This window comes from Rhinopithecus roxellana, chromosome 16 (assembly GCF_007565055.1).
Source record: "Rhinopithecus roxellana isolate Shanxi Qingling chromosome 16, ASM756505v1, whole genome shotgun sequence".
Lineage (NCBI taxonomy): Eukaryota > Metazoa > Chordata > Mammalia > Primates > Cercopithecidae > Rhinopithecus > Rhinopithecus roxellana.
The window spans coordinates 94591238-94713133 of NC_044564.1; the positions used below are offsets into that span (position 1 = coordinate 94591238).

The following is a 121896-nucleotide window of genomic DNA, read 5'->3' on the forward strand; positions in this document are numbered from 1 at the left end:
CATTCATAGGCAGTTATTACAAAGTGGCAATCACTGCCTTTGTGATGATCATAAGCATTTTCCAGGTTCCTACCTAGTCTTTAAAATTTCTTTTTAGAGGCGGCATAATATTTCATGGAATATGCATTCCATCATTTACATGTAATTATGAGTAATAATTACAATTTCTCCCTTTTGAACTATTAGTTTATATATCAGGTTTTTTATATCACACAAAGTACTTCAATAAATTACAGTGTATTGCTTTATATACCATAATTCTAGATTCAGAGTAATTCTAGGCTAATGCCTACTTGATATCTCCACAGGGATGTCTAAAAGGCTTCTCAAACATAATGAAACCCTGACAGAAATCCTTCTTCTCTTCTGTATTAGTTGGTGAGAGCTGTGGTAACAAAGTGCCACAAACTGGGTGGCCTGAAACCACAGAGATGTATTCTCATACGGGGCTGGAGGTTAGAAGTCTGAAAGCAAAGGGTCGGCAGGGTCGGTTCCTTCTGGCCGGCGACGAGAGCGGACCCGTGCCTTGCCTCTCTCCTGGCTTCGGGTGACAGCGGTGGTTCTTTGCCTTCCTTGGTTTGTACATGCATCACTCCAATTTCTATCTCTGTCTGTATGCGGCCGTCCTCTCCCAGCGTCTGCATCTTCACATGGGGTTTTCTCTGCATATCTCTGTGTCTACTTTTCCCTCTTCTCATAAGGACACCAGTCATTTTAGATTAAGAACCACCCTATTCCAGTGTGACTTCATCTTACCTCAGCTAATTACACATGCAACAACCTTATTTCCAAATCAGGTCCTACTCTGAGGTACTGTAGATTTGAATTTCAACGTATCTTTTTGAATGATATAGTGTTCAACCCATAACATCTTCTTTCCTTGTTTTCCTAAATGTGTACCTTCTCCTGTCTTCCCCAGCTGTGTAAATGGCATCTGCAGCAGTGCAAGCCAGGAATCCGTGAGTAATCTTTGACTCCTCTCCATTCATCACCCCACCCTGATTCCTTCAGCAAATCCTCTCAGCACCACTTCCAAAACCATCCTGAATTCATCCCTGTCTCTTCATCTCCATTTCTTCCTTTCTAGTTGAAGCTACTGTTACCTTTCACATGACAATGGCACCAGCTCCTTGCTGGTCTCCCCTGACTCTGTTCTCATCTACAACCTGGTCTCACACCCTTTTGCTGAATATTCTCAACTGCATAGAATCCAAACATCTCACCAGTTCTTACAAAAATCCCAGTGATCTGGCCCCTCTCACTTCTCTGACCTCATTGTCCATCACTTGCTTTCTTCGATCCAGCCATATCAGCCTTCTCACTGTTCCCTGGACCCCTAGGTCTTTGCACGCACCAGCCTGGACCTTCATGTGGTTGTTCCTTCTTGTCAAGAAAATCTCAGCTTAAATTCACCTTATTTAGTGACACGTGATAGACCTTCCCTAACCATCCAATCTAGAGCAGCCACTGAGTCATTCTGTATCATAGAACTTTAAAAAAATTCTCTGCAGAGGCCAGGCACAATGGCTCACACCTGTAATCCCAGCACTTTGGGAGGCCGAGGCGGGCGGATCACTTGAGGTTGAGAGTTTGAGACCAGCTTGGGCAACATGGTGAAACCCCGTCTCTACTAAAAGTACAAAAATTAGCCGAGCACCGTGGTGCGCACCTGTAGTCCCAGCTACTCAGGTGGCCGAGGCAGGAGAATTGCTTGAACCTGGGAGGTGGAGGTTGCAGTAAGCCAAGATCATACCACTGCACTCCAGCATGGGCAACAGAGTGAGACTCTATATCCAAAAAAAAAAAAATTTTTTTTTCTCTGCAGAGAATTCAGTAAATATATTATTTTCCCTTTTTAAGTAGGTATTTACTGTCTTTTTCCTCAATTATAACACAATCTCCAGGAGAGCAGAGACTTTGTTTATCTTGATTACACCATCTAGAACTGTGCTTGGCATGCAGGAGGCACTCAATAAATATTTATTAAATGAATAATTAATCTTCCACAGAAGATCTTTGTGTACCAACTATTTTTTTTCCTTTTGGGAATTTATATAAATCATTCAGCAGGAGAAGGATTACTGGATCAAGAAATATAAACATATTTTGGCTCTTGAAGTGCATTGTCGAATTGCTTTGCAGAGAGGTAAGATCAGTTTTCATTTGCTGGGCAACCTTTCAAATCCCAAGTACCAAGACAGTGATTTCTAGTATGTGGGGGAAGGGGGAAGGGAAGCGAGAAGAGAAGGAGGGAAGTGAGGGAGGGCAGGCATAGGCCGAATCAGAGCTGCTGTCCCTGGTGGGTTAATGGAACTAGAAGCAGCAGCAGTGGTAATCAACCAAGCAGGCCCACCCTCCACAGCATCTGAAAGGCCCACGCAGGGCAGGAAACATCTGTTCTATGAACTTGGGTCTGGCCACAGGAGCCAGAGTGAGCAGAAAAGCTGACAGGTGCACCTGCTGTTCGGCATGCTGTTGAAATCCTGAAGGCTGGGTCGGGGGCCAATGGGCAAGTAGGAGTGAGGGCACAAAGTGAGGCTTGGGTCTGGTACTGAAGGCTCCTTTGCAGAGGCTGTTTCTGGGTTGCAGCTACTCTGCTTAGGACACAAGATCTGGAAAATTAAGTTACACAAGGACCTCTGTCCATAAACCTCCAGGAACACAGCGGCCTCTTCACATAGTTCTGCCACTGCCAGGCCCATTCAGCAGCACGCTGGTCCTGGGTTCCTTTGCTTCCTGCGCGGCCACTAGAGCAATGGCATAATTTTTAAAAAGTGAAATAACATGAATAACATTTGCTAGGAACATTACAAAAAAGGTGTAGTAAAAAAAAGAATCCCTAAGAACAAATACATAGAGGCTGAGAATAAATAAATCAGACTAAGGTACTAGTTGAGTAACCCTTATCCAAAATGCTTGGGACCAGAAATGCTTCAGACTTCTGATTTTTTTTTAGATTTTGGAATATTTGCATATACATAATAAGATATCTTGGGGATACACATCCCCTGAAGGTAATTTTATACAATATTTTAAGCAATGTTTTACATGAAACAAAGTTTGTGTTAAAGTACTTATGTGTGGAATTTTCCATTTGTGGTGTCATGTTGGTACGCAAAAAGTTTCAAATTTTGAAGCATTTCAGATTTTGGATTTTCAGATTTGGGATGCTCAAACTGCAACTATAAAATGATAGTAATTAGAAGAAAAAAAGAAAAATTATTAAAACCGTACAAAAGTAAACAGGATGACCCATCCCAGATCCATAGAATAAGAACCTGCACTTTCACAAGCTCTTAAACACTTCTGAACTTTAAGATGCCTATAATTTTCCTGGCTATCCTTTTTTTTTTTTTTTTTAGATAAGAGTCTCACTCTGTCACCCAGGCTGGAGTGCGGAGGCGCAATCTCGGCTCACTGCAAGCTCCGCCTCCCAGGTTCACGCCGTTCTCCTAGCTCAGCCTCTCAGGTAGCGAGGACTATAGGCGCCCACCACCACGCCCGGCTTTTTTTTGTATTTTTAGTAGAGACGGGGTTTCACTGTGTTAGCCAAAATGGACTCGATCTCCTGACCTCGTGATCCGCCCGCCTCGGCCTCCCAAAGTGCTGGGATTACAGGCGTGAGCCATCGTGCCCAGCCTGGATATCTTATTTTCTGTTTCAGTAGGTCTGGGGTGGGGTCTGGGAATTTGCATTTCTAACAAATTCCCGGTGGCCAGAGACCAAACTTTGCATAGCATTGCTCTAAGGCTGACAGTCCCGAGGACCAAAAGAGGAAGGAAAATGGGAAAATGTGAGGCACTAGAGGAGGTTGTTTTTGAAGATAGTGGCCTTTTCCCAGTTTTTAAAAAAGCACACCAGGCAGTCTCTGTCTATGGTATCTTAGCACAAAGATGCTTTCGGTTTTTAATGCTATGTTTATATTTGCGCAAGATTCTACATTTTAAAAGTTCTCTCACTTGTTTGATCTTATTTCATCCTTGCAACAAATCTGTAAATTGGGTTGGAGGAAATTCTTTCATTATTTTTAAAAGATAGAACTGAGGCCCAGAGAGTTAAGACAGTTGGAAATCACACTCCAGCTGGCTGCCACAGATTGTGGCCTCCTGAGTTGGCACTAAGGTGTTTTTCCTAAACATTATAACACTTTAGGGCTGATAATGTTACCTCCGCTTTCTAGATGGGCAAATTGGGACTTGATGAGGTTCAGGAACTCTCCCAAGGCCACAAGTCAGGGCAGCTCCTCTGTTTCATGGTTCAATGTCTTACTTCTTCACCATATCACTTTCCCATAGTATCTCCTCCTTTCTCTCTGTCTCTGACTCACACACACACACAACATAGCCAAACCAATGAGCCATTTTAATTTCGACACCCAGCATTTATTTAATGAACAGACCACAATTTGGCCTTTTGCCTTTAGAGGTGACAGGAGGAGGCAAGAAGAGGATGAATGATGACCAGCCTGACCCCAAGGCCCCAACAGACTCAGGAAACTTTTCTGCCTTCTCTTCCAACTCTAAGCATATCTCCTTTCCTTTCCTCGTCCTCTGCCCTCAGAGAATTAGAGTCTAGTCCTGGCTCTAATTTCCTGAAGGTTCTCTATTTGGAAAAGATATTATTAAGCCAAATAATCCTTTCCTTAACTCCAATTTCCCTTGTCTCATTCAGTTTCAACCCCCCTCCTACCGACCACCCTCCCAACACCAACACACACACACACACACCCCTCCAGCCTAACAACAACAAAAACAAAACCCTCTGATTGCTCCCATCTCATCTGTTAGACATGTTAGCCCTGGTCCCCACCGCCAGGGTCTCTGTTCGCCCCTGCAGGCAATGTTCCTATTAGGCCCTGGGGAGACACGAGGCTGCCTATAGGAAGGCAGAGGAGCCTGGTGCTGTGTGTTCTAGCCCCAGCTCTGTTGTGGAACCCTCTTGGTGAGTCCTGGCTCCTCCCTGGGCCTGCTTCCTCATCTGTGAAATGGGGAGGCATTGATGAGATGATTTCTAGGGGATCTTGAAACGTCAATATTTTATAAATCTAAGTAGGATGTTCACAGGGAAAAAATTATTGAATTTATCACCTATAGTGTGCCAGAGATGTATTATTACCCAGCCACAAGTTACTTTTATTGTGCCAGGCACTGTGCTACTCACTTTATGTGCATGATCTGTATTATCTCATTTGAGCCTTGCAGAAACCCTCTGACTTGGGTATTACGGGTACTTCTGTTTTTCAGATGTGAAAACTTCATCTTTTTATTAAAGCAATCAAGTAGATGTTTTCTTGACTATTAAAAGTTTCTCAGAGCTGAAGGGACATTAAGCCCCCTCTTGAATCGCCCAGAAACATCCCTGGAAGGTGGCAGCTAGACTCTGTTCAGATGGCCCCAGCAATAAGAAACTTGGAGCTGACTCTACTTTTGAATGGCTCTGGCTATAAGAAAAAATGCTTCTTCACAGGGAGCCAAAATCAATGTCTCTGTAACTCCTGCTGATCTCAGTGGTGGGAAGAATGCAGTGTTTAGAGGCCTCATTTGGGCTTGTGTCCTGGCCCTTCCATTTATCAGCACCATAATCCTAGGCAAGCTGCTCCTCTGGACCTCCATGTTCACAGGAGAAAATGAAGGAATAGGATGAGATGAGCTCTAGGTCCTTACGATGTGGGCATTTTAGATTTGTATAATTCATGACTGTGCATGTAACATACACATATCTGACTATAATGATGGAAACAGAGGAGGAGTGGACTTTTCGTGGCGGGGGCCTCTGTCAGGTATACAGCTGTGAGCATGGCCTGTGTATGTGCATGTTTCTGGGACAGGGGTTTGTGAAAGAGAACAGTGGCCTTGGGCAACTGGTGTGAGGGCTTGGTGTCCCTGGGAGCCAGTCTGGTGCTTAGAGCCAGGCTGGGGTGTTCTCTGTGTCTGATGTCATAGAACATCAACATCAGACAAAATGGATCAATACTGAAAACGACTACTCTATAATCATGATTGAGCAGGATATAAAAACAAGAACATTGTCCAAACCACAAAAATGACCACACACACCCCTTTCTTGGCTAAAGTGAGTAAGTGCTGCTTCTTTTCCTCCCAGCTAGAAAATAAATAAGATACTGGGTCATAGGATTGCCCCTGCTTCCTGAAAGCATCCAATCCAGAGTAAAGTTCCACTTCTTTGAGGCTTCTCCCAAATACTCTATCACAAGTACAAATCCTATACTAAGGCTTTTCTAATGCACTCTCACCGAGAAGCCTTATGTTCCCCATGATGTGTGTTCTCCCTTGTTGCAAAGACTCAATAAACAGAACTTTGTTCAGTTCCAGGTATTCCTGGTTGTCTTGATTGGAGGGAATTGATAAGTCTACAGCTTTCATTAGATTCTGAAAAGGAGGGGGATGTGGCTGGAGAAAATTCCACAACCCATGCTGATCAGTCCCACTTTAAATTCATGACTAGAAACTTCAAGTGAACCCTTAATATGAAGAAGCAAATATATTACAAGTCTTTAGTTGGTTCAGCCTCCCTCTCTTTTAGATAACTATCTCACCCTTCTTTCCTCCCGTCATGCCTCCAATTGCTCCTCCCTATCCCCTATCTCAGGTGATGATCTTGCGTCTTACTTCTCTGAGAAAGGGACTTCCACAGACTCTCACCACATCTAACCCTTGCCAGCGTCTGCTGCATGTGCTCAGCTTCTCTGCCTACAACCATGGGTCATGGATCAGGGATCAGTATGCTGCTGCCCAAGGGCTAAATCCAGCCTGCCTAGTCCATGCCCATTCTTTTCTGCATTATCTATGGTTGCATTTGTGCTACAATGAGAAAGTTGAGAAGTTGCAATAGAGACTGTATGGCCCACAATGCCTAAAATATTTACAGATATTTTAATGCATGGCTCTTTACAGAAGTTTGCTGACTCCTGGCATAGGCGAGCTAGTCATGTACTTATTTAAAGCCAGGTCCTCCACTTGTGCTCCAGATCGCATCCACTCTTACATCTTCAAGGATATTACTCTAGTAATTCTCCTTTGTCTCTCCTGCATCGTCAATTATTTACTCTTTACTGAGTCATTCCCTTTAGAACACAATGTGTTATTTCTTCCATCTTAAACTTTCCTTCACTCTACTTCCCTCAGTCCATTTCTTTGCTCCTTGAATGAGTTGTCCATACTCCCTGTCTCCAAATCCTCTCCTCCTATTTACTCTTAAACTCACTCTATTCAGGCTATTCTTCCTACTGCTCCACCCAACCTGCCCTGTCAAAATCACCAATGCTAAACCCAATAGCCAAGTCTTTATCTTACTGCTCTCTGTAGCATTTGATACAGTTCAACACTCTTCCTCCCAGAACCTCTTTCTTTTGTTTGGCTTGTAGGGGACCTCATCTCTTGTTTTTTCTCTTAATTCAATGGACCCTCTATCTCTTTTCTCTAATAATTTCATGTTGGAATGCTCAAAAGGTCTATCTTTGGTCTTCTTTTTTTCCGCTCCTGTCTGTATTCACATCCTTAGTGATCTTAACTAGTCTAATGGTTTTAGTATGCTGATGACTCTCATATTTATATTTTTCAGCCCAGAGCTCTCTCCTGAACTCCAGAACTGTATGACCCATTGCTTTCCAGACTCCTTCACTTGGATGTTTAATAGATTTCTTCTAAGACTCAACATATCCAAAACTGAACAGATTCCTAACTCCTCACAACCTGCTCCATCTACAGCCTTCCTAATCTTAGGCAACTCCATCTTTCCAGTTGTTCAGGCCAAAAATTTTAGCATCATCCTTGACATTTCTCTTTCTCTCACACTTATTTCCACTCTATCAGAGAATTCAGTCAAACCTACAATATTAGTCCCTTCAATTAAGCCTACTATATTAGTCCCTTTTGTATTGCTATTAAGGAATACCTGAGGCTGCATAATTTATAAAGAAAGAGATTTATTTGGCACATGGTTCTGCAGGCTGTAGAAGAAGCATGGTGTCAGCATCTGCTTCTGGTGAGGCCTCAGGAAGCTTACAATCATGGTGGAAGGGAAAAAAGAGCCTAAGTAGAACCTGGTGAGAGAGGAAGCAACCAGCAAGAAGGAGGTGCCAGGCTCATTATAACAATCAGATCTCACGGTAACTAACAGAGTGAGAACTCTCATTACCATGGGAGGGCACCAAGCCATTCACGAAGGATCCACTCCCATGACCCAAACATCTTCTACCCCACCTCACTTCTGACAATGGGGATCACATTTCAACATGAGATTTTGGGGGACAAATATCCAAACTATATCATTTACTTTTAAAGTATATCCAGAATTCAACCACTTTTCAATACCTCCACTGCTACCACTCTGGTCTGAGGCACCATCATCCCTCACCTAGTTTATTACAGTAGCCTCCTATCCATTGTCTTTATCCTTGCCTTATTTTCAACACAGCAGTTACAGTAGTCCTTTAAAAAGGCAAGACAGACCATGTCACTCTTCTGTTCAAAGGCTTGCAATGGCTCTTGTTTCCTTCCAAGTAAAGCCAAAGCCTCTTCCATTGACTTCATAATCTATACCTGCCACTCCTGCTTCCTTGCTTTCCCTGTGACACACCAGCGTGCTGCTGCCTTAGGCCGGACACCACGTACCAAGAGTGCCAGGAACACTCTCCCCCTGGCTAGCTATGTGGCTCACTCTTTCACATCCTTCAAGTCTTTGCTCAAATTTCACCTTCTCATTGAAGTCCACCCTGACCTGGCCACCCTATTTAGAACTGCAACCCCTCCCCTGACCATTACCAGTCTCCCTTAGTCTGCTTTACTTTTATTTTTTTCCCATTGCTCTTATCACTTTCTGAGATCCAAGATTAATTCCTTAATTATTCTCTTTATTTTTTATTACATATCTTTCCCAGTTGGAATCTATGTTCCACAACAGCAGGAATCTTGGCACCAAGCACCTGGAATTGGGCCTAGCCTACAGTTACCAATCAATACATGTTTGTTGGATGTTGCTGAATACATTAGTATCACAGGGTCTGGAAAGAAAGACTGAATATGACTTTCATCCAGAATCTCTCACTGAGAAATATGGAGTGAGGCTGCTTGCCTCAACCTTGGCTCATAGTCACCTCCACGTATTTTCTTAAGACAGAGTATTTAAACTTCAATCATTTGCAAGCCAACTGCATGATTTTTGCCCTAAGAATAATCTTACCTTTATTTATTCAATACTTTTTCTTAAATAGACTTACTTCTTGGGAAATAAATTTATTTTGGAAGAAAATGTTATATCATGGCTTTGATGTGCTAGTTTTTAAAAATACATGTTAAAATAAACATATAGCTACTAAAATGAACAATTGTGTATCACATCACCTAAGAACATCTTGCTTACCCCTGGGGAAACCTGCCTTATCCATTCCCCCTTAACCAGAAAGGCCCTCCTACACCTCCCACCTACCCAAATCCCACTGTCCTTCTCCAGGAAGCCTTGCCAGTTCTTCCAGCTTACTTCTTTGAGCTCTCTCCATACTCACAGACGAAATATGTAAGCCCAGGCCGGGCACAGTGGCTCACGCCTGTAATCCCAGCACTTTGGGAGGCCAAGGGAGGTAGATCACGTGAGGTCAGGCGTTTGAGACCAGCCTGACCAACATGGCGAAACCCCATCTGTACTAAATACAAAAAATTAGCTGGGTGTGGTGGCACATGTCTGTAATCCCAGCTACTCAGAAGGCTGAGGCAGGAGAATCGCTTGAACCCAGGAGGTGGAGATTGCAGTGAGCTGAGACTGTGCCATTGCAGTCTGGCCTGGGCAACAAGAGCAAAACTGTCAGAAAGAGAGAGAGAGAGAGAGAGAGAGAGAGAGAAAGGAAGAAAGAGAGAGAGAGAGAGAGAAAGACATAAAAGCCCAGTATTTGGATGCTTATATGCCATTTGGTTTTTTCTGTTTCACATCATAAGATTATAGAACATCTTCTTAGCTATGTATAAAAGAGACATTAGAGTGTCCAATTCCCTTATTTTATAGGCTATCAAAGAGATTAAGAGGCTTGTCCCAAATCACTGCCAATTAGGGCCAAAGCCAAGTCTAGAACTTGGGTCTTCTGATTCTCTACACTGTGGGGGAATCCACCAACAGTTATCGAGTCCGTATGATGTGCCTGACATTGTGCCAACTACAGGAGATACTGGCGAATAGAACAGACTCAGACCTTAGTTATGTGGAGCTTTCGGTGTGGTCACGCTAAACAAATAATTCCATCTGATTAAGTAAATCATTGCAAGAGCACAAGTGCCTTGGAGGAGAAGTGCAGTTTTGGATAATGGGCCCAGCCTGGTTTGGAGGGTCACAAAAGCCTCACTGAGAAAGTATGTTCAAATGCATAGGAGTTAGCTGAAGAGGAGCTGGCGGATATTTTAAATGGTGCCAGGCTAATTCACAAAAGCTGCTTTGATATTTGACAGCTGCATTGTGGGTTAATTAGGCCACTGTGGCCTGCCCTATTTGCCAAAGTGCTCAGGGAAAAGGCAGGCAGACTCCTGTGCCTCCGAAGCAGCACCAGTGGTTCCCTCCTCCAGGCAAGGAGGTGACAGGAGACACCAAGAGGCCTGCTCTGGAGAAGGTCTCCTCTCCCCTCACTGACAGGGAGTGTGGGCATCTTGAACATGACACATTGGTTGTTTTTGCCAAGGGAGTGCCTACAATGTGAGCTTTGACATTAGAGAAAAATAAGTCCTTAGTCCCTGGAAGTGGAAAATCTTAGTGTCATTTACAAAGGCACACTACAAGGCCTTGTGTAGTTTCACTTAACTAGTACAAAGCAGACTCTTCAAAAGGAGCTGCATTCCAGTCTCTGTTAATTACCATTACATCCGGAGGTCATCTTCATGTTTCCTGTGATAGTTCAGTGGTCCTGATTAACCTGTGTCTAAGAAATTTCTATTATATCTCACCTTACTGTTAGAAAATTCACCCCAACAAGCAACATGTAGTGATGTGGAACAGAGATGTATTTAGACTGAGATAGTCTTGGGGTGTGATTTCCAGTTCTTTTCTTACTAGGATGGGAAAACTGCTTTACTTTTCTGAACCTCAATTTTCTTTTTTTTTTTTTCCTTTTTTCTTTTTTGAGATGGAGTCTCGCTCCGTCACCCAGGCTGGAATGCAGTAGCACGATCTTGGCTCACTGCAATGTCCACCTCCTGGGTTCAAGTGATCCTTCTGCCTCAGCCTACTGAGTACCTGGGATTACAGGCTTGCTAAATTAACCTGGCTAATTTTTATATTTTTAGTAGAATTTTATATTTTTAGTTTCACTATGTTGGCCAGGCTGGTCTCGAATTCCTGACCTCAAGTGATCTGCTCGCCTCGGCCTCCCAAAGTGTTGGGATTACAGGCTTAAGCCACCACACCAGGACTGAATCTCAATTTTCTTATCTGTAAGATGGGGATGATAATGATAATAATAATAATTTCTGAATCTTATGAGAGTCTTGAAACATTAAATGGGAATACATGTGAGAGCTTTTTAATATGATCTGAAGTGCTGCAAAATGTCACTTAAAAATTAACTTTTTGTTTTGAATCCTCTTTTATAAAGCTCAAACTGAGGCTCAAAGAGAGATGTGGTTAGGACTGGAAAAAGGTCTTCTGATTCGCCACTCAGTTTCTTTTCACCAGGTTGCTGCACTGGGCCTGTCTTTTAGTAAAGCAATTGTTGGCGAGAGCAAGTTCCTGGGGGAAATGAACATGTGCCGGGAGGGAGGGAAAGAGAGTAGAGGGTCTCCCTTCAAGGGTATGGAGAGGGCAATGGAAGGGGAAGGGGCGGAGACAAACTTGCCTACCTTCTCAGTGTGCTGAGGGCTCTGAGGCTAAGCCTGCTCCAGGTTAAGGTTCTCTACTGCTGACTTTCTCCGTCTCTCTCAATTTGCCTGTCTTTGTGTGGTTGAAGCTGATCTAGCATAAAATAACAGGCTTTTTAGCACAGTTTGAAAGCAAACTCAGGCTTTAATGATCAGTTTCCTGTCCCCTGGTATTTTCTTTCAAGCAAAGGCCATGTTTTTGTAATACTCCATTTCAATGGACTGTTCTTTCGGCCTCAGCAAACATTCCTGAGTGGTAGGTTTGAGGAGGTGTTCCAATTTATTATTTCCGGTGTCCAATAACCTTGGAGGAGTATCTGTCTTCATGCCCTCCAAGGCCATGTTATTTCAGAAAGTTACAGCGTTTAAAATCATTCTCTAATAAAAGCAAGTGCCACTAATTCTAAGTAAAGTGAGCTTTACAAATAAGACCAGCTGTGAATGTTTAAAGACCAAAAAAACGAGAAAAAAAAACTTCAACAACAGGAGTCCATAAGTGCAAACTGTATGCAGCTGAACTTCAGGAATTTTAGCATCCATTTAAAAAGATGTCTTCAGCAAATTCATCTAAATTAGCTAAAAATGCTTGACACGATGAACATGTTGTGTCTCTAGGCCAGTATTCAATCCAGGTCAAGGAATCTAAAGGGTAGATGTACCTACCAAGAAACAAAGTGTTTGTGAGATGGCCAGTACAGAAAAGCCGGATTTGATTTCTTTTATAAGAGCCCAGCTGTGGTCAGGTCCCAAGGATCAGGGTGTCCACCAAACTCTTCTGTACCGGCCTCTCCTGGAGGGGTTCACAAACCCTTAAGGAATCATGAAGCTGCCTGGGGCTCCCATATTAAAGGCAGAAATGGCATCTATTTCAATGACTAGCTTCTAAAAGCAGATAATACAATGCTTATTTACACATTTTCCTCTTTACAAACCACACTTTGAGAACCTATCAAGGGAGCTGGTGTGGTGGTTAGGGGAGGTCCGGTGAGTACTTTCAGATTCATCATCAGGTCCAGATACTCAGATGTTAATCAGGCAGCTAAGCCCTCAGCTGCCATGATGGTTTTAAATTATTCTCTGTTTGACACTTATATTATTTCACTGATGTTCAAAATGGCATGTTGGTTAAGAGCAGGGCCATAAGAAACACGTAGTGTATTTAAGAATAAATCATACTCAGTTTTGGAGGGAAGATCAGTGACTGAAAAATATTGGTGACTTACCTGAAACTGAAATTGTATTTTATCTGGAGAGCTTCTTTCCCCATAATTAAGTACTGTTTTCCTTTCACCAGCTCAGCATTAGTGCAGGTTACCTTTTTAATGAAGGTGATTTCAGAGTCTTTCTCAGCAACAGCTTCCCCTGAGAGACATGCAAGTCAAGTAAGGTTAAAACATTCATATTTTAATGTCACAATGATAAACTCTCAAGCTTTCTGGTTCCTCGTGGCTACTGAGAGGTTCTTGGCTAGTGGAGAGCAGTGATATTCATGTGGTTAAGCTTTCAGTCTCTGGAGCCAGACTGTCTGGGTTAAACTCTAAGCATGCCGCTTCCTGGCTATGTGACTCTGGGAAAATGATTTATGTTATCTGCATAAGGCCTTAGACCCTCATCTGAAGACTGGGCATGATAATAAAACCTACCTTGTAGAACCATTGTGAAATTAAATGGGTTAATATATAAAAAGTGCCTGGAACATAGTAGGAGCTATGTAAGTACTTATTATTACTCTTATAGAACCAGAATTAAAAGAAGGCTCTCTATAGTTGAACAATATTAATCTCCACATTATATAGTAAAATATAAAATTATTTGGTAGTTGGCAACTGTCAACTTTATAGAAAAGTACAAAATGTGAAAGACTTGGAAAATTTCAAAGACAATAATTTTGGGATTCCCAAAGAACTCACAAGTAGCCCATTCCCCTATCTGGAATGCATTCCTCCCCATGTTGGCCTATTGAATTTCATTTATCTTAAAAGTCTCCTTCAATTCTCACAGTATCCAGTAAAATATTCCTGGATGCTCTTTGTTTTAAATATCTTTCTGTCTCCTCCTTACCTCTTTTACACTTGAATTTCTATCACAATGTTTTGTCCCACATCTGTCCTTCTAGCTAGACTAGAAACTTCTTAAGGCATGGACTGTGTCTGATTTATCGCTATATATCCAGAGCTGATATTTAACTATTAAGCTCTGGCAGTGTCATCTTAATTGTTAAGTCCTGAAAACCTTCTGAACCAGTTGGCAAATAGTGTATAATAGAAATTGTGTAAATGGTAACCTTTCATTAGTAATATAAATTTCGTTTCATTAGTTCAAGCTGATTTCTTAGGCTGCCCTGATGGTGTAGATTCCTATTATGTCAATATCTGAGCAGCATTACCAGTACTATCTGCCATTTCAGCCCTGTCATAGTAAGCAGTGTGGCTGTATGGGGCCTTATTTTTTAAACTTCTCATCATGGAAACTTTAAAGTATATTCAGAAGAGAGAACAGGCAACTACCCTGGGCTTCAACAATAACTTTTATTCTTCTGTATCCTCACCTATTATATAAGCACTCTGTCCTTTGGAGAAATACCAATTTATCATTATCCTCAAACTACAGTTTGCCCTTGATTCTAAATGGTTTATTGTTACTATGCCGCAATTCTTCTGTAAGTAGTTTGTGGTATTTTTATATTTATAAAAATTCAAAATTTATAAGTGTTAAAAATGAACCCAGAATGAGGAGATAAAGTATGCAAATGTTTCTTAACATTTCCTTTTAAATATCATAAAATGCATCTTTGGATCTACAGGAGAACAAAGAGGAAATGATACTAATAAAAAAAACTGTAGCTTGGGAATCATCCGATGCTATGAAATATTCAGAACAGTCTAAAATGTCTTTTGATACTATGCAAGAATTAGTATCAAATAAAACAAATAATTTGTATTTCTGGAATGAAAAGCACTTTGTTATTTCAGTAAAAAGAGAATGGCTTATTACTGCTTGTAATATGAATATTGGATGAAAATGGTGCTCAAAAGTTGGATTGTAGAAAGGTCAAAGTTCTAAACACTTATTTCATTAGAATGGCAACTAGCCTGCAAATTAAAAAATTATGACCATCAATGAAGAAAAAAATAAAATAACATCACAAAGAAGTTTCATACAATGAAACTTTCAAAATAGCAAAAATTAAAAAAATTATCAAAGTGTTGATAAAGCAAATACAAAATTGAAAAATATTACTAGGATTTTAAAATTCTAGGGTATGGTTAGTAATAATCAAGCTGGGAGGCTGAGGAGAGAGGATCCCTCGAGCCTAGGAGTTTGAGACCAGCCTGAACAACATAGTGGGACCCCGTCTCAGAAGAAAAGAAATCAAGCATTTTAGGACTTGAAATATTTGATAGAATTTCAAAAGAGAAAAATATTTAGTATAAACATATTATTGCAATTTAGCTTTATAGTCCTACTTATTGCAAAATTTATATCAATTGAAATGAGGCCAGGTGTGATGGCTCACACATGTAATCCCAGCATTTCAGGAGTCTGAGGTGAGTGGATCACTTGAACCCAGGAGTTCAAGACCAGCCTGGCCAACATGTAAGACCCCATATCCACAAAAATACAAAAATAAGTCAGGTGTGGTGGTGCATGTCTGTAATCCCAGCTACCCAGGAGGCTGAGGCACGAGAATCACTTGAACCTGGGAAGCAGAGGTTGCAGTGAGCCAAGATCATGCCACTGCACTCCAGCCTGGGTGACACAGTGAAACTTCATCTCAAAAAAAAAAAAAAAAAAAAAAAAAAGTAATCCTATTCACAATAGCCACACACACACAAAAATGCCTGTGAATACAGCTAACTAGGGAGGTGAATGATCTCTACAATGAGAATTACAAAACACTGCTCAAAGAAATCAGAGATGACAAAAACAAATGGAAAAACATTCCATGCTCATGGATAGGAAGAATTAATATTGTTAAAATGGCCATACTGCCCAAAGCAATTTACAGATTTAATGCTATTCCTATCAAAATACCAATGTCATTTTTCTATTTTTCATAAAATTGGAAAAAAACATTTTAATATTCATATAGAACAAAGAAAGAACTTGAATAGCCAAATGAATTCTAAGCAAAAGAACAAAGCCGGAGGCCTCCTACTAACTGACTTCAAACAATATTACAAGGCTACAGTAACCAAAGCAGCATGTTACTGATACCAAAAAAGACACGTAGGCCAATGGAACAGGTTAGAGAACCCAGAAATAAAGCCACACACCTACAACCATCTGATCTTCAACAAAATCAATAAAAACAAGCAATGGGGGAAGGACTCCCTAGTCAATAAATGGTGCTGGGATAACTGGCTAGCCACATGCCAAAGAATGAAACTGGACCCCTTCCTTTCATCATATGTAAAAATCAACTCAAGATGGATTAAAGACTTAAATCTAAAACTTAAAACTATAAAAATCCTAGAAAAAAATCCAGGAAATACCATTCTGTAAATAGGCACTGGCAAAGATTTCATGACAAAGACTCCAAATGTAATCGCAACAGAAACAAAAATTGACAAATGGGACCTAATTAAGGAGCTGCTTCTGCACAGCAAAATAAACTATTAACAGAGTAAACAGACAATGTACAGAGTGGGAGAACATTTTTTGCAAACTATGCATCTGATAAATTTCTAATATCCAGAATCTATAAGGAACTTAAATCAACAAGCAAAAAACAACCCTATTAAAACAATGGGCAAAGGACATGAATAGACACTTCTCAAAAGAAGCCATACACGTAGCCAACAAGCACATGAAAAAATGCTCAACATCACTAATCACTAGAGAATTGCAAATCGAAACTACAAAATGCCATCTCACACCCAGTCAGAATGGCTATAATTAAAGAGTCAAAAAATAACAGATACTGGCAGGGTTGCGGAGAAAAGGGAATGCTTATATACCACTGGTACCATAAGCATTGCGGAGAAAAGGGAATGCTTATATACCACAGCCACTGTGGAAAGCAGTTTGGAGATTTCTCAAAGAACTTAAAACAGAATTACCATTTGACCCATCAATTCCATTATTGGGTATATACTCAAAGGAATAGAAATCATCCCTCCATGAAGACACATGCACATATATGTTCATTACAGCACTATTCATAATAGAGAAGACATGAAATCAACCTAAATGTCCATCAGTGGTGGACTGGATAAAGGAAATGTGGGACATAGACACCATGGAATACCATGCAGCCATCAAAAGGATGAAATCATGCTTTCCAGCATCATGGATGCGGAGCCAGAGGCCATTAACCTAAGTGAATTAACACAGTAACAGAAAATCAAATATCACATATTTTCACTTATAAGTGGGAACTAAACACTGAGTACACATGGACACAAAGAGGGGAACACTAGACAGCAGAGCCTACTTGAGGGTAGAAGGTGGGAAGGGGGTGAGGACTGAAAAATTATCTATTGGGTACTATGCTTATTACTTGGGTGACAAAATAATCTATATACCAAACCCCTACGACATGCAATTTACCCATGTAACAAACTTGCACATGTATCCCCTGAACCTAAAATAAAAGTTGGAAAGAAAAAGAAATTGGACAATTACACAATTAAAAAAAACATTTTGCTGAAGTTTGAGAAAAATGAATTCAGTGAGAAATGTTTATACGAACATCTTTAAAAAATGTTTCTCCCCAAGTAGGATATAAGCTTTAAAAAGGTTGGCCGGGCGCGGTGGCTCAAGCCTGTAATCCCAGCACTTTGGGAGGCCGAGACGGGCAGATCACGAGGTCAGGAGATTGAGACCATCCTGGCTAACACGGTGAAACCCCGTCTCTACTAAAAAATACAAAAAAACTAGCCGGGCGAGGTGGCGGGCGCCTGTAGTCCCAGCTACTCAGGAGGCTGAGGCAGGAGAATGGCGTAAACCCGGGAGGCGGAGCTTGCAGTGAGCTGAGAACTGGCCACTGCACTCCAGCCTGGGCGACAGAGCGAGACTCCGTCTCAAAAAAATAAATAAAATAAAATAAAAAGGCAGGAGCTCTGTCTTATTTGCGTTGTATCTTCTGCATCTAATACAATACCTGGCACATAGTCAGTACTAAATAGTTGTTGAATGAAAGAACGAATGAATGAATGAATTCTCACCAGTTTTGTAGATATCCAGAAGGGTTGCCTTGTACTTGACAAAAACATTTTCTGTAGTGATGGATATGATGCTAACTTTATAAGCTGGTAAAAGACAAACAAAAATGAAACAATTCAGTCTTAATACTATTAATGCTATGTCCAGTAGAAGCCAGAATTTGTCAAACACGAGAAATGAAGCATGGCGAACTATTATAGTTCTTATTTCCTCCAAGAAGGCTTCCCCAATCCCCTCAGTCTGATTCAATCTCTCAATCTATTAGAATCGCTAGCTCTGGCCAATGTTATAGAACAGGCTGATTAGAATAAAAAACATATTTAATGAAATAACAGAAGCACATACAACAAACAAACAAGATAAACCTTTGTTAGATGTTAACTTCAGAGGCTGATCCTTTAAGATGAGTGGAGTCATGCCTATGGGCATCTTTTGAAGAGCCCCTTCATTCTCTTCTCCATGGCCACAGAGGAAGCCTTATCTCTCATTCAGGTCAACCATGTGAGCTTTCTTGGTTCCTTGCTTTGCTTCCTCCTATAGTTCCACTGGCTTTAATCTTTGGTTTTTAGGATGATTCTGTTGTCTCACTCACCCTTGCTTGGCAACTACCCAACACGAGCTGCCCACAATCCTGTTTTCTCTTCATTCAGACATCAATGTTTGATGCACAATGTGCTTGACCTCAGGACTGGAAAGACCAGCTTGAAGGGACCCGTTCTTTCTATGTGGCCTCAGGAGAGGTTTATTTTATTTTTGCTTTTGTTCTTTCCATTTTTTGTTTTGAAATGAGTGACCTAAAAGATTTGTTCATTCTAAATATCCCTCAAGTCTTTAAGTCTATCCCAGTTATAGATTGACAGATCGAGAGATACATAGGTGAACTCATCATGGCAGAACCAGGGCTATGTAAATTAGTGGCTTAAAATGCATGAAAAATGTTCTGAATTTCAGATTCATAGTCTTTATAAAGGACATGGGCAATGTACTTACTATGTGGGCCTGAGTAGAGAGACAGAACTACTTAATTTTGCTTCTATTCTGTTATTCCAGTAATAGCTTGTAGTCCAGAAAAAGCCAGCTAAGTGTTTTCTTGAAACAACACAATAAACCCAAATTGCATTTATTCTCTGTGTTAAAATAGATTTCTGATATTTTAGATTTAAAATAGTTCTAAAATGGAGGGAAGAAATAATTTAGTGGAATTTTTGTTTGTTAAAACATTATAGTATTCTCAAGTCTTCATGTATTTAACAAACTGCATTGGGTCTACACTGAGTCAGGCAGCTTTTTAGCTTTTTTTTTTTCTTAAATCAAGATAAATTCAAAGGAAAGAAATGTTATTAACCATACAAAACTCATTCTGTTGCCTGAATTACTATTAAGAGAATTCAGTAGACTTCGATGGAAAAAATACTGGAGATCAGGATGCATCTCAATTCTATCACTTGCTTTCTGCATGACCTTGAGCAAATTATTTAATCTCCCTGAGCCTCAGTTTCTTCACTGACAAATAGTGATAATCCTCTGTTACATTTTTTTTTTTTTGACAGGGTCTCACTCTGTCACTCAGTCTAGAGTGCAATGGCTCACTGCAATCTCCCCACCTCCCAGGCTCAAGTGATCCTCCTACCTCAGCCTCCCAAGTAGCTAGGACTACAGGCACCAGCCATCAATGCACATCTAATTTTTGTATTTTTTGAAGAGACAGGGTTTTGCCTTGTTGCCCAGGCTGGTCTAGAACCCATGAGCTCAAAGTGATCTGCCCGCCTCAGCCTCCCAAAGTGCTGGGACTACAGGCATGAGCCACCGCACCCATAAAGTTCTTAAGAGACCCTTTCCATAAGAATGAGAACCCTTTCCATTGCAATGAGAAACTGTCTATGAAAGCTGTTGCTAAACACAAAGTACTAAATTGGCTGTACTTATTTTTTAAATTTATAAATAACACCCTTCCAATTTCTTTCTTTTATTTTCTTTTTTCTTTTTTTTTTGGTTTTTTTTTTTTTTTTTTTTTTTTTTTTGAGACAGAGTCTCGCTGTGTTGCCCAGTTTGGAATGCAGTGGCATGATCTTGGCTCACTGCAACCTCCTTCTCCTGGGTACAAGCGATTCTCCTGCCTCACCCTCCTGAGTAGCTGGGATTACTTTGAGCTCACAGGTTCTCATGAACCCGGTGGCTCATGCCTGTAGTCCCAGCACTTTGGGAGGCTGAGGCGGGCAGATCACTTTGAGCTCACGGGTTCTAGACCAGCCTGGGCAACAAGGCAAAACCCTGTCTCTTCAAAAAATACAAAAATTAGATGTGCATTGATGGCTGGTGCCTGTAGTCCTAGCTACTTGGGAGGCTGAGGTAGGAGGATCACTTGAGCCTGGGAGGTGGGGAGATTGCAGTGAGCCATTGCACTCTAGACTGAGTGACAGAGTGAGACCCTGTCAAAAAAAAAAAAATGTAACAGAGGATTATCACTATTTGCACAGGCACGCACCAATATGCTTGGCTAATTTTTGTATTTTTAGTAGAGACAGGGTTTTGCCATGTTCGCCCCAGGCTGGTCTTGAACTCCTGACCTCAGGTGATTCACCCAACTCGGCCTCCCAAAGTGCTGGTATTACAGGCATGAGCCACCGTGCCCGGCTCCACCCTTCCAATTTCAAAATGAAAAAATGATTTGAGATAGTATACGATATGCTCTCTCTCTTCAAAAAATGCCAGCAATAAACATCAAAAACTGAATAGAAAACAAAGGAGCTAATTTTATCAGGAACTGAGACAAGGCTGCAACTGAACTTGAACACTAATTTAGTTCTGAGCTCTGGACAACTAGAAGGATTGAGATTCGCTTTTTGAAATGGAGAATGTCTCAAACATGGATTGCAATTCTGAATATATTAAAAATTATTTGGTATTTATATTTTTATACTTAAGAGATTTTTTAAAAACCAACTCCCCTAAACCACCTTTGCCTCTGCCTCTGGTCTATCAATTGGAAGAGTACGGAACTGAAATCTTTTTTTTTTTTTTTGAGACGGAGTCTCGCTCTGTCGCCCAGGCTGGAGTGCAGTGGCCGGATCTCAGCTCACTGCAAACTCCGCCTCCCGGGTTTACGCCATTCTCCTGCCTCAGCCTCCCGAGTAGCTGGGACTACAGGCGCCCGCCACCACCCCCAGCTAGTTTTTTTTGTATTTTTTAGTAGAGACGGGGTTTCACCATGTTAGCTAGGATGGTCTCGATTTCTTGACCTCGTGATCCGCCCGTCTCGGCCTCCCAAAGTGCTGGGATTATAGGCTTGAGCCACCGCGCCTGGCCGGAACTGAAATCTTATACCTCTGTGGCTTCTCAAAAGTTCCCTTTGACTATGTTTTAGTGCCTTTAATTGAAAAAGATCTATTAGAGGAAAGTATCTTGGCTGGGTATACATGTCACTTCTATTATTTATAATGAAAATCACATTTCTTTGCTGGGGAATAAAAAACTTTTCATGTTAGTGCTAAAAATCGATGGCATTTTCCTTCAGGGGATCACATGGAATGTTGTATCCATATAATCACTATGTAAAGTTTTTTATCTTTCTAACTGAACACGTTTTCATAAAATTTCATGTTTAAAGGAGCTATATTGAACTTTTGAACTCACCATATGCAATCTCTGGGTTACATGCTGTTTGTTTTCTAGTCTCTGCAGAGATTGTCAGATCCAATTCTTTCTGCATTTGCCCACAATCAGCTGGATTTTGTGAAAATTGGTAAAACTAAGGTTAATGTAAAGAAGTAGACACTCTTTCTAGGAGTAAACACAGTTTCTCATGAACCCAGAGACAACCCAATAAAACCTTACAAATCTCAGATTTCTAAGACCCGCCCATTTTCTTTTCTTTCATAAAGCAAAACATTACATAAAGCAAAAACAAAACAAACAAAAAACAAAATCTTGAGCATAAGTCACAAGCTTGTTGAACCCATGGCCCGAGGGCTGCACACAGCCCAGGACAGCTTTGAATGTGGCACAACACAAATTCGTAAACTTTCTTAAAATTTTATGAGATTTTCTTGTGATTTTTGTTTTAGCTCATTAGCTATTGTCAGTGTTAGTGTATTTTATGTATGGCCCAAGAAAATTCTTCTTCCAGTGTGGCCCATTGAAGCCAAAAGACTGGACACCCCTGGCATAAGACTTATTGTTAGACTGTGTGGCTACTCCACATTCAGGTCCTTAGAAATGTATGTGCTTCCCTTGATGAAAGGGGGAAATTTTTCCATTTTGAGTATAATCAGAAGTCCTTCAAAGGACCCAGAATGATAATGTGACTGATATATAGCCATAAAATGGCACAATAAGTACCTAGAAAATGTGTAGCTATTGAGGATTTTGAAAAAACCAAAACTAACTCAGACCCTTATGGAGCCAGCTGTTGATTACTGGTGAGTTCTGGATCTTTTCCTTGGCCAAGAAGGCTTTCTTTGATTTACAAAAGACTAAATGGAACTGGACAATAAATAGAATTCCATTAACTGGGAAGTAAAAGAGAAAAGAAACAGAAGCTAGTGGTTCAGTCCTGAGCCTCTGGTCCTGTATGTTAAAAAGACTAGGTGAAAGTAAAATTTCACATCATGTTGTCCCTATAATATCCAACAACCATCTCGATGATGTTTCCCTGCCTCTGTACAGCATGAACTATCAGGTTGTTCAGGAACTGTGAAAACGTAGTTTTACAATGCTCAGGAATCATTAACTTTCAATTAGTTGAGATAGCATTTCTACTTCTGAGAAAGAACAGTTTACCAAACAGTGTCCCCCAGATTAACCTCAAGTTATGAATGACTGCTTTAAATAACCATGCAGCCTAAACATGTTAAATAAAGTTTACCTTCTACACACTTGCACGTGGCTCCTTCACAGACTTTCTGAATTTTGATATTGGAAGTGCTATAAAACATGGTACACTGTTTATCTGTGGCAACGAAAGTGTGGTTAACAGAAGTGGTTTGATTGAAGAACAACACATGTACTAATTGGCGAGTCTCTTACATGAAGCCTCAGAGATTGCTTATTCTAAATCCTTCTTTTTATAGTTAAGGCCCAGGGAGGTGAAATTATGAATTGGCTGTCCTGGGAAGGGTTCCCCTACCCTCAGAAAGATCTCCCCTTTTTAGCTTAGTTCTGTGCTTGAAACACTCGTTTCTCAGAAATAAAATATTTTATGTTTCTATAAGTAACAGGAAAATAAATTATGTTGCATGAGGATCTTTTGAAAGAGTTGGAATTGTTTAGGGTGGACAAGGGAAGAAAAGCATATATCTATGTAACTCTATATATCTATCTCAAGGAGAAGAGGGACTATGTATGTTCTATGTGATTTCAGAATATAAAACTAGAATGAATGGGTGTCAGAGTTTTGGTTCACTTTAAGAATTTTCTAACAAGTAGAACTGCCCAAGGTGGAGTCATCTGTCTTGTGAACCAATAAGCTCTCCAATCACATAACATTCTCAAAAGTGGCTGAGTAGTCAAATGTGGTATTACTCATTCATAAATGTTTATTGAGTTCACATTCTATACTTGACACTGCATTATATACTAGGGACACAAGAATGAAAACACCCTGGAGTTGATGAGAAAGACATACAAATAATTGAATGCAATCTGACAGCTGCTATAACAGAGCTATCTGCAAAGTGTAACAAGAATATAGATGGGCTAGAAGTTGTTCTGGGGGAATTGAGTTGGTTTCTCTCAAAAGGAGAGAGATGATTTATCTGTGAACACCGTAGATAAACCTGAGGCAAAGAATATTGAAGTTGGAGGCACTACAATCCAGTTATTTTAAAAATGAAGAAACTGAGGACTGAGGTGAAATGGTCTGCTCAATGTCAAGAAGTAGTTTATGTACAATATTTTGTATGCAGTAGTTTGAATGTTCAAATTGGGACTTTTATGAAGAGTGGTCCCTAAGAGATGCAATACATAAAATTTACAGGATTCTAGTGGATTTCTAAATGTTCTGTAAAGAATACCAAGTATTCTTCTGAAGAAATGTTAGCATGGAGTTGATTACCTGGTCTGTGGTATTCATACACTGTGAAAGTGGCAGGACTAAGAAACCCAACTTCAAAGAGTTCAAAAATCCGGAATCGTACACAAAGGAAATCACTGGAGGGGATCTGTTTAACAAATTCAAGGATTTAAGGAAATTACGGAGAGATGGTATTTATAATCTTTCAGCCTGTATATTTTGAATAGTAATAGTAAAGGAAAAATGGTTGGAGGTGGAACTTACCGAATTCAGTTGCAGAATAACATGTCCATCTTTAATTTGGTAATCAGTGAATAGCTGATCCACCCCTTCCACAAGCTAAGGGGGAAAAGAGAGAAGCTTGAATTTCATTTCATTATCTTTTTGTTTAAATGCATTCACCTGTTAATGAGATGTCACATCGCAGGGATGTGATCTGTTGTTCAAAGAAACTGAAGAGCAATTCCTCTTCTTGAAAAAGTCTGAACACATTAGCATATAAACTCATATTTTTCAGAGCATGCTAGTGTATGCTTCTGTTTCACTTTGATAAATCAAAACTTAGGTTAATTATGTTTTGAAAGGAATATTCTGGTCAGGCCTGGTGGCTTACACCTGTAATCCCAGCAGTTTGGGAGGCCAAAGTCAGTGGATCACCCTGATGTCAGGAGTTGGAGACCAACCTGACTGACATGGTGAAGCCTCGTCTCTACTAAAACTACAAAAAAAATTAGCCAGGCGTGGTGGTGCATGCCTGTAATCCCAGCTGCTCGGGAGGCTGAGGCAGGAGAATCACTTGAACCCGGGAGGCAGGGTTGCAGTGAGCCAAGATCGCATCTTTGCACTCCAGCCTGGGCAACAAGAGTGAAAATCCATCTCAAAACAAAAACAAAAACAAAAAACAGAGAATATTCTGGGTGATTCTATGCAAGTTGTATATTAAAATGAAAGAAAGTAAAATTGTCTATAAAATAATTCAGAAAAGAAATCAAAGAATTCACATGATTTAAAAAAAAACACATACAGCTTTTAAGTCTTCTTCATTTGCATTGATTCCAGTAGGCAAGGAGATGTCCATCACTGCATGAGAGGATCCGGAAGATGATTCTTCCCTGCTGGGTTTGTAGCTAAAATAAAAAAGAGGTTAGAAAATGTAATAAACAAGTGAATAAGATTCTTTAAGAAAGGACACTGTTCCTTAGTAGACCTTAATTTCTAAATTTGGGTCTCCATTTATTTACTTTTCTACAATGTATGAGTTAAAATCTCTGACTTTAGAGTTGCAGGAGATCTTTGAGTCATCTATTCTCTTTCCTCACTTGATCAATAATCTCAATGAACCACTCTACTGGAACACAGAAGTCATCCACACCAAGCTAACTAGCTGGGGAAACTCAGGATGAGAGTAAGGCACTGGTTCAAGGTCACACAGCTAATTCATGCAGAGCCGCAGAAGAATCCAGGTCTTTGGATTCTCACGTTAGTTTATTTTCTAATGAAGCATATTCCAAGGGAAAAAATTAGTTGTATGTTGAAAAGAGATTCAATAAACATGTCCAGGAAAAGCTGGAAGAAAATACAGTAAGGCCAGGCATGGTGGCTCATGCCTGTAATCCCAGCACTTTGGGAGGCCGAGGCAGGCGGATCACTTGAGGTCAGGAGTTCAAGACCAGCGTGGCTAACATGGTGAAACTCCGTCTTTACTAAAAATACAAAAAAATTTAGCCAGGCATGGTGGCACACGCCTGTAATGCCAGCTATAGGAGAATTGCTTGAACCTGGGAGGCAGAGGTTGTAGTGAGCCGAAATCACACCACTTCACTTCAGCCTGGGTGACAGAGCGAGACTCCCTCTTTAAAAACAAACCAACAAACAAAAGAACCCACTAAATATTAGTAGCTACTTTCTCTGGATGGTGAGATTATAAGCGATTATCTCTTTTCTTTTTCATGCTTTTCTCTATTTTCTAAATTTCCCATAATAGCTACTTTATGTAGAAAATGTTTCAAGGACTATCCTTTCAGTAGGAATTCTGCTAGAAGGAAGTTAAGGAGAAATGCAAAAAGGGCACAATGGGAGGGTTTTGTTTTTGTTTTTGTTTTGTAAGAGAGAAAAGAATACTGAAATGGAGAATCAGGAAACTTGGGTTTTATTCCAGTTCTGAGATTCCCACAAATCATTTCCCCCTTCTAAGATCATTTTCTTATTTGTAAAATTAACTGTGAAGAAGTATAAGCTTGTATTTTAAATTTATCTTTATAATTCCCAGGCTTTGGTTTTGGGTGGCAGAGGCTTACAGCTACCATTAAGAGATGTTAGAAGACATAAAAGAGACAGGCTGGCGGGGCTGAGGCTAGGGCAGAGACAGAGGGAGTGTGGTTCTTCAAAAGTTGATTTCAGGTTCCAACCTCACCTCAAGATGCTTGAGAGGCAGCTGGATGTTTGAGAGTGAAGCTTGGGAGAGCAGACAGGATTAAAGGAAGAAATTAAAAGACAGCTTCATAACAGGGAAAATGAATTTATCTCACCTACAGGTATGAATGTTGGTGGAAAAGGAGACACTATGCAAGTAAGTGAGGGGTCAGGGCATATCTTTTCCTCAATGACACCTCATAGAGCATATATAACACAGTCCCGGCTGGACGCAGTGGCTCACACCTGTCATTCCAGCACTTTGAGAGGCTGAGGCGGATCAGTTGAGGCCAGGAGTTCGAGACCAGCCTGGCCAACATGGTGAAACCTTTTCTTTACTAAAAATACAAAAATTAGCTGGGTGTGGTAGCACACACCTGTAATCCCAGCTACTTAAGAGGCTGAAGCACGAGAATCGCTTGAGGCTGGGAGGCAGAGGTTGCAGTGAGCTGAGATCGCACCACTGCACTCCAGCCTGGGCAATAGAGCAAGACTCTGCCTCAAAAATAAATAAATAAATAAAAGCAGTCCCCAATAGAAGTTATAGATGTAATATTTGCCACAATAATGAAAAGTATTCTAAAATATCTGACTCATAAAAATTTAACCCTATTCTCCACCAAATTAACAATTTAGAACAGAATATAAAACATTTGGAACTCTAATGTGACATCTGAACATCTTGCTAATTGGATGGCTAGAAGCAGAGAACTCTTGCTCACAGATGCAAACACTTTGTCAGCAGGATGGAAAAGGGCCTCCAGAGTGGAGAGTGTCTATGAAAAGGTTGCTGGAGTCTTGATGACTGGTTGCCATGGAGACTGTTTCAATGGTGGAACAGAAATCCTCCTTTCAAGAAGCCCTTTGCCTGCTGCCAAAACCAGCAATCTTCCCCAAAGGCATTTTGTTGCGAGGGAAATGAAATCCTGTTTTTCTTTTCTTAGGAATACAACAGAGAGGTTGTAAAAAGGTAAATACACGAAAGAGACCCTCTGAACACAGAAACTTCATGCTGGCATTTTTTAATCAGGAGAGAGAATATTTGAAGGCAAAGAAGTTCTTACATGAATAAGTACTACACAGTTCCTTTTGGAATTTACCCAACCTAACTTCAGTGTCAACAGAGCCAAAAGCATATTCCACTCGCCTTTCTGGAACATTTTGTCCCCAATTTGTAAAAACCAAAGGATAGACTATTCAAGATTGCATTTCTCCTTGCTTTCTTTTGTATATTGATAATCTGGAATTAGGCCTCCTGCCAATGAAGTCAAATGAACGAGTTTTTGATAACAGCCTTTTTCTGTACGGCAGAATTGTGGACAATTAGAACCGGCAGAAAACTGGAGATAAGGTAGTGCAGTATCTTTGCTTCATAGAAGAGGATCAGAGAAGTAAGCTGATGTCCTGAAGGTCACTGGAGTTCTTACTGGCAGAGGCTATCCCACAGGTGTCTCACCCTATCAGAGAGCTCTTCTTCATGGCAAGTCCAGATGCCTCCCTGTAGGGTCCCAGGCACTGATTCGAGCTCTGCCCAGAAGTTTCCTTGCACTTCCCTTTGACAACTGTTACAAATTTAAAGGTAACTGTGATCATGCTCCTCCCCAGCTGGTAGGTGACCAAGGGTAGGAATGGCATTCAGGAGGAAAGAAGCTGCCTGGGAAAGGGTGACCTTACTGGAAAGACGTTAGGGAATGAGGAAAGATGTTTGAGTGGGAACAGAGAGCAGGGACTGGCCACAGAAGGAAGTAGGAAATGCTGGAAGGAAGAAATGCTGACGAGGAAGGAAATAGGACTGAATAGTGAAGGAATCCTAGGAAGCGATTGGGCTTGGGAGATAGAGAAGGCTGGGAAACAGCTGGGAGGGAAGCAGGGAGAAATAATGTGCTTTTCCTTGGGATTCGTGGTCTTAGATTACACTGATTGAAAGAGGTGGTTTAGGCTGAGCATGGTGGTTTAGGCTTGTAATCTCAGCACTTTGGGAGGCTGAGGTGGGCAGATCACATGAGGTCAGGAGTTCGAGACCAGCCTGGCCAACATGGTGAAACCCCATCTCTACTAAAAATAAAAAAATTAGCTGGGCGTGGTGTTGTGTGTCTGTAATCCCAGCTACTCAGGAGGCTGAGGAAGGAGAATCTCCCAAATCCGGGAGGCAGAGGTTGTAGTGAGCCAAGATCAGGCCACTGCACTCCAACCTGCGTGACAGAGTGAAACTATATCTGAAAAAAAAAAAAAGAGACGGTTTAGATACTGGATTGAACATCAGAGGCTGGGGATTTGAGCCCCTGGCTCTGCCTCTAACTCTGTGAGCATTTGGCAGGCGACTTTATTTCTTTGGGTCTTAGTTTTTTCATTTCCAAAACAAGAGGATTATGATATCATCCCTAAGGTCCTTCTCAGCTCTCATCTTTTGCACAACACTATTGAATTTCCATGTTATCCACAGTGGGTGCGTGATTATAAGTAAAATCAGCAAAATGCCATCCATAGATATCACTGTTATTGATAATACAAGAGTTAAGAAAATAGAACACAATAGAAAGGATTGAGGGACGATGGAAAGTGTTACAGTCCTGGCTCTACCACTATCTGATCACACTGTGTGATCGCCAAAGCCAAAAGTATATATATATTTTCAAATACCTACATATTCTTTTCCTTTTTTTTTTTTTTTTTTTGGAGACAGGGTCTCACTTTTTCATCCATCCAGGTGGGAGTACAGTGGCATGGTCACAGCTCACTGCAACCTCAACATCCTGGGCTCAAGCAGTCCTCCTGCCTCAGCCTCCCAAGTAGCTGGGACTACAGGTGCGTGCCACCACGTCTGGCTAATTTTTTAAATTTGCTATAGAGATGGGGTCTGGCTATGGTGCCCAGGCTATTCTTGAACTCCTGGGCTCAAGCAATCCTCTCTCCTTGGCCTTCCAAAGTGTTGGGATTACAGTATGAGCCACCGTACCTGGCAAAAAACCTACACTTTCATAAACATTTTAGGATGGTGGCTGTGGTAAGCAGAATAATGGCCCCCAAGGATGTCCATGTTCTAATCCCCTGAACCTGTGAATATGTTACCTTATGTGGCAAAGAGAACTTTACAGGTGTGATTAAATTAAGGATTTGAGATGGGGGTTATTTGTGTAGGTCTAATGTAAAGACAAGAATCTTTATGAGGAAGGGAAGCAGGAGAGTCAGAGAAGGAGGTGTGATGATGGAAGCAGGGGTCACAGTCAGAGAGAGATTGGAAGATGCTGTGACACTTGTATTGAAGACAGACAGGGGCCACAAGCCAAAGAACACAGGGAGTCTCTAGAATCTGGAATAGGCAAACAAATTCTAGAGCTTCCAGAAGGAATACAGCCCTACCCAACTCCTTGATTTTAGGACTTCTCACCTCTAGAATTGCAAAATAGTAAAACTGTGTTGGTTTAAACCATTACGTTTGCAATAAATTGTTACCTAGCAATAACAGGAAACTTAGTCAGGAGAGGGTTTAACGTCAATGGTTCTCAACCCTGGCTACCATTAGAATGACCTCTGGAGCATGGGACATTTGGACATCTCTAAGAGTTCTCCAGCTGACGTCAATGTGCAGGTTGAGTTGAGAATCTAGCTGATAATGGCCAGGGATTTTGTTAGGTAAGTGTGATTTTTCTAAGTAAGAGAGTAGGAACTGTTTTTGAGAGAATCTTTTATATTTTTTCCGTTTTTTTTTTTATCACATCTCTATCCCTCTGAAAGAAAGAAAAAATTAATATTATACTGTTTGAATCAGAAGACAAAAATGAGAGAGAAAACTATTCTGAGCAAAACCAAGGCTGTTTTTTATGGTAAGTAGCTATTTAAGAATACATGTGTTCTGCATTTTTAAACAATTGAACAATTTTGTATCTTCTGGGCATACTAAAATTTGAAAATATATAAAGAAACAATACTAAAACAAAAATGAGAACTTGGAGTCTATACTCACTTTTGTGGAAATGGGCTCACCTGGCACATGCTACTATGCGTTTGTAATCAGAGTTTCCGTAGCCTCTGTAGTGGGACGCTGGCATACGCAACAAGAAAGCAAACAGACAAATATGAGTAAACTGTTTTCAGCTGCTTTGGAACGTGTCAGAACAGAATCATTAATGAACAGATCTCTGAACACACTTAAAAATGATTTGTGATTTGGAAGTTTAGATACTTTCAGCGGTTCTAATGGAAATTCATGGCTATTGACAATAACAGGAAGTATTTAAATAATTAATTTAAATAATTAAAGTCTTTAAATAATTAACAGTTCACTGCTGTCAAATAACTTATAATTTAAGGAAGAAATTATTAAAGATAAATATGTATTGGTAATATGTTTGGGGGATGTTGGAGGGAGGAAGAGCAGATGCCTTGATTTGCTGGTAGTTGGGAAGTTTCCTGTAGGAACAGGCTTCTGAGCCATAGATGGAAAATATCAGGGCAGAGGCAGCAGCATTCATTCTGACCCTGGAGGCAATGGGGAGAGGAGGAGGACTGGAGTGTGCAAGTGGACTTGCTTTTGGACCAGGAAGGGAGAACCAACCAGCAGAGGGATGTGAGGGCCTTGGGTTAAAAAAAAAAGGGTCGGGGATAAATTTAAAGAAAGAATGGTAAGTACAGGAGACTAAGTTAAAGATGGAGGCAGAGAAATGTTCATTTGCTGGACCCCTTGGAATACAGAAAGGCTAAGGGATGGAAAACTAACAGGGTGATAAGGGAATTCAAGGTCCTAGATTGGAAGGTTAACACAAAAGTCACAGAAATGCTGGGTTCTGGAATTAGACCTTAATGTGGCTTTACAACTAGCTACACTCTTTAAAAGTAACATAGTCAGTCAAAACAATTTATTGATCAATAGCAAATACATTTAGCTTAGTTATTACTATTTAATATTAGCTTCCAACTATATTAAAGAGTTATATCTATTGTAAAAAATATATCTAATGTAAAAAATTTACTTGGATGTCAACCTGCTAAAGTATTTGATCAAGAAATTTTGCTTTTTGAGTAAGCACATTTTTCCTAATCAGAGAAACTCTCTATGTATAAACATGCTTTATTTTTAGCCAAAATTGCAGGGTAAATCCTGCTGTTTTACCTTCAATATCTTGAGTATCAATTTTCAAATAAAAGCTGCAAACTTCCTCAGAGGTACTGGTTTTGTGAACTACAGTTGTTACCTACATTGGGGACAAGTAAGCAAGAAGAGTCTATTTAAAGTGGGAAGGTGACAAAGGTATTATGGCAACACTGCTGCTGCAGATGGGATGCTCAAAGAATCATTTTCATAACCCAGCACAAATGGTGTACATTAGTGACTCACTTTTCCAGCAGCTGGACTCTAAGCAAACTCCATAATCTAAACCTGAGAGGCCCAAAATAAGCAAAAAATGACTTCTGGCCGGTCAGAATCTTGGTCTAAATTCCATGCGTCAAATCTGGGCACCTTACTCTACAGGAGAGTTCCCAAGGTTCTTGTTCTTGAACCTTTCCACTTTAATTTTACACACAACACCACAAGGCTAAGGAGTGTGGGTTTCTTCCAGCCACACACCATAATGGCAAACAGCAAATTACAGGTGTGTGTGAATGGGCAGAGGTGCTGCCAGAAGTAGATACATTGACACCAACCAGAAGTGGCAGAAAAGTGGACAATCTCTCCTCCCCCATGTAAACTTACAACAGTCCTTGAAGGAATGAATGTACTAAAGATAAAAATGTGATTAAAATTATTAATAGGATGTTAATTCATGCTCAGAACATGTAATTTAAGAATGCATGAACATACTTAAACAGCCTGGAAAAATTTGCACCTGCCAGCCAGGCATGGTGGCTCACTCCCGTAATCCCAGCACATTGGAAGGTCAATATGGATGGATCAATTGAGGTCAGGAATTTGAGACCAGCCTGGCCAACATGGTGAAACTCCGTCTCTACTAAAAATAAAAAAAATTAGCCGGGCCTAGTGGCATGTGCCTGTAATCCCACCTACTTGGGAGGCTGAGGCAGGAGAATTGCTTGAACCTGGGAGGTGGAGGTTGCAGTAAGCCAAGATTGCACCAGTGCACTCTAGCCTGGGTGACAGAGTGAGACTCCATTTAAAAAAAAAAAAGAAAAAAGAAAAAAAATTGCAACTGCCAAGTGGCTAAAATGAAGAAACAAGCCTTTATGAATAACACATAAATCCCCCAAAATGCTTACTTAGTACAAATAGACACATAATTCGTTATTGGATATCAATTAAATACTTACATGTACCGTAGCCAAGCCACTGCCAAATCCTGTACTGACAACAAGGTCATCATTGAGAAGCACCTGGAAAGATAATAGAGAAAACATGCTTTCTTTCATCATTTGATAGGGAGGGAGGATAGAGCTATGAAAAGTGAGCTGACACCTACCAGCCTCCTCTCTCAGATCTCCTCTGAGAGTAACTGGATGAGACACTGAAAATTCTATGCCCATGGCAGGTGCTAAACAAGGCTAGTATTTCCCCTTTCCCTTCTACATGTAAATAAGATGTCTGAGATCTCCTGAGTGAACCAACAAAAGCAGCATGTCAGAGGTCACTTCTGGTTACATTTTCATTTACATATGGCTATGGTAAATCTGGATCTTCATCTCCTTTTGGCAACTGAATAAATTCCTTTCTGTGCCTAGCTCAGGAATCAGTATCCTGTATGCCAATGGAGATCATTTTCATCAGAACCCAGAGCAGGGAATCTCCACATAACTTGAAAGTGGGTGCATCTATCTTTGGTCCTCTCTGAGTTCCTCCTTTGCACCCTTTTCCCATCTCTTGATGATTTATCTTTTCCACTTGTCATGGCCTTTGTTTGCAGAAACCCCTGGTCCCCACCCCAAACCACTGGCACCCCACTCAAGCCTGCCAAATCCTTCGTTGCTGCTGCTCTTCTTCCCACTCTGCTAGTAGGAAAGTGAAGACATAAATGGAGTTAACTCATTCTCCTGTCCAGAGGAACTTTGTCATCCAAATGCTCCTTTATTTGTGGAAAGTAGGGGAGAGATAATTTTGAGCCCGAGGAGTTGGCACTTCCTTTATTCCAAGCCTCCCCTTTCCTTTGCTTAGCACAATAATGCAAGAGGGATTGGGCATATGTTAAAGTTTCTCAATCCTTCTTTCAAATTTTAGTAAATGTAGGAAAGTAGGTCAACGTTCTTGTTCTCCCTGATAGAATATAGCAGCATTTGCTGGAAAACGAGTGTCTTGAGATACTGCATGTGAAAAGCATGCATGACAAGTAAGTTTGGGAAATGCTGTGCACTGTTCCCTGCCTCTGTCGCTTTTCACGCCCAGAGTCACCACACTTAATCACATACACATTACAGAACAGAGGAATTCTGGATTTAAAAACTTGTTTAACTTCATTTAAGCTAGAGTTTTTCATGCACACTCAACCACCTAACACTCTTTCATGGAACACATTTCAGGAAATGCTGGAGTAGAAAATTCCACACTGGATAATAACAGCCCAGGTGTTACGTGGAAGCAGCATCCTAGGCTAAGGTTTAAATTTTGCTAGGATGACAAGAGGCCTCTTACAGCATTATCCCTATAGAAAAGAATAATTCCAGCTACCTCAGGTAGCTGGAAGGTCAAGAGATCCTCTTTAGAGCTCAGACTCAGAACATGAATCTCTGGTGAACTCTAAATGATCCCAGGGAAAGAAGACATATTCCCAAACTAGGGACCACAAGCACAAATGCCTGCAGAGGCCTGGGCACAAAGCAGGTATGAACATAAATGCACATGCATATGTCCTGTGACTGGTGGGGACTGCAGTAAATTGCAGAAGCCGTGCCAATGCCCAGTGCCTTGCTGCCAGGTCTTTTGGTTTATCAAGGGAAGTTGGGAATCAGATTTTTATTTGAAATCTCTGGATCTTTAAATGTTGGCATATATCTATGTCTATGTTTATATCCATATCCTTTTTTTTTAATATGGGCCACCAGTTTGCAATTTTTGCATTAAATTTTATTTCTCCACTGAGCATGGTGGCTCACGCCTGTAATTCCAGCACTTTGGGAGGCCAAGGCGAGTGGATCACCAGAGGTCAGGAGTTTGAGACCAGTCTGGCCAAATGGTGAAATCCCATATCTACAAAAAATACAAAAAATGAGCTGGGTGTGGTGGCAGGCGCTGTAATCCCACCTACTTGGGAGGCTGAGGCAGAAGAATTGCTTGAACCCGGGAGACGGAGGTTGCAGTGAGCTGAGGTTGCACCATTGCACTCCCACCTGGGCAACAAGAGCGAAACTCCATCTCAAAAAAATATATATATATTTCTCATACTTGTTTACTTTTAACAAACACCAATTTGTGAAAGATTTCAACAGTGAGGACTATTTCCAATTACTGTACATTTAAGTATACTTTAAAATAATGCAAACACAGTAATTAGAAAAATATGTATTAGCAGCTATATGTGGGCAGCTAATATTAATAGAGAACCCAGTTTTTCCAACATGTCTTTTTCTTTGTGAAATTTTCATAAGCCATCAAAGTTACCACCTTTAAAAATCCAGCAGTAGCAAAGGACATGGGGCAAGGAGCTGGGGACCCTAAAGGCTGACTCCAGCCTGGCCACAGTCTGCATGTACGACCAAGGCCAGAAGGAACCACTAGCAGCTTCCCAGACATGCCTTCCCTCCTACACTCACTGTACTGCTCTGTGTGCTGTTATCTATGTCTGGAATGTTCTTCCTTTTTCTTCACTTGGCTAACTCATTCTGATTTTTTCGGATTTAACCCACACAGCTGGACACGTCTGACAAACTCCTCCCATCTTTCAGCCAGGATCAGGAGGGCCCCTCTGTACTTCCATGTACCTATCAAGACTCTTATTTTTCACTATCTGCCTAAATGACAATCTCCCTGCAGTATGCTGACTGTGTTTTATTTTTGAATCCTCAGTGCCCAGGATATAGCAGGCATCCCTGCTTAGGACATAACAGACACTCAATATATGTTTAAGTAGCGAAAAGATAGATTTATAAAATAAAGAGTGGGACAGATGATTTCAATGGTCTCAGCCAATTGCAAAATACTACACAAAGTTCTTCATTTACCTCTACTGGCCTCCCAAGGAAATTCTTGTCTGTCATTTTATAATTATGTAAGGGACCTTTATGCTTGTAAGCGACATCGATGTCCATATTCAAGCGAAGCTGTTTAACCAGGAGTGAATATTCTGTCAGGCCCTCGATGGCATTGATTGTGTCCTGTCAACAATCAGCAAGGCACAAAAATACGTTTAGTTCATTGATGTTCTCCCTATTTACAAATGCCCTTTTTATGGGGGGTAGGGCAGCATTGTCTGGAGATGAAACTCCAGCTGACGCAGTAAGACTGGTTAAGAGCCCCATTGTGGAGGTGGAAGAAAGGTCTCTCCCTCCTCAATAAAGATGATGCTGTTAGCAAGGACAGGAAGGAAGTGTGGCCTCAGATCTGGGTCCTCTATATGTTCTGCAAATGTAACCTCAGGCAAGTCACTGTTTGCAGAATTCCTCTGAGTCTTTGCATGATTATCTCTTCCTCATCCTTTAGTCTGAGCTTAAGTATCTCCACAACAGGGCCATAAACTCCCCTTTCCCATTATTCTCTGTTTTAATGTTCCCTTTTTGCCCTTTATAGCACTCATCTCAATTTGTAATGCTTTTATTTATAGTTTATTGTTAGCCTACCCCACTGCAATGTAAGATTCATGAGGCAAGTAGGTAATATATTTTTCTTGATGCCTGCTGTGGTTTGAATGTGTCCCCCAAAGTTCATGTGTTGGAAAGCTTGGTCCCCAATGTGGCAGTGTTAGGAGGTGAGGCCTAATGGGAGGTGTTTGGGCCATGGGGGTACTACTTTCATAAATGGATTAATGCTGCTTATTGTAGAGTGAATTTGTTATAAAAGGATGAGTTTATACCCCACTCCTACCAACCCCCCACTCCATCTACTCTTTGCCCTTCCACCATGGAATAATGCAACAAGAATGCCTTCATCAGGTGCAGCCCCCTGATCTTGGACTTCCTAGGACCCAGAACCATGAGCTAATAAATTTCTGTCCAATATAAATTATCCAGTGTGTCATTTTCTGTTATAGCAACACACAATGGACTAAGGCAATATCCATTGCATTTAGTAGGTACATAAATATTTGTTGAAGGAATAAATGAATAAACTTTATCTTTCTGGACCTCATCTTTCTCATCTATAAAACTGAGAAACATGACTAGATCAGAGATGTTAAACAATGTGGCCATTCCCTCTGCCTATATCTAGGGGGCAAATGCTAATCAATAGGGCACTCTTTTCTGCTAACCCTATAATTGTACCCAAGATAAAACACATTAGATGGTCAGTAAATTAATACTGAAGGCCCTCTCTACATCTAAATTTTATGTATATAAATATACACACTCCATCATTATCTAAACATCCAGGCAACAGGGAAGACATTAGCATTCAATCTAAACTTTGAATATAAACATTTATTATACAACTACATAATAATTGGTTGTAATAAAAATACATACTCAAATGAGTTTACATTAAATAGCTAGATAGATTAACATATAACAATCAGTATTTCTCTCACTTTTTATTTATTTTGTTGTGGAGAAGGAGCATCAGTACCTTTGTCTACATGGCAACCACTATTTATTACATAGGATATGATATAATTGCTAATAACCTTACTAGTCTTTCATGGTGATTTAGAATAATGAAGGAGGTACTGGGCTTAAAGTCAGGAGACATGAGTTCTGATTCTGGCTCTGCCATGAATTCCCTGAGTGAAACTCCCTGGGCTAATTTCCTCTTCTATATTATAAGAGTGTTGACATAGATAACCTCTAGGGGTCCTCCAATTCTAGACATTATTCATATCTATTGCATGCTCATTTGGTGGACAAATCCATGGAGGCCAGATGAGTGTGGTGTGGGAGAAAATAAAAATGTCTACAGGAAGATGAAACAAGACAAAGAAATGTTACCTGGGTTGAATAAAAGCCACCTCCGTATCTCTGCTCTTCTGATAGCCATTTGATGATTGGGTTAACATAATTTATGTCTTTCAAGTTCAGACTGGTGAGTAAAGCATAGGCAGTTGTTTCTACCATACGTGCTGTACCAGTGTTAGGTACAGAGCTGTCTTTATGTTGAAGATTGTCTTTCCAAAAACGATAAATGGGTGGATTACCTGAACACCAACAAATCACATTCATTAATATGATTAAAAATGTGAATTTGACAAAATAATTCTACCAGGTGTATTATGGCCTTCCAGTTTCTAGAAGCTACTTACTTTTTCTTGTTAGAGGAACTTCCTGAAGATGACCAATGCAAAGAGAGATCCCTTAATGTGGTGCTACTTGTCTTTACACATTGAGGATCCCTAATCTGAAAATCTGAAATATGAAATGCCTCCCAAATCTGAAAGTTTTTGAGCTCTGACATGATGCCACAGGGAGGTAATTTCATCCCTGACCTCATGTGACAGGTCACAATCAAAATACAGTCAAAACTTTGTTTCATGCATAAAATTATTGACAATACTGTGTAAAATTACTTTCAAGCTGTGTGTAAAGGAAGGTGTATATGAAACATAAATGAATTTCATGTTTAGACTTGAGTCCCATCCCCAAGAAATATCATTTTATATATGTAAATGTTCCAAAATCTGGAAAAAAAAAAATCTGAAATCTGAAATAGTTCTGGTCCCAAGCAGTTCAGATAAAGAACACTCAACCTGTTTTTCGTTTTTGTGTGTGTGTGTGTTTTGAGACAGGATCTTGCTGTCACCCAGGCTGGAGTGCAGTGGTGTAATTGTAGCTCACTGCAGCCTCCATCTCTTGGGCTCAGTGCTGCTCCCACCTCAGCTTCCTGAGTGGCTGGGACTATAGGGATGTGCCACCATGCCCGGTTATGTTACCCAGCCTGGTCTCAAACTCCTGGGCTCAAGCAACCCTCCTACCTTGGCCTCCCAAAGTACTGGGATTACAGGCATAAGCCACTGCACCCGGCCTCAATCTGTATTTTAAAACCAACATAGTACACATGTAGTAGGAAGGGGAAGTTTAGTAGAGTGGAAAGTACAGTAAACTGGGAATCAGTAGACCCAGCTTCTAGTCTTTCTTTCGTTACTAACTTACCATGTCACATCGGGCAAATTCCTTTAGTTCTGTGTGACTCAGTTTCCTAATACCTGTAGTACAGATAACACTTTCTTCTATGCAGTGAAACTCAAATGAAATACTAAATTAAAAGATGTTGCAAACTAGAAAGCACCATGCATATATAAGGGATTATTACTATTATTATTATTATTATTATTATTATTACTGACACTAAAAAGTAAACTGGAGAACCTTTTTCCCTGACAGAAAAATTTACATCTTGGAAATTATGAGATTACACCTAAAGCCTTAGTTCAGTCTTTGATTATTTCTTTCCAATTTAAAGCACTCAAGACCATTTCACACATGCAGCACTTTTCATAAATTAGGCTGTAAATTATATTTGTTATTTAAACCTGTAAACCTCAAATCCTTTTTGGAACAAACTATTTTTTTTTTTAAAAAGTAATGTATATTTGGAAATCATATTTGAAGGTTAGTAAAAATTTTGATGTATATGTTTATAATTCGTAACTACATTATTTGCATGACCTTGAAAGTGATATTGCCCCTTCCTTTCAGAGTCTCGGATTTGCTGTATTTAAAATGAAGAGTTGAGTTTAGGATTTTAAAGAAACCCAACTGGAACAATTCTTGGATTATTAAGTTCCCTTCTAGCTCTTAAGTTCTATGATTTTATGATCCATATCTCACAATACCCAAGACATTTCTTTTGTGTTATTTTTGAAGTATCATACAAGTGGTTTCGAGGCATATGTTAAAATACAGTAATTTTAAAATGATGACACAAATCATATTTTGTAAATGGTCATAAACCTCAGTAAGATTTATAAAACTTCTAGAAAACCTTAGCTAGAAGAGGACTCCAAAGTGCTCAGTCATGCCAATAATCACTGCTACTCTCTTTCTATTTTTTGTCTCTCGACCTATAGGAAGCAGTATCTTTATTTTTCAAAACCAAACATATACTTTTATAACAAACCTGGTAAAATATAAGCCAGGTCATGCACTCCTTTGCTTAAAATCCCCCAGTGGCTCCCCTTTTCACTCTCAAAGCTGAAATTAAAGTTCTAGGGCTCCTTCTGGTCCCCATGGCACATTGCTGTGGATAAGACATAAGCACTCCTTGCTCTCAGTGGAAGCAGCCCTAAACTAGGGTACGTGGGCAGGGGAGTGGAGCGCAGGCTGGATTTCAGCCTCAATTCACTTGATTGCTTAGGTGCTTTGTCCACTGCACAACTGTTTACAGGAGCCCTGAAGAGTCTCTCTAATGCCTCAGATGACCTTCCCTTGTTCCTTCACCTTTTCCTTCCCTGACCTCACTTCCTACTCCTCTTCTCACTCTGCAGTCACACTGGCCTCCTTGCCATTCTTGGAGCACCAGGCATGCCCATGCCTCAGGGCATTTGCACGTGCTGTTCTCCACCAGGTATACCCTTCTAGACAACCACAGGACTTGCTTCTTCACCTCCTTTCAGGTCTTGACTCAAACACCATCCTCTCAGTGAAACTTAAGCCCAGTCAGCTTGTCTGAAATTACAACCCATCCTCTCACCTTGTCTCCTTTCCCTGCTTTATTTTTCTTCATATCAGCCATCACCACCTATTCATAAAGCTCTACTTATTTATCATGTTTGTGTCTTCCCAGTTAGAATTTAAGTTTCATGACAGCCTGGATTTTGGGGAGCCTGTTTTGTTTATTCCTTTATTCCCAGAGACTGGAATAGTGCCAGATATATAGGAGGTGTCCATAGGATACTCAATGCATATTTATTGAATAAGGGAATAAACAGAGGACAGGTGTGGTGGCTCATGCCTGTGATCCTAGCACTTTGGAAGGCTGAGGCAGCAGGAGTGCTTGAGCCCAGGCATTTGAGATCATCCCGGGAAACATAGTGAGACGCGTATCTGCAAAATAGAAAAAAATTAACTGGGCTCAGTGGTGTGCACCTGTAGTCCCAGCTACTTGGCAGGCTGAGGTGGCAGGATCACTTGAGCCTAGGAGATAGAGGCTGCAGTGAGCCACAATCATGTCACTGTATTCCAGCCTGGGTGACAGAGCGAGAACCTGTCTTAAAAAAAAGAATAAATGCTTGCTGAATGAATGCATGAATGAATGAATGAATAACAGCACACATTACATTGTATTGTGATGGTTTGTTCCTTGAGGGCAGGAATTGCATCTTACTCAAGTTTGCATGTCACTACCCACTTCCCAGATTTAGCAGACTTTATGTCTTAGTGAATGCTCACTGAATAAATGTATGGAACAAGTTATACCTTTAACCAAAGCTTCTCTCTTCAAAGCTGAAACAATTGAACGAAACTGTGGGTGAGTTTTGTCTCCCAGGGAAAGAGCATAGGCAGAAATGGCCAGTGTAAAGGTGCTCTGGGCTGGCAGTGTATTTTCAAGCAGAAAGGTGTCAGCTTTAATTAGAGCTGTGTTGATTTTCTGGAAACAAGAGAAGATACTTCAGTTTCTATGTCAAGCAACCACCTATCAAGTGATATGAACTACCCTCAGATCCCACTATCCTGGAGCAAGGAAGATGGGTGTGAAAAGAGGACTGACCTAATGGAAACGGATGGCTTCTCAGTGAAGCAAATCCCTCTGAGAGAAGGAGCAGAGCATAATCTTGGAAGGGACAATGAGGTTGTCCAAATCAGGTTAAGCTTTTTGCCTCTGAATTCTCACCTTCCTTTTAGAGGTTTTGTGCCTTTAGTTTCTGATTACACCATCAGACCTAGTCTCCAGGAAGAAAAGCCACCAAGCATAGACACAAGTTTTTTTTTTTTTTTTTTTTTTGAGAGGAAGTCTCGCTGTCACCCAGGCTGGGGTGCAATGGCCCGATCTCGGCTCACTGCAAGCTCCGCCTCCCGGGTTCACGCCATTCTCCTGCCTCAGCCTCTCGAGTAGCTGGGACTACAGGCGCCCGCCACCATGCCCGGCTAATTTTTTTGTATTTTTAGTAGAGACGGGGTTTCATCGTGTTCGCCAGGATGGTCTCGATCTGCTGACCTTGTGATCCACCCGCCTCGGCCTCCCAAAGTGCTGGGATTACAGGCGTGAGCCACCGCACCCGGCCCATAGACACAACTTTTATCGTTCCCTCTCAGCGTAGTTGCAACAGGCACACAGGTTCAAGAGGAGTTATACTTAAAAAAAATAAAATAAGTAGCAGAAAGAAATCCAAACGGCCAAAATACTTTTAGATCCTAAGAATGCCTGGGTAAATAGTCTTGATCACCAGTCCCGACACCACCAAAATGGTTGTGTTGGACAAGTGGGCCAGGAGAAAGCCTACTGCAATGCTGCTAACATCCTGCCTGGCTCCTTCTCTCCCAGCTCCACATGCATCTCTCACCCATGTGGCCACTAGGTGCCAACTGGTCCTCTAGGCCCCTGGGAACTAGTCTTCATTGATTATTTTGTCTTGTTAAGCTTTTGAAACAAACTGAAAACAAATGGTTTTGTTTTGTGATTCCAGTTTTGCAAATCCACTTGAGATTTTCCATGTCAACCTTGGAAATATTCTATGTTGATTCACTTAGGTGGCTCATCACTTTTCTCCCCTGTTTCCAAGCAAATGTTGTTTGGAAGGATTTGGAGGATACGCATTTGCTATTGTGTATCCTCAGTACTTGCACAATTCAGAGTGCTTTCACTATAGGACAACAGTAACATATATAAAGCAGGATTTCGCAAAGATAAGACAGAGAAGCTGGGGGCACTGGATCATTCTCCCATCACAGTTCCAGCTATCAGTTTTACACCCAGCTCTACAATTTATTAGCCTGTGACACTGGGCAATTGAATTCACCTTACAGTCCTCAGCTTTCTCAACTGTCGATGAGTAGGTTGGACTAGGTGGTTTCTAATATCTATCATTGTTCTGAAATCTTTCAATTCTGGAGTGTAAGTTATTTTCAAGTAATTGGAAAGAAGGAAAAGAAGCTTTTGAAACTAAAGGTCTTCTGATTGGTGGCCCCTCCAGTATATGTTACAGAAATAGATGATGGGTGTGAGAGAAAGAAAACTCTTACTTACCACCAGGGGGCATATATCAAAAGCCTTTCTAATTCCAATCACAGTAAAGGCTGTAAGATATAAGCTGTTCTCTCGGGCTTCAACAGGCAAGGTACCCTAAAAAGAAGCAATGTTTTAAAAGGAGAGTGAAATGGTGTCTTTAAAGTGAAATGACCTAGTTCTACTCTGTGGGGTTTTTTGTTTGTTTTGTTTTTGAGATGGAGTCTCACTCTGTCACCCAGTTTGGAGTGCGATGGCGTGATCTCGGCTCACTGCAACCTCCATCTCCCCGGTTCAAGCTATCCTCTGGCCTCAGCCTTCTGAGTAGCTGCTACTACAGGCGTGCACCACCACGCCCAGCTAATTTTTGTATTTTTAGTAGAGATGGGGTTTCACCATATTGGTCAGGCTGGTTTTGAACTCCTGACCTCATGATCCGCCCGTCTTGGCCTCCCAAAGTGCTGGAATTACAGGTGTGAGCCATCGCGCCTGGCCTCTACTCTGTGTTTTAAGCCTTATCTCCCACTTTTTCCCTTCCTGCTTCTCATTTCTCAATAAGCCCCAGGTCTATCTCACTTGAGTGCTTTCACTTGCCCATCTCCCTCCACCCTGTTAAATGAGAGGTCTAAGATATCACTTCTCTGATCTCTAGTGAACTGTCTGAAGATCGCTTCACTTCAGATATTATGGGAAGACCTTTGTATTTTTTGCTTGTTCACAAAAGGAATTTCTTGTAGAATTACATTTTTTTTCCTTCTTCTTCTTCATCCTCCCATCATCGGATGAGAATAAAACTCAAACTGTAAATAAAACTATTGCCAATTTTTGCATTTGGTTTCCTTACCTGTAATTTTATTGGTTGATACTGTGAATTTTCCTTGAAAGATCCATTATCTAATTGATAATTCTCAACCAGCCACAATAAAGAATTACATATTGAATTTTGGTTCTGCTCTACATATTTATGTACTTGTCCAAGTACTCTTAAAGCAAAAGCTGTTAACCTTTAAGACAAAATAAAATAAATAAATATTTAGAACACTGAATCCCTTTTGGCTTTCAATTAGTTTATACAACTTTATTCTTTACAAGAACATAACATTTTAAAACACACAATTCCAAAGTAAGTCACCATTTTACAAAGGAAGGGAAGATTTTTGGAATACCTCCAAAACATTCAGTAAACAACTGTGAACAGCACATCTTCTGTGATTACAACATTGTTAGCTAGCACACAAGCTAAAAATTGATTCCTGATAAAAGAATTACACTCTAAAGTTAAAGATAACAGAGATAAAATAAATAGTTTTTGAGTCAAGGCATTGACCCATGAACATGAGGCATGAAAATCATATAATTCTAGATTGTAAAATCTGTACATGCCATGGAATCTAAATTCCTATCTGAGCCCCCAAGTCCCCTTTCCCAATATCCCTGGAGTGTTTATCTCACTTGTCTTTGAGTGCTGCCATTGACACAGAACTTACTACCCCACAGGAAATTTTAATAATCATTAAAATTACTTAGTCAAAAAGCAAATTCAAGTCTCTACTAATACCCATCGAAGAGTATCAGAGAGGATTGGGCTCATCCCCCCGTAACATCTCTTCACTCTCTCAGTCGCCCAGGAGTCCCCATTCCCCAGGGCCTCAGATGTCTGAGACTCAGACCACTTTACTCGCTCTCCCACTTCCCCTCACTTAAAAAATGTGTGTTTCTTTTTCATTTTCATTTTTAAAATGTATTTTAAGCATTTTTAAAGACGTAAAACTCTCACATGATTCAAAAATCCAAAAGTGAAGCCTGGGTATCACAGTGAGACCTTGTCTCTACAAAAAATGCAAAACATTAGACAGAAGTGGTGGCATGCACCTATAGTCTCAGCTACTTGGGAGGCTAAGGTGGGAGGATTACTTGAGCCTAAGAGGTAGAGGCTGCAGTAAACTGAGATTGTGCCACTGCCTCCAGCCTGAGTGACAGAGACTTTTTCCAAAAAAATGAAAAAAACCCAAAAGCACAAAGGGATATATAATGAAAAGTCCCCTTCTAGCAGTCCCTGTACCCCTCCACCTCCCAACAGAAGATGGCCATTGTTTCTTGTACATTCTTCCAAATAGTAGGTACAACAATATAGCCTTCCCATCTACCTTTCCATCCCAACCACACCAAAATAGTGGGAGAATGTTTACATTATCCTGTACTTGCCTTCTTTTCTATTTAGTAATATGCCTTAGAGATCTAGATTAATACATAAAATTTCCTCGTTCTTTTACAAGTGATTTTATACATTAAATTATAGTATTTTGGTACAGATGCACCAAAGCTATTTAAGCCATTTCTCTTTCTGTAGACATTTAGGTTGTTCTCAGTCTTTGTTCTAATTGCTTTAATTATTTTTAAAATTATTGTTTTGATATTAATTGGAACTTGCCCCTCCACAACTAGGGGCCTTTTCCTAATTCTTTCTCTAAAAACATTAGAAACTTATTTTCCATTCTATTGACTTTTAGGGGGTAAGAATTGAGAACTCCTCTCTTTTTAATCCACTCACACTGCTCTCAAGGAGGAGAAATACTTCTATGGATTGCTCAGGTTCAAGGACAGTCACATTTTCAAAGATTGGCCCACATTTTATATTGGGTCTCTTTTGGGATTTTGGCTTTTGGAAGTCTCTCTTCTTTTAGCAGGCTAGAAAGGTATATGAGTGCCGTTATGTGGCCAGGCTGCCTCTCCACTTATCTATACAGCCAGGCTGCCTCTCCACTTGTCTATTTGGCCCATGATATACCCTCCCCGTACTTTAGTTACATATTTGAAAAAAGGCAATGGCAATAAATAGAAACAATGAACTCATCCTTTGGGATCAATTATAAAGATTAAATATATGAACATACTTAAAATAGTTCTGGATTATAGTAAGTATTCAATAGGTATAAGCTCTTACTCTCTCTTTTTTTTTTCTTCAGACGGACTCTCGCTCTATTGCCCAGGCTGGAGTGTAATGGCACAATCTTGGCTCCCTGCAACTTCCGCCTCCCAGGTTGAAGTGATTCTCCTGCCTCAGCCTCCTAAGTAGGTGGGACTACAGGCACGTGCCACCACGGCCCAGCTAATTTTTGTATTTTTAGTAGAGACGGGGTTTCACCATGTTGGCTAGGCTGATCTCGAACTCCTGACCTCAGGTGATCCACCTGCCTCAGCCTCCCAAAGTGCTGGGATTATAGATGTGAGCCACTGTGCCTGGCTTTTATAAGCTCTTACTCTTATCTCTCTTTCTCTTTGGTACTCTTGGGTGTCTTGGCCCTAGGGTCCTTAAAGAGTAGGGGTCTGGACAGCTCTTCCCTAAAGGTAAAGCAAATACAACTTCTCTAGCTTTTTGCATTCTCCTCTTCCCACTGACCTGTCCCTTGGAGACTGCCCTGAAATTCAAATTTTAAGTGTGACTTGGAGGAAAGAAGTAGGCTATTTGATTTGCTTTTGTTCCAGACCCTAGGCTACCTCTATAAGTTCTTAATATGGTCTAGTTTAGTTCCTCATGTTTTACAATAGGGTCTGGGACTAAACATTTAGAGTAGAAAAGAATTTTTTAGTCACCTTGGAGAGAAATCTGGCAAAATCTGATAAAACTGTAAATATGCATTCTTTATGTTCCAGCAATTCTATCTCCTGGGATATACCCTAGAGAAACTCTCACACATGTGCACAAAGAGACATATGAAGATGTTCGTTATCACATTGTTTGTAATATTAAAATTTGGAAATGGTTGTTCGTCAAGATACGAATGGATAAAGATTACATACTATGTGATATATTTGTAAAATAAAATGCTGCATGGCAATGAAAAGGAGTGAGTTATATTTACTTATACTACTATATCTAAAATAACTAAAAAGTATTAAAAGAAAAAGATAAGTTACAGAATGATAGGTATACTAGTTATAATCATTTAGAAATACAAAAAGGGACTGTGAAGCCGTCACTTCATTTTGGAAACAAGTAACCATTCTTTCTTTTACCATGCTTAACTTTCTTTTTTCTTTTTTTTTTTTTTTTTTGAGACAGAGTCTCTCTCTGTCGCCCAGGCTGGAGTGCAGTGGCACGATCTCGGCTCACTGCAAACTCCGTCTCCCGGGTTTATGCCATTCTCCTGCCTCAGCCTCCCGAGTAGCTGGGACTACAGGCGCCCGCCACCTTGCCCGGCTAGTTTTTTGTATTTTTTTAGTAGAGACGGGGTTTCACCGTATTCGCCAGGATGGTCTCGATCTCCTGACCTCGTGATCCGCCCGTCTCGGCCTCCCAAAGTGCTGGGATTACAGGCTTGAGCCACCGTGCCTGGCCCATGCTTAACTTTCTTAAACAGTGCTTGCTTAAGAATTCCAGGAACCAGCCATGAGATAAAAATCAAGGTTGCGAAATGTCCCCTGAAGAAGAAAAACACTGAGCAGTTAATCTACAAACCTGTTCCAGTCTAGCTGACCACTAGATGGCCCATTACTCAAGATAATAATCAGAACAAGACATGCTGACCTGCATGTAGCTAACTCCTGCACATAGTTTTCCAAGCCCCTTCCCCTTTAAAATCCCTCTGGCCAGCCTAGGGCATTTGGGATAGTTTCATGACTCTAGTCTGCATCTCCTCAGGTTGCTGGCTTTTGAATTAACCTGCTTTTCCTCCCACCAATCCTAGTCTCGAGTTTGGCATCTGAGCAGTGAGCAGCCAAACTGGAGTTAAGTTACATCTATATGATTTCATGTATATATATATTATATAAAATATTTAAAATGTTATGGAAAGATGCATAAACTCATGATAGTGAATGCCCTTGGGGGAAAGAAACAGAAATAAGATGAAGGTTTGTAGTGAAAGAGAAAACTTCAATATCCATAATTTTTTTTTTTTAAAAGGTGAATACAAAAAATGTTCATAGTCATCAATTTAGGGGTTTGTTAATATGAATGATATTTGCACTTTAAAAAATCTTCTTTATATTTCTCAAGAAAAGTTTGAGGGTATTTAGGTGCTGGACATTTTCTTCTATGTCTATTATTTCTTTCAAGGAACTTACGGAGTTGGGTCTATGTTTCAGTCTTGCCCCAAACTCTTGAAAGGCTCTAAGAGTTTACTGAGAGACTGTTGCACCTTCCTGTGGGGCTTTCTGCTCTCCAGGCATCTATTTCCCAGGTCCTGCTGTGTCAGTTTCCAGTCTTCATTGACACTCACTCCCACTCCTGCATCCTGGGTTATCCTTTGGTTGGTGTGCTGCAGGGGTCTATGAGCCTTTTATTTTTTTTTTAATATTTTTAATGTTTTATTAAAGACAAGGTCTCCTTATGTTACTCAGGCTGGTCTTGAACTCCTGTGCTCAAGCCATCCTCCTGCTTCAGCCTCCCAAAGTGCTAGAATTATAGGTGTGAGCCACTGCACCTGGCCCTGTGTGTCTTTTAAAGTGTGTCACCCACACAAGGTCAGGCCTAATTCTAAGGTATAATCTATGGAACTTGGTAGCTGATCAGAGATAAAGACAAAAGGAAAGGAAGGAATCAAAAACCAATTGACGATTCTGACTTGATCAACGGGGGACAAAGGGCAGGGTATTGTTGTGCACTGAGTAAAGAAACAGAGCCGGGCACGGTGGCTCACACCTGTAATCCCAGCACTTTGGGAGGCCAAGGTGGGTGGATCACCCAAGGTCAGGAGTTTGAGACCAGCCTCAACATGGAGAAACCCCGTCTCTACTAAATACAAAATTAGCCAGGCATGGTGGTGAATGCCTGTAATCCCAGCTACTCGGGAGACTGAGGCAGGAGAATTGCTTGAACTTGGGAGGCGGAGGTTGCGGTGAGCTGACATCGCACCATTGCACTCTAGCCTGGGCAACAAGAGCGAAACTCCGTCTCTAAAAAAAAAAAAAAAAAAAAAAAAAGAAACAGAGAAGTGTATTTGAGGGAGAAAATAATGAAATTGACACATATTGTGCTTGAAGAACCTTTGGCTCCTGGAAACCTAGAAATGTGGATCTAGACATTTCCTACCTTCTTAGGAAAGAAGTTAGGCTTTGAAACATTGATTAGGAGGCCATTGGCCTAGATGTTATGGAAGTCATGGGCAAAAATGAGATTGTACCAGGAGAGATTACAGAAAATAAGAGGGCCAAAGATAAAATTCTGGGAAATTTCAGTAGCTAAAAAAAAAAAATTGGCCAGGTGCGGTGGCTCATGACTGTAATCCCAGCACTTTGGGAGGCTGAGGTGGGTGGATCACGAGGTCAGGAGATCGAGACCTTCCTGGCCAATGTGGTGAAACCCCATCTCTATTAAAAATACAAAAATTAGCCAGGCATGATGGTGCACGCCTGTAATCCCAGCTCTCAGGAGGCTGAGCCAGGAGAATCGCTCGAACCCGGGAGGCGGAGGTTGTAGTGAGCTGAGATTGTGCCACTGCACTCCAGCCTGGGGACAGAGCAAGACTCTGTCTCGAAAAAAAAAAAAAAGAAAAGAAAAAAATATAAAATTAAAGTATTCTAGGTTGTAAACTCCTTAAATACATTTAATATAGAACCTACAGGCCGAGCGCGGTAGCTCAAGCCTGTAATCCCAGCACTTTGGGAGGCCGAGACAGGTGGATCACGAGGTCAGGAGATCGAGACCATCCTGGCTAATATGGTGAAACCCCGTCTCTACTAAAAAAAAATACAAAAAAAAAAAAACTAGCCGGGCGAGGTGGTGGGCACCTGTAGTCCCAGCTACTCAGGAGGCTGAGGCAGGAGAATGGCGTAAACCCAGGAGGCGGAGCTTGCAGTGAGCTGAGATCCGGGCCACTGCACTCCAGCCTGGGCGACAGCAGCTGGCACACCACTTTTATTAAATATTTTGTCATAGCACGATGGTTACTTCGTTTTTTTTTTTTTTTTTTTTTTTGAGACAGAGTCTCATTCTGTCACCCGGGCTGCAGTGCAGTGGTATGATCTCGGCTCACTGTAACCCTCGCCTCCTGGGTTTAAGCGATTCTCCTGCCTCAGCCTCCTGAGTAGCTGGGACTACAGGCACTTGCCACTATGCCCAGCTAATTTTTGTATTTTTAGTAAAGACGAGGTTTCACCATGTTGGCCAGGATGGTCTCGATCTCTTGACCTCATGATCTGCCTGCCTTGGCCTCCCAAAGTGCTGGGATTACAGGCGTGAGCCACCATGCCCAGCCAGTATTTTTTGAAAATAGACTGCCATATGGACTCTTAATTAATTCAGACTATCTTTCCCTTAAATCATCAGAATTTTGGAAGTTATGTTTCATTGAATAAATACTTATTGAGCATCTACTATGTGCCAGGTAGGTACCAGGCACTAGGGATACTTAGGACTTCCCACATGAAGCTTACCTTCCAGTGGGGGAGATACTCAATAGTGGAATAAGCAAGAACATTAGTAATCACGCTGAGGAGAAAAGAAATGATATGAGGTGTTGGGAGGGGAGTGGGTTGCAATTTTAGACATTATGATATAGCAGAGGCCTCCCTGAGGTGACATTTGGTAAAGACCTGAGGGAAATATGAGAGCCAGTCATGCTGATACCTAAGGAGGAGTATTGGCCGGGCGCGGTGGCTCAAGCCTGTAATCCCAGCACTTTGGGAGGCCGAGACGGGCGGATCACGAGGTCAGGAGATCGAGACCATCCTGGCTAACACGGTGAAACCCCGTCTCTACTAAAAATACAAAAAACTAGCCAGGCGTGGTGGCGGGCGCCTGTAGTCCCAGCTACTCGGGAGGCTGAGGCAGGAGAATGGCGGGAACCCGGGAGATGGAGCTTGCAGTGAGCCGAGATTGCGCCACTGCACTCCAGCCTGGGCAACAGAGCGAGACTCCGTCTCAAAAAAAAAAAAAAAAAAAAAGGAGGAGTATTTCAGACTGAGAAAACAGTGCAAAGGCCCTGAGGTGGAAGCATGCCTGATGTGTTTGAGGAAGGCCAGTGGGGCTGAATTGGAGGGAAAGAGAGTATAGGAGATAAAGGAGGAGACATGAGGTGGAGCCAGATCACATAGAGCCCTTGTAAATCACAATAAAAATTTTGGTTTTTACTCTGGGTAAGATGGGAAGCTCCTAAATGGTTCAGAGTGGCATGATCTAACATACATTTTAACAAGGTCACTTCAGTTGCTGTGCTGAGTATAGACTGAAGAGGATCAAGGGTTGAACCCAGACGACTAAGGGAGACTAGTGCAAGAATCCAGGTGGGAGAGGAAGGTGTCCTGGAACAGGATGGTGTGGTGGCGTTGGTGAGAAGTAGTCAAATTCAGGATATATTTTGAATCCGTATCTGCTGGATCAGATGTGAATTGTAAGAGAAACAGAGGAGTGAAGGATGACGAGGCTTTTAGCCTGAGCAACTCGAGGAATGGAGTTTCCATTGTGATTATTATTCTTTAGTTAATTAACCACTATATGAAAATGCAATTCAAAATCTTCTACTTACCAAGTGCTAGCACTGCCACCCTTCCACACGCTGTAAGAATAGTCAGCATTTCTGTAGGACATAATGCTCACCATCCCTAAGAGGCACAAGAAAAAGAACACAGTGCTTCACAGACCTCCCTTTCTACTCAAAAAACACTATATCAGCCCCTGAGAATGGTAAGCTTCCTTTGGCGTTGGGCAGCAAGCATATGCTCTGTGGCCAGCATTGAACTTCTCAAAGGAAGCATATGAATTGCCTGAATTGGGAATTATCAAGTAGAACATTCTGATCTCATTCAAAAAGGAAGGAAGTGTTCTGTAGTTTGGAATGCAGGTGCCTTGTCTCTCATCCAGGCATTTTAGTAAGTTAAGCCAAAATGCTACAGAAATAATATTTATTTATATAGTAGAGTGCATCTCATGATTTTTTTTGCTAAAATTCTCTTATAAAGTTTTCTACAATTCACAACTTAAATATTAGTTTAATAAAAATATTAGTTTAAAATCACCCAATTTTTATGTGAAATATATTTTTTTACCTTCTTTTAATTTTTTCTTCAGGTTCCGCTTTTCAATTAATGGGTCGGAATGAAAAATATTCCAATGATTTCCTGTTTCCAGGTAGTGAAAAACATAGAATACTGGGACAACGCTCATTAGCTCCGCCTCTGCACTCCCTTTGGGGAGGTGGGTTAGGATATTGACGCCTTCCCGACTTAGAACTGCAGACAAGATCTCACCTACAAGCAGTCCTGAAACAAAAAAGATCAAAGTAGACACACCGCTTTTTATTCACTTCTTTTTCTTTTTCTTTTCTTTTTCTTTTTTTTTTTTTTTTTTTTTTTTTGAGATGGAGGCTTGCTGTGTCTCCCAGACTGGAGTGCAGTGGCGCGATCTCCACCCACTGCAAGCTCCGCCTCCCGGGTTCATGCCATACACCTGCCTCAGCCTCCCGAGTAGCTGGGACTACAGGCGCCTGCCACCACGCCCGGCTAATTTTTTGTATTTTTAGTAGAGATGGGGTTTCACCGTGTTCGCCAGGATGGTCTTGATCTGCTGACCTCGTGATCCACCCGCCTCAGCCTCCCAAAGTGCTGGGATTACGGGCGTGAGCCACCGCGCCCAGCCTTTATTAACTTCTAACAGTATGTTCTCAAGAGAGAAGAACAATCATCTAGAGACGGTTATTCCCTTTTTATCTAGGCAGTTGACTTGCTTCTCAGAAATGGGGTGAGAAAAAAAGATCTGATTAGGAACATGAATATGAAAGAAACAAACAAAAATAAAGACTTTATAAATCACTAAAATATGGTGGTAGGTAATGTAATACAGTGGACTGATTGCTGCAAGAGAACATGGCAAATTAGTTGTCATTCAACCTGATAGTTTTAGACATCATAAACCATACTTACCAATTCCTTCCAGGAAGCAAAGCAAAGAGCCTGAACAGGGAGTGCTTGATGTGACTCTGTCTATAACTCACTGTGCAACCTTGGACATGCCACTTTCTTTTAGATCCAACAACAGGGTTGCACATGATCAAAAAGATCCTTTCCAGTACTAGCATTTTGTGATTCTAGGGTTTTATCTGAGATAAAAAGTAGTCAGGACATTCTATCATTCAGTAACATGTTATTGAATTGTAAAGCCTGGAGACTAGGGAAAACCTAGTCACTTGTGCAAATATCACTTCTGCAAATGTATCCAAGGGGAGGAGAACCCCTGCTATGGTTTGAATGTATATGTCTCTCCAAAATTCATATACTGAAGCCTAATTACCAAGGTGATAGTTTTAGAAGGCGGGGCTTTTTGAGAGGTGATTAGGTTATGATGGCTCCGCCCTAATGAGTGGGATTAATAATCTTATAGATGAGGTGTGAGGAAGTTGTTCACCCCTTTTCGCCCTTTTGCCTTTCCACTTTCTGCCACAGGAGGATACAGCAACATATGTCCTCATGGAAACAGACAGCGGCCCTTGCCAAACACCCAGTCTCTTGGTGCCTTGATCTTGGATTTCCCAGCCTCCCGAACTGTGAGAAATAAATTTGTATTATTTATAAATTTTGTTATTTTGTTATGGCAGCATAAATGGACTAAGACAACCCCTCTGGGACCAGTATTTCAGCAGAGCAGTGCTGTTCTCTCTAGGCCATGTGCAGGCCATAGGCCTTCTCTGGAGCAGGACTGGCCACTAAGACCATGGAAAGTTCTTTAAGTCTAGAAGCAACTGGACCCCCATTTTGGAGACATCTTTGAGCCAATGACAGTCCCTACCCTCCAATGGAGGAGAATGAATCTCCATGTAAATCAGGCAGTTGGAAGAAGATAGTGGGAAAAGTGATCAAAGGTTTGAAAGTTGGGGGTGGGTAGGGGTGGAACACTCCTAAAGGTAGATCTGTGTGTGCTACTGAACACAGAAGTGGAGAAACAGAATAATCATGAGGATATTTGATTTTTGTGCACCAAGTGAAGTGAGAACTAAAAATGGCGTTGTTAATTTACCTTTTACACTCAAAATCCTTTTGATTTCTGTTTTGGGGACCAAATCTAGTGGTATCCTGTATGGGAACTCCTTTCGTCTGCTAATGGTACCTGTAATTTAGAAAATTTGGATTTATACAGAGTTTCCAGGGGAAGACTATTTGCAGATTATTTACAATGTATCACTTTCAAAGAATTTTTCAAAATAAAAGACTTATAATTAGACTATCAAAATTTTAAAAGAAAGTTAACAATCATCAAGGACTTTAATCAAATCCTAGGCTTGTATAATCTTATTAAACAAAGCATTAAATTTGGCTGTAAGCTTCCTGGTCATTATAAGATGTGAAATAAGTAGGTTATATAAATCTTATTCACCAGCAAAATATAGCATGCCAGCTTGCCCAAAGAGAGAAAACTGTTCCTGGAACTGAAAGCTAAGAATAACTAACATGTAATTTCTTAATCAACTATATATTGAACATTAGCTCCACAGGGAAGTATGACCTGAAATTCTTTCCACCTTCCCTTCCCAGTCTAGTTTTGATACTTTTTAATCTATGAGCAAAACAACAGAGTTTTAGCATACTGGTATCAGATAATTTTTCTACTGTAATCACTGGTTTATGTCCAAAAAAGGTAACATTGATCATTCCACTGATAGAGTACCAAGCATGCTACTAAGCTCTTTAAATGAATTATTGCATTCGATTCTCACAACAATCCTCTACGTTAGGTCTATTTTCGTTATTTTAATTTTATAGATGAGGAAATTGAGGCTTAGAAAGTGTTGCGTTCAAGGTCCCAGAACTAGTACAAGTGGAGCTGCAATCTGAACTCTGGAAGTTTTGCTGCAGAGCCCACACTAGTCACCACAAAGAGAATCCACCTCCCATTGTCCTGCGAAGAAAGCGCTTTGGGGGCAAGGATCATTTCTCATTCCAGCTGTAGTCCCAGCACTTAGCACAGACCCTGGCATATGGAAGATGATAAAGAAAAGTGAGTCACATTTACAATGTAATGGACAAGACACGTGGCTTTCCTAAAAATGCAGGAGCATTCCTCATAAAACTTCTTTCTTCATTAACCCTTGATAAATGCGGAGGATATATCAAAATAAAACTCAGTGAAGACATTTAAGAGGTTTGCAGTTTGCGTGAAAGAGCATGAAGTTCAAAAACACCTTACTATGTATGTGGCACTGGGCAAGATACAACCTTTCTTAGCCTCAATTTGTTAATCAGTTAAATGGAGTTAACAGTATTTTCCTCAAAGGATTTTTTGTGGGATAAAATAATATAGACAAAGAACCTGGCATACAATTCATGTTCAATATATGATACTTATTACAGATAGCTTTCAGATTATCTAGATTTGCTCCTTCACCATTTTCTCCATTGAAACATGCTCTTGACTATTTCAATTCCATTGGCAACTCTACTACCAGGTGGAAAAGGTTAAAAAGAAAGTTAAAACTAAGAGAAGTTAATTTTACTCCTTGTCTGTGGTCACGAATAGAAGACCCATCAAGACATCACATAAAAAGGCAGGTTCCAGGCAGATTAAAACATTTTAAAGTCAAATCTATAAAATTAACAGAATAAAATATCCAGCAATATCTTTGTGAACTAAGAGTACAGAAAGACCTCTTAAAGATTACCTCAAAAATATATAACCATAAGATGAAATTATGATGGATTTGACTACATCAGCATAAAGAATTCCTTTTCAAAACCCATGAAGGCTTGTTGTTGCTCAAAGAGGTATATCAGAAATAAAATCAAGAAGAAATTTTAAAAAGATAACCCAAATGGAAAATTTTAAAACATGCAAAAGATACGAATAGGCAATTGACAGATGGGAAACCCAAATGGACAAGTATGTGAAGAAATGCTTAAAATCATTAGTAACCAGAAGAATCCAAATTAAAACAATAATGAGATATTGCTTTATACCCATTAAAAATGCCACATTTTAGAGAGACAAGTGTTGGTGAGGTTGTGGAGAGATGAGAACCCTCACGCACTGCTAATGGAAGTATAACCATTCTGAAGGGCAATATGACAGGACTAAATGGCATTAAATATGTATACACCCTTTGACCCAGCTCCTGGATATACAGTCCAGGTAAATGCTAACACGGATTTTTCAAGAGAAATATATTGTATATACAGTGATGGATAAAATGGTGAGGGAACATGTTTTGAAATTCTACGTAAGAAAAATGAATTAAGGCTGAAGGGAGCAAGATGGCCGAATAGGAACAGCTCCAGTCTCCAACTCCCAGCGCGAGCGACACAGAAGACCGGTGATTTCTGCATTTTCAACTGAGGTACTCGGGTCATCTCACTGGGGAGTGCCGGACAATCGGTGCTGGTCAGCTGCTGCAGCCCGACCAGCGAGAGCTGAAGCAGGGCGAGGCATCGCCTCACCTGGAAGTGCAAGGGGGAAGGGAATCCGTTTTCCTAGCCAGGGGAACTGAGACACACAACACCTGGAAATTCGGGTAACTCCCACCCCAATACTGCGCTTTAAGCAGACAGGCACACCAGAAGAATATATCCCACACCTGGCCAGGAGGGTCCCACGCCCACGGAGCCTCCCTCACTGCTAACACAGCAGTCTGCGGCGATCTATCTGCAAGGCAGCAGAGAGGCTGGGGGAGGGGCGCCCGCCATTGCTGAGGCTTAAGTAGGTAAACAAAGCCGCTGGGAAGCTCGAACTGGGTGGAGCTCACAGCAGCTCAAGGAAGACTGCCTGTCTCTGTAGTCTCCACCTCTGGGGACAGCGCACAGCTGAAGACCAACAGGGGAAGCAGCGGGGGCCGGTGCAGACGCGAACAACTCTGTCTGACAGCTTTGGGGAGAGCCGTGGATCTCCCAACGTGGAGGTTGAGATCTGAAAACGGACAGACTGCCTGCTCAGGTGGGTCCCTGACCCCTGAGTAGCCTAGCTGGGAGACATCCCCCACTAGGGGCAGTCTGACACCCCACACCTCACAGGGTGGAGTACACCCCTGAGAGGAAACTTCCAAAGGAAGAATCAGACAGGTACACTCGCTGTTCAGCAATATTCTATCTTCAGCAACCTCTGCTGCTGATACCCAGGCAAACAGGGTCTGGAGTGGACCTCAAGCAATCTCCAACAGACCAACAGACAGTCCTTCTGACTGTCAGAAGGAAAACTATCAAACAGGAAGGACACCTATACCAAAACCCCATCAGTACGTCACCATCATCAAAGACCAGAGACAGATAAAACCACAAAGATGGGGAAGAAGCAGGGCAGAAAAGCTGGAAATTCAAAAAATAAGAGCGCATCTCCCCCTGCAAAGGAGCGCAGCCCATCGCCAGCAACGGATCGAAGCTGGTCAGAGAATGACTTTGACGAGATGAGAGAAGAAGGCTTCAGTCCATCAAACTTCTCAGAGCTAAAGGAGGAATTACGTACCCAGTGCAAAGAAACAAAAAATCTTGAAAAAAGAGTGGAAGAATTGACAGCTAGACTAATTAATGCAGAGAAGATCATAAACGAAATGACAGAGATGAAAACCATGACACGAGAAATACGTGACAAATGCACAAGCTTCAGTAACCGACTCGATCAACTGGAAGAAAGAGTATCAGCGATTGAGGATCAAATGAATGAAATGAAGCGAGAAGAGAAACCAAAAGAAAAAAGAAGAAAAAGAAATGAACAAAGTCTGCAAGAAGTATGGGATTATGTAAAAAGACCAAATCTACGTCTGATTGGGGTGCCTGAAAGTGAGGGGGAAAATGGAACCAAGTTGGAAAACACTCTTCAGGATATCATCCAGGAGAACTTCCCCAACCTAGTAGGGCAGGCCAACATTCAAATTCAGGAAATACAGAGAACGCCACAAAGATACTCCTCCAGAAGAGCAACTCCAAGACACATAATTGCCAGATTCACCAAAGTTGAAATGAAGGAAAAAATCTTAAGGGCAGCCAGAGAGAAAGGTCGGGTTACCCACAAAGGGAAGCCCATCAGACTAACAGCAGATCTCTCGGCAGAAACTCTACAAGCCAGAAGAGAGTGGGGGCCAATATTCAACGTTCTTAAAGAAAAGAATTTTCAACCCAGAATTTCATATCCAGCCAAACTAAGTTTCATAAGTGAAGGAGAAATAAAATCCTTTACAGATAAGCAAATGCTTAGAGATTTTGTCACCACCAGGCCTGCCTTACAAGAGACCCTGAAGGAAGCCCTAAACATGGAAAGGAACAACCAGTACCAGCCATCGCAAAAACATGCCCAAATGTAAAGACCATCGAGGCTAGGAAGAAACTGCATCAACTAACGAGCAAAATAACCAGTTAATATCATAATGACAGGATCAAGTTCACAAATAACAATATTAACCTTAAATGTAAATGGACTAAATGCTCCAATTAAAAGACACAGACTGGCAAACTGGATAAAGAGTCAAGACCCATCAGTCTGCTGTATTCAGGAGACCCATCTCACATGCAGAGACATACATAGGCTCAAAATAAAGGGATGGAGGAAGATCTACCAAGCAAATGGAGAACAAAAAAAAGCAGGGGTTGCAATCCTAGTCTCTGATAAAACAGACTTTAAACCATCAAAGATCAAAAGAGACAAAGAAGGCCATTACATAATGGTAAAGGGATCAATTCAACAGGAAGAGCTAACTCTCCTAAATATATATGCACCCAATACATGAGCACCCAGATTCATAAAGCAAGTCCTTAGAGACTTACAAAGAGACTTAGACTCCCATACAATAATAATGGGAGACTTCAACACTCCACTGTCAACATTAGACAGATCAACGAGACAGAAAGTTAACAAGGATATCCAGGAATTGAACTCATCTCTGCACCAAGCGGACCTAATAGACATCTATGGAACTCTCCACCCCAAATCAACAGAATATACATTCTTCTCAGCACCACATCACACTTATTCCAAAATTGACCACATAATTGGAAGTAAAGCACTCCTCAGCAAATGTACAAGAACAGAAATTATAACAAACTGTCTCTCAGACCACAGTGCAATCAAACTAGAACTCAGGACTAAGAAACTCAATCAAAACCGCTCAACTACATGGAAACTGAACAACCTGCTCCTGAATGACTACTGGGTACATAACGAAATGAAAGCAGAAATAAAGATGTTCTTTGAAACCAATGAGAACAAAGATACAACATACCAGAATCTCTGGGACACATTTAAAGCAGTGTGTAGAGGGAAATTTATAGCACTAAATGCTCACAAGAGAAAGCAGGAAAGATCTAAAATTGACACTCTAACATCACAATTAAAAGAACTAGAGAGGCAAGAGCAAACACATTCAAAAGCTAGCAGAAGGCAAGAAATAACTAAGATCAGAGCAGAACTGAAGGAGATAGAGACACAAAAAACCCTCCAAAAAATCAATGAATCCAGGAGTTGGTTTTTTGAAAAGATCAACAAAATTGACAGACCGCTAGCAAGACTAATAAAGAAGAAAAGAGAGAGGAATCAAATAGACGCAATAAAAAATGATAAAGGGGATATCACCACCGACCCCACAGAAATACAAACAACCATCAGAGAATACTATAAACGCCTCTACGCAAATCAACTAGAAAATCTAGAAGAAATGGATAATTTCCTGGACACTTACACTCTCCCAAGACTAAACCAGGAAGAAGTTGAATCCCTGAATAGACCAATAGCAGGCTATGAAATTGAGGCAACAATCAATAGCCTACCCACCAAAAAAAGTCCAGGACCAGATGGATTCACAGCTGAATTCTACCAGAGGTACAAGGAGGAGCTGGTACCATTCCTTCTGAAACTATTCCAATCAATAGAAAAAGAGGGAATCCTCCCTAACTCATTTTATGAGGCCAACATCATCCTGATACCAAAGCCTGGCAGAGACACAACAAAAAAAGAGAATTTTAGACCAATATCCCTGATGAACATCGATGCAAAAATTCTCAATAAAATACTGGCAAACCGGATTCAGCAGCACATCAAAAAGCTTATCCACCATGATCAAGTGGGCTTCATCCCCGGGATGCAAGGCTGGTTCAACATTTGCAAATCAATAAATGTAATCCAGCATATAAACAGAACCAAAGACAAGAACCACATGATTATCTCAATAGATGCAGAAAAGGCTTTTGACAAAATTCAACAGCCCTTCATGCTAAAAACGCTCAATAAATTCGGTATTGATGGAACGTACCTCAAAATGATAAGAGTTATTTATGACAAACCCACAGCTAATATCATTCTGAATGGGCAAAAACTGGAAAAATTCCCTTTGAAAACTGGCACAAGACAGGGATGCCCTCTCTCACCACTCCTATTCAACATAGTGTTGGAAGTTCTGGCTAGGGCAATCAGGCAAGAGAAAGAAATCAAGGGTATCCAGTTAGGAAAAGAAGAAGTCAAATTGTCCCTGTTTGCAGATGACATGATTGTATATTTAGAAAACCCCATTGTCTCAGCCCAAAATCTCCTTAAGCTGATAAGCAACTTCAGCAAAGTCTCAGGATACAAAATTAATGTGCAAAAATCACAAGCATTCTTATACACCAGTAACAGACAAGCAGAGAGCCAAATCAGGAATGAACTTCCATTCACAATTGCTTCAAAGAGAATAAAATACCTAGGAATCCAGCTTACAAGGGATGTAAAGGACCTCTTCAAGGAGAACTACAAACCACTGCTCAGTGAAATAAAAGAGGACACAAACAAATGGAAGAACATACCATGCTCATGGATAGGAAGAATCAATATCGTGAAAATGGCCATACTGCCCAAGGTTATTTATAGATTCGATGCCATCCCCATCAAGCTACCAATGAGTTTCTTCACAGAATTGGAAAAAACTGCTTTAAAGTTCATATGGAACCAAAAAAGAGCCCGCATTGCAAAGACAATCCTAAGTCAAAAGGACAAAGCTGGAGGCGTCACGCTACCTGACTTCAAACTATACTACAAGGCTACAGTAACCAAAACAGCATGGTACTGGTACCAAAACAGAGCTATAGACCAATGGAACAGAACAGAGTCCTCAGAAATAATACCACACATCTACAGCCATCTGATCTTTGACAAACCTGAGAGAAACAAGAAATGGGGAAAGGATTCCCTATTTAATAAATGGTGCTGGGAAAATTGGCTAGCCATAAGTAGAAAGTTGAAACTGGATCCTTTCCTTACCCCTTATACGAAGATTAATTCAAGATGGATTAGAGACTTAAATGTTAGACCTAATACCATAAAAACCCTAGAAGAAAATCTAGGTAGTACCATTCGGGACATAGGCATGGGCAAGGACTTCATGTCTAAAACACCAAAAGCAACAGCAGCAAAAGCCAAAATTGACAAATGGGATCTAATTAAACTAAAGAGCTTTTGCACAGCAAAAGAAACTACCATCAGAGTGAACAGGCAACCTACAGAATGGGAGAAAATTTTTGCAACCTACTCATCTGACAAAGGGCTAATATCCAGAATCTACAAAGAACTCAAACAAATATACAAGAAAAAAGCAAACAACCCCATCAAAAAGTGGGCAAAGGATATGAACAGACATTTCTCAAAAGAAGACATTCATACAGCCAACAGACACATGAAAAAATGCTCATCATCACTCGCCATCAGAGAAATGCAAATCAAAACCACAATGAGATACCATCTCACACCAGTTAGAATGGCAATCATTAGGAAGTCAGGAAACAACAGGTGTTGGAGAGGATGTGGAGAAATAGGAACGCTTTTACACTGTTGGTGGGATTGTAAACTAGTTCAACCATTATGGAAAACAGTATGGCAATTCCTCAAGGATCTAGAACTAGATGTACCATATGACCCAGCCATCCCACTACTGGGTATATACCCAAAGGATTATAAATTATTCTACTACAAAGACACATGCACACGTATGTTTATTGCGGCACTGTTCACAATAGCAAAGACTTGGAATCAACCCAAATGTCCATCTGTGACAGACTGGATTAAGAAAATGTGGCACATATACACCATGGAATATTATGCAGCCATAAAAAAGGATGAGTTTGCGTCCTTTGTAGGGACATGGATGCAGCTGGAAACCATCATTCTTAGCAAACTATCACAAGAAGAGAAAACCAAACACCACATGTTCTCACTCATAGGTGGGAACTGAACAATGAGATCACTTGGACTCGGGAAGGGGAACATCACACACTGGGGCCTATCATGGGGAGGGGGGAGGAGGGAGGGATTGCATTGGGGAGTTATACATGATATAAATGATGAATTGATGGGTGCTGACGAGTTGGTGGGTGCAGCACACCAACATGGCATAAGTATACATATGTAACAAACCTGCACGTTATGCACATGTACCCTAGAACTTAAAGTATAATAATAAAATAAATAAATAAAAATAAAAATAAAAAATAAAAAATAAAAAAAAAATAAAAAATAATAAAAATGAATTAAGTATACCTATAACAATAGAGATATTTCTTTAAAGCTAAGCCTTGAGTGTAACAACTTAAGACATAGAATAGGATCTATAGCACAATATTACATATACATATATTAAAAAGATACACACATACAAAACAACATTACCTTTCTATTCAAAAGTATATAGCAAACACATTTGAGTGGGTACATTTGGAGGAAGGCGAATGGGAATGGGATCGGGATGTAGGAAAAAATAAAATGAGAGGGGCCTGCCTAAACCAATGAGGATGGTGTGTCAGGAAGTGAGGGAGTGAGAAACTTAACTCTCTGCATTTGAGATATGAGAAGAGTTGGGAGAAAAGGGCTTATCAGGGACAGAAAGCAGAAACTAAAGACTAGAGCTAGTCTTAAGCACTGATTCTCTGTGTTTAGTCTTTTTTTAAGCTGGTGTCACACAATTTTAATTACTATATACAGTTTGTTCTCCCTCATTGATATATTTTTTCAGATTTCCTTTAACATTATTGTCCATTTATTTTTCCAAATACATTTTAGTTTTTTTTTTAATTTTAACTGAACCCTGTAAAGTATCATACTTGTATAGTGATTTCAATATATAAATATTAGAAGTAGGCCGGGCACAGTGGCCCACGCCTGTAGTCCCAGCATTTTGGGAGGTCAAGGCTGGTGGATCACTTGAAGTAAGGAGTTCCAGACCAGCTTGGCCAACATGGTGAAACCCTGTCTCTACTAAAAATATAAAAATTAGCCGGGCATGGTGGTGAGTGCTTGTAATCCCAGCTACTCCAGAGGCTGAGGCAGGAGAATCGCTTGAAATCAGGAGGTAGAGGTTCCAGTGAGCTGACATGGCGCCACTGTACTCCAGCTTGGGCAACAGAGTGAGACCTTGTCCCTCCGCCCGGCAAAAAAAAAAAAAATATATTAGAAGTATTTAATAAAATATCTGAAATAAGCTGAACAGAATTTTTATCTTTTCTCTTTTTAGCTCGCTAGAAATCAGGAAAGCTGCCTAAATCTAAGTTTCCTAAAATGTTAAGGGAAAAAAGTCATATGAGAAGATTGGAAAGAGGCATAGATTTTTGTTTTTAACTCAGATTTTCTCTAGAGAGATTTATTCCCAGTTAAAAGATTGTTCCTATCCTGTGGTCTTGAGGTTCACACCTAGATGAGTGAGACAAGACTACTTTGGAAAATTGTTTGCAATAATGTCAGTATAGGAAGCATCTGTGGTGAAAAAAAAAAAAAAGAGAGAGAAGCCAAGGACACAGTGGCTTTTGAGGCTTGATACAATTGCATGAGGCTAAAACCCTCAAAACTTGTAATATCTCTACCCATAGATCATTTAACATGAGCAGGCTAGGAGGAGGTCTGTGTGAAGGAAAAATTGGAGAAACAAGTAAGCATGTGGACACATGTACATAGATGGATTTTTCTTTTTACTACTCTACTGAAATAACACTCCTCAGTTCATGATACTCAGCTGAATTAAAGTGTAAAGGGTATTAATTCTTTGCTTTCCCAGAGGAAAGACACGGACGATAGTGACCATGATCTGTAAGTAAATTTTCCCCATTGCTATATCATTGAAATAAAACAAAAATTATTGATACAACATTAAGATAAATTGTAAGCATTTAATAAGGACTACAGTAATCTGTCTTCTTTAGTTGAAAAGAGAAGAATGGCCACATCCTAAATTCCATAAACACATGTATATGTATTTAGGCCTTAAGTGCTCAAATGTTTGCAAAATTCTAGCTTTGAGAAGATTTGGAATATCTCAGTTGAAGGAAAAGTAGGGAAGCAGGAACAATGAGGAATGGGTTTGTTAAGTGATTAATCAGCATTATTATGTTTTCAAATAATGCATGTTAATTATGTAAATGACTTTCTTAGGTGTTCTTTGGACTGTTGGCTCAATAATAATATATTATAAGTTATTATTGTGATGGATAGATAATGAATAATATATAAGGGAAGTCATGCAATTATTACTATTTTGAGGCCTTGCATTCAAAATTAATAGAATTATTATTGTTGTGTCTCAGTCATTCAGATTATAGTAGTTGTACTACAATGCTATCAAGAAAGATAGTGATCTAAGAAGTGGATCCTTTTTTTTTTTTTTTTTGACACAGAGTCTCGCTCTGTCACCCAAGCTGGAGTGTAGTGGCATGATCTCAGCTCACTGCAACCTCCACCTCCCAGGTTCAGGGGATTCTCCTGCCTCAGCTTCTCAAATAGCTGGGACTACAGGCGCCCACCACCATGTCCGGCTAATTTTTGTATTTTTAGTAGAGGCAGGGTTTCACTATGTTGGCCAGGCTGGTCTCAAACTCATGACCTCAAATGATCCACCCATCTCGGCCTCCCAAAGTGCTAGAATTACAGGCATGAGCCACTGCCCCCAGACAGAAGTGGATACTTTTGATTCTAGACAATTCACATTCTGAAAAATAGTGTTTTACGTTACATACACACTTTAACTTCTAAAGCAAAAGATAACATACAAAATAAAAAATCATTTTGCCTACCATAAATACCCCTAGGATCCAAAGTAACACCAGAATAGCTTTCCCTTTTGACACCTTCTGGCTAAAATAAAGGCAGAAAACATTCAGTTAAAAACATAATTAAGTTTATATAACCTGAATTCCCTGGATCAACTTTTCTGGACTACTTTTCAAACTGAAAAATTATTTTTCTTGGAAAAGGTAAACTATGTATAAATACTATAAATACTTACATGGATACAAGCAGCAATAAGATTTTATGGCTATTTGCATACTGACCAGAGCAAATGCTTAAAAAGAAGTTATTTATAAGCTCAGATAATTGTTCTAAGTGCTTTATATGTATTAACTCATTTAACTTCTAAAAACCTCTATGAGGTTGGTGCTGTTATTACTCCCATTTGACAGATGAGGAGACTGACACACATGGAAATCAAGTAACACTGTCACACTGCTAGGAGGTGATGGAGCCAAGATTCAAGGCCAGGCAGCCTGGCTCCAGAGTCTGCATGGAGCCACAATGCAAGGATGTATGGGAATGTGCTTTGCATAGAATAAGTCGGTACATGTTTACTGAAGTGAATTTCATAGCTGAAAACAGAACTTAGAGAGTGAAGAACCAGGAAATCCAATCTGTCGTTAACTGGCCATATGACCCTTAGCAAGAATCTCGTCCTTTAAAAAGTACTATTATTTTTAATTGGTAAATCATACTTATATAAAAATATTAATGTTAATAACGAATACAATTAACAGACTGTGGGTAAACTGTACTTTAACAAATGACACTTTTCTTCTTTTTTTGGCCTGTTTATTTGTTTACACAATGGAAAGTTTTCTAGACCATAAGTTCTTTAAATTCAAGGGCCATGTCTTATTTATTGTTTTATCTCCAGTTCCTTGCATAATGTCTGGCACATAGATTTCAAGACACATTTTCTGAATGTATTAAAGGGGGGGAAAAAAAAGCCTGTGTATCAATTGTACCTGTGTACCGAAAAAAGACTTGTACCAATTGTTAAAATTAGATATCTCTGGGTATGGGAATTATTGATGATTTTTATTTATCTGTCATTTTTCAGTATTTTATATTTTCTACAAGACAAATGTTATTGTTTTATTAAAAATTTTTAAGCACAATTTCAGATGTATAGAAAAATTGCAAGAATAGTACAAAAAACATCTAGAATAACCTCCACCCAGATTCCTTAATGCTTAATGTTTTGTTAAATTTACACTATTGTTTCCCCTTCCCCCTCTTTCTGTGTCTCTTTTTTGCAATAATTTAGGCATAAGTTATTGAAGTATGCTTTTCTTACCACCACTCGTAATGATTTTACTAAGATTTCTTTTCCAAACGAAGTCTCCAGTGAGAAATTGATGTTCTGAAGGCCAATTTCCAGAGGAAGCACAGTAAAGGTCACCAAGTGATTGGAGGAGCCGTCTACTTTCTGGCGCACACATTTGGAGGACTTTGTGCCCTGATGATCAATGACTGGGCTTTCCGAAGTGCAGATTCCCTCCACAGCAGACATTTTAACACAGAACTGAAATACGAGTGAAGAATTATATCAAAATACCTTTTTTTTTTTTTGAAACAGAGTCTTGCTCTGTCGCCCAGGCTGGCGTGCAGCTGCATAATCTCAGCTCACTGCAACCTCTGCCTCCTGGATTCAAGCAATTCTCCTGCCTCAGCTTCCCAAATAGCTGGGATTACAAGCATGCGCTGCCACACCCAGCTAATTTTTGTATTTTTAGTAGAGGCGGGGTTTCTCCATGTTGGCCAGACTGATCTTGAACTTCTGATCTCAGGCGATCCGCCCACCTCAGCCTCCCAATGTGCTGGAATTATAGGCATGATGCTGTAATCCATGCCTGGACTTGAAATATTTTATCTCTAACAAAGTTTACCTTAAAATAATCCCTTAGATTTTAAGGCACAGCAGAAAGTTCATTTCAGATTTCCTAACATAGACACACAAGTCGCTGTAGAGTTTAGCAATGCAAAGAGATGTCTAGAAACGTCAACACTGTCTCAGAAACATCTTACTATTCTTAGACTGTTACCTACTAAATTAGGTACAGAGCTCATGCTATTGTGATAGCACTTATTACTCTGTCTCTTTACATGGTTTGTATTTCAGATAGTGGAAGCCTTAGGTTCAGGTACTTGTTCATTTTCATCTTATTCATTTTTATATCTGGCCTCTGGTATTCAATAAATGTTGGTTTCATCAAAGACTGAAAATTTCCTATATCGGCATTCAAGGCCCTGCCCATTATGCCCCAGCTTACTTTTCTAATTTTATCGGCTTCCCATTTGTACCCCATTTTACAACTAAACTCTGGCTCCAGAAAGACCTGGATTCAAATTCTGGCCTTCCTCTTATTAACTGGTGATGGAACTGGTTGCATGAACGCTCTAATGTTCCATTTCCTCATCTTTGTAATAGGAATTATAATAGTGCCCACTGACTTCTGGCTCAAATAGCGAACATTTTTCATCTTCCCTCCAAATTCTGGTGAACTGATAGAATTGAGAACTATACCCAAAAGAATAAAGCCATAAAATCCAGAATAAATCAAGCAGGTAAACAAGAGAGAGCATCAGCTATTCAACCACTAATTTTGAGGAAGTTCATGAAAATAGAAAGTTCCTTTTCCCTCTTAACTATCTTCTTGGGAGACAACCACCAGGGTGGGAGAAGCCAGAGCAAAAGACTATTGGATCACCTGCGGCCAATGATTTCCTTAGAACAGCAGGGGAGGGTGGGGGAAGATAGATATAGAAGAGTCATTTAATACAATTCAGCATAATAGAATTACAAAAACTCTTAGTAAATTGAGACTAAAAGGAACTTTTGAAACTGATAGAAAATATAAAAAAACAGTGGTTCTGGTTACAGTAATAGCCAAATGGCTTTCATTGGGCGACCCTTCTGTAAAAATAACCACAAACTCTAGACAAGATATATATTAAAACAAACAAACAAACTACCTGCAGATAATAGAGAGTGGGAGGGAAAGTGACCCTTGGGAGAAAGGAATGACACCCAATAAGTGTCCTGCTTTTTATAGCTTTACCATGAGGGGAGGCCCATTGGTGCCTTGGAGTGGCTAAAACCCCAGTAGAATCTGACATCATACTGGTTTAGGAACTAGAGGACAAAGTAGGGAATAGTTACCACAGCTGAGTAGTGAAGGAGCTCCAAGTTCTGTGTATAATCCTTGCTCAAACCTGGCTGACCCTTTACCTATGCACAGCACAGATTTCTAGCATCCAGCTACGGCAAAAATACTGAACTGAGATTTCAGAGTTTGGAAATGAATCCAGTCAACTGCCTGCTAACACACACACACACACACACACACACACACACACACACACACACACACAAGAAATCTTCAGAGGAATGTAATAGAATCCAGAGTCTTTATAATATTTTTATCAATAAAGTCCAAGGTTCAATCCAAAATTACTAGATAAAAAGAAATAGGAAAGTGTAACACACACTCAAGATGAAAGGTAATTAACAGGAAGTAACCCCAAAATATCACAGATGTACATGTTTCTTATTTTGATATGATGGAAATGCACTGATAATTTAAAGATTAAACAAAATATGGCAGTATAGTGATATGCACAACACTTTAAAATGCCGTCAAGTTGGCTGGGCGTGGTGGTGTGCACCTGTAATCCAAGCTACTTGGGAGGCTGAGGCAGGAGAATCGCTTGAACCTGGCAGGCGGAGCTTGCAGTAAGCCGAGATCTTGCCATTGCACTCCAGCCTGGGTGAGAGGGTGAGACTGTCTCAAAAAAAAAAAAAAAAAAAAAAAAAAAAAAAAATGCTGTCAAGTTATATATAATTGTGTCACTGTAAAGGACATACAAAAGAGATGGCAGGCTAGATTTGGCCCATGGTCCATAAATTGCTGACCCTGATTTAGTTCATAAAGCAAAAGGATAAAGAGATGTAAAAGATTCAATATGGCAGGTCAATTTCCTTTTATTAATTTATAAATTCAGGACAGTACCTATGAAAACTCTATTATAACTTTTAAAGGAGAATTCAATGAACTAATTCCAAAGTTTATCTGGCAGAGTAAATGTGTAAGAATAGCAACATCAAAAACATTTGAAAAATAAGAATACCAGAGAGTACTTGCCTAATAGATATACAATATAACCACAAATCTATGGTACTTTAAACCAGTGTGATACTGATGTAAACAAAACAGAGGAGAGAATCTACAAATACAAAACAGAGGAGAGAATCTATAAATATAAATCTATAAATAGAGAACATATAAATCCACATATATGGAAATTCAATATATATGGGGGCAAGATGACATTTTAAATCAGTTGGAAAAGCGTGAATTCCTTAACAAATACTGCTGGATCAACTGGCTATTTGGGATTAGATCCTTATTTCAGATAAAAAAATCTAAATGCTCGCAGAAAGCTATAAAAGTACTGTAGAAAATACGGAAAAAACAGTTTTTCAGAAAAACATTTTATTTTGGGTTCAGGGGCACATGTGCAGGTCTGTTGTCTAGGTAAATTGTGTGTTGCAGGGGTTTGGTGTGCAGATTCTTTCATCATTCAGGTAATAAGCATAGTACCGAATTGGTCATTTTTTGATCTTTACCCTTCTCTCACCCTCCACCCTCAAGTAGGCCCTGGTGTCTGTTGCTCCCTTCTTTGTGTCCATATATACTCAATGTTTAGCCCCCACTTATAAGTGAGAACATGCAGTATTTTGTAGAAAAACATTTTTAAAACTTGCAGTGAGAAAGAATTTCCAAAAACACAAAATTCAAGTGACATAAAGGAAAAGATCTACAGATTTTATAACATACAAATTAAAAACACTAATAACAAAGTTAAAGACAAGTAGCAGATTAAATACCAGCAACATTTATAATCAATAAAAGATTTATAGCTATAACATAGAAAGTGCTCCTGTAGACAATAATAAGTACATTTGTTGAGTACTCACTATTGGCCAAGTTCTATATTTACATGAATTAGCTCATTTAATCTTCAACTATGAAATAGATACTATTATCATCCCATTTTTCAGATGAGGAAACTAAGCAAGAAGAAGCTAGGTAACTTACCCCAGAAAAAAGTAACTCAGTGGAAAGCAAAAGAAAGGATATTAAAGTAGTACATAGGATATCATAGAATACATGACAGAAGAAATACAAATGGCCAACAGACAAATGAAATGAGGTTCTACATTGCTAGAAATCAGGGTAGTGAAATAGAAACATCAGTGACTTATCACTTGTGTCTGTCAACTTGGCAAAAATTTTATGTGTGTTACCAAACAATATATAGTGCTTTCATGTTTTTAAATATTATGTAGTTGTATTCATTGTGTATATATATTATTCTGCCATTTGCTTTTTTCAGCAATGTTACATTTTTGAGCTTTAATCAAAATGATGCATGTAGTTATCTAGTCCATTCATTTCAATTTCTGTATAAGTGTTCCTTGTATGAATAAAAGAAAAAATGTTTATTCCCCCAAATTATAAGAATGTGAGGGATCAAGGCTACCTGCATACAGCTGGTAAGAATGTCAATTGATGTAGCTCTTTCGGAAGATAATTATGGCAATATTTATTATCAGAAGGTAAAATGTCCATGCCCTTTAGCCCAGTTAGTTCACTCCAAAACAAAACATCTATTCTACAGAAATATACATGTAGGAAGATATGTATGCATAAATGGAGACTTTGCAAAATCAGTTTTAATAGTGAAAACCTGGAAATAACCCAAATGTCTTTAATAGAAACACGGTTCAACAAATTATAGTATACCCACCATGTGAATTATTGTGCAGCCATTAAAGTAATGAAGTAAATCTGTATATACTGATATGAAAGGATGTCTCTGATAATATTATTGGTGGAAACACAAATTGCTGAGGCAGTGTGTATATATATATATATATATACACACACACACATATATATACACATATATATATACACACATACACAAACCTATTTTATATGTCTAAGACTAGGTGAGCAGAGGAGCCCCTGCTGATGTCAATCCTACAGTTGAGCAGAGTTTGGCTGTGACCTCTGTGCCTTACCCATCTGTTATGCCCACCTATTTATGTGTCTATCTTAAATTACAATTTAAATGGTTTAAGAGTGGCACCTCCTTAATCATCTACCAAAATCCTTTGGTAGCCAAGATCAGTGTGAGTTATAAAATTATGCTCAGTCTGTTTTGATGAGATGGTCTGACTGTCTTAGTATCTCAGTTTCCAGGCTTCAAACCAATCTTGAATTGGGATTTTGAGACATAAAAACCACTACAGGAACCTGATGGAGAAATGGCCTTTGGTACCTCCATCTGAATTATGATTATCTAAAATTCACGAAGCATTCTGTCTGCAGAAAAGCTAATGGATTTGAAAGCAACAATGTAAAGGCAACTTTCTGGCTTCTTAATTGAGGTCCTTCTCCGGACAAGGGAGGGCAATTCCACAGGGCTGAAGATGGTGGCATGATTCATAGGATTTATGCAAACCCTGTGAGTAAATTCTAAGGAAGAGAAATAAGTAACATTTTGATTTTATTTCTATAAAAATAAGATAATACTGGTCGGGCACAGTGGCTCATGCCTGTAATTTCAGCACTTTGGGAGGCTGAGGTGAGCGGATCACAAGATCAGGAGTTTGAGACCAGCCTGGACAACATGGTGAAACCCTGTCTCTACTAAAAATACAAAAATTAGCCAGGCGAGGTGGCACATGCCTGTAATCCCAGCTACTTGGAAGGCTGAGGCAGGAGAATCGCGTGAACTTGGGAAGCGGAGGTTGCAGTGAACCGAGATCGTGCCATTGCGCTCCAGCCTGGGTGACAGAGCGAGACTCTGTCTCAAAAAAAGAAAAAAAATATATATATCGTCAGTGTGGTAAATTGATTACTTAAGTTTATTCCCCATTTACATCCTGTGGCCAAGTAAAATTTGTGTGTGCATTGTGTGATATGTAGCATTACCTGATGAAACAAGTTTACATGGAAAAGTTCATTTTTACTGAAAATTAAAATTGTGAAAAAAAAGAGTGACATTTCTTAACATGAATTGGATTGAAAAATGAAATTGGCATTTCTATGACAAAAAGTACGTCTGATTTTGGCTGATTATTTTATCAATGAGGACTGATTTTTCCAGTTAGATTATATGGCAAACGTATTACATAAATTGAATAAGCTAAAGGTGAAGTTCCAAGACATAAGATTAAAATATATTGATAAAGGGGTAATAAAATTGACACTATTTTTATTTTATCAACCTTCCTGATAATATTCGGTTAAACAGCAATGCCTACCTCCATAAAAATGAAAAATAAGAACAGAATTTATGCCAAACCCTCTCTCATTTCTAACAATAAATAACGTTTATCCATAAATATGAAGCCAATTGAGAGAAAAGTTTCATTTATCTAATGAGAAGATAATTTTTTTTTTTTTTTTTGAGACAGAGTCTCGCTCTGTCACCCAGGCTGGCGTGCAGTAGTGCAATCTCAGCTCACTGCAAGCTCCGCCTCCCGGGTTCACTCCATTCTCCTGCCTCAGCCTCCTGAGTAGCTGGGACTACAGGTGCCCGCCACCATGCCTGGCTAATTTTTTTGTATTTTTAATAGAGACGGGGTTTCACCATGTTCGCCAGGATGGTCTCGATCTCCTGACCTCATGATCCGCATACCTTGGCCTCCCAAAGTGTTGGGATTACAGGCGTGAGCCACCACTCCCGGCCGAGAAGATAATTTTTAAATAAAATTTTATTTTTTACATTTAATAACTTTAGAAATATATATGTTATTCTATCAATAGTATACTGACAATAATATTTGTAATGATACCTAAATCCACATATCATTTGATACTTGGAATTTTACAATCGTGAAATTTTAAAATATTTCACTTTCAATGTATATGCATATTTTTGTTCATTAAAATATAATAAGGTGATCAACAGAAAAAATTCAAGCATAAAATATATAACATTAGGGGAGTAAAACGGAAATATGAATTCATTGAGGAAAAGGAATGATATGTAATCTGTTGTTAAGAGCTTGTCTGAGCCCAGGAGCAGTGGCTCATGCTTGTAATCCCAGCACTTTGGGAGGCTAAGGCGGGTGGGTCACTTGAGGTCAGGAGTTCCAGACCAGCCTAGCCAACATGGTGAAACCTGTCTCTACTAAAAATACAAAAATTAGCCAACCCTGGTGGCATGCACCTGTAATCCTAGCTACTCAGGAGGCTGAGTCATGAGAATCGCTTGAACAGGGGAGGAGGAGGTTGCAGTGAGCCGAGACCGCGCCACTGCACTCCAGCCTGGGCGACAGAGCAAGACTTGATCTCAAAAAAAAAAAAAAAAAAGAGCTTATTTGAGCATTTAAAAATTGTTTGCTATGGTATTTGGACTCTGCTATACATAAGTCTGATAAAACAGTTTTATTTTAAGATATCGATATTTAAATATTTTAAAAGTAATAGATTGCCATCTTTTAAAAAATGTTTGATGAAAATTTTAGATGCCAATTTTAAAATGTGTCAAAGGGCAGAGTGAGACTCCATCTCAAAAAAAAAAAAAAGTGTCAGAGGGGTACTTAGTTTTTCCAAAACAAGAGGGTATGTAAGCAAAATTTTAGGAAACCACTGAAATTCTAATCTCTAAGAATAAAGTTAGTCTTTTAAAAAAATATAGCTAGAATTTTGGAACACATTGAATTATCATGCAAAGTTTTGTGATTGTGATTTTCAAATCAAATCAGTCAGCCTATCACATAATTCTCTTTAGGGGTGTGCTGGCAAAGAGAAGATAAATGGTGGGTCCAATCATGGTTGGAATTGTATCCTGGAGTGAGAAAGGATCCAGGGAGTTAGCATAATTTTAGTCAGTGTGGTTTTAATGATGGCTCGTGAATTCTAACCTGAACAAGGAGTAAAGTAAAAAGAGCAGGGAAGTAATGGACAATAAAAGGGATTGAGTTAATGGATTGAAGGTTTCAGTGATGCTGCTGACCCAGAGCTACGGAAGTAATCTGGTTAATAAGTTAGGAGGACAGGAAGGAGGTTGTCACTGGATGGTGAGATGTGAGATGTCTGAAATCAAGATTTCAGAGAGGATGATAAGATCTATAAAGTGAAGATGAGTATGAATGGCTAAAATGGAGGAAAGGAAAGGGTTGTTAGAATCAAGGAGATTAAGGAACTCTGAGTATAGGCAAATAAAGGAACTAAATATGAATTCATCCTTCTCTAGACTTCCATAGCACATGGATTATCTTATGCAATTTATTCTTTCAATTGAAGTTACATGAATACCTACTTGTCCTTCCTCCTTTCTTCATCCCTTTACTTCACATACCTACACATTTAGTACAATGCACATTTTAAGTGTTTGGTTTCTATTGCTGAACTGAGTTGAAATTTTACTTTTTTTGTGTATGGTAATTCCACTAATAGAATTCTCAAAAAACCAGAGAATGTTTCCTTTATCCCATAAATATTAATACCTACTTACGTGCATCCCAGAAGTCCTATAGTTGTAAACAGTTCCTTTCAACTGGACCTGTTCTCCTCGTACAACAGAATATGGTATATTCATTTCCAGGAAGACATCTTTGAACACCTTTGCCTTAATAGTATCAGCAACACATATACCTTCAGCCCAAAGTGGAAGCGAAGTAGAATCATATTAGGAAATCCCTATATGCTTTATTGGTATTAAAATTTCTCACATTTGCTTTACTTCAAGGAAAAAAGAATACTAGACCATGTTTTTCTCTGAACTCTCACCTCATGCCCTTGATTGATCTTAATTTCAATAATAATTAGTATTAACAGAAAACTTCATTTGTTCAACAAATAGTTAATTCTATTTAAGGCATGAGAATACTTATTAACTAATGCACCAAATCTTTTTAGATATTCATTATTGGCTCCTTTTTTAATGAGTATAAAATTTTGACTGTGGAAACCAAGATTTTAAAACAAAAGTAGCAAACAACAAACAAAACCATTCCTGAAATTATTTGGAAAGCATCTGCACTTAATCATCACAAAGATCAGCCCAAGAGAGGTCATTTGTTTGTTTGGGAAGGCTACACAAGCTCCCAGTCAGTGAGAAAAGTGAAGGAAAATAAAGACTTGAGGCTGGGAGCAGCGGCTCAAGCTGTAAACTCAGCACTTTGGAAGGTGGACATGGGAAGGTTGCTTGAAACCAGGAGTTTGAGATCAGCTTGGACAACATAGTGAGACCCCTTCTTCATTTACAAAAAAAGGGAAACAGGAAAAAAAAAGAGAGGAGTGAAAGGAGAAATCAGTATGTAAGATGTGGGCACATCCAAGTCTTTTGGTAATACATAAAAAAAGAATATTTTTTAAAAATTGCTACCATGTAAGTCCTGGGTAAACTAAATAGATACTAACAAAGAATTACATCTTGCTAATCATATCACTATTTAAATGCATATATCACTTAAGCCTGCTTACCACTGTTTGAAATGCCAACACCTTGAATTTCCCAGGTAGTTACAGAATCAGGTAGGGCAAACTGCAACTGTTTTCTGGAAGTTAAAATGTTGATATTCAAATACAGTGGAACATTGATTAACCCAACTTAACAGAGACATCCATTAACAGTATTTTTGCTCCAAACTACTTTAGAGAATGGCGTAAACCCGGGAGGCGGAGCTTGCAGTGAGCTGAGATCCGGCCACTGCACTCCAGCCTGGGCGACAGAGCGAGACTCCGTCTCAAAAAAAAAAAAAAAAAAGGGAAAGAAAAAAACTCACACGATGAAATCACATCATTAAGGAAAACCTCATCAAGAAAAATATATTCAGTAACTCTCCTATATATTGCATGTTTTTAGACATTGCACCACTATGATGAGAATTCAAGTTCAGCAGGATGCCTTTGAAACATTGCAAAATCCAAGCATACAAAACAAAGAAAAAACTATGTCATGAGTATATTCTGAAATAGGGAAGCAAAGTGATTCACGTTAGCACTGCTCAAAACAAAGCTGACATAACTAAAAACTGCTGATTATGATGAAGCTTGTATATTTATTTACAGCTATTGTCTACCAACTTTGTATCAGGTATAGTGCTGAGTACTGAGTAAACAGCACTGATAAGATATAGTCCTGCTCTCAGGCAGTTTACAATCTAGTGGAAGAAATAGTTAAGTCAATAAATTATACTGCACTGTAATAATTGTACCAATAAGGCATTATAAGAGTTAAGAGGCAGTGTGCATTCATTCAATACATTTATTTTCAGTATCCTAAGCCAAATCCTGCATATAAAGCAGTAATCTGAATTTGGTTCACGTCCTTGAGGTATTTACATTTTAATGTGTAAGACAGGAAAGTAAAGAAGTCATTATAATACAATGTGATTCACACAACAGGGTTAATTGAGGGTGTAATTAATCCAATCACTGGTAGGGTGGGGGAGCAGTGGCCAGAAGGTTTACTAGAGGACCTGCTAGCTAATGGGTAATGTCAGATGAAATGGACAACAATTGTGTGGAAGAAGAAGGATTAGAGAAGACAAGAGTAGAAACAAGGAGATGCATGAGGAGACAACTGCAGGGCATTGAACTCATTCCTTGCCTTCTCATTGGAAAACCAGTGCTTTAAGCCCACCTAAGAAGAGTATGGCTCGAGGACTCAGTACATCACTGTTTTCAGTGATATAGAGGAAGTGTTTCGCTAAAATGTGTTGAATAAAAAACTTCAAAAGGAAAAGAACTTTTCTTCCTGTTTATTAATGTTTGTTTTATAGTACAGATATTTTAGGATAAAAATAGTAGCTTAATATAGTGCATAGCACATAGTTGTGTGTAGTAAATGCATACTGAAGTCAAATAAAATTAAATGGAATAGTACCCTTCTTCATTCTGACCTGGAGCCAATCACCAGTGCAATATACATCAAAAAAATAAAAATTTAAAAAAGCAAAGCAAAACAAAACAAAATTTGATCAAACTGCAGGATCATCTTAACTTTTATGCAAGCTATTGGGAAATGGGTAGTTTCCAGATTTTTGGCCATAATACTTGCATTATCCACATTTCTTTCAAGGAAACATGAGAGAAGTGTAATACCTTCTGGGAACAAGATGAACTTCCCATAACCAGCTTTCTGGAAAATAACTCCGAATTTCTGGCTTGCTTACTGGTAACAGGGTCTTCATGTCTGGATAAAAAAATCATATTCAATTATGGAAAAACAATATAAATTCTACTTATAGGTGAATTTAAAAATATGGCCATTAATCTGTAACTTGAGCATTTTCTGAAAGGTAAATAAAACATTTTGTTTAATGCTTCCAAAATAGAACTATAGGCAGGGTGCATTGCTCATGCTTGTAATCCCAGAACTTTGGGAGGCTGAGGTGGGCAGATCACCTGAGGTCAGGAATTCGAGACCAGCCTGGCCAACTTGTTGAAACCCCATCTCTACTAAAAACACAAAAATTAGCTGGGCATGATGGCGAGTGTCTGTAGTCCCAGCTACTCAGGAGGCTGAGGCATGAGAATGACTAGAACCTGGGAGGTAGAGGTTGTAGTGAGCATCGATTGCACCACTGCACTCCAGCCTGGGTGACAGAACGAGACTCTGTCTCAAAAAAACAAAAAACAAACAAACAAAAAAGCTATAAAGGCCTTAGGATTTTTCCACTAATCGCATTGGCAAAACAAAGCATTAAATATCTTTAATGATTTGTTTCTTAAATTGCTAAATGTTTAGTATTCCTGAGATTATACAAGATACTGACCAGTCTATAAAGTTATTTGCACTTGTATAATTGTAATAATTGTGTTTATAACAGAAAAAAAGGAGGCTTTATATGATTCTCTGCCTTCTTTAACTTGGCAATTTGTTTATATTTACTTTAATAAAAATGGACAGAACTTCTGTTTTCATCCAAGACACATTAATAGAAAACCAAACATGGTGTGCAAAATAACAGTTTTCAGACATTAGAGCATAAGCAGAACTGTGATCTCTGAGAGAAAGGAAACTATTAGGTGAAACCTAAAATTGCCCCAGCTTACTGCCTAGAGGCAGTTTACAGATTAGGGTAGGGAGAGGAATACAAGGAGAGCCTGATGATTTTGAAGACTTGTGGCAACACAGATGGGAATTTTGCAAGGCCAAGTTGTCTGGAATGAGGAGCAGAGTTCCAGGAAGGAGGGGGCTGCAGAGAGAGACTTCTATCCAGCTGAAGCCAAACCAGATGATTATAGCTGAAAAATGAAAAAATATATGAGAGGGGAGAGCAAGATGGCTGAATAGAAGCCTACACCACTTGTCTTTCCTGTTGGTACACTAAATTTTAACAACTAACTGCACACAAAAAGTACCATCACAAGAACCGAAAATCAGGTGAGCAATCACAGTACCTGGTTTTGACTTTACATCACTGAAAGAGATATTGAAGAGAGCAGGAAAGATAGTCTTGAAGCACCGATGCCACTCCTCCCATATCCCCTAGCAGTGACGGTGAAGCATGGAGAATCTATTTGTTGGGAGAGGGAGAGTGCAGTGACTCTGCAGCTTTGCATTGAACTCAGTGCTGCACTGTCACAGTGGAAAGCAAACCAGGCTGTACTCAGCTGATGTCTGCCCACGGAGAGAGTATTTGGACTTGCCCTAGCTAGAGGGGGATCGCTCATCCCAGTGGTTGGAGCTTGAGTTCCAGCAAGCCTCCCCACTATGGACTGGAGTGCTCTAGGGCCCTAGGTTAACTTGAGGGGCAGTCTAGGCCACAAGGACTGCAATTTCTAGGCAAGTCCTAGTGCGCTGGAAGCCCTCAGGAATACTAAACATTTAGCAATTTAAGAAACAAATCATTAAAGATATTTAATGCTTTGTTTTGCCAATGCTATTAGTGGAAAAATCCTAAGGTCTTTATAGTTGTTTTTTTTTTTTTTGAGACAGAGTCTCGCTCTGTCACCCAGGCTGGACAATTAGACAAGAGAAGGAAATAAAGGTCATCCAAACTAGAAAGCAAGAAGTCAAATTATCCTTGTATGCAAATGATATGATCATATATTTGGAAAAACCTGAAGACTCCACCAAAAAAACTATTAGAACTGCTAAATGATTTCAGTAAAGTTGCAGGATATAAAATCAACACACAAAAATCAGTAGCATTTCTATATGTCAATAATGAACAATGTGAAAAAGAAATTTAAAAAGTAATGCCATTTACAATAGCCACAAATAAAATTAAATACCTAGGAATTAACTTAACCAAAGAAGTAAAAGATACCTACAATGAAAACTATAAAACACCAATGAAAGAAATTCAAGAGGACACACAAAAAAAATGGAAAATTTTTCCATGTTCATGGATTGGAAGAAGCAATATTGTCAAAATGTCCAAACTTCCCAAAGCAATCTACTGATTCAATGCAGTCTCTATGAAAATACCAATAACATTCTTCACAGAAATAGAAAAAAAAATCCTAAAATTCATATGGAACTACAAAAGACCAGAATAGCCAAAGCAATCCTGAGCAAAAAGAAAACAAGTGGAGGAATCACATTAACTGACTTCAACTTATACTATAGAGCTATAGTAACCAAAACAGCATGGTACTGGCATAAAAGCAGACATATAGACTTATGGAACAGAATAGAGAACCCAAACAAATCCATACACCTACAGTGAACTCATTTTTGACAAAGGTGCCAAGAGCATATATCGGAGAAAGGACAGTCTCTTCAATTAATGGTGCTTGGAAAACTGCTTATCCATATGCAGAAGAATGAAACGTGACCCTTATCTCTTGCCATATACAAAACTCAAATAAAAATGGATTAAAGACTTAACTCTAAGACCTCTAACTATAAAACTGCTACAGGAAAACACTGGGAAAATTCTCCGGTACATTGATCTGGGCAAAAGTTTCTTGAGTATACCCCACTACACAGACAACCAAAGCCAAAATGGACAAATGGGATCACATCAAGTTAAAGAGCTTCTGCACAGCAAAGGAATCAATAAAGTAAGGAGACAACCCACAGAATAGGAGAAAATACTTGCAGCTACCCATCTGACAAGAGATTAATAACCAGAATATATAAGGAGTTCAAACAACTCTACAGGAAAAAAAAGTAATACTCCCACTTAAAAATGGGCAAAAGATTTGAATAAACATTTCTCTAAGACATACAAAGGGCAAAAAGGCATGTGAAAAGGTGCTCAACATCAGTAATCACCAGAGAAATGCAATCAAAACTACAATGAAATATCATCTCATATCAATGAAAATGATTTTTATTCAAAAGACAGGCAATAACAAATGTTGGACGGAATGTGGAGAAAAGGGAATACTTGTACACTGTTAGTGGGGATGTAAATTACTATAACCACTATGGAGAACAGTTTGGAGTTTCCTCAAAAAACAAAGAATAGAGCTACCATATGATCTGGCAATCCCACTGCTGGGTATATATCCAAAAGAAAGAAAATCAGTACCTTGAAGAGATAGCTGCATTCCCATATTTGTTGCTGCACTGTTAAAAATAGTCAGGATTTGGAAGCAACATAAATGTCCGTCAACAGATGAATGGATAAAGAAAACGTGGTGCATATACACAATGGAGTACTACTCAGCCATGAAAAGAATGAGATCCTATCATTTGCAACAATATGGATGGAACTGGAGTTCATTATGTTAAGTGAAATAAGTCAGGCACAGAAAGACAAAATTTGCATGTTTGCACTTACTTGTGGGTGCTAAAAATCAAAACAATTTAACTCATGGAGATAGAGAGTAGAAGGCTGGGAAGGGTAGTAGGAGGATGTGGGGGATGTGGGGATGGTTTATGGGTACAAAAAATAGAATGAATAAGACTTAGTACTTGATAGCACAACAGGGTGACTATAGTCAATAATAATTTAATTGTACATTTAAATGTAACTAAAAGAGTATAATTGGATTGTTTATAAAACAAAGGAGAAATACCTCAGGGGATAGACACCCCATTTTCTATGATGTGATTATTACTTATTGCATTCCTGTATCAAAGTATCTCATGTACCCCTTAAATACTATTTACCCATACAAATTTAAAAATTAAAAAAAAAAATTAAGAGAAAAAAAAGCCAAATCCTCCCTCCAAAAAGAAAAACAACATATGGACTAGATTGTTTATTAAAATTCTGCTTATAATAAGCAAATATTATTAGCCAGGCATGGTGGCGGGTGCATGTAATCCCAGCTACTTGGGAGGCTGAGGCAGGAGAATTGCTTGAACCTGGGAGGTGGAGATTGCAGTGAGCTGAGACTGCACCATTGCACTCCAGCCTGGGCAACAAGAACAAAACTCCGTTTCTCAAAAAAAAATAAAGCAAAACAAATATTGGAAAACAATCTGAATCTTAGACATTGTACATCTCAATGAATATATTTCTACAAACATAAATTTTGTGGCCATTTACCAAAATTACGATTATTAGATATTGCTTAACAATAGGGCTATGTTCTGAGAAGTATGCTGTTAGGTGACTTTGTTGTGTGACCGTCATGGAGTGTACTTACACTAATCTAGATGGTATAACTTACTACACATCTAGACTATATGGTATGGCCTATTGTTCCTAGGTTACAAACCTGTACAGCATGTTACTGAACAGAATACTGCAGACAACTGTAATGCAATGGCAAGTATTTGTACATCTAAGCATATCTAAACACAGAAAAGTTACAGCAAAAATGTAGTATTATAATCTTATAGGATCACCGTTGCATGTGTGGTCCATCATTGATGAAAATGTCATTATGCAGCACACATATGTATAAAACAGAAGCTATCATTTTGCTTTTGTTTGTTTTGTTAAAGACTATACATAGGCTGGGCACAGTGGCTCATGCCTGTAATCTCAGCACTTTAGGAGGCTGAGGTGGGTGGATCACCTGAGGTCAGGAGTTCGAGACCAGCCTGGCCAATATGGTGAAACCCCATCCCTACTAAAAATACAAAAATTAACCAGGTGTGGTGGCAGGCGCCTTTAATCCCAGCTACTCAGGAGGCTGAGGCAGGAGAATTGCTTGAACCCGGAGGCAGAGGTTGCAGTGAGCCAAGATTGCACCGCTGTACTCGAGCCTGAATGACAGAGCCAGATTCTGACTCAAAAAAGAAAAAAAAAAAAAAAAGACTATATATAAAGTCCTAAAAGCTCTGAAAACATATTAATGAGAGTTTTATAAATTCTGGAAATATGTATTGTAGTTGAAACTGAAATAAGACATCAACTTTTATGTAAGTACACTTAACCTTAGGCTAGATTTAGAAATCTTCTCCTATATTTCATCAATGTAGATATAGACAGAATTTTTAATGGTTATAATATCACAAAAGCATTGAATTGTAGCACTCACAGGCATATTGGAGAGGATCTGGTCAAAGCTCCTTGCTTGAGGCTCAGAGAGGATAAATAACCATTCAAGTTTATGGGATGACTTGGCTTTAAGGTTATGCCAGGTCTTAACTCTGGCCTAGTGTACTCTGCTCTGTACTATACCTCTTCTGATGCCCAAAAATGATGGAATTTTTTTTTTCTTATGGACATTTACAAGTTATCTTTTCTACTTTCAATTCTAAATAGATCATGAAAACTGCCTTTCTTAGCAGCATAAAATTACACAAAATTCCCCGTGTTGAGCAGAATTCTGATAGAAAACATCATACTTACGTAGCCTTCCCAATTGCATGTCTTTATGAGAGTTATTAGCACGGAGCTGGCTTGCGACGACACAACATTCGGTGAAAGCTTTGACGCATCTCGGCCCTACGCTAATCCGTGCAGCTCGCTGCTCACAGGTTTCATCATCATTAATACGGGCTCCATCGTAACAACATCTCTTCACTACGAAATGTTTATATTTAGCAGCTGAAATGGTAATAATGCAAGTGTTCTTGATCATGCAGAGTCATAACATCTCAGGCTTAGAAGGAATCTCAAGGGATACCTGGTTTCTATTGCTATATGACACCCCTACCCACAATAGTCGTGGCTAGTTGACTGTCCAGACTCCCCTTGGAACTATTCTAAGAATGGGGAGAACGTGACCTTACCAAATGGTCCATTCCAGCTCACACTAAATGGTTAAGGGGTTTCCTGCAATTAAGCTAAATACAAACTCTTGAAACTGGAACTTTGGGTTCTGCTGAAAATAAGCAGAAAAATATAACATAGACAAAGAATATAAAATATTTTTTAAGAAAATAAGTTAAATATCCAAGAAAGCTTTAAATATTTGAAGATAGCTATCATCACTATACAAATATTTCCTTCTTCAAGCTGCACATCCTATTTTTCAAAAACTTCTTATATAACATGGTTTGTGGACTTCACCCAGTAGCATTACCCTTCATTGTTAAGTGCTCAGATTAGTCAGTGTCTCTCTTTCCGTATCATTAGAACATAGAATAAAGGTTAGGATTAAAATAATTCACATACAAATGGAAGAAACTATTATACTACCATAGGCATATTAGTTGAACTCAATTTGCTGACTCCCAGTTTGATATTCTTTCTACAGTTACATGGCCAATTATCATAACCATTTAAATAATTATTTTAAAATAATTCTCACAAGATGTATTTTCCAAAGAATAATGCTACTAACAGTTAACTATATGAAATAGAAGTAATAGACTGCCAGGTATGTCCCCAAAATAGTCAAATTATGGATTTTGTCAGAATAAAATGGAAGGATAGGATTTTAATTGCTAGATGAAGTTATCAGAGAGAAAATATTTATGACAAATAAAAGCTAATATTTTGGATTTTAGAGCTAGAAGTAATAAAGACCTATTTCCTTAGATTAAGGCTATGACCAATGAACTACTAGACTTTATTTGGATTAATCTTTCTGAGAGAGATAAGCTAGACCTCCATACATATTTTTCTTTTCATCCATTCTATTTCAATTAGGGGAATTTATATAACATTTAAATTTGTCAAGTTTTTGAATGATATGACCATAACCTTTTTACAATCACATGAATCTTAGGGTACCTATTTCTTCTATCTTCTTTTGCAGCATTCTTCTTGGCCTGATAATTTCTTTACAAGGTTCATCTGGTTTTTCAAAAAAAAAGATAAAGAAGAAGGATTAAAAAGGAGATAAAATCTCAAAAAAATGCCATGAAACGATTTAAGTATTTAGAACATTCACAAGTCATTCATTAACAAATATTGAGGGGCTACTTTGGATTAGGAACTGTGCACCATACTTCTTAATATGACTTGTTTTATCTTAGTGGAGTTCATGATCTAGTGTCATATCGTTTGACTTATTTTGTCTGAATTTGGTTTTGAACCCTGTAGCCTTTCTAATCCACTGATTCCAGAGAAATACCTAAGCATTTAGAGTGAGTGATGCTTTTGTTGGGTATGCTATTTTTATTATTTGCTCTTTGTGCTATATTATTGCAAATACAACTATGAATACCATAGTATCAAGTATAATTATGAACAATTTTAAAACCATAGAAAGAAGATGATTAAGACGTGGTTACTATCCTTAAAGAGCTCCCGATGCAGTAGGTGAAACAGGACTTACAACGACATGTAAGAATGCGCAATGACACAATGCTGTTCTATTACTTGTAAATAGATCTAGTCCCTGCAATAGCCTCCCTATTAAAGGAGGAGGGAATTATAAATTCTATGTGGGGAAGAGGTCTCGTAGAGGCGATGATTCTTACGTTGCTTCTCCAGGCTAATGAAGGGGAAACCAATCCCAATAAATAAAGGCCCAAAGGTGCAAAATAGCATAATGCCACTCAAGAACTCCACTTGGTTCTGTAGAGCTTAAACATAACGTAAGGCACAGCAGGGTAAGAGCTAGTTGGAGAGAGCCAGGGAGAAGATCATGGAAGGTTTTGAGTACTACACTAGAGAATTCGTACTTTATCCTGAAGGCCAGTGAAACATTTTATACAGGTGAGTTATGTAGTCTTGGCATTCTAAGATCAGGGTACAGAATATTTGGGAAGAGGGATAGAAATGAGATCTGGGAGGCAAATGATCAACGGGATTTTCAGTAACAAACATGCTGAGCATTTTACCATTTTCTTGGGAGTCATCTGCATTTGCATTAGTGAGGAAGGTAAGTCCAGCTAGGTGGAACACATTGGCATTGTTGAGGCCACCACCTGCCCCACAGCCCAGATCACTCTTCTCTAAGAATTGAAATACCTGTCCGGAAAGGCAGAATGTTGAGCCCATTGAGATGCATACATCATTCCTCTAAAGAACTAAAAGGTACTAATTGTTACATGGTTATCACAGACCAGTGAAATACACAGATGGTATTTTTCAAATGATCAAAGACAAAATTTCCCAGCTTTGTTTCTAAGTTTGTCCCTTTGTATTTATAAATACATAACTATTCAAAGTTAAATCAAGAACTAAGTCTTAAACAAATAGCTTTGATGAGGACTTTATTAGAAACTGATGTAGAGTGTTTTGTACATAGAATGAATGCTGCAATCAAGATAATGTTCCAAATAAATAAATAAATAGGTATGAATGCCTGAAGGACTAAATTAACAAAGAAATTAATTTTAAGTTGCTTTAAAAGCAGAACTTTGTGCATTTTGGTGGGGATGTCCCTACGTTCTAAATGGGTGAAGACTTGTTTGGGCAGGCTTATTCATTTTAATTTTGACCCCAAATGTTCTTTTTTCTCCGAATATTTTTTAATTTTACAGTTTCTCAGTCCTTCCTTCCTTGTACAAAGAAATTCAACCCTAGAAAATAATAACTGTACATAGTAAGATCAATAGGAACTTATGAGAATTGAATGATTTTGAAATTCTTCTGTGCCATGGATTTCAATGAGAGTTAAAAAAAAATCCAAATGTTACCTATACAGATCTTTCCTGTGCTGCTACTAGCTACTGTAACTGCCATCAACACCCTATCCTAAACCTCCAAAGTATTCTGATAGTAATTTTTCCTCCATGAATGTAATGGCTACCATGATCATATATTCTTAAAGTGCTTACATTTACATTTGAAAAACAAAAGAGGATTGACCTGTGCTTTGGGAGCTAACATGAGGATGGTTTACCTTCCTAAAAATGAGTATGTTGAGTAGATTATAGAAAAGCAGGCCTAGCCTTCCCTTAGTTATTCCCCCATATCCTAGCCTGGTGACCACACTTCATGCAACACTGCAGTGAGACATGCATTACTTAACTCTTTCCAAGGGCTTTTTGGCTCTTCTTTGGACTCCATACACAGCGCTGTCCACTGCTGTTAATGCCACCCAGGAATCCATCCCAGTTACCATATTAAGAGACACAGTTTGGCCTGGAGAATATGTATCTGCATCAGGAGACAGATGAACCTAAAAGTTCATTTGAAAAAGAAAAGGAAAGATCATTTGTATAAGACAAGACTTTTCGGAAGCAGCTCAGACTTTGGCAGCCTCCTTCATTAAAAAGAAAATTCAATTGCGACTTATAATTTGTGGCTTACCTGGAGCTGGTTGCCACATTTTTCTTCAATATTTAACCAGACTGAATCAGACACTAATTCTGCTGTCTGCTCTCCTGTGACGATGTAATAGACCAGGAGTCGGGATGAAGGAACCATGTTCTGTGTTACTGGAATATTTACACTTTGATAAGATGCATCTGAAAGTTTCTCCCTTGTGCCAAAGTGGATAATTTTGCCCTTGGATAGAATCTAAAAATAAACAGCAGCAGCAACAATAAGTAAAAAATAAACTAACAAAAACAAAACCTATGCTTTAGGATGCAGCCTGGAGCTGGAGCAGAAATTACGTTAAAGAAAAATAAAGTTAGGCCAGGCGCAGTGACTCATGCCTGTAATCCTAGCACTTCAGGAGGCCGAGGTGGGCGGATCACTTGAGGCCAGGAGTTCCAGACCAGCCTGGCCAACATAGTGAAACACCATCTCTACTAAAAACACAAAAGTTAGCCAGGCATGGTGGTGCATGCCTGTAATCCCAGCTACTTGGGAGGCTGAGGCATGAGAATTGCTGGAACCCGAGAGGTGAAGGTTGCAGTGAGCTGAGATCATGCCACTGCACTCCAGCCTGTGCAACAGAGCAAGACTCTGTCTCAAAAAAAAAAAAGACATACCAATTTTAGTTGGGCAAGGTGACTTACACTTGTAATCCCAGCACTTTGGGAGGCCAAGGCAGGAGGATCACCTGAGGTCAGGAGTTCGAGACCAGCCTGGTCAACATGGTGAAACCCTGGCTCTACTAAAAATAGAAAAATTAGCCAGGCATGGTTGTGGGCATCTGTAATTCTAGCTACTTGGGAGGCTGAGGCAGGAGAATTGCTTGAACCCGGGAGGCAGAGGTTGCAGTGAGCCAAAATCGTGCCACTGCACTCCAGCTTGGGGGACAGAGCGAGACTCCACCAAAAAAAAGGAAGGAAGGAAGGAAGGAAGGAAGGAAGGAAGGAAGGGAGGGAGGGAGGGAGGAAAGAAAAGGAAAGGAAAGGAAAGGAAAGGAAGGAAGGGAAGGGAAGGGAAGGGAAGGGAAGGGAAGGGAAGGGAAGGGAAGGGAAGGAAGGGAAGGGAAGGGAAGGGAAGGGAAGGGAAGGGAAGGGAAGGGAAGGGAAGGGAAGGGAAGGGAAGGGAAGGGAAGGGAAGGGAAGGGAAGGGAAGGGAAGGGAAGGGAAGGGAAGGGAAGGGAAGGGAAGGGAAGGGAAAGGAAAGAAAGAAAGAAAGAAAAAGAAAGAAAGAAAGAAAGAAAGAAAGAAAGAAGGAAGGAAGGAAGGAGGGAAGGAAGGGAAGAGTTAACATGTATGGGCCTACTATGTGCCAGGAACTTTAACATTTATTTAACTCCTTTCATTCTCACAATATACCAATAAGATAGGAATATTATTCTCATTGAAGAAACTGAGACTCAGAAACTAACTAAAAGTCTTACTGATTTTAATTCAAAATCACACAACTAGCAAATTAGAGAGCTAAAATTTGAACCCAAAAACTGTTTAAAGTCATTACACTGTCACTAAAACCCCTTTTGTTTCACTGATTAAAAAATAGATGAATAAGTGGAGTGCATTTTATTTGGGCATTAAGTTTTAAAGCCAGGGTTTAGATTCTAAATTGAAGGTTTAAGATTTAAAAAAAAAAACAAAAGTCACGTGGAGCCAAAATGCCCTCAGAGATTCCTTAAATTGTCCTTAGAGACCAGGACTGCACACGTGGGTTTGGTATGTAGTCCATAAACAGTTTCCCTTCATCAGTCAATATTTTTCTATGGTCCTCATTACTGTTTTTTCAATTTCTTCCTCAAAAATATTGAAAAGCCAAAAGCATGCATTTGGCCTGGCCATCGAAATAATTCATTCCATTTCTTTGGTGATTGTCAGGAAGCTCTTAATATTTTTTGCAAGCTTTTTTCTCGGTTTCACCAACAGGCTTCATTGATCCACCTCTGTTTCATATAAATGATGCAATAGGGATGTTGCTGAACTATAGAATTGGAACAGGCAAGATAGGATTAAACCCTCAGGAGAGGATTTCGCTTCCCCGTTTTTTGACAGTAAAATGCACTAATCCAAACTGGGTCTAGGCATGTAATCTTTGGCCATGAAAGAGAGCAGAGGCAACATGATTTAATCAGGTTCTCGCTTTGGAATAACTAGGCTCTTTTTGGTAAAAAGAGTTATTAGAACAGGAGTCAGAGTCCTCAGGTCAAATCAAAATCTTCCTCTTCCCAGCTGAGTGACCATCATAAGTCTTTTAACTTCTCTGTCCCTCAGTTTCCTCATCTGTGAAATGGTCAGAAAATCATGCCCTATTTCAAAGGTTTTTTGAGAAACGAATATATTCAAGTTAGATGATGTTCTTGAAAGTGCTTTGTGAATACAAGTATAAAGGATAATTCTAATGCTTCTCTAGAGGCAAAGGAAAATGTTCCAGGTGGGGGAATAAGATGTAAATCCATCATTATGTACTTACCAAGTAATTATAGTGAGTTATTTTGTCAATATATGGGCTTTTGGGGGTAACAATAATATTCAAATATTCTCCCACTAGCAAAGCTTTATGGTTATCAGTCCAATCGATATAAAGGTAACTTTGGCTGAGAGATGAGTATGCTATTGCTCGGTAAACTTCCCTGGCCTGATTTTCGTCTGGAAGATCTGGAGCATCAGTTTTGACCTGAAAAGGGAAATTTCAAAAAAACATGTATACTGTGATGTAATGCTTTCTGTAAAACATACCTTTCAAATTATTTTCTTTGCTTTTTAAATTTCTAAATTTCACAATACCAAATGCTAAAGGGGAAAAAAATGCTCCATTACGCCAGTGTTTATACGGCTGTGGTATCAAGCAACTTTACAAAGACTACAGACAAGAATGAGGGGATTATGGACTATGGCAGAAAAGTCTGAAATGAAGAGAGAAAGATGCTCCAGGAATAAATATTGGTGGTCTTCCTGAAATGTCATGGTAAGTTGGGGACTTCTCGTCCCATGAGATGATTACAGAGAAATGCCTAAGCATTTAGGAAATGGGGGTAAGAGAAGGGAAGTAGTGGGGAGGGGTAGCACTAACTCTTGAGGACCTGGGGATAGGAGCTATGAATGAACATCTCAGAGACTATCTGGCCCAGTTTCATCGTGAAGTAGAGGCACAGATGGGTGCTTATAAATATGAGGTGGAGAAGAAATGATGTCATGGCAGCAAGATCTACCCTCAGACGGCAGAAGTGTTATTAGCTCATGCTCTGGAGTCAGGTACACACTGGTTTGCCTACCAGTATCACCACTTATTAACTCTGGATAAAATTATTTAATCAAAAGAGAGGTTAGAAGTCTCCATTTCCTGAGTCACACAATGGCAAAGATAATATTCTAATTCATCTTGTTAATTAAATGGTGTTTCATGTATTCTTCATAAAGCTGTTAGCATGATGCCTAGCACTTAGTAAGTGCTCAGTAGATGACAGTGAGTATATACATGCTGCAGTCATTGGCCTATGTTATTAACTTGCTCAATTTTTTTTTTTTTTTTTTTTTGAGATGGAGTCTTGCTCTGTCACCCAGGCTGGAGTGCAGTGGCGCAATCTTGGCTCATTGCAAGCTCCACCTCCCAGGTTCACGGCATTCTGCCTCAGCCTCCCAAGTAGCTGGAACTACAGGCGGCCACCACCACACCTGGCTAATTTTTAGTATTTTTAGTACAGATGGGGTTTCACCATGACAGCCAGGATGGTCTCGATCTCCTGACCTTATGATCCACCTGCCTTGGCCTCCCAAAGTGCTGGGATTACAGGTGTGAGCCACCGCGCCCAGCCAACTTGCTCATATTTTATTTGAGATTGGGAACTTAAATAATATTTGCTGGGAGAGAAGACTATTAAGTGAGCTCTAAAGTAGAATGGTTCCCGCAGCTAGAAAAAAGGGAGGCTTCCATATTTTTGACCCTTTTGTGGCCCTTCAGGGGATTAAAGGTGAGGGGGGAAAGAGGATATTCCTAACACTCATGTGCACTGCTATACCTATTCTGAAGCTTCTAGAGTCTGATATGGTCTTATTGGTGTAAGCTAAAATAATTAACACTCAAATTAAAAAATTGATACATTTATCTTCCTCAAGGACCATTCAATGGATTAGCAGATTGTCTCCGGGACTCATTTTTCTTGGATGCAAAATTATGGAACTGTTCACTGGACTCAAAGGTAAAATCTGCCACATCTGTTCTGCACACTAGCCAAAACATACGGTCAAGAGTACACATTGTCCTAGAAAACACAACAGGAGAATTCAGCTCACATTAAACTCCAGCACCGTCACTCCAGATGGGAGATTAACCACAAAGGAAGCTACTCCATCATCAACACGTGTTACACTTTTCCTTGGCTCCAAGTCAGATGTCTCTTGGTTGACATCAATTGTTTGTGCATTCAGTGTTACTGGGACCCCTCCTACCAACTGGTCAAGCGCGTCTTTAACCTGCACCTGTTTGTCAAAACAATCCAAATCTGTTTCAACAGCTTATCACTTCTTTTAAGGCACAACAATTCTGCAATAAATTTCCTTCCTCTCCATCAAAGTATAAATTACTTATGTATTTTTTTCTTAAAATTTTTTTACTGAGACAGAGACTTACTATGTTGCCCAGGTTGGAGTGCAGTGGCTATTCACAGGCACAATCATAGCGCACTGCAACCTTGAACTATTGGCCTCAAGCCATCCTCCCACCTCAGCCTCACAAGTAGCTGGAACTATATAGGCATACAACACCACACCTGGTTTACTTATGTTTAATTTAGTAAAGAGAAGTGTATTCTCAGCTTATAGAAAGATTTAATTCTATTTAGTTAAATCATTCTTGAATGGATTCTCCCATAAATCAAGCAGACTCAAAACATAAATATCATTCTATCAAGTCAGTCAAGGAGTAGATGTGATAAGGTCTTCTGCTGTCTAACTTCTGTATTTCTTTGATTGGTTTAGGACTGGATAAAGGAGAAAATGAGGCAATTGTTTCTGGGAATAAGTCTCTTGACATGAGAAACAAAAATAGATACACCTTTTTTCCTTTAACATTTACCTCTTACTGCCATATATATACATATATATACACATATATGTACACACACACAATTCCACACAGATATAGTTTGTTATTTTATTTTTACATAAAATATATTTTAAGCTAATGTTCTATATAATATTGTTATATTTATATATTTTATTATATATTATATTATATATTAATGTATATGCATTATATGATACTTTGTTATATATTATTTTATATATATAGTATATATATGTAAGAACCTACAAGCATGTCCAAACCTTGCTTTGGGCTTGGTAAATCCTTTTTTTATCATTTACTGTGGGACATGGTAACAAATATTTACTCTTATTTATTATTGGCTTTAACCCATGTCCCATAGTAAATGTGGGCTTTTACTGTTGGGCTTTTACTGTGGGACACTGGCTTTTACCCATGTCCCACAGTAAATAATAAATAACACATTTTGATTGTACTTTAGTTGATCTTTAAAAATCACACATTTTTCAAAGAACAAAAAAAATTTTTGCTCTAGCTTTCTAAATTAGGGGCAGGGAATAAACATTGCCATTTAATAAATAAAATATATTTATAATTAAACATAATAATAGATAAAAATATAAAAACCACATGAATGTTTCAATTCTATACTGTCAGCATTTAGAAGAGGAAAAGAAGGTGAAGGAGAGAAAAATGAAAGCAGAGGAGTAAGCAAAAAAGACAGAAAAAAAGAGATTCAGGGGCAGAAAGAAGCAAAAATGAAAAGAACAAAGAGCAATACAGAGACGAGATTGAACAGAGTTCTGCACAAAGACAACACAGAGACAGAGGGAAACAAATGAGACACACTGGAGGCAAAAACATAGAGAAAGGACTCTATTTTCAAGGAATGATATCTTCATCTTAAGGCTTTTTAAGAATTTGCCACCAAATATTTTTAAATGTTTGTATTTTTTGAACTAGAGTCTTACGGGATTTTATTTTATTTTATTTTATTTTATTTTTTTTTTTGAGACGGAGTCTTGCTCTGCCACCCAGGCTGGAGTGCAGTGGCCGGATCTCAGCTCACTGCAAGCTCCGCCTCCCGGGTTCACGCCATTCTCCTGCCTCAGCCTCCCGAGTAGCTGGGACTACAGGCGCCCGCCTCATCGCCCGGCTAGTTTTTTGTATTTTTTAGTAGAGACGGGGTTTCACCGTATTAGCCAGGATGGTCTCGATCTCCTGACCTCATGATCCGCCCGTCTCGGCCTCCCAAAGTGCTGGGATTACAGGCTTGAGCCACCGCGCCCGGCCGGGATTTTATTTACATATAATTTAATGCAATGGTTATTTAGGGATGCCTAACACAAGGCTATCTTGCCCGAACTTTTGAAGTCACTACCACATCCCTGTCTGTGTCCACCAGGAGGGGCAGGTTTCACAGAATAAGCTCCCTCTGTGACTTACCGCGGCAACATTCTTACCCTGTTTGCCACCCACATGTTTTCCATTAACGGAATAAGATGATCATATGTAGCGAGGTCTATCCCCTCACCCCATCTACCTTGATGGAATATGGAATCCCAGGCTTCAGGAAAAGAGGAGTAGCAACCAAATTCAGTTTGTAGGGAGAGAGGACATATTTGATGCCAGGTATTTCTGCCTCTTCAGAAAATCCACCTAAGGAAATGGCAAGCATCATGTTGACAGCTTTTAGGAGTATTAGGATCTGTATGGATATCCATTTTGTCTCTGTATTTTTCCACAGACATATTCATTCACTCACTCCGTTCTTGCATTCATTCATTTACCAGTAGTAAGTAGGATATAGGTCTTGTTTCAGAAGGGCACTGCAGAGAAGAGTTTAGATCTCAGGAGTTTCCAGGGCCTTATGCAGAAGCTCGTATATAGAGAAGCTCTGGGAGAAGTAGAGCTATAGGACTGGACTGAGGAAGGATGCTAGGAAGGGACACCACTTTTCATCAGTGGCCTGAGTTTCAGTTGACTGTATTCAAGGGATGGAGGAGAGAGAGAAGGGTCAGGCCAGAGACTGAGCCTTACAGAGGTGGGTGTGGGGGGTAGGAGGGTGGTGTTCACAGAGCATAGATACGTAGAGAAAAATCAGAAAAAGGGAGCTTGGTGTAGAAAGAAACCTGAAGGAGAGTTCAAGATTAGCCGGGCCAACATGGTGGAACCCCATCCCTACTAAAACTACGGGGGAAAAAAAAAAAGCTAGGCATGGTGGCGTTGCCTGTAATCTCAGCTACTCGGGAGGCTGAGGCAGGAGAATCACTTGAACCCAGGAGGCGGAGGTTGCATTGAGCCAAGATTGCACCACTGCACTCCAGCCTGGGCGACAGAGCAAGACTCCATCTCAAAGAAAAGAAAAGGAAACATAAAGGGAAGGGAAGGGAAGGGAAGGGAAGGAAGGGAAGGGAAGAGGAAGGTATGGAAGGGAAGGAAGGGAAGGGAAGAACAGGGAAGGGAAGGGAAGCGGAAGGGAAGGGAATGGAAGGTGACGGAAGGGAAGACGAAATAGGGAAGAAGGAAGGGAAGGGAAGGGAAGGAAGGGAAGGGAAGGGAAGGGACGGGAAGGAAGGAGGGAAGGAAGGGGAGGGATAAGGAAGGAAGGGAAGGGAAGGGAAGGGAAGGGAAGGGAAGGGAAGGGAAGGGAAGGGTAAGGGAAGGGAAGGAAGGGAAGGGAAGGGAAGGGAAGGGAAGGGAAGGGAAGGGAAGGAAGGGAAGGGAAGGGAAGGGAAGGGAATGGAAGGGAAGGGAAGGGAAGGGAAGGGAAGGGAAGGGAAGGGAAGGGAAGGGAAGGGAAGGAAGGGAAGGGAAGGAAGGGAAGGAAGGGAAGGGAAGGGAAGGGAAGGGAAGGGAAGGGAAGAGGAAGGAAGGGAAGGGAAGGAAGGAAGGGAAGGGAAGGGAAGGGAAGGGAAGGAAGGGAAGGGAAGGGAAGGGAAGGGAAGGGAAGGGAAGGGAAGGGAAGGGAAGGGAAGGGAAGGGAAGGAAGGGAAGGGAAGGGAAGGGAAGGGAAGGGAAGGGAAGGGAAGGGAAGGGAAGGGAAGGGAAGGGAAGGGAAGGGAAGGGAAGGGAAGGGAAGGGAAGGGAAGGGAAGGGAAGGGAAGGGAAGGGAAGGGAAGGGAAGGGAAGGGAAGGGAAGAACACTTAAAGTTCTACTGGCAAGAACCCAATAATGTTACCCTCCAGGTAAAGATTAAGTTAAACTATTAAGAATAACATTTGAAGCTTTAATATTCGCAAACTCCTTTCCAATACTACATCTCTAATACTCTCTATACATATTCTATATTTTAGTCAAACTGGATGATCTGCCGTCCTCAAAGATTAAGCTTCACCGTCTACGCTTCTTCATTTGCCCTCTCTATGGAGGGTTTCTGTTTCACCCTGTCTACCAACTCTGCCTCAAAACCCTAATTATTTTTCAAGGCTCATCATCTTCACAACACTGTTCTTGGTTGCTCAACAATCATCTAGAAGCGTGCCTTCCTCTGAATCCTATTGCATTAATATTTTGCTTAGAGCTCATATGGAATTCTTCCTTGCAACAGTTCTTTCTTCACCTGTCTTATACCTGATGCTAATTTGTAAGCCACTTTAGTGCTGGCATCATACATCATTAATATTTGCAAGCCTGTGTGTTTGGCAATACTTTAAATATCTTGCAGATACTGTTTAAACTGAACTTATTCAAAATAAATTGAGGAAAAAAAAGAAGAAACATTAAAATAATGTTGAAAACTTTAGGCTTTAGGAAACATTCAGTTTGACTCCATCATTGTGTAGACTATAATAATGATAATAGTAATACCTTTATTTGTATAGTACTTTATCAAACAGTTTTACATACATAATCTTATTTTGGTTTTGATTTTCACCAGGTGAGAACACTGGGGTGCCAAATGGTCAAGGCAGAGAACCTGCAGAACTACTATGGATATGAATTGGGTAATGTTTTCCCATTTTTGCAGTAAAAGTGGAGGTAATAGGGACCCAAAGGCTTGCCCAATGACTACAAAGAAGCAGAGCTCTTCTGCCTTTTTATAACTATATAAAAATCTACTTCTTATAATTATATTTAACTATGAAAGAAAATACAATGTGAAATAATAATAGAAAATAGAAATTATTTATACCTTTAATATTGTCTAAATATTTTTCAAAAGAAAGTACACACACACACATACACACACACTTACCTGTAGACTCTATGACTGTTACAGCAATATAAAGGTACTTGTTGTTTAAATCTTCTAAACTGTAGTATGACAGTTCTTTGACTGCTGTTTCAGAATCAAATGTGACTTGAGCAATTCCATTTATCAACTTTTTAAAAGGAGAAAATGGAGGAGTTATTTCGGAGAAGAACTTATAAGGAAAAATTAATAAAATCTGCTTTTACTAGCCTCTGAATTGAAGGCAGATGTCAGAAGAATGGTTTAGTGCCAATAGTAAAGTAGATAACCGAGTCCACAATTAAGCCCAGGATGTTATTTTCTAATTATTTGTATAGAATTATAGAAGTAGAAGAGTCTTGAACATCACATGGTCCAACAGGTCTTTTTGGTAATAACTGACAAACACGCCTTCTTCCAGTTCCTGCATCATCATCCATCTTTCTAGGCCTCTCAGCGTACTTCTGCCCTTAACTAAGAGTTTGTTGGTTTTTATAATATTTAATTTGTACTTCACTGCTTACAAATTTAAATACTAATTTTAAAACACACAATGAGTAAGGGGATGTGGGGTTAAGTCATATTATATTATTTAATTATTAACACAACAGTAAAATAAAGTTTGCCTTATTTTTTCTTATAAAATTGAGTGACTTGAGGGCAGACATTTTTGTCTTATTTAGCTTTAAATCCCAATGTCTAGCATAGAAATTTTGCATTTTAAAAATGCATTTAATTTACATCTTAAATTAATAAGATTGTAGAGGATAACTGATTGATGATGCAAACCATATGAATATGCAAAAATGACATGAACTCATATCATCTGTGGTATAACGTAAAGAACGCTGAATAAAGGAAAGGGAACCTGCGCCCTAATCTCAGTTCCAGCAATCACTAGCCCTAAGCTTTGGACAAATAACTTCATGAATATTTCCTTGCAAGATACCATGCTGTCTCTGGGCATATAAGGGAAATGATTCAGACTCACAAATAGTTTAATATTGAAAATGATAGATAAGTAAACAAGTCATTCCAATAAAGAAGGGTTTCTCAACCCCTCAGCATTATTGACATTTTGAACAGGATAATTCTTTGTTGTAGGGGCCTACTCTGTGCATGGTAGGAATTTAGCAGCATCCCTGGCCTCTCCCTAGTAAGTACCAGTAGCAACCACAAATGTCTCTGGACATTGCCAAATGCCCCCTTGGGGATAAAAAATCATCCCTGGTTGAGAACCACTGCAATGAAATGTGAAGAATGCGTTAAGAAAAGAGGCTATACAACAGGGGCAGCTAACCTAGTGTAGAAGAGTCAGGGGAGGCTTCCCAGAGAAAGGCTGTCAATGTTGAAACTTAAAGAATGAGAAGGAATTATCCAGGAAAAGAAGGGGCAGGAGGGGACAATGGGAAAGAGCATTTTCAAGCAGAATAAATGACATTGTAAAGACCTGGAGGCAAGAGAGACTTTGGTCAGTTAGAGAAATTGGAGTGATTAATACAAAGGGGAGGGAGAGAGGAAAGGGCATGAGATCAGCTGGCAAGGGAGGCTGATGCCAAGAAAAATGAACTTTACCCTAAAGGCAAAGGGAAGCCAATGGAGGATTTTAAGTTTCAACCTATCTAAAATGGGGGACTGGACTAGATGGTTTTGAAGTAACTTCCCATCTCTCACCTCTGGATGCATCTGTAGGTGTGAGTGACTGTGTCTTAACATCTTACCATTGTGCTTTGCATTGCTGTTTGCATCATTTCTTTTTGATCATCTTTTAAGTCTTCTCTTATCCCAAATGTGATATAAACATCAGCCTCAGTGACTACTTTATTATAAAAATATCTGTCAGACAATAGCATAAAACTGTTTTACTAACATGGTTACAATAACAGGATTCAGATAAAACGTAACAATTTGAAATTACATCAAACACTTGAGGTACTTTAAAGTGTCTTTCATCCTAACCAAAAGAACAAAGCTGAAGGCATCATGCTACCTGACTTCAAACTATACTACAAGGCTACAGTAACCAAAACAGCATGGTACTGGTACCAAAACAGAAATATAGACCAATGAAACAGAACAGAGGCCTCAGAAATAACATCACACATCTACAACCATGTGATCTTTGACAAACCTGACAAAAACAAGAAATGGGGAAAGGATTCCCTATTTAATAAACGGTGCTGGGAAAACTGGCTAGCCATATGTAGAAAGCTGAAACTGGATCTCTTCCTTACATCTTATACAAAAATTAATTCAAGATGGATTAAAGACTTAAATGTTAGACCTAAAACCATAAAAACCCTAGAAGAAAATCTAGGCAATACCATTAAGGACACAGGCACGGGCAAGGACATCATGACTAAAACACCAAAAGCAATGGCAACAAAAGTCAAAATAGACAAATGGGATCTAATTAAACTAAAGGGCTTCTACACAGTAAAAGAAACTACCATCGGAGTGAACAGGCAACCTACAGAAAGGGAGAAAATTTTTGCAATCTACCCATCTGACAAAGGGCTAATATCCAGAACCTACAAAGAACTTAAACAAATTTACAAAAGAAAAACAAACAACCCCATCAAAAAGTGGGCAAAGGGTATGAACAGATACTTCTCAAAAGAAGACATTTATGCAGCCAAAAGACACCTGAAAAAATGCTCATCATCACTGGTCATCAGAGAAATGCAAATCAAAACCACAATGAGATACCATCTCACACCAGTTAGAATAGCGATCATTAAAAAGTCAGGAAACAACAGATGCCGGAGAGGATGTGGAGAAATAAGAATGCTTTTACACTGTTGGTGGAACTGTAAACTAGTTCAACCATTGTGGAAGACAGTGTGGCGATTCCTCAAGGATCTAGAACTAGAAATACCATTTGACCCAGCCATCCCATTACTGGGTATATACCCAAAGGATTATAAATCATGCTACTATAAAGACACATGCACACGTATGTTTACTGCAGCACTGTTCACAATAGCAAAGACTTGGAACCAACCTAAATGTCCATCAATGATAGACTGGATTAAGAAAATGTGGCACATATGCACCATGGAATACTATGCAGCCATAAAAAAGGATGAGTTCATGTCCTTTGCAGGGACATGGGTGCAGCTGGAAACCATCACTCTGAGCAAACTATCACAAGGACAGAAAACCAAACACCGCATGTTCTCACTCACAAGTGGGACTTGAACAATGAAAACACTTGGACACAGGGTGGGGAACATCACACCCCGGGGCCTGTCGTGGGATGGGGGGCAGGGGGAGGGATAACATTAGGAGAAACACCTAATGTAAATGATGAGTTAATGGGTGCAGCAAACCAACATGGCTCATGTATACCTATGTAACAAACCTGCACATTATGTACATGTACCCTAGAACTTAAAGTATAATAAATAAATAAATAAATAAATAAATAAATAAATAAATAAAGTGTCTTCATGCACTATTACATTTCATTCTCATAAAGCCACATTAATAACGTTATGTGCTAGATGAAAAAAATTGATCTAGGGGAGATTACAAGACTTAGAATCAGGGCCCTCTCCTATAGGCCAAATTACTTCCTTGATAATTTTGATACCAGCTACTCTCTATTTTATTTTATGTCTTTAAAAGGTACATGTCCAATCTCACTGCTATATGAGTCCGATTCTTCATAAAAAATTCAAACTACATGTTTTCCTTTTTAGTTTAGAATTAAAGTAAGAATAAAGTAAATTTTCTACCCAGCAAATAATACTAAAGCAAGAGCTAACTTTCCTTATTTATGGTTTGAATAAATACTCCCCATTACAGGAGGTCAGTTTCTATAACTTTCTCTCAAGTGAGCCTTTTATGCTGGTTTAGACCAAGTAATAAACACTTTATTTTCCAAATAAATGCTAATAAGAGAGTTAGCATAGGGTAATGTTTGAGGCATGGACTCTGGAACTAGAAAGGCTGTGCAACTTACTAGCTGTGTGATTTTGAGCAAATTATTGAACATTGATGTACCTCAGTTTTTTCACTTGTAACATAGGAATAGTAACAATATCAATGCATAGAGTTGTTGTAAAGATTAAATGTGCTAATATATGCTGAGTGCTTAGAAGAGTACCCCACACATATAGTTATATAGATTGGTATAACTACATTATACTGTAATTTTAAAATGACCTAAGTTTTTGTGGTAGGTTGCTTGCAAAACTAACCCCCAATTCTCTACCTCCCCATGTACCCACAACCCTTGCACAGTTCCTTGTATCCACAACGTGTGGGAGGAGTCTATTTCCTCTGGGCTGACCTTGTAACTTGCTTTGGACAAAAGAATGTGTGGAAGTGATGGTGTGCCAGCACCAAGCCTAGGCTCAGGGGCACTTTTATGCTTCATTCTCTCTCTTTGAGCATTGCTGCTGCTACAGGCTAGCCTGCTGGATGATGAGAGGCACACACACTTTTAGCCCCATCCAACTGCCAGACATATGGACAGGACCTTCCTAGACCAGCCAGCCCCCAGCTGACCTACCAACTGGCTGCAGGTACATGGGCAAGCCCAGCTGACACCAGCCTGGCCCAGATCAGCAGAACTTCCCAGCTGACTCATAAATGGTGGTAGTTTTAAGGCACTGGGTTTTGAAGTAGTTATGCAGCATTAGCTGGCTGATTAAGTCATTTAAAAAATGACAGGAAGTGAATCCTTCATATCTCAGTGCCAATATCCTAAGTCACCCTAGTCACCAAGCTTAGATCTTTAGCACTTTTATTTTCTTTGTTTTTGCTGGTGAATAGCCAACAAAGCTAAACTCGGAATCAGCTAAAATCAGAATAAGCAAATAAACTATCAGCATGATGTCTCCTTTATCAATTAGTCCCTAAATCATGGCAGACTTTGATAATAAATCACAGATCTCACTTTGGGAAACTATCATCAACCAGAGTTAATTTGAAAAATAAAAATAAGAACAAAACTAAACAAAAAAACCCAAATGTTCTTACCTTGCTTTTATAGTAATTTCAAAATTCTTAAAGTTCTTATAACCAATGAAATTACTTTCTGGTTCTATTGAGACAGAAAAATGTGGCAAGACTGAAAATAAAAACAAACAGGTAATATTACCATTTTGATTAGAGCAGACTTTAAAGCCTAGCAAACAGCTAGACTTTCTGGTATAGTTGGACAAGCTGTAACATCAACACAACATCCACTTTATCATCATAATCATCATCGTCATCATCATCATCAACAACAATCTCTGCAGAGCCTTCCCACTCCACCAATCAGAGGTCAATCCAGAAGCACCTTGCCTATATTTTGATTACAGCATTTATTATAGGCAATAGGTTATTTCTTCCATTAGAGTATAGGTTCCTTGAAAACAAAAAAACTTTTCAATAGTGACAAAACATAATGAGATTTACATTTCAAGATTATTTTGGCTAATACCAAGCAAGATAGTTGGAAGCAGAGACATCAGTTAGGAGGCTTTTGCTGTAGTCCAGGAGGGAGGGTGCTGATGAACTGATAAGAGAGGCTACAGATAGTAAGAGGTTGGTGGATTCTCGATATACAGAGAAAATAGCAAAAACACTTAGAAGAAGGGAGATAGGTTAGGATTATATGTTACAGAGAGCTATAATCTTTAAGGTTGAGTTTCATCGTAATGCATTTGTTTTGTCACTGTTTTTCTTGTTAATTGTTAAAATTTGTGTCAGTATTTATTCTTCTCCATGTCATTATGAATCTCTTGGGGGAATAAAAAATGGCTTCAAGCAGAAGAAGGTTAAATTTGATAACAGAGCACACAGAAATGCTAGTAAACTACTATAAGAAATGAAAGATTAAACTATTTACATTACTTGTTAGTCTATTAATATAATTTATTTCAAAATAAGAATATCTTAAATATTCAAATTAATATACTAGGAATTTAGGAGCCAGAAAACAGGGTTGGACTAGGGGTAAGGAAACCTAATTGTTTTTTTTTTTGTTTTGTCACTGATTGGTTTCAAGACTCAAGTAAATCATTTGTTGGTTTTACTGGGTTCCAGTCACCTCATCTATGACTATTTAAGTTTCTCCTAATAATAATCACAATTCTAGAAAGGATATTTATTAGTCAAGCTCTTCAGGGGACTAGATCTCTTCCAGCTCTCTGATGGGGAACACAAGTCCACAGAGGTGGTTCTGCTTGATCAGGGTTAAAGACATGCTGGAACTAGAACCTAGGCATTCAACTACCACTCCTCCCTCCAACCCCTAGCCAGTACTTCTAGCCATATGAGCAGGCTGCCTCATCTTCACCCAGGATTAATTTTGCATTAACTACATTATTAAAAAGAATTATTACAAAACACTAACTTTTTATAGAAAAACTTTTAATTGGCTGGGTGCGGTGGCTCATGCCTGTAATCGCAGCACTTTGGGAGGCCAAGGTGTGTGGATCATAAGGTCAGGAGTTCAAGACCAGCCTGGTCAAGATGGTGAAACCCTGATTATAGCATTTATTATATACTAAAAATACAAAAATTAGCTGTATATGGTGGTTGGTGCCTGTAACCTCAGCTATTAGGGACGCTGAGGTAGAGAATTGCTTGAACCCAGGAGGCGGAGGTTGCAGTGAGCCGAGCTCATGCCACTGCACTCCAGCCTGGGTGACAGAGTGAGACTCCGTCTCAAAAACAAAAAACAAAAAACAAAGAAAGAAAAGCTTTTAATTGTCAGAAATTACCATATTCTTTAACTTCAAAAAATGCAGTTCCAGTTGTTGAAAAGTCCTCTTTATATTTAGCCTGGATCGTCCACATACCATATCTGTGGAAGCAAAATATTTAAAATTATAGATGTCATCAAATGTTTTTAATTCACTCAGAGGAGATCTAATAAATTCCTGTTTTAAAGAGAGAAGAATACACAAAGATATATAAAACCTAAGTAATATATTTTATCTGTGACTGATTTTTAAGCAATAAATAATTCAGCATTTTTAGGATAATAGATAATAGATATTGTTTAGTAACTAGTTTTTTATATATTGTGTTATTTTTCCTGGTATTTTATCTTAATACAGTCATTAGTTTTGATTTGAAGAGCTTATTATTTCTAAGAATTTATTTAATCTTGGAGCCTAATTATGCTAACATAATACTAAAATCCAAAATATAGTACAAAATCCATAATAATGTCTCTAGAAACATATAATACAAGACAAGCTTATACAGATGATAAAATTTATACCTCACAAAAATGAATTTATGGTTGGAAACAAAGCATGGTTTTTTTAAGGATGAAAATGACCTGGCTTTAGTTAATAACCTTTATTGAAAAATATATACGAGGCCAGGCACAGTTGCTCATGCCTGTAATCCCAGCACTTTGGGAGGCCAAGGCAGGAGGATCGCTTGAGCCCAGGAGTTCAAGACCAGCCCAGGCAACATGATGAAACCCCATCTTTACAAAAAAATACAAAAATTAGTCTGGTGTGGTGGTGCGTGCTTGTAGTCCCCAGCTACTTAGGAGGCTGAGGTGGAAGAATTGCTTGAGTCCGGGAGATCAAGGCTGTGGTGAGCCAAGATCATACCACTGCACTCCAGCCTGGGTGACAGAGTGAGACTCTGTTTCAAAAAAAGTGTGTGTGGCCGGGCGCGGTGGCTCAAGCCTGTAATCCCAGCACTTTGGGAGGCCGAGACGGGCGGATCATGAGGTCAGGAGATCGAGCATCCTGGCTAACACGGTGAAACCCCGTCTCTACTAAAAAAAAAAAAAAAAAAAAAAAAAAAATGTGTGTGTATATATGTGTATGTGTGTGTGTGTGTGTGTGTGTGTATAGAGCCTACCTTGCAAATTGGCTATGCAGTCCACAAATGTTAATAGTATTATAATAATGATTATTACCATCATCATCTTCAATTTCATGAATATTTATCAAGGGCCTATTATGTTGAACTGCTGGTGTGCAATATAGACAAGGCCCGCCTTAAAGAGTTTATAAGCTAGTGGGGAATAAAAATGCCAGCAAGCAAGTAAAGAAATGATGATGACATTGAGATAAGTGTCATGAAGAAAATAAACAAGATGCTGAGATAGGGAGCAAAACAAAGCAAAAGATTACATTAGATCATGCATCCAGGTATAGCCTTTTTATAAAGGCAGCTTCTACTCTGGGTCATAACAGTGAAAGGAAGCCAGGCTTATGAAGAGCCAGGTGAAGCCCATTTCAAGTAGAGGGGATGACATGTGCAAAGGCACGGAGGTAGGAAAGCACTGGACATGCCAGACCTTCTTGGCTGGCACATAATTTTCCGTGGGTCAAGTGGCACAAGATGAAGTTGGAGAAATGATAGCAGTAATAATAATAGGTTTAATTCTGCACTACGGAACATGTAGTATTTTCAAGAACGTACACAATTTTTAAATTATCCAAGTTATTTAAACCCCCCAAATTCAATTTAATTTTTTAAGAAAAATTTCAGTACAGTGAATTAACTGTGAACTCCTCTCTAGAGGGCAGAGGGAAAATGGCCATAAAAAGATTTTACTCTAAAATTATAATGCAACCATGTATAGGTGCACTTGTCTTATTCATTCTGCTCTATTATAAATTTCTTCCTTTCCTTTCCTTTCCCTTCTTTTCTTTTCTTTTCTTTTTTTCTTTCTTAGATGGAGTTTTGCTCTTGTTGCCCAAGATGGAGTGCAGTGGTCTGATCTCGGCTCACTGCAACCTCCACCTCTGGGGTTCAAGCAATTCTCCTGCCTCAGCCTCCCAAGTAGCTGGGATTACAGGCGCCTGCCACCATGCCCGGTTAATTTTTTGTATTTTTGGTAGAGACAGGGTTTCACCATGTTGGCCAGGCTGGTCTCAAACTCCTGACCTCAGGCCTCCCAAAGTGCTGGGATTACAGGTTTGAGCCACCGCACCTGGCCTATTATAAGTTTCTTGAAAGCAGGGACTGTGGATTCTTTATTTTGTATCTCTCCCTCCTGTTGTGATTTGCCCATACCAAGAATGTATTCATCGAATATGTATTACATTGAATCCTGTTTAAACTTTTTCTTAAATCCTTTCATGTGAGGGCAAATAATAGATATAGCTCTGAGAATTCCTTCCCTCTTGGACTTTGCCTCCTGGTAGTTTATCCAGGCAAAAACTACAGACCACCATATTTTATAGCAACCAGAGCAAGGAACAAGACCACACCAGCCTTTTAAACTGACAATCTATTAGGTACTTTGACGGGCAGGAGTTGATGGTTTTTATGAGAAAAAAAACCTGGATACTATTTTTTCCTCTTCCCAATTTTTATTTCTATATGTAAAAAGAATGGGTGAGAAGTACTGGAAATTTTTTTTTGCCAGAAACAGAGCTTAAATTCTCGCTAGACTTCAAAAGATTTTGCATGTCCACCTATGTGACACCTTTTGTTAACTAACACTAGGTGGCCCCCTTTAACTGGTTAGCTGCTTCTTCACCAAACGTTCCATAAGTGGTTTTAGAGAAAATTTTACTAACAAGTATTTTAACATACCTAGGATTAGACGGAATCTTGAAGTCAGGAAAAGAGATAATTCCAATATGATCAATTTCTTCTACCATGTCAACTTCTGATCCTTCAGGGTCCTATGAATAAAAACAAACACCCTCAAAGGACAGAAACTACATTTTAAAAAATTCAGCTGATTATACGATCTTTGATGTACAAAAATATTTGTAGATCAAATATTTGAAGACAAATACCCAAGTCTTCAAATTAAATATGAAGGATGAAGATCAATTAAATGTTATAGAAGGGAAATATGGTTCATTTCAGCCACTTCCCTTCTTTTTCCAACCTTCCCCATCTCTCCACATTATCTTGAAGAGATTCAACTCTCTGTCTTACATCTAAAAGACGAAGTGTAACAACACGTAAAAACAGCAACAGACAAACACTGATGTTTTTGACAAACTAAATGTGAATTTGGCAGGCTTTTTAAATACCAGAATCTAATTTTTATATATGTTCATTTGAAGCTTTCAAAAGCAAATATTCTATAAACTATATTTTTTAGCTAGATGTTTTATAAATGTATAGTATGGGCATTTTTCAGCTTCGTAAAACTCTCAAATGGTTAAACAAACTTGATAGTTCTCACAAAGCTTCCCCATAAGCTTCATTTTGTGTTCAGGTTAGCAAATAATTGAAATGAGGTTTTGACTTTCTTTGGACTACACATGGGGGTCCAATTCAGCCTTAACTCAACACATAAACATAGCAGGCAACATAAGTGAGACCCCTATCTGTACAACAAACTTTTGAGACAGGGATCTTGCTCTGTTGTCCAGGCTGGAGTGCAGTGGTGTGATCATAGCTCACTGTAGCTTTGAATTCACAGGTTCAAGCAATCCTCCCACCTCAGCTTCCCAAGTAGCTGGGACCACAGGCACATGCCACCATGCCCAGCTGTTTTTTTTTTCTTTTAATTTTTAGTAGAGATGAGGTCTCTCTATGTTGCCCAGGCTGGTCTCGATCTCCTGAGCTCAAGCAATCCCCCCAGTTTAGCCTCCCAAAGTGCTGGGATTACAGGCATGAGTCACTGTGACCAGCCTGCAAAAAAACGTTTAAAGAGTTAGCAGGGTGTGGTGATGGGTGCCTGTAGTCCTAGCTACTCGGGAAGCTGAGGTGGGAGGATGGCTTGAGCCCAGGAGTTTGAGGCTACAGTGAGCAATGATCATACCACCGCACTCCAGCCTTGGTGACAGGGCAAGACCCTGTCAAAACAAAACAAAACAAAAACAAAAACAAAAAAAAAACCCAAAGCAAAAAATCTTAGCACCATTTACCATGACTGAAATTCACAGTTGGATTTTAGAGGTTTTATTTCTTAATTAATTGTGAAACTTACAGAAGCCTATTTTGAACAAGAATTATACTTGTAGCTGAAGATTTTTATGACTCTTCTTCATTACACTATCCATTGTGCACAATTCTAAGACCATCTTTCTTGGGTACTATTTTCAGGATACTTCCTCTATACTACTTCCTTAAGGCTCTGGGATCAGATTCCTCAATCTTTTCTTCCTGGGGCAGCTCTCACAAGGGATGACTGACATTCATTTTTCTGCAGGTTATGTCATGATTCTGCATCACTTAAGTTCAACTATGAAGATGTTGGATAAAGAGCATACGTCCACACCCCTAGCATTCCCTGATAGAAAAAGGGCATTTGAGCTGACGTTGCTCTCCTTAGTTCACTTTCAGACATTCTATCAGTCAATCAGTTTATTTGCTAGCTTCATTTTTAAAATTTCTTCTTGCCCCCATAGCTTAACTCACACTTTTCTTACACGAATGGTCTTCACTATTTTTAGATAATTTATGTCAATTCCTTTCATTAACACCCAACTCAGGATTCCCTTTATCTATTCCATTCCAGAGAAGGATGTGTATCACCCCCACTCTCACCTCTCATTGGTCTTCCCTCTGAGCTCATGGTATTTGTCCTACTGTATAATTTATTTGGTTTATATTTTAGTAAGGTTTTGTTCTCCAGTATCTACTCTTTTGCACCTGCATTCTGATAAGTTTTTTTTTTTTTTTTGAGTAGCAGAAAAGTGCTGCAGCCTATATTGAAGGACCATTAGTAGTATACCTCAGTTATAACTGAGCAGTTATAACTAGTTGTACTATTTTATTTCCTCACAAAAGTGTTTGAGGTATGTGACATAAATTAGATGAGATCGTGGCAGTTCAATGTACAGCGTCTGTTACATATGTCATGTCTGATAAATGGTGAATTACTGCCAATCTTTAACTCATGGTCTAGCAAGATTTTTTGTGTTAGTATATTAGTTATTAAACGCTAAGTTCCTTAAGAGTATCTTTAAATATAATTCTTTTGCACATAATAAATACATAATAGATATATCCATTATGTATATCTTATAGTTAAATGGGTATTCAGTCAATTCTTAGTGATTGGTGGGTGGTTTTATGGGTTTTTTTGTTTTTTGTTTTTTGAGACGGAGTTTCACACTGTCACCAGCCTGGAGGGCAGTAGCACAATCTCAGCCTCCTGGGTTCAAGCTCTGCCTCCTGGGTTCAAACAATTCCCCCGCCTCAGCCTCCTGAGTAGCTGGGACTACAGGCGCACACCACCGAACCCAGCTAATTTTTTGTATTTTAGTAGAGACGAGGTTTCACTATGTTGGCCAGGTTAGTCTTGGTCTCCTGACCTTGTGAACTGCCCGTCTCGGCCTCCCAAAGTGCTGGGATTACAGGTGTGAGCCACCATGCCTGGCCAGTGGATGTTCTTTAAAAAAGAAAACAGCAAGATTGTACTTAAATGGTTTAGCTCAAAATCCTTCAAGTTGTTGAAATTTAATTTGTATGAGCTTTTCACACATGCGTATTAGAGGTATAGATCTATGATACTATACTCATTGCAGATGTTCAATAACCATTTACGGAACACTGAATGATTTAGTGTAGTGTGAGGACAGGGTTATGAAATGAGATTATTGTGCTGAAAAAATGAATTAAAGTATTATTTAAGTAAATAAAATACTTACTATGAAAGTTAAGACAGTTTCTCTTTTGGCTGGCTTCAAGTCGTCATTCAACGAATAAACTCTAACCTTTACTGTAAGAATAATTGATATCATCAAAAACTCTGCTAAACACAAGGATATTTTGATTTTTTAAAACAACCATCCTTAAAAGAGAAGAATCTTACTTTAAAAAACTCAATACACAAAAGTCCATATATGAAAAAAAGAAAGATTAGTGAAAAAAAGAAAAATTAGTTTGCAGACATATACATTACTTAAGATTCTTTTATTTAAGAGAATCCTCTGGAATTCCTTTAAAGAACTATTTCTCTTAGTGGATTTAAAATACAGTTCACTTTCTTAAAATACATTTACCTACAATGTTTTGAGAACACATCCACAGTATGAAATTAATTACATCTGTAATTAGGCCATTATTTATCAAGAATTTCGTAGTAGCAAAATAGTGACGTCCATCATATGGTTATAGGGCAGCATAACATATTGTCTCATAATAGAGTTGAAGATCTTAATGGAAAATTGGGAGCCTGATTCAGACATACACTCTTCCACTTATGAAAACCAACAAGGCTTCCAATTAGCTCTTATTGCAAAAGGCAGCTTTGGATTGTACGGTTTTGTTGTTCTCTCATTGTTAAAAGAGCAATGGCAGGGGCTCAATAACTGTTCCTTTTCTTCCATTTCTTTCTGTCAGTTAATAGATCCCTACTTTTTAAACAAAAGCATCTGTTTCGCTTTTAACTCACAGCTGTTTGAGACATAGTGATCTAATTCCTTCCAAAGACATAATGTAATTTCTCTAGGGTGTTGCTGATGCTCAAATCATTTCATGGTCAAACTTTACCCACAAAATGGAACTGGCACCATAAACCCAGTATCTTTTAAAAGATCAGTATTATGCAAAGCTCTGTATGAGAAACCACATTAACACTGGTTTTATTAAGTTCACAAGATAAAAACAATGTGCTCAGTAAATGCCCCACCTCTCTGCTCTCTCCTTCCCCTCACACCTGTCTCCCACCACAAATCCTATCTCCTGCTTTTTGGACACACCCAGTCTAGGCCTAAGTATCACTGGGAAGCTGCCCAAGTCAGAAAGTCACAAAAGTTAAGAGCAGAGGCCCTAGAATTAAAAACTTTGGTCTCACTCCTGCCTCTGCCACTTTCTAGTATGACCCTGAACGGGATACTTAATCCCTCTAAACCTTAGTTATCTCACTTGTAAAACAGGAATATTAGTGTGTGTTCATAGTGTCCTTGTGAGAATTAAATAATGCAAAGCTTTTGCATAGCCTGACACATACTAAGTAATCAATAAATGTTTATTATTTTATTACTATTTCTGTTACTACTATTTGGCTAGTTTTTAACCCAGTTTGTGTTTAGATCAGAAAATTAATCTTGTCTTCACAGTGATGATACATTGGAGGTGAGAGCTATACAATTTTTTGTATAAAAGATATGGCTTATTGGCCGGGTGCAGTGACTCACGCCTGGAATCCCAGCACTTTGGGAGGCCGAGGTGAGTGGATCACTTGAGGTCAGGAGTTCAAGACCAGCCTGGCCAACATGGTGAAACTCCAGCTCTACTAAATATACAAAATTAGCCAGGTGTGGTGGCAAGCGCCTGTAAACCCAGTTACTTGGTTTGCTGAGGCTAGAGAATTGCTTGAACCCGGAAGGCGGAGATTGCAATGAGATAAGATTGCACCACTGCCCTCCAGCATGGGTGACAGAGCAAGACACTGACTAAATAAATAAATATACAAAAATAAAAATAAAAGATATGGTTTATTAATTTTAAAAAAGTTTGGATGCTTTTTTTTTTTTTTTTTTTTGAGAGGGAGTCTCACTCTGTCGCCCAGGCTGGAGTGCAGTGGTGCAATCTCGGTTCACTGCAAACTCTGCCTCCTGGGTTCACACCATTCTCCTGCCTCAGCCTCCTGAGTAGCTGGGACTACAGGTGCACGTCCAGCTAATTTTTGGTATTTTTAGTAGAGATGGTATCTTTAGTAGAGATTTAGTTTCACCGTGTTAGCCAGGATGGTCTCGATCTCCTGACCTCGTGATCCACCTGCCTCAGCCTCCCAAACTGCTGGGATTACAGGCGTGAGCCACCACGCCCGGCCTTGAATGCCTTCTAATGTGCCAGTCGTTGTGCTAGGTACTGAGATACAGTAGTGAAACAAATCAGACATGGACATCTTTTAATGGAGTGGAGGAAAGAGGCAAACACAATTATATGTAAAATTCTAGGGTGTGAAGTGCCACAAAGGATACTTGCTCGGCCTTATGAGCATGTAGAAGAGGGAGATTTGAAGAGGTCAGAGAAATCAGGGGAAGCTACCTTTAGAAGGGTCTGTGATGATATGTGAGGGTAAAGGAGGAGTTAACAAGGCAAAGGAGGGGCAAGAATGTACCATGTAGAGGCAACGGCATGTTACACAGGCCTTAACATGGATAGGGAAACAATGTGAGAAAGCATCTGAAAGGAGGTCAGTTTGGGTTGTGTCTATAGAGGGTGGGGCTGTAGTAGGTGATGAAGCTGGGGAAGAAGGCAGGATATAGGCTTTATGAAATTGAAGGATTTTGGGCAATATTCTAAAGTCATTTATCCAGTAAAGCCTTGAAGATTTAAGCCTTTATCCTAAAGATGCTTACACTAAAAATCCCTCAAGAATCTTCAGATTAAATGTGTTGATCAGGACATTACAGTTATAAATAACAAGACAACTAAAAAAATACTTTTAAGTAATTCTTTTTCTTTTCTGTAAATATGGCTTTGTGCTATTCCATGGATAATGGAAAACACTTTCCTGGTTCTTACTGTGTGCTTGGCTCTATCTTAAGGGCTTTACACATATGAATTCAGTTAATTTTCACAACTCTATGAGGTAAGTTGTATTATTATCTCTATTTTACAAGTGAGGAAAGTCGGGGGTCTGAGAGGATGAGTGATTCACACAGGGTCATACAGCTCACAGCAGCTCAAGCTGTGATTTGAACCCAGACAATCTGGTTCCAGAGTCTGCTTTTAACCAATTTACTTCACTACCTCTCAGAAATGGGCCAATATTTATAGGAAACTTCTCTCATTTTCCTCTAGGATTAGAATGAATGAGGATATTACATCTTCTTTTTTTTTTTTCTTTTTCTTTTTCTTTTTTTTTTTTTTTAGACAGGCTTGCTCTGTTGCCCAGATTGGAGTGCAGTCGTGCGATCTCACTGCAACCTCTGCTTCCCATGTTCGAGCGATTCTTGTGCCACAGTCTCCCAAGTAGCTGGAAGTACAGGTGTGCACCACTACACCCAGCTAATTTTTGTAGTTTTAGGAGAGATGCGGTTTCACCATGCTGGCCAGGCTGGTCTCGAACTCCTGACCTCAAGTGATTCACCCGCCTTGGCCTCCCACAGTACTGGGATTACAGGCATGAGCCACCGCACCTGGCCAGATATTACATCATCTTACAGTAAAGCCCTGATAGAGAAATAATACATGAAGCCTTTTTTTTTCTTTCTGAGACGAAGTCTCACTCTTTTGCCCAGGCTAGAGTGCAGTGGCTCGATCTCAGCTCACTGCAACCTCTGCACCTGGGTTCAAGCGATTCTCCTGCCTCATTCTCCTGCCTCAGCCTCCAGAGTAGCTGGGATTACAGGTGCCTGCCACAGCACAGCGCCTGGCTAATTTTTGTAGTTTTAGTAGAGGCAGGGTTTCACCATCTTGGCCAGGCTGGTCTTGAACTCCTGACCTTCTGATCCACCCGTCTCAGTCTCCCAAAGTGCTGAGATTACAGGCGTGAGACGTAAAGCCATTCTTTTTTTTTTTTTTTTTTTTGAGATGGAGTCTCGCTGTGTTGCCCAGGCTGGAGCGCGGTGGCGCGATCTCCACTTACTGCAAGCTCCGCCTCCCAGGTTCACGCCATTCTCCTGCCTCAGCCTCCCGTGTAGCTGGGACTACAGGCGCCCGCCACAGCGCCTGGCTAATTTTTAGTAGAGACAGGGTTTCACCGTGTTAGTCAGGATGGTCTCGATCTCCTGACCTCGTGATCTGCCCGTCTCGGCCTCCCAAAGTGCTGGGATTACAGGCGTGAGCCACCGCGCCCGGCCAACGTAAAGCCGTTCTTAAGGAAAGCCTTGATAACCGAGGAAGGCCCCAGGCTCTGAATATTACACTGCTTATTGGACAAAGACTGACCACCCTAAGTTGTGGGATGTATCAACAGGATCCAAGCAATAAAGTATTCTTCAATGTAGGAGGAGGACAAGGGACATGATATGCTTGTTTCCAGGTATAATTATGTTTAAAAGGACCCAACCTTTGTGGGCAGAGACTATTTCCTTGTTTACCAAGTTGTCTCTTGGAGTAAAGAGATGCTACTATTCTGGCAATTATATTCTGGCCAAGCAGATAGCAATATCTCCACCCACTCCAGGCCTGTCCTTTCTGAGCTAATTGTAACAAATGATCCTGCTGAAATGGTAATGGTGCAGTCCAGTTCCACCCCACTATTCTCATCATCAACATCAACCAACATGTAGCAAATATCTACTGCATACAGTTTTTCAACGAAGTCAGCTGGTGCCCACTTCCTTTCTCTGTCCTGCTCCAAGAATATCATTAATGAAATTCCGTAGCCTCTCCCTCCCACATATACATCTCTAATATTCTATTTCTGATGCGCTTAAAAGTCAGTGATGGTGAGAGGGAGAAACGGGAGAATGGAAGGCTTTGCAAACACATGAATATATTGGGCAGCATTCACACTTTTCTGTGTTTTACTTTTGGTTCATTGGGAATAGGTCCAGTCATTCCTATTCACATGATTTTGATTGGCTATTTTGCCCTTTTGCCTCTAGCAGAAGAACCATGAATATTAAACAATGTTCTAACAGAAACTTTCTTAGGTAGGTCCCCTTTGAAAATTAATATCCATATTTTCTGTGATCTAGTTTATTCTCTGCTGAAACATCTGATCCCCTAGGGTTAGATTAATTTTTCCAGTTTGGGGATTAGTTCCAGACTCAGTGGAATTTTTAATGAAGATGGTTCTATAATAAATTATTTCCCATTGCCAAATTATATCTGCAATTAAGTCTTATATTTGTTTAATAAATAAGACCTAACATTTTACAATTTTGAAAAAGCATTTTCTACTTGGAAATAACTGATGGGGAAGGTAATGCAATTGTTGGTTTTGCAATTTATTTAGCACTTTCTCCATAAATTTAAAATTAAAATACTATTAAATATTTGAAAGTATAGATGTCATTGGGAATTGAGAGTCTTTTGAGCAAATTAGAAAGAAACTGATCTCCACTCAATTTCAGGTATTAAAAAGCTCTACAATATAGTATCAGTAGTGTCAAATACCCCACCCAGAGAAAGAAATATCTTATACTCTACCTGACTGGTCTGGAGTATAAACAGGTTTGTCTGTATGAATGAAGAGAAATCCATTGTCATAGGTTATTGGAATTTTTTTTGATTTTGAAAAATGCTTTGATACAACTTCCAAATACACATAAGAAACTTGGTTTTGTCCTCCAGGTAATTGTTTTGGTTGTATCTGGAAAAGAAATTGTTGATGGAAAACAGTATAATAATTCTAAAGTTATTAAACACATTAATTTTCTAAATTCAACTGTGATCTCATTAGAACAATGAGTATGTACATGTAATCATTTAAAAAGTGATACGGGAGCAAGAAGAGTAAATAAATTTTGCCCAAAGTCCTTTAGTGTTTAATTACATAATAAAAATTTAGCTTTAAGCAATTGAAAGTCTCTTTGGTTCCATGTTTCCTAAATTTTATGTACATTTAGTGAAGCTACTGTCATAAACGCCTTTAAGAAACCTTCACTCAATTAATTTGCTGGGTTACCCCGTGCTCCCCATTCCCTTTGTGAAACCTCCTGACCGATTCTCTGGATTTTTTTTTTTTTTTTTTTTTTTTTTTTTTTTTTTGAGATGGAGCCTCATTTACTCTGTTGCCCAGGCTGGAGAGCAGTGGTGCCATCTCGGCTCATGACAACCTTTGCCTCCTGAGTTCAGTGATTCTCCTGCCTCAGCCTCCCAAGTAGCTGAGATTACAGGTGTGCACCACCATGCCCAGCTAACTTTTTTTTTTTTTTGTATTTTTAATGAGACAGGGTTTCACCATGTTGGCTAGGCTGGTCTTGAGCTCCTGGCCTCAAGTGATCCGCCTGCCTCAGCTTCCCAAAGTGCTGGGATTACAGGCATCAGTCACTGTGCCCACATGCCCAGCCTCTCTGGACCCTTAGTATTACCCCACATATTTCTGCTCCTATGAGTTGAGATGCTCATTTTCTAATTTATGTTTGTAATTATCCCCTTTACATTCAATGATATGTAAATTTAATACATGAAAAGTGATAAAAAACATAAGTGTGCCTATGAAAATTTAGGCTTTGGAAACATGGGATGAAAGTTAATTACAAAAACCAACTGCTGTAGAATTAGCTACATGAAATTATTGTAAAAGTTTGGAAAACAAGAAAAATATATAAATATTCTGCACCCAGATTGCTTTGTAAGTGCCTTTAAGTTCTTTCTCCCCTTTTAAGAAGCAGAAACTATAGAACAGGCTGGGCACAGTGACCTACGCCTATAATCCCAGCACTTTGGGAGGCCGAGGCAGGCGGATCACCTGAAGTCAGGAGTTCGAGACCAGCCTGGCCAACATGGTGAAACCCCTTCTCTACTAAAAATGTAAAAATTAGCCAGGTGTGGTGGTGCACACCTGTAATCCCAGCTACTTGGGAGGCTGAGGTGGAAGAATCACTTGAACCTGGCGAAGGCTGCAGTGAGCCGAGATCACACCACTGTCCTCCAGCCTGGGTGACAGAACAAGACCCTGTCTCAAAAAAAGAAAGAAAGAAAAAAAAAACCTATAGAACAAAGATGATCCATTAAAGTTGTAACACATAACAAATGAGATTTGACACTGCAATCCATAGATCCACACTTAAAGGACTTTGGTACAACATTCAACAATTGGCAAATAAAGATACATGATATTACTCTGATAAAATTAAATGGTTAAAATATGTACCAACTATGATTCCCCCACCTTAATCTAGTTTTTCAGTTAACCATATAGGTCAGCACTGTTCAAAGGACTTTTTGTGATGACAAAAATATTCTGTATCTATGCTGTTCACTATGGCAGCCACTAGCTACCTGTGGCTATTTGAACACTTGAAATGTTGCTAGTGCAACTGAGATACTGCATTTTTAATTTCAGTTAAATTTGATTGATTTAAATTTAAAACTAACAGCCACAAATACATTGTATCAGATAAAAGAGTGTCTTTTGAAAGTAACACTTTTTTTTTTTTTTTTTTGAGATGGAGTCTCACTCTGTCGCCTAGGCTGGAGTGCAGTGGCACCATCTTGGCTCACTGCAACCTCCCCCTCCTGGATTCAAGCGATTCTCCTGCCTCAGCCTCCTGAGTAGCTGGGATTACAGGCATGTGCCATAAAAGTAACACTTTTAATAAATGAATTTTAATTGTTAACGAACTAATAAGTGGAAGAATTTGTTAAGAGATATGAGCATTTACTGCTAAGAACATTAATTAAAGAATTCCTATGTTTGATTAGAAATTATTTAGATTAGTGTTTCTCAGACATGAGTAATATGCATTAAAGGGCAAAAGTCATGGAGAACCCTCAGCATTGACTTTTTATTATTTATAACATAACCAAAATAATTTTTATTACAAAGATACTTAAATATGTACAAACTTAAAACTGGGTGTAATCTAATGCTTATGATTTTTGTATAATTAAAAACTCAAAACAAATTTATAAAATAAATTCAAAACGTTACAAAATCAATATGATTCTAATTTTAAGCTCTTTATTACATTTCCGTTTTTAATTTCTTTATAAAGAACTCACTTTAGAGAAACTCTGGTCTAAATGAACTGCAGAGCCCATTTTACGTCTGATATTCTTTGATTTTCTTTATTAAGTGTCAGAATCTTTAGTAAGAAATAAGTTGCAAATATGTCTCTAAGCAATCTATACTACAATATCTTAATAGGAGAAAGAGTTATTTGATCAAGGTTGTTCTTTCTATTCACTGCAGGTTGTCAATCAGAGCTATTCACTTTAGCAATAAAAAATTTTTAGTTTTTGAAGCTATAATTTTAGAATATTAGAGTTCAATTGAATGTTCAATAATATCCATGGATTTTTGTGGGCAACATACTACAGATCAAATCATATTCATATTTCTCAATTTCTTTCTAATAATAATTTTCACAGCAAATAAGTATTTTCAATTATCCAAATATTTTCACATTAGTACAATTTTATTTTCCAATAAGTGTGAAAATTGACATGCATTGCTCAAAAAGCAGACATAACTCTTCTGTTTAGAATTTTCTGTTTCTGTTAGAATTTTCACTTATATTATCATTAGTGACTGACATCATCTAATAATCCCACAGTGGATGTAAATGATTAAATCTATATGTTATCAATAGTCAAACTTTGTACACATTTTTATTGAGAATATTCCGTATATATAAAGAAAATAAAGGATAAATTCATACTGTTAAGACTGCCGAGTTTTGGAATTTATTCTCTGAGGATAAATAAACATGGCCTGAGGAGTAACTAAATTTTTTATCAGGATAACTTTTAATAGAGATTGTTGCATCAAATGCTTCAGTGTATCCATAAACTTGAATCACAATGTTTTCAGATGCTCCAACACGGAATATTTTTGGTGCTGAAATGACATATCTGTTGAAAAAGGAAAAAATAAGGCTCAATGTCTTTATAGGACAAACTTTCTCATACTTTTGATTTTTTTCTCTCACTTGAGAGATTCCATTTAAAATACATATATTTCCTCACTTAAAAATGATATTAGTAAGTCAAAATGTACTTGTGATCCACCATAACTTTGGCATAATTTCTAAGTAGTTTGGAATTAAGACCTGAGAAATGAAGCTAGAGGTTTAGTTTACACTTCGAAAGGTAAGGTGATAATAGCACCTTCTCTTAGCTACTGCAGCCAAGGAAGACTTTTAATCGTGTTGACCAGAACATGTAAATGGAGTCAATATTTTTTGCTCAATGAAGAAAAAAGCAGTGATTGAATTCCAGCTGTGGCAATCTGCCGGCTGAGTGACCGTGGTAAGGTCATTAACTCTTTCTGAGGCTAAAATAACTTACTGTGGAAATAATCACCTTCTTTACCAGGCTCTGGTAAAGTATTAAGTAAGAACATGTATATGAAAGGGCTTAGCACTCTTAGTACTCAATACGTTAAGATTTATTAATCTCACTAAATTAGTTAAAAGGGAGTGATCTTAGAAATACTATGTTATACTAGTAAACAGATAACGAAAAGTATAGAATACAAGTGAGCTGGGAAGTGCATTTGGAAATGGAAATAGTGATGATGGTCCTTTAAGAGCAAATCATCATCTTCAAACAATAATGGTAATTAAGTATTTGCCATATATCAGAGGCTGTATCAGCACTTTACATACAGCTCTGTTAATTTTTACAATAAGCCAATGATGCTGGTACTATCATTATGCCTATTTTGCAAGTGGTAAGAGGCTAACTTGGCTAAGGTTACACGGTTTGTAAGTAAATGGGGGAGGACTTTATATCAGTTCTCTCTCAGTTGTTATGTGTACATTTGAGATCAAGATTATATGTTATTCACAACCATAGACTGTTGTCTTATTTTTACTTTTCATGTGATTTATACAATGATGGAAGTGAATCTATACATGTTTTTGAAATACAAATTTTAAAACACGTGATTTTTAAAAATTATTTTATTTAAAACTTACAAATATAAACTGGATTACTAACTGTATATCACAAAAGTATCTAATTTGAATAGAGAGGACTACATATTACATAGGAAAAAAAGTGTTTAAACCCAGAAGGGCATAGTGATCAACTAATTCAAGTAGCCCAACAAGTTTGGAGTATATGCACCACCCCACCTGGCAGAATTATTCCAGGCTTCTGCCAACATTATGACATTTTGAGTCTGGTAAAAGCAGGAAGGTTTTAGTAACAATGGAATTAATTTATCAGCAATTAAATCCTTCAAAGCATCTGGCAGTTCTCCTACATGACAACTAATTTGGATCCACTTATAGGCAAATTACAAAAGAGAGGAAAGAATTTCCAGATTTCCAACGATCATCTGAATTCCCCTTCCCCACATGCCTAGTAGGAGATAGCAGAAAATGAGAGGAGTTCAGCTTTTATGATAATAAGATACATTTACTGAAATTTTACCCTGTGATAAGGCACTATTCTGAATACTTAATATATATAAACTCACTGTGTTGTTACAACCACTCTGTGAGGAACTATTACTCCAGTTTTAAGGTGAAGAAACTGCTAATTAATTTTCCCAAGGCCACATATATAGGATTTATGAATTCTATAAATCACAAATTATAGAATTAGGAATAGAACCTGAGCAGCCCGTTTCCAGAATTAACATTTTCAACTGTTGTACTAAATGGAATTTATCAAGAGTTTTGTAATTAGAAAAATTTAGGAATATAAAGCTATTTAATTTCAGTATTTACAGAAGCTTTATGTTTTTCAGTTTAGTATTGCTTTAATTTTGAATCGTCTATGTTAGGGGTCCTCAACCCCTGGGCCACGGACCAATACCAGTCCATGGTTTGTTAGGAACCAGGCCACACAGCAGGAGGTGAGCAGTGGGGCAAAGGAGCATTACCACCTTGGCTCTGCCTCCTGTCAGATCAGTGGTGGCATTAGATTCTCATAGGAGCGTGAACCCTACTGTGAACTGCGCATGTGAGAGATCTAGATTGCAAGCTCCTTATGAGAATATAATGCCTGATGATCTGAGGTAGAACAGTTTCATCCTGAAACCATCCCCACCCCAGTCCCGGTCCATGGAAACATTGTCTTCCCCAAAACCTGTCCCTGGTGCCAAAATGGTTGGGGACTGCTGGTCTATGTGATGGTAGCAGTCAAGCGTAAAATACGTAGGGTTTACAGGCTCCTAAAAGATGATTCTGGAACCACCCTTCATAAAGATTTTGGTTCTTATTGACTTATCAGTAGCATAATCTATCCATATAAAGAATTTCATAGTTTCAATTGCTGCAGAGGATCAGGTTACTGAGCTTGCAGAGAGGCAAGAATGTTATTTTGGCCTCTACCTGGAATGCTCTTTCCTCAAATATTTGCATGGTTTGCTTCCTCACTTCCTTCAGGTTCTGTTTGAGTGCAGCCTCCTTAAGAGAACCTTTCTTGGCCACATTTTAAAATAGTGTCCCATAATTTTTTTTTAAATTCTCATATTCCCCTTTATTTTTTTCTTCATAATACTACCTACCTGACCTTACACATTCTTTCACTGGCGCATTCATTCATTACTTGCTTCTCCCACTAGAATGCAAGCTCTAGGAATTGTCTTACCATTTGCTGTATCTGCAGTGCCTATCACATGGTTAGGTGCTCAATAAATATTTGCTGAATCAATCAATCAACCAATTAATTAAAGTGATTGATTGCCATGTTGTAAATGGTATACTCTGACTTTTTCAGAGAAAGTGAGGAAATAATTTTTATGAAGGGCTAGTAGAAAGAATTCAGAATAAGTCTGGACAAGAATCATGGAACCCAGGTCCTAGCCCTAGTTCTGCCACTAATTTGAAGTCACTTAATTTCAGTCTCTCTAAGTCTTAGCTGCTAGTTGTCTTTCAAAAAGAAATAATAAAGGCAGGATGCTAAGGTAGTGGAGTGTTTGCGGCCATGTGATAAGATTACAAATCAGAAATAGGAGGGTTCTAAAAAAGAATGACATCCTAAGTATGTGTTTATATATCATATATTTAGATGCATACATCTACGACAAAATGAAAAAACTGAAGAGATAAACAGGAGATCTTAATAAAAATCCTGTTTCTCTCTCTCTAGAACTGTGACCTTTGGCCAGTCACTTCCCATATCTGGACTTATCCTCGTATATAAAATGAAAAGGTTTGATTAGATAATCTACAGTTACTTTTCACTATTAAAACATTTCTAGAGGCCGGGCGCGGTGGCTCAAGCCTGTAATCCCAGCACTTTGGGAGGCCGAGATGGGCGGATCACAAAGGTCAGGAGATCGAGACTATCCTGGCTAACACGGTGAAACCCCGTCTCTACTAAAAATTACAAAAACTAGCCGGGCGAGGTGGCGGGCGCCTGTAGTCCCAGCTACTCGGGAGGCTGAGGCGGGAGAATGGCGCAAACCCAGGAGGTGGAGGTTGCAGTGAGCTGAGATCCGGCCACTGCACTCCAGTCCGGGCGACAGAGCGAGACTCCGCCTCAAAAAAAAAAAAAAAAAAAAAAAAACATTTCTAGAAATAAGATCATTATTTTTAAAACATTACTTAAAATGCATATTATCTCAATAATGACACTAAAAATTGTGAAAAATCAGCTCATAAATGTATTATAGAAGTCATTACAACAGATTTTCAGATCACAGTATTAGATTGACTCCCAAATAACCCTGGTGTAACACAAAACTAAAAACCAAGTTAAAATAAGCAAAAAATGTCTAGAAAGTTTATTATCTGCAGTTTGTGCTTTTTTGAAGAGGAATTTGAATAATTACACAAATTTTAATAAATAATAATTTCATAAAAGCTGTCATGTTGTTAGCTACTCATCAAATCAAAATGCTTCCATGACTTTCTCATTCAGAGATGATACTATTCACTTGGTGTTCTCAGAAGTAACAAATTATTTTCAAATTAACACAATCTGTTAAATTTAACTCTTCATTCATCATAACTAAGATGCATTGAAAAATGAAGATAGCTTGTTTTACTTACGTTTGCTCCTGTCCCCAAGTTTTTCCCAGGAAGATTAAAAAACAAAGTATTCCCAAAAGGCCCATGGTTGGAGGTAGCAGGAAATCATGGATATAACCCTTTTGAGGATATTCTCCTTTTAAATAAACTGAACTTGAAGAATTCAGATAATCTGGTTAATTATTAATGTCAGAAAGGTGAACCTCTAAGCGGGAAAACTAGAATTGGAACTAAAACACCCTTTCATGCCCAGGAATATACATAGGGAGTATTTTATAGGAACTTACACCCAGGGAATTTATTTTTATTAATACAAATAAAGGGACTCTAAAATGGGAATTTGGCACTATGAAGAGTGGCTCAAAGCTACAAACCAGTAAGCCCATTGCTTTGGCCTTTCTTCTCTTGCCCAGGGCATTTGCTTTGATGTTGCGTCATCTGCAAGCACACATCTGGCAAGTCCACTCTAATACTGATGGAGACACACCTGGACTCAGTTTCAAATTGAAATGATTTTAGAAGAGGCCTGGTTTAGACAGGGCTCACAAGATGACCTTTTTTGGAGACCTGAATGGCAGTGTCCTTGGTGCTGCACATGGTCTGAGCATAACCTAGCTCTGTAAAGGAGGTCTAGGGAATTGTTCCTTGGTCTGTCTCAGTCTAGAGAACATCAGGTGGAGGAAAGATTGTGACTGGCAATGAAAATGCCATGCTGAGGATGCTGTCGTCATTCTCTAAGTATTGGAGAATGGATATTCTCCAATATTTATTAAGTCATACATCCACTCATTCAAAGTTTGCCTTTATTCAGATATAGAATATCTTTCTTTTAAAGAAAACATGCTATACTTTTCAGTAAGGATTTTAATAATTTTAATATAAGAACTCCAGAAAAACAAAGCTTCCTATAACAATTAAGTCTGATAACTAATTCACAATATACTAAAATTTTATCTTTATACTTTTTTTTTTTTTTTTGAGACAGAGTCTCTTTTTGTCACCCAGGCTGGAGTCCAGTGGCACTATCTCGACTCAGGGCAATCTCCGCCTCCCAGGTTCAAGGGATTCTCCTTCCTCAGCCTCCCAAGTAGCTGGGACTATACACATGTCCCACCATGTCCAGCTAATTTTTTGTATTTTTAGTAGAGGCAGGGTTTCACCATGTTGGCCAGGCTGGTCTCGAA

The 121896-nt window shown here is 39.3% G+C and overlaps 1 protein-coding gene across 2 annotated transcripts; it reads right to left on the minus strand.

Annotated features, from left to right (window-relative positions):
* Positions 1-11977: 11977 nt before the first annotated feature.
* Positions 11978-120822, minus strand: C5 (complement C5). Of its 2 annotated transcripts, XM_030919833.1 has the most exons (41): positions 120734-120822; positions 116444-116636; positions 113265-113427; positions 107861-107931; positions 104838-104929; positions 102044-102126; positions 100311-100401; positions 97043-97157; positions 95346-95472; positions 92690-92805; positions 90396-90581; positions 88576-88779; positions 86104-86313; positions 85823-85972; positions 84687-84816; positions 83632-83694; positions 82303-82500; positions 76697-76787; positions 75074-75147; positions 74103-74242; positions 65860-66087; positions 64562-64622; positions 53583-53672; positions 51620-51832; positions 51100-51175; positions 43476-43635; positions 42653-42748; positions 40885-41056; positions 37462-37667; positions 35545-35697; positions 32707-32769; positions 31553-31634; positions 30427-30484; positions 25055-25157; positions 24295-24369; positions 24073-24178; positions 22885-22968; positions 21654-21743; positions 18023-18106; positions 13076-13214; positions 11978-12511 (listed from the first exon to the last, which is right to left on the minus strand). In XM_030919833.1, the coding sequence occupies exons 1-41, from the start codon at positions 120796-120798 to the stop codon at positions 12382-12384; spliced, it is 5031 nt and encodes a 1676-aa protein (XP_030775693.1). In that variant the 5' UTR covers positions 120799-120822; the 3' UTR covers positions 11978-12381. The 2 variants fall into 2 exon arrangements, with proteins under 2 accessions (XP_030775693.1, XP_030775694.1); XM_030919834.1 differs by lacking the exons at positions 11978-12511; positions 13076-13214; positions 18023-18106; ... (16 more) ...; positions 64562-64622; positions 65860-66087 and adding an exon at positions 67983-68351 and having other exon boundaries at positions 74099-74242.
* Between the last annotated feature and the right edge of the window lie 1074 nt (positions 120823-121896).

Coding starts and splice junctions, on each gene's coding strand:
- C5 (XM_030919833.1), bottom strand. CDS start 120,798: ATGGGCCTTTTGGGAATACTTTGTTTTTTAATCTTCCTGGGAAAAACT. Junction 104,930..107,860: donor AAACTGTCTTAACTTTCATA/GTAAGTATTTTA, acceptor TTTTATTCATAG/GACCCTGAAGGATCAGAAGT. Junction 102,127..104,837: donor AAGATTCCGTCTAATCCTAG/GTATGTTAAAAT, acceptor TTGCTTCCACAG/ATATGGTATGTGGACGATCC.